Consider the following 131166-nt stretch of genomic DNA (forward strand, 5'->3'; position numbering starts at 1 on the left):
ACCTCTGAGACGGTATCTGGGGAGGGAAGCAACATGCAGTTGGAAAGGGATATAAAATTCATTGATGTGCAACCTGAATTATCCATTTCATTTACCATGTTTTTATGTTAAAACCATCTCCAGATGGAAAGACAACATTGGAAAATCTTTAATTGTGAAAAATGTCTATTAATGTTAGGCACTGGAAGGATATTACAATTTTATTATATCTTTTGTGTGCCTGCATCTTATTACCTGTTTATTCAAAATATGTCCCATTATTTTTATTATAAGACACACTTGACAATTTTTAAAATTTCTGTAAAAGTCTTTTGGAGGAAATAATGGGCTTGTCCCCCACAGGAACATGACATACTTCCTGGTTGTGGCTCAAGCTTCAAGTTTATTTAAGGACACTTGCATCACTGACTCCTAAAACTGCTGCCTGACTCCTGATCAACCTGAGAGATTTTAAGTAATTGATTTTAATAATGAGACATACGCCTCATCTTCTAACAATAAATGCACCTCTCTGGGGGTGATCTCTCTAAATGACAGAAGTCTTTCAGTTATGGAGAATTGGGGAGGTGATGTTTACTTCTCAGAAGTACTGGCTGTATACAGAAAGATGAACTCTCTGAAAAGAACTTCATTTTAAAGCGTTCAGTCTTAATGTTTACAGGTGAGAAGGTGGACGGAGGAGCAAGATAGTGGAGGAGTAGGAGTCCTAAATTTCATCTGGTCCCAGGAATTCAGCTAGATAGTTATCAAATCATTCAGAACACCTACAAACTCCACAGGAGGTCGAAGAGAAGAAGAGCAGCAATTCTATAAAGGAAAAAACGACCACTTTCTGGAAGGTAGGATGTGTGGGAAGTGAATCCAAGGCGATGGGAAGATAGACTGCGGGGGGCGGGGGCAGGAAAGGGCTGGCTCCTGGCAAGTGAGAGAGCAGCGGAGCACAAAATCAGAACTTTTAGAAGTCTGGTCCACTGAGGGATGTCACTCCAGAGGCTAAGCGGTGGGGGGGGGGGGACCCCATGGAGACAGTGTGGTCTGAGAACCTGTGGGGTCACAGAAAGACCAGAGGTGTCTGAATGTGGCAGAGCTCACAGGTATCGGAGCCAGGGAAGCTGGCTGCAGAGATGGAGCCAAGGAGGGGCTCTCAGCTTGTGATTACCTTAGACTGTGATCCAAGGCACAGTCAGACCACTACTCTTCAAGCAGGGACCCCACAAACAGTAGATCTGGGGAGACTCACCTTCCTCCTCCGGGAAGAGAGATGCGAGTGTGTGGCAGGAATCTGCTGGGTTTGGAGACTCCAAATGGGGCCGTGCACCAGAGATAGAAATGCTTGGTCACAGGCTGGGGGTGCATGGAGTATGGCTGGAGACCAGGGAGATGGGAGGGACTGACTGCTTTTCTCTGAGGGTGCACTGAGGAGTGGGGCCCGAGCTCTTAGCTCCTATAGGGCTGGAGATTGGGAGGCCGCCATTTTCATTCCCATCCTCCAGAGCTCTACGGAAAGTGTATAGGGAACAAAAGTTGCCAAGAGCAAAACCAAGCATATTACTTAGCCTGGCCCCTGGCAAGGGTGGTGCAATTCCACCTCGGGCAAAGACATTTGGGAATCACTATAACAGGCCCCTCCCCTGGACTATCAACAAGAATATCCAGTCAAAAAAATTGACAAAGCAAGAAACAACAAATGTTGGGGAGGCCGTGGGGAAAGGGGAACCTTCTTACACTGTCGGTGGGAACGCAAGCTGGTACAGCCACTTTGGAAAACACTGTGGAGGTTCCTCAAAAAATTAAAAATAGAGCTACCATACGACCCAGCAATTGCACTACTGGATATTTATCCCAAAGATACAGATGGAGTGAAAAGAAGAGCCATATGCACTCCAGTGTTTATAGCAGCAACGTCTACAATAGCCAAATTGTGGAAAGAGCTGAGATGCCCTTTAACAAATGAATGGATAAAGAAGATGTGGTTCATATACACAATGGAATATTACTCAGCCATCAGAAAGAGTGAACACCCAACTTTTCATCAATCTGGATGGGACTGGAGGAGATTATGCTAAGTGAAATAAGTCAAGCAGAGAAAGTCAATTATAATATGGTTTCACTTATTTATGGAACATAAGGAATAGCATGGAGGATATTAGTAGAAGGAAGGGGAAAATGAAACAGGGGAAATCAGAGGGAGAGATGAACCATGAGAGACTTTTGACTCTGAGAAACAAACTGTGGGTTTTAGAGGGGAGAGTGGGTAGAGGATGGGTTAGCCCTGTGATGAATATTAAGGAGAGCATGTATTGCATGGAGCACTGAGTGTTATATGCAAACAATGACTCATGGAACACTCCATCAAAAACTAATGATGTATTTATTGTATGGTGACTAACATAATTAAAAAAAAAAAAAAAAAGAACATCCAGCCAAGACCAAGTTTACCAGTCAATGAGAACTGCAAAAACTCCAGTGCTAGGGGAATACAGCACATAGATTTCATGGCTTTTTTTTTTTTTTAATGATTCTTTAGTCTTCCAAAGTTAATTTTTAAAAGTTTCCTTATTTTTTCTTTTCTATGTCTTTAAATTTTTCTTCTTCTTTTTTCAACCAACATCTTATCAATTTCTTTTTTAAAGTCTTTTTTAATTTTCATGTTTACAGTCATAATCTATCCCATCATTTTATTTAAGCTTTATTTTTTATACATATGTTTTTCTCTGTTTAAAATTTTGGGTTACAGTTTCCTCTAACAGACCAAAATATACCCTAAATCTAGTGTATGGCTTTGTTCTAGTGTCCAGCCTGATCACATTCTCTCCTTTTTTTTTGAAATTTTTTCCCTTCTTTTTTCAACCAACTTCTTATCAATTCCTTTTTGAAAATCTTTTTTTAATTTTCATTTTTACAGTCATATTCTATCCCATCATTATATTTAACCTTATTTTTTTGTATACATATAAGTTTTTCTTTAAAATTTTGGGAGGCAGTTTCTTTTAACAGACCAAAATACACCCAAAATCTAATTTCTGGCTCTGTTCTATTTACCAGCGTGATCATATTCTTTTTTTTTTTTCCTTTTCTTCCCAGTTTTGGGTCTCTTCCCACTTGTTTAGTGTATATTTTTCTGGGGTCGTTGTTACCTTTCAACATTTTGTTCTCTCATTCTTCTATTCTTCTCTGGATAAAATGACAAAATGGAAAAACTCACCTCAAAAAAAAAAAAAGAACAAGAAGCAGTACTGACTGCTAGGGACTTAATCAATATAGATATTAGTAAGAAGTTGGAAATAGAATCCAGAATGATGATTAGTTGGGCTTAAAAAAGCATAAAAGATACTGAAGAATTCCAGAATGATGATTTGCTGGGCTTAAAAAAGCATAAAAGATACTAAAGAATTCCTTTCTAGAGAAATAAAAGAACTAAAATGTAACCAAGTCAAAAAAGGCTATTAATGAGGTGCAATAAAAAAATGGAGGCTCTAACTGCTAGGATAAATGAGACAGGAGAGAGAATTAATGATATAGAAGACCAAATGATGGATAATAAAGAAGCTGAGAAAAAGAGAGATAAACAACTACTGGATCGTGAGGGGAGAATTCAAGAGATAAGTGATACCATAAGATAAAACAATATTAGAATAATTGGGATCCCAAAAGAAGAAGAAAGAGAGAGGGGGGCAGAAGGTGTATTGGAGTAAATTGTGGTGGAGAACTTCCTTAATTTGGGGAAGGAAACAGGCATCAAAATTCAGGAGGCATAGAGAACCCCCCTCAAAATCAATAAAATAGGTCAACACCCATCACCTAATAGTAAAACTTACAAGTCTCAGAGACAAAAAGAAAATCTGAAGGCAGCTTGGGGCAAGAGATCTGTAACGTACAATGATAGAAACATTAGATTGGCAGAAGGTCTATCCACAGAGACCCGGCAGGCCAGAAAGGACTGGCATGATATATTCAGAGCACTAAATGAGAAAAATATGCAGCCAAGAATACTATATCCAGCTATTCTGTCATTGAAAATAGAAGGAGGATTAAAAAGCTTCCAGGACAAACAAAAACTAAAAAAATTTGCAAAACCCAAACCAGACGTATAGGAAATATTGAAAGGGGTTCTCTAACCAAAAGAAAGCCTAAAGATAACAAAGACCAGAAAGGAACAGAGACAATATACAGTAACAGTCACCTTAAAGAAAATGCAATGGCACTAAATTCATATCTTTCAATAGTTACCCTGAATGTAAATGGACTAAATGCCCCAATCAAAAGACACAAGGTATCAGAATGGATTAAAAAAACAAAACCCATCAATATGTTGTCTATAAGAAATTCATTTTAGACCCAAAGACACCTCCAGATTTAAAGTGAGGGGGTAAAAACCCATTTACCATGTTAATGGACATCAAAAGAAAGCTGGGGTAGCAATTTTTATATCAGATAAATTAGATTTTAAGCCAAAGGCTATAATAAGAGATGACGAAGGACACTATATCATACTCAAAGGGTCTGTCCAACAAGAAGATCTAACAATTTTATATATCTATGCCCCTAACATGGGAGCAGCCAACTATATAAACCAATTAATAATAAAGTCAAAGAAGTACATCCACAGTAACACAATAATAGTAGGGGACTTTAACACCCCCCCCTCACTGAAATGGACAGATCATCCAAGCAAAAGAACAACAAAGAAATAAAGGCCTTAAATGACACACTGGACCAGATGGACATCACAGATATATTCAGAACATTCTATCCCAAAGCAACAGAATACACATTCTTCTCTAGTGCACATGGAACATTCTCCAGAATAGATCACATCCTGGGTCATAAATCAGGTCTCAACTGGTACCAAAAGATTGGGATCATTCCCTGCATTATTTTCAGAGCACAATGCTCTGAAGCCAGAACTCAATCACAAGAGGAAAGCTGGAAAGAACCCAAATACACGGAGGCTAAAGAGCATCCTACTAAAGAATGAATGGGTCAACCAGAAAATTAAAGAATTGGAAAAAATCATGGAAACAAATGATAATGAAAACACAACTGTTCAAAATCTGTGGGACACAACAAAGACTTCCTGAGAGGAAAATATATAGCAATACAAGACTTTCTCAAGAAACAAGAAAGGTCTTAAATACACAACCTAACCCTACACCTAAAGGAGCTGGAGAAAGAACAGCAAAGAAAGCCTAAACACAGAAGGAGGAGAGAAATCATAAAGATCAGAGCATAAATCAATGAAACAGAAACCAAAAGAACAGTAGAACTCACCAACAAAACTAGGAGCTGGTTCTTTGAAAGAATTAATAAGATTGACAAACCCCTGGCCAGACTTATCAAAAAGAAAAGAGAAAGGACCCAAATAAATAAAACCATGAATGAAAGAGGAGAGATCACAACCAACACCAAAGAAATACAATTGTAATAACATATAAGCAACTATATGCCAGCAAATTAGATGATCTGGAAGAAACGGATGCATTCCTAGAGATGTATAAAGTACCAAAGCTGATCCAGGAAGAAATAGAAAACCTGAACAGACCCATAACAAGTAAAGAAATTGAAGCAGTCATCAAAAATCTCCCAAAAAACAAGAGTCCAGGGCCAGATGGCTTTCCAGGGGAATTCTACCAAACACTTAAAGAATTAATACCTATTCTTCTGCAACTGTTCCAAAATATAGAAATGGAAGGAAACTCATTTTATAAGGCCAGCATTACCTTGATCCCAAAACCAAACAAAGACCCCACCAAAAAGGAGAATTACAGATCAATATCCCTGATGAAATTCTCACCAAAATACTAGTCAATAGGATCCAACAGTATATGAAAAGGATTATTCACCATGACCAAGTGGGATTTATTCCTGGGCTGTAAGGTTGTTCCACATCTGCAAATAAATCAATGTGATACAGTGCAACAGTGTAAGAAATACAAGAACCATATGATATTCTCAATACATGCAGAAAAAGCATTTGACAAAGTACAGCATGCTTTCTTGAACAAAACTTTTCACAGTGTAGGGAAAGAGGGTACATAACTTGATATAAAAACCATCTATGAAAAACTCACAGTGAATATCATTCTAAATGAGGAAAAACAGAACTTTTCCCCTAAGGTCAAGAATGCAGTTGGGATGTCCACTATCACCACTGCTGTTCAACATAGTACTAGAAGTTCTAGCCTCAGCAATCAAACAACGTAAAGAAATAAAAGGCATCCAAATCAGCAAAGAAGTCAAACTCTCACTCTTTGCAGATGATATGACACTTTATGAGGAAAACCCAAAAGACTCCTCCCCCAAACTGCTAGAACTCATACAGGAATTCAGTAAAGTGTCAGGATATAAAATGAATGCACAGAAATCAGTAACATTTCTATACACCAGCAAGACAGAAGAAAGAGAAATTAAGGAATTGATGCCATTTACAATTTTATGCAAAACCATAAGATACCTAGGAATAAACCTAACCAAAGAGGAAAATAATTTGTACTCAGAAAACTATAGAATTCTCATGAAAGAAATTGAGGAAGACACAAAGAAATGGAAAAACATTCCACGTTCATGGATGGGAAGAACAAATATTGAGAAAATGTCTATGTTACCTAAAGCAATCTACACATTTAATGCAATCCCTATCAAGATACCATCAACTTTTTTCAAAGAAATGGAACAAATAATCCTGAAATTTATATAGAACCAGAAAAGACCCCAAATAGCTAGAGGAATGTTGAAAAAGAAAACCACAGTTGGTGGCATCACAGTTCCAGACTTCAAGCTCTATTACAAAGTTGTCATCATCAGGACAGTATGGTACTGGCACAAAAACAGACACATAGATCAATGGAACAGAATAGAGAGCCCAGAAATAGACCCTCAACTCTATGGTCAACTAATCTTTGACAAAACAGGAAAGAATGTCCAATGGAAAAAAGACAGTCTCTTCAATAAATGGTATTGGGAAAACTGGACAGCCATATGCAGAAGAATGAAATCGGACCATTTCCTTACACCACACACAAAATAGACTGGGTATTTATTCTCAATGTGAGAAAGGAACCCATCAAAATCCTTGAGCAGAATACAGGCAGCAATCTCTTTGACCTCAACCACAACAACTTCTTCCTAGAAATATCACCGAAGGCAAGGGAAGCCAGGTTAAAAATACACTATTCGGACTTCATCAAGATCAAAAGCTTTTGCACAACAAAGAAAATAGTCAATGAAACCAAAAGACAACCGACAGAATGGGAGAAGATATTTGCAAATGACACATCAGATAAAGGGCTAGTATCCAAAATCTATAAAGAACCTATTAACTGAACACCCAAAGAACAAATAATCCAATCAAGCAATGGGCAGAGGACATGAACAGACATTACTGCAAAGAAGACATCCAGATGGCCAGCAGACACATGAAAAAGTGCTCCACATCACTTGACATCAGAGAAACACAGATCAAAACCTCAGTGAGATACCACCTCACACCAGTCAGAATGGCTAAAATTAACAAGTCAGGAAAAAACAGATGCTGGCGTGGATGCAGAGAAAGGGGAACCCTCCTACACTGTTGGTAGGAATGCAAGCTGGTGCAGCCACTCTGGAAAACAGTATGGAGATTCCTCAGAAAGTTGAAAATAGAACTGCCCTATGACCCACCAATTGCACTAGTGGGTATTTACCCCAAAGATACAAAAGTAGTGATTGGAAAGGGCACATGTACCCCAATGTTTACAGCAACAATGTCCATAATAGCTAAACTATGGAAAGAGCCTAGATGTCCATCAACAGATGAATGGATAAAGAAGATGTGGTATATATCTACAATGGAATATTATGCAGCCATCAAAAATGAAATCTTGCCATTTGAAACAATGTGGCTGGAACTAGAGGGTATTATGCTAAGCGAATTAAGTCATTCAGAGAAAGACAATTATCATATGATCTCACTGATATGAGAAATTTGAGAAACAAGACAGAGGACCATAGGGGAACAGAAGGAAAAATGAAACAAGATGAAACCAGAGAGGGAGACAAAGTGCAAGAGAATCTTAATCTCAGGAAACAAACTGAAGGCTGTTGGAAGGGAGGGGAGTGGAAGACATGGGGTAGCTGGGTGATGGACATTGGGGAGGGTATGTTCTGTGGGGAGTGCTGTGAAGCGTATAAGAGTGATGAATCATCACAGACCTGTACCCCTGAAACAAATAATACATTACATGTTTATTTTTTAAATAAATAGAGGTGAGAAGGTTAAATAAATAAATAAAGTGTTTAGTCTTGGGGCACCTGGGTGGCTCAGTCAGTTAAGCATCCAACTTTGGCTCAGAATTCAATCTCAGCATTCCTGGGATCAAGCCCCATGTCAGGCTCCCAGCTCAGTAGAGAGTCTGCTTCTCCCTCTCCCTTTGCCGCTCACCCTGCTCGTATTCTTTCTCCATCTCTTTCTCAAATCAATAAATATAATCTTAAAAAAAAATAAGTTGTTCTGTCTTGGGGCACCTGGCTGGCTTAGTCCATAGAGCGTGTGACTCTTGATTTCAGGATTGTGGTTTCAGGTTCCACATTAGGTATAGAGATTCCTTAGAGATAAAATCTTTTAAAGATAAAGAAATAAAATGTTCAGTCTTTGCAAATACTTGTATGAATTTTTTTCCTCTCTTCTAAAATGCCATCAATTCCTTAGAAAATGGCTTTCTTCTACCCTCTGGAAATATGTCTTACTGGGATCCCAGGGATGGTTGCTTGGGTCAGGCTAAGCTAATCTATAGCCTGTGCTTCTGTGAGTTTTTTTACTCACGAGGGGCCATAGGAAGAGTATGGTTACCTCCATTCAAAGTCAAGTAATGGCAGAGCGCATGGGTAGCTCAGTCGTTGAGTGTCTGCCTTTAGCTCAGGTCATGATCTCAGGGTCCTGGGATGGAGCCCCACACTGGGCTCCCTGTTCCATGGGGAGTCTGCTTCTCCTTCTCCCACTCCCTCTGCTGTGTTCCCTCTCTTGATGTGTCTCTCTTTGTCAAAAAAAAATAAATAAAATCTTAAAAAAAAAAAAAAAGACAAAGTCAAGTAATGGGGACACACAAAAGGAATCCAATTTATTTGAAAAGTTAAATAAGAAGGAATTTTGTGGGGCACCTGGGTGGCTCAGTTGTTGGGCATCTGCCTTCAGCGCAGGTCATGGAGCCCCGCATCCAGCTCCCTGCTCGGCAAGAAGCCTGCTTCTCCCTCTCCCACTCCCCTTACTTGTGTTCCCTCTTGCTGACTCTCTTTCTGTCAGATAAATAAATAAAATCTTTAAAAAAAAAGTAATTTGGCTTTTTCCAAATTAATTCTCTTGAAACAAAGTGGGATGTGATCTTTTCACAACAGTTCCAGTGTGTCAAAGACCACAAGACTGTGGTCTGCTCATGCTTCCGAGTAAATAGTGTCTGTAGTTCATATCAAACTCAGAAGACAACTTATTTTCAATAATGTGCTTGGTGTTCTTCCTTGGATCTGAATTCTGTAGATAAGCCTCTTTCTTCCAAATATTATCTTTGTTGATTTGTATCTTCAGTTTCCTGTAATACATTTCATCCCAAAGCACTGAGATATTTTTGGCCTGCCAGTCATCATAATATTACCTATGTGAAAAGAAAAAAGGCTGTAAGAAAAAAGGTCAAATACTTCATCTGGTTTTGACAATTTTAGAAAGGTCAATGTAAGAAAGAGTTATGCTACTTGGAAATATTTCTCAAGGCTTTAGTCATTTGGGGCTGCTAGCGGATCAAAAGAAAATGTGTCAAACTTAGCAAATAATAACCTATGCTGGTGTTTATTCTCATAATCGATAATCTCATAATCAAGGCAATGACACTTAGAGATCCACTGATGAGAGAGTTTAGTGTCGAAGTGGATAAGAGACATGCCAACCAGATCAGTACTAGATTGTTAATTATCATGAGCTATTAGCTGGCTTTTGCTGACCTTAATTTCTTGGTACATATATTGCAGAATTGTGTAAGATAGGGTATAGTCTTCTCTTTTGATTTTTTTTGTCCTTACAGATCAAAATTGCAACCAGATTTCATTTATATATTTTCCTACTCCCTTTTCTCTGCCATGTTTAAATGCCCATCTTGGGTTTGAACTTCTTCCTCAGGTATTAGCTGACCTTGATTGTCAAAATCAACAAATAATCATTAAGCCTCCCTGGGGGCCAGACCCTGTGTTTGGCACTTAGCATGCATTAGTTCATTTAATCTTCCCAATGAAGCTGCGTGCAGGTCCTATAACTACCCTCATTGTACAGTGGGGGAAATTGAGTTGGAGTTAGAAGGAGGTTAAGCAGTGAGCCCAAGGTCGTATAACCAGTAAGTGGCAGAGAAGATTGTAAACCTGTTAAACCTAGGTCTAACAGATTCTCTCTCTTTAAAAAAAAAAAAAAAAAAAAAAAAAAGATTTTATTTATTTGACAGAGAGAGCACACAAACAGGGGGAGAAGCAAGCAGAGGGAAAGGGAGAAGCAGGCTCCCTGCTGAGCAAGGAGGCCGACATGAAGCTCAAGCCCAGTAACCTGGGATATGGCCTGAGCCAAAGGCAGACGCTTACACTAACCAACCAAGACACCCAAATACCCTAGTTTGACAGATTTCAAAGACAGATCTTTCTCTGCCATTGCAATCTTTTACTGAACTGTTTAAAAATCATCCTCTGTTGGGACGCCTGGGTGGCTCAGTCAGTTAAGTGTCCAACTCTTGGTTTGGGCTCAGGGCAAGATCTCTGGGTCCTGGGATCCAGCCCTGTATCAGGCTCCACACTCAGTGGGGAGTCTGCTTATCTCTCTCCCTCTGCCTCTCCCCCCCAGTCATGCACACGCTCCCTCTCCCTCTTCCTCTCTCTCTCTCTGGAATAGATAAATAAAATCTTTGGGAAAAAAAAAATCATCCTCTGTGTGTTTAGTCCTTATCTACCTACTTACATGCTAACTAGGTTGAGGGGAGGCACCAGATGTTGAAATTAATTTTTAACTCCTGCCAGTGTTTGAGGAGGGCTAGAAGTACAGCAGGGACTCAGTAATGCCTGACTGATTTGTGTGTGTGTGTGTGTGTTCAACATTTTTTTTATAAAATAGTTACTTTAAAAAGTGTAACTCATTTTAAAAGTTCCTGTTGTTTTCTTTTGCTGACTTGTTATAGAGTATTAACTCTGCAACATGGCCTTTTTCCATTTCCCTGGGATTAAGGCCCAAAATCATTCAGTTGGACTTTCCTAACATTCTCGTTGATGTGGGAGGTAATGCTAATGAAGAAAGCACTTTAATAAATAAGGATAATATCTCTGTTTGGGGAAGAGAAGAGTTTTCTCCATGTAAAAGCAATTATACATCATAGAATGTTGAAGCTGAAGGGAACTGTGAGATCATTACATACTTTCTTGGTATACCTATTTTGTGGTTCTGCCCACTTTGTATTTCAGTTCCTTGAGTGTGTACCTTCTGCCATCCAGACTTATAATCTTCTCAAGGACAGAAACTCATGTCTGGTCCATCTTTCCATTTCTTTAAAGTGTCTTGCCCCATGTCTTGCCTGTCATGTATTCAGCAAACATCAGAGATTTGTAAAACGAATGAATGAGATCCACCCCTTTGTTCGGCGGTTGCGGAAATTGATTCACAGCAAGTATTTATACAACTCTAAGATTATATTGCTAATTCCTGGCAAAACTAAGTCTGGATCCCTGTTACTCCGATTGCCAAGTCAATGATTTCTCCATGACATCTTGCTTCCCAGCTTGTTAAAAATGAGTATGGAATTTCTCCAAGTGAGCGTAATCTGTCATTTGCCTTCAGCTAAACTCTTGTTGACTCCCTGTGGATCCATTGGGAATATACCTACTGTGGGAACCAGTACAAAGAAAAAACACAAAGCACAAAAGGAAGGGAGAGTTACTTGCTCCCTCCTGGCATTCTTGCCCTGAATGGGTTGTGTATTTAGTAGTGATAAGACAAAATTTAAGCCTAAACAATGGAAGGCAGTCAAATCCTAACAGTGTAGGTGTTTGGGATACATATGAAGGAATTAGACCAGTCTCTGCCAGAACCTGACTTAAATCTACATGAATGTGAGTGTGTGTGTAAAATAATACATAGTATGAAATGTTCTGAAAACTAATGGTAAAAGATTAAATCAAATAACTAGTAACATCAGCCTTTAGCAAATGCAGAAACGTCTTCTGTAAGTTGGATTATGGGACATTAAATGAAAATATTTTAATATTATATTGTAGGAAGTGATCATTGTCAGGAAGAAGCATTAACTGAGGGCCTAATTTGTGCTAGGATATGGGAATTGAAAGACAAGAAGCTAGAGTCTCTGCCCTTATGAATTTAGAATCTAGGGTCAGTAACAAGACATATCCATAAGCAGACGACTTCAAAGGAGAACAAAGGGGTGATTGTGAAGCCAGCATAAGAATTTGACCTTTCATCTCAGTCAACAAGGAGCACAAAATGCTTTTGGACAGATTTGCGATTTATGTACCTAAAGGGATGTTTTAGGAATATTAATCTGTCACAGGTGTACATTGATTGGAGGACAAGAGATGATAGGTCTAGAGATAGGTCTAGGAATCTCTAGTAGAGATTATTGTCGTAATCCACGTGAGAGGTGATGAGAATGGGGACCAAGATGACAACGAATGCTATATAAGTAAAGAGGCAGACTTGGGAGAGATTATGGAGGCAGAAACTTGGTGACTACATGCGTCTGGAGTGAAAGATGTTGAATTTCACAACAAAGAAAGAAGTTAGTTCCTTATGATTGATCTTATTGTATTTGTTTCCTTGATCAATTTGAATCTACTGTGAGACAGAGACATTCACTTACTGTCTTTAAATTTGAATATCCCAGCACAAGTGAGGCAGTAATGCTCAGGTATTGTGGCCTTCACAATAGGAAGTCCTTATTACAAAAGGAACACGGAAGACTTCTTGATGATAAAAGGTCTGAATGGAACTTGAACTCCCAGCAGCATGGAGCAGTCCTGAGCAGAGAGTAGGTGCTTAACAGATACTTGAGCTGAATTTAATTGTTGATGTACTAAGTTTTTATTGCTAGCTCAACCAAGAAATAGTCATGTGACCTTGGGAAAGTTATTTAACATTTCTGTCTCGCCACATCCTGTTGGCATTAAGAACGTGTAGCCATCCTTCTAACTCTCATAGCCTATGACTTGAGGATTATAAACTTGCCTTTGTCATTCATCAAATTCTTTTCTGTACCTATGTTTCACTTCTAGCCCCTACCTCACCCAGAACCTGGCTCTGCCTTGAACCACCCTGCCTGGATTTTCCCTCCATTTTTGCATGCTCCAAAACACTCTTTCTGTCTCTCTTTCTTTTATTTATTTAAGGAAGAAGGAAGAGGGGTGTGCGGGGTTGGGGGAGGGCAAAGGTAGAGGGAGAAGGAGGAAGCAGGCTCCCTGATGAGCATGGAGTCTGACGTGGGGATCAACATGGGGCTCCACAAGGGCCTTGATCCCTCAAACCCGAGATCATGACCTGAGCTGAAATCAAGTGTCAATCGCTTGTTTATAGACGTACCACCTCAAACACACCCAATCTCCTCTGATCTCAGAAGCTAAGCAGGGTCAGGCTTGGTTAGTACTTGGATGGGAAGAATCAGATGCTTAACCAGCTGAGCCTTCCAGACGCCCCCTCTCTCCTTCTCTCTCTTAATTGGGCACCCTCTCTCATCCTCCTACCTCATTAGCCAAAATTTTTTTCTTTTAACATCAGTGCTAATGTCAGCTAGGTGTTAAAAGTAGAGCAACCCACTCCAACAGTTTTATACTAAGATATGAAGGATTGGTCACCGGGAAGGCCCTCAAGGATTCTCAGATTTTATAAATGGGAATGTCGTTCTCCTAAGATTGCAGGCAAAATGACAGAATAAAATAATGTTTAGTGAGATGGGCTTTTTAGTCATGTTAGATAAACCCGGCTTTCGTGCAGATCCAGAAGTATACATTTTTACACAAATCAAGGAATTCAGAGTAGAAAGTGGGCCATATTTTTAATGTTCTTTTTAGGCCACTCCCTTGCCCAATTTTCACTTGTCCCCTTGCCTGACTTCCATCAACAATTTAACAACTATTTATTTAGCACCTACTCTAGACCATGCGGATGTTGGTAGTTGTGTTTTAAATATAAGTAGAGCATGGTCTCTGCCCTCAAGGATCTCACCATGTGCTATGAATGACAGACATCTAAACAGTTAAATACTTGGAAACATATTGACAGACATTTTACTCAACTCGGGGCGGGGCGGGGGGGTGTTGTAGAGATGAGAGAAGGCTTTCCAAAACTCGAGACTTGCCAGCTTTTTAAAAAGGTCTGTAAACCAGGGCCAAGGTATATCTTCATGACTGCCCTAAGATATGTGGTTGGGATTTTGACAATGTACGTCTGGAATACAGGACACAGATGATTTACTTTTCCAAACCATCCTGGTACATGTAACTTGCTGGAAATGATCTCAATGGTGTATATCACCAAAGCCATTTATTTAATTCTTTTTACATTGAAGTGTGAAAGTATATGCTTCTATTCTCTGTTTCACTGGGTATTTTTTAAGAACCTGGCTCTGGATAAATAGCTCTGTCTGATTCAGTTTGTCTCCAAAAGACAAAACCATTAATTTCCATTAATTCTAGCCTTCTTTCCTGACCTCCTATAAACCCTGGCTTTCGTTCATCCAAACTATACATCCATGGAAGAATTAAAGAGATTTTACAGTCTAGTAGGAAAAAAAAAAATCCTGAAAGCCTTTTTATTTGGTGGTTGTCTCCCAGGTAGATGCAAAATAATCAGAATGAAAACATATTTCCTGATGTCCTTCTGTTTAATGGATTCAACTAAACTTTGTATATGAACTTGTGAACTGTGATGATCAGAAAAGACTTGGGATGTTAATTAATTGAACTGAAATACAATAAAATAAAATTAAAGAAAGAGAGAGAGAAAGAAAGAAAGAAAGGAAAGAAGAAAGAGAAAGAAAGAAGGAAAGAAAGAAAGAAAGGCCAGCTTTAGGAGTTTTTGGAGACTGCAAAATACATGGGAAAGAGTCCTCCAATTTCAATGTACTCTGTACGGGGCTATCCAATTCCAAGGGCAATATGTGGGGGCTGCTTGCACACAAAAAGCCCAGTAGCCAAAGCTGCTCCCACAACCCCCAGAGCCCCCTAGCCTAGCGGGCTTTGGACCCAGGCCAAACAGACACTCATCGGGGAATAAATGGTCTGATCTGCAAACAGTTTGCACTATGTAACTAAACCTGTTGAAAGAGAAAGCCAGGAATGGACTACCCTTCTTACATCATTTTCATGAAAATTGCCAGTTACTGAAAGATTTCTATGTGCAAGTGTGTTCTTCAGATGCACACATGCACATAATCAAAGGCACAAGCCTTTGGGCTTCCGTATTGATACCACTGCTTGAATTTTTAAGTGCTAACTGGCTGTAATTGGTACCAGACGCGTCTGCATGTAGGTATTTTATATTTGTCAGTGTTTCCTTTGCACTCCCACCTAGGCTACTTGCTGGTACTCTGACACCTCACAGATGAATCTACCACGAAATGGCTTGGGGGTACCAGAACAGATGTGCCTGGACCTGAGTGACGGTACAGACAGCAGGGAGCAAAGCTGCTGGTAGGTGGGCTGAGTCAGGCTGGAATGAAACTCTGCTTTCCCTGTGGGATTTGATGTGCTCAGAAGCTTCTAGGAGATTCTAGACGCAGTGCTAGACCCCTCACTGTCTCCCACAATCCCTTTGCAAAAATTCTCTTGTTTTGCATCCTCAACCTCGTCTCTGTCTCTATTAACTTCTCTCTTTCTTTCCTCCAACTTCTGTCTCTCTAGTCTTCCCTCCCCCGCCATACACACCTGTATCCTAGGGTCTCCAGACCCTAATATGTTCCAAATAAATCTACCAAATTTGACACCCTGCCAAAATCCCAAAGTGTCACCCGTGAGCAAATTCTGGGAAGCGAGTCCCTGAGTATACCTTCTCTAACCAGCCACCATGCCACTGATGCAGTGCATTGAGCTGTGTCCCCATAGGCCTTCCTGATACTCTTAAAGGAGCTGCAGCCCCTGGTATCTCCATCCTCATCACCATCACCATCATCATCATCATCATCATCATGCTTCATCATGTATGGAGCAGTCTTGAGATGGAAAAGTTAAAAGAGGAATGATAGCATTGCACTGTGGTGTTTGCACTGGGTGTTTTGCTATACACCAACACTGACCGGATTTTATATGAAATCCCACTGAATAATGTTTTTAAGACTTTTTAAAAATGTATTTATTTGACAGAAAGAGAGTGCAAGCAGGAGAAGCAACAGAGGGAGAGGGAAAAGCAGGCTCCCTGCTCAGCAAGGAGCTCAAGGTGGGCCTCGATCCCACGACCCTGGGATCATGAACTTGACCGAAGGCAGACGCTTACCCAACTGAGCCACCCAGGTGCCCCCACTAAATAATTTTTAAGAGGAGAGAAAAAGTATTGTGTTTGGTCGTCACATATCTCTTTGCCCCTTGGTGCTGCCACAGAAAACATCTGAAGCCATGTAGGCCATCACGATTCATCTTTCTAGCCTGGAGAAGGGACTTCCTGGAGTGCCATAAAGCCACCATCCATGGCTCTTCAGAGCACCTTTGTTTCTTCGCTCACTAAGGCAGAGACACGAAAACCACAGAAATGCTTAATTCTAGGCACAAGCCATCCCTCATTGATTGCAGCTCAGCAATGATTCAGGGAAACTGTAATTAACGTCATACTATTACTGCTTGCTAATGGAGGAACGTTAGGTCATTTAATCCCTACAACGCCTCTTGGAAATATATAGTAATTTTATCTCCACTGTGCAGATAAGGAAACTAAGGCATGGAAAATTTCAGTGACTCCCCCAAGGTTATTCAGCCAATAATTGGCCGAGGGAGGATTCAAACCCTACCAACCAGGCTAAAAAAAGGCCTTAGTCTCGAGTATGTCTATCCTTACAAAACCACCCCCGGGCCAGGTTGGCAAACTCCCTTTCTTTGGCCATTGGCCACATATCTAGAGGCCGGTGTGCAAGATATCCTTATCTTCAAGGCTTTCTTTGGTGCTCATTTGACTCCACCTTCGTGTGGAAATGGGGTTTTAGAGGAAGGGCGCTGGGAGAGCAAGTGTACGTTGCCAAAGACAACATCAGTTCTCCTCTACTCCCTCATCTCACAGTCCTCATAAGAATAGCTCTCTCGGGATGCCTGGGGGCCTCAGGTGGTTAAGCGTCTGCCTTCAGCCCAGATCATGATCCTGGAGTCCCGAGATCGGGCCCCACGTGAGGCTCCCCCCTCACTGGGGAGTCTGCTTCTCCTTCTTCCTCTGCCCAACCCCCTGGCTCATTCTCTCTCTCAAATGAATAAAATCTTTAAAATAAAAGAGTGAAAAATGTAATTCTGGACCCCTAACCCAGACCTACTTTGATTCTGAGGGTAGAATCTATAATTCAGCAGTTGTGAAATACTTCCCAGTGATTCTGAGGTATTTGACAATTCAAGAATCAGCACTCCAAACAAACGTGGCTTGGTGTATAAAAAAAGGAATAGCATCAAGAACTGAGGACCCAGGGGACCCGACCCTATAACTCATTACCTGGGTGACTTTGGGCAAGTCCCGTAACTTCTCTGGACCTTGGTGTTGTCACCTGAGAAAAGGGAAAGATCTCTTCCTTCCACTGCCTCAGAGTTATAAAGGCCAAATACAAACGTGTGTGAAAGTTATTTAGAGTTTCATAAAAATAATACATATTATTATTATTATGGGCGGGGTCAGGGAGAACAGACTGGAGGAGGAATGCTGCTGGCAGGGACTAAAGGAAGGAGAATCCAGTTTCTCTCTCTTTCCCATCAGAGTCCAGACAATGGATTATAGTTTGGTGGAATTTCAAGGTTCTTTCCAAGTCACAACCTCCCTCTCCCCCCACCCACTCCACCTTCATGCATTCACAGTTTACTGTTAACAGTGAAAAAGAAGGCGCCTCTCTTCCACTATATTCCTTTAGATGAGACCCCTGTCTGAGCAGGTTGTGATCAGTGCCCGAGATGGCACTGTGGTTACAAAGCCCTGAATCTTTCCCCTTACCTCTTCCTGATTATACCTATCTATCTATGACTTACTTTCCTCTTACTTATTAGAGACTAATGTAATCACACAATACTTCTATGCACCGTCGAAACCAAGCCCGTAATTTTTACAAGACAGAAAATATCATGCATTCTTCATTCTTCATGCTTAACGAGGCCAAACATTTGTTTTGTTTCTGATCTAGATGGGGGATCTACTTCTTTTCAAGGAGCATGACCCTACCTAGGTCTCCTTCCTTACCTTCCACACTCTGAAGCTTTAGTCAAAGGATTTCCTAAGGGATTTCAACACTTTGAAGATTCTAGTGGGGTCTAGGGTTTTGTCCAAACATCTGGCTTGCAATTTTGGAATGCCTAGGTCATTTCTGCATCTTGGAAAAGACTGTCCAGTCCCTGAGTGCTCCATCTCAGTGACTTTCCGACCAGGAAATGGATTTTATTAGCCTCAGCTTGCAGAGCCCAGGCTGGACCTGGGGTGACCCCCCCCACACACAAAAGTCATTCAAATATTCCACCCAAAGGCAGGCAAACGCTGGATGGGAAATCACAACGAGGAGGAAAATCGAGCGAGAGAGGAGATGAAACCTGGGCCGTGTCGCGCCGTGTGGGCCTGGCCAGCCCCCTGGAAGGGAGCCAGTGTTGGTAAAGCAGCAGCTTGGGGCGGGCGTCATAGTCTGTCTGGAATGCTCTGCAGTGCGGCCCAGCCCCCATGTCGTTAGAGGCCTGGCGTCTGATGATTCAGCTGCTTCCCGGCTGCCAGGAGAGATTTGGCCAACTGTTTGAAAAACACTGTCTGCCCCAGACCACACTTGTTTTTATTCTCTGCCTGTTGTCAGGGGCCTCTTCTGAAATGGAACACCTCAGGAAATGAGACCCAAACATTGAGGCGGCGTTTCTGCCACTTCTTTGGGCACCCCCTTCAAAGGCAATTATGCCCAAATGGGGACTGTTTGCTGCCGAATGCTTTCCTGGTGATGTGGAAAGCAGACTATGTGTTATCAGGAAATGATCTCTGATTAGATCTCCCTCAGATCCAGTGAAAAATATGGCGCCCTAGCGGACTCATCGGATGTGACAGGCACAGGCGAAAACTGCCGTTGCCTGCCCATCTCCCCATCTACCAGTTTGTTCGAAGACACGAGGTCAGGGGTGATGGGGACAAGCATTCAGGGAAGGAATTGAACAAGAGGCTCAGCTGTAGTTCTGCCTCTTGAACTCTACCGTTGGCTTCAGAGAAGTTAAGTTACAGGCCCAACCGTCTGACCAGAAAACTGATGCTCCAAGTGGACTAGGCGGGCTCCCGCAGAGATGAACATATCACCTTCATCAGGGCTCAGGGGTTAAGAGGATGGTCTTTGGAGTCAGCCCACGTGAGCGGATAGCCCAGCACCACTTACCAGTTCCGAACGTTGGAAATTTTGTTCTCCGTACTCCCCTTTTGTCATTGTACCATTTTCACGGGCTTGTGAGACGTGAGTGGATACGTGTAGTGTTTAGAATGGGGCCTAGCGTGTGATAAGCCCTCACTAATAGTGTTAAGTATTGATGTTATTAAGGCCCAGGAGGTAGTCCAGCCCACACCTGTCAGTGCTAGGATTGGGAACAGGACTTTTTTGGGCAGACAGTTTTGTCTGCAAAACCTCACCTGTGGCCTGCCGTGGAAAGGGGGCTTGCCTTCCCAGAGAAAATAGTGTGATGCTGCACAGAAAAGAAGCCAGTCCGAACAGTTACAATGATTCCGTGCTTCTCATAGGCTCCCGCATGTTCCTCAGCTGGGAAACATCATGCTTTAGGAGCAGAAAACCCCATGCCTTCCTTCTCTTGAACTTGCCCCGTGGCCAGTGGCCAGTGGCCAAGCAGAAGCTTCCATTATCTCCCCTCTTCTTCCAGCAGAAAATACACTGAGTTTCAGGAGGACGCCATTGCTTTAGCTCCATCTTGGGGCATAAAAAGAAACTACATCCAAATCGACAGATTGTCCAAGAAGGATTTCACGTGTCACTGGAGAACTCATCTACGCAGGATTGTGACCTGACTTTTTGCCTGAATCTACGGAATTGCATACGTAAGTCCGGGCACGGAACACCCTTGCCTGTGGCTGTGGTTCAGCAACACACAAAATCGTTCTCTCCCTTCTCTTCCTTGATTCCTTGGGTGGTTTCAGAGCAGCTTCAAGAGAATTCCAGATGTCTGATAAATTTGCCCTCCTCGGGCCCTCTTCAGCTTTCTGCCCCACACCTCGTTCATCGTTAGCATCTTCACCAGGCCTAAAAAGATAGAGACACAGACAGTTAAGCCCTTTTGGAAGACTTGCCTCTTTCCTACAGGAACAGTCATTAAGAACCACTGTTGGTGTTTTTTTTTTTTTTTTAAAGATTTTATTTATTTATTAGAGAGAGAGAAAGAGAACAAGCACGAGCAGGGGAGAGGGGCAAAGAGAAGAACAAACAGACCCCCTGCTGACTGGGGAGACCAACAGGGTGGGGGAGGGACTCAATCCCAGGACCTCGAGATCATAACGGGAGCACGGGAGCCAAAGGCAGACACTTAACTGACTGAGCCACCCAGGCGACACACTAATTCCTTTTTAAAACATATCCACCCCAGCCACACATTATTCGTCACTTTTTCTCATCACCCCTTTCCTCAGCTATTTTTTGACCATAGTATTAGGCGCTATTTTAGTTACTAATTTGTAAATCTTGAGGTCAGTAAGCATCTTTTTCCTTACTATTTACAACTTTGTTTATATCTTTTTTTCTGAAGTTTATTTTTTTTAGTAATCTCCACACCCAACATGGGGCTCAAACCCATGACCCCAAGACCAAGAGTCCACGCTCCTCTGACTGAGCCAACCAGGTGCCCCTGTTTATATCTTTTAAAACCAGGCCTAGGTCTGAAGTGGGCTTTTTTCTAAGAGACCTAATTCTTCTCACATGACAGAGGAAACTTTGCCTCTAAGATGAGTCAAGCGAACTCATTGGTACTCTAGGATAGTACCCTTAGAATAGTTAGCATAGCCACCTCGAGGGTATGGAAATATGAATTTCAAATCATTGGAGTATAAACTTTTTTACACTGAAAGGTCAAGACTTCAAAATGTGGGGGCGCTGGGTGGCTCAGTGGGTTAAAGCCTCTGCCTTCAGCTCAGGTCATGATCCCAGGGTCCTGGATTTTATTTTAAATAAATAAAATCTTTAAAAAAAGATAAGGAACCCAAATAAAATTCTTAAATGAGGAAGACAAACATCATTTATGTAATTCACATGAGGGAGAAGCTAGATTCTTCTGCTCAAGTAGCCAGGTGTGATGGAAAGGGGACTAAAAGTAGGAGCAGGGAGGGAAAGAGACATAAACAACAACTCTGGCTGGGTACTGACAGTTGTGGCCTATGGGAGTTGAGCATATTGAACTTCAAGGGCACTAAAGAACTTTCTGACTTCAGTGTCTATGGTGCCCAACATTGCTTCTGAGGGACTTTTCATTGTTTTGTACAAGAACCAAACTTTGAGAAGTGTTGTGGTGTAGGGCAGTGGGGACTAGATAAGCAATCAATGTCAGAAGACCTGGGTTCATCATAGTTCTTCCATTCTCCAGGTACTCCTCTCTTCTCCTCCCCCCCCCTTTTTTTTTCTTTCTTTCTTTCTTTCTTTCTTTCTTTTTTTAATGTAAGCTCTACACCCAACGTGGGGCTTGAACTCACAACCCCATTCTCATGGATTGAGCCAACCGGGTGCCCCAAGAATTCCTCTTCACTTGGTCTTTCCTTCTTTAACCCTCATAGGGTTACTCTGGGTAGCAAATGAGATAATGATTTCAAAGTGATTTTTAAGCCATTTTCCTTTGGAAATACACTATTGCTTTCAAAATTTGACTAGTTAGAACATTCCTTTAAGACCATAGAACTGTAGCATAGAAATAGCTATCTACTTTAGATATCTACTTCTGTGATTAGAAAAATACTTTATAGGGGCACCTGGGTGGCACAGTTGCTTGAGTGTCCGACTCTTGATTTTGGCTCAGGTCATGATATCAGGCTCCTGAGATGGAGCCCCGCACTGGGCTCTGCACTGAGTGTGGAGCCTGGTTGGGATTTTCTCTCTCCTCCCTCTAACCCTCCCTGCTCGCAGGCTCTCACTCTCAAGAAAAAAATAAGAAAAAAGAAAAATACTTTATATAAATAAAACCCTTATTTCAGTAGAAACTTTATTCAAAAGAGCAATAAATAAAAGATGGAAGCAGGATTTAGCTGCTCTGGTTGAAGCCAAGGTGAATGTTCTCGGTTCTTGGCAATTTTGTTCCCCTTTACCCTCCTTAAGTCGTGTGAAGTTCCTGCTCAATTCCCATAGAAACTCAAGTTTGCGACTGTGAAAATTACTTATATAATCCACAACCCCATGAACAGACGGGCCTAAGATCCAGAGGAGGAAAGGAATTTGCCTAGTGCCATCCAACTCAGAGGAGGAATAGCTGGGACCAGAAAGCCCATGAGACATATACAACTTGGCAATATATTTTCCGTAGGTACTAGAGAGATAATGTACTAGATTAGATAATGTCAAGTATTGACAGTAGGGTAAATACACTAAGTAGGTTGTTTCAATTCAGCTATTTTGATGTGAAAATATTTTGGCCATAAGAAGAAAGAAACTTTCAAGCTTAAATAAAACATTGTCAAGCAGCCTGCCCAATAAATATCTTTTTTTTCCAAAGCCTTATCTCATCCCAAGCCCTAGATGTATCCAATGGCTGGTCCAAATGGAAATACCAAGTGTTAGGCTCTCATATTTTAGAGTCAGTTTCATATTTTGTTAATTTTGTTCTGAACTTTATCAAAGTAAGGTCAAATACTATGTGCACCCAGTAACAAATCAAGGCACACTAAAGAATTTGCAATGGAAAGCTAATCTTTCTTCCCGTGCGAACTCCTTAGAAGCAATTTATTTTCAGTTTCTATCTGTCTTTCCTGAATGGAGCCAAGGTCAGCATCAAACTACCTTGGATCGCTATGTTGATTACGTTCTGAAATACAAGAGCTTACAAGCAACAGTGGCCAGCTACATTTACCATAGTGTTCTTTCTGTTTCTATCTCTTTTTGGTCCCCCAAGATTGAGATCCTTGATGCTAAATTTTGGTCCTCTATAAGACCCAAAAAAGATCCCCATCTTAATCTTCAAGAAGCAACTGATGAACTAGGCCCCAGACTATCTTATTCTTTGATTCTGAGGACTTAGCATGTAGTAGGTACTCAATAGTACTTCACAGTCAGCAAAGATTTAAATCCTTAATTAGGTAACCGATAAAGATCTTAAGGAGCTAGTACAATATCACTTCCCTAAATCATGTGCCTCAACTCCATGACAACAGCACTGTTGGCGGTCAATGGGAGTCCTGACCCTGACCTTGGCTCAATCCAGGAATCAACCAACAAGTAATAGCTGCCATAAGAACGCTCATTTATTAAGTACTGATACTCAGTAGCTCTTATATCTCATTCTTACCTGAGTCTTGTTCACAACTCTACAAGATATTATCCCCATCAATGAGGAGGAAACTAGATTAAGAGAGAGTGCATTCTGACTAAGGTTAGATGGTTAGTGTAAAGTGATGGAATGGGAGGGGCTTCAAGGCTAGACAGTGACTCAGGAGCCTGTGTTCTACATATTTTAAAAGCACATACTATAGTGTCTTTCACACAGCAGATGCTAAATTTATGTTAATTCTCTTCTGGTCTTGCTGGAAATGGGAAATATTTGGATAGCCCTAAGTCAGGGAGGTAAAGGAAAGGAACTCAATCACTTAAACATAGAATCCGGTCGTACTGGGGGCCAAAACACCATGAATATTCTTCTTAATCACCTTCCCCACTTCCCACTGCCCTTAGCATCCCCCCATCCCCTTTGAAGGTCATCCAGTTTGATCTTCAAGTCAATGCGCCAGAGCTGGCTGCCTTCCCGCCACAGGACTTCATCCTGTGATGAAACTACACCCACACAAGCCATGGGTCTGCTCCCTCCTCTATCTTATTTAAGGCCATGTTGATGATCCAAACAGAATGGGAAAATTATGTTTGGGGAGAAGACTGTATGCCCGAGTACACTTGGCCGGGGCAGAACCAGCTGGTCTGTAGAAATTTCCTAAGGCTCCCTCCAGTAAGAGTCACTTCTGCTTCCCATCCTCTGAAGACAGAATCTGTAATACAGTTATATTTTATTGCACTTTATACTCTCCTAAGAGTTTTTGCAGATGTTACCACACGTGACCCTCTCAAGAATCTTGTGAGCTAGGCCCCCTGCATCAATGCACTAAGTATTTAGCGCACCCTACTACATGCCAGGTGCTATGCTATTCATATGCTATTCAACATATGCATATGAACAAGGGTAACACCTACTAGGCCTTTTCAATCTCATTGTGAATGTCACTTTTTCAGGAAGGACTTTGCTTCCCCACCCCCCAACTCTTACCATTATCCAGTTGAATCCATCATAGGACGTAGCACAGTTTATTTTTATTAGTATTATTATTATTTTCTTTTTTTTAGGATTTTACTTATTTACTTAGAGGAGAAAGAAAAGAACAGGGGGAGGGGCAGAAGGGGAAGGAGGGAAAGAATCTTAAGCTGACTGTGCTGGGCATGAAAAGGACTCGATCTCATGACCTGAGCCGAAATCAGGAGTTGGATGCTTAACCAACTGAGTCAGCCGGCTGCCCCTCACAATTTAATTTGAGAATTTACTTGTTTATTGTCTCCTTTCCCTACCTGCTCTGGGAGCTTTGGGAAGGTTGAGACTTTGTCCTGTTCTCCACGGAATCTCCACACATAGCACAGTGTGGGTAGAGTTCACAGCCTGGAAAGGGACACAGACAGGTACACACATCACCATAATAAACTAGTGCCCATGCCTTCAAAAAAGTGTGTTTAGCGTAGGGGCCTGACTACAGGAAGGACTGAAAAAGCTTCCCTGATGGGGCTACACTTGAGCTGAATATTAAAAGAGTGTAAGGAAACGATGATGGGCAAACAGTCCCCCAAAAAAGAAGCAACATAGACAGTAGCTCAGAGGCATAAAACAGCATGCCACATTCTCTAAACTATGCCTATGCTCTTTCCATATTGCTATTTTATCACTGGGAGTCCCTGAAGGATTTTTTTTAAAGGATTTTTTTTTAAAGATTTTATATATTGATTTGAGAAAGAGCATGAGCAGGGTCGGGGCAGGGGAAGAAGCAGGCTCCGCATTGAGCAGGGAGCCTGATGCATGACGCATGTCCCCGAAATCATGACCGAGGCTGAAGGCAGACACTTACTTAACCGACTGAGCCACCCAGGGGGCTCAAATCCCTGAGGGATTTGAAATAGGGAAGTAATAAAATCTGCCTGGCCCGCTGAAGAGATCTTCCTAAGCGCAATGTAGAGGAGAGAACGGAAGGGGCCAGAGTGGACACAGAAAGACCATCTAAGAGACTACAGTGAACATAAGGCCACTGCTTCTCAGGTTTTGACGGACATAGGGGTCACGTAACGATCTTGTTAGACACACATTCTGTTTTAGTAGGTCTGGAGCGGAGCCTGAGATTCTCCATGTCTAACATGCTGCTGCTTGGCCACAGACTATGTTTGGAGTAGCGAGGACCTGGCCTGAGGATGATGAGATCTTAACCAGGAAAGAAAGACTGGACCAAAGGAGTAGCAGAGAAAGGAAGGTAGAATTTACAGAAATTCTTTATTTGTAGGTATATTATCCCCACTTTCCAATTGATCCTTAGGGAGGGTTAAGGTAGCTCAAAGATTACATACCTAGTTAACAATGAAAGCTAGGACCAGAACCTCAACCTGTCAATTTCTCATCCCCCTTATGTGGGCACCCAAAGGAAGTGACACAATACAGCTACAAAGCATTAGTGCTCCTCCAACTAAAATCAAACCATTCCAAGTAAAATTTTTTTTAAAAATCTAGTTCACATTTGCTCCATCTGAAATTTACCCACCTTAATTATTTCTTGAACTATCTGCCTTTGCCTCAGTTTCCATAGCACATGATGATACTACATATACCAAAAAAATGATATACATAACTGTATTCGGATAAAATACAACAGTGTTTTACGGTGTTTGGTTAAGGGTATTATGATATGGAGAAGTTCTGCTCCAGAGTCACTGGTCTCTTCCATCTTGAGTTTGATGGAGGGAAGAGTTTACAAGGGGGCAGGAGTGGGATTTGGCTGGGACCTCACAGGATGGGAATGATCTAGACAGGTTAAAAGGAATGAGTCAGTCATTTGCCTAGGTAGGACAGTGGGAATACGATCCAGAAGCAAGAAAATACATAATGTGAACTGCATGTATGAAATACATAATGTGGATTACATGGTAAGCCTCTGCCAGCCCTTTCCAAAAAAAAAAAAAAAATCAGTTATCACCAAAAAAGGAAAACCACAAGTGGCCTTTTCTGTACCAGTTGTCTAGGGGAGAAGAATTCCTATTGCAATAGGATCCCGTCATTTGGGGAAGTGAGAGGTGGAGGTAGGGTTGGGGGAGATGACAAGGGGACCAAGGAGATGAATGTCATCCCCATATAGTCCTTCAGCAGGCATGTGTTTAATGCTTAGCCCACCCCTGGGAAAGGGAAAAGGATCTCCAGCTGTTCTATTCAGACTCTGACCACTGCCCCCTCCCCGTGCCCAGGAAACATTCACAAATGCACAGTCTCCATGTTTAACCATTTGAGGAAATGCCAGACTGTTTTCTGAAGCATCTTCACCATTTTACAATCCCACCAGCAAAGTATAAGGGCTCCCATTTCTCCACATTCTCATCAACACTTCTCTCTCTCTCTTTTTTTTTTTTTTTCTTTAAGTAGACTCCACGACCCTGAGATCAAGACCCGAGCATAGACCAAGAGTCAGATGCTGGATGCTTAACTGAGCCACCCAGGTGCCCCCTGTGTCTTTTTAATTATACCCATCCTAGCGGGTGTGAAGCTGTATCTCATCGTGGTTTGGGTCTGCGTTTCCCAGCTGGCTAATGATGTGGCATGCCTTTTCATGTGCTTATTTCCAGCTGGCCATGAAAGCTGATTATAGACATTTTTTTTTCCAACCCTGGTAACACCGAGTTACCATATGACCCAGCAATTCTACTCCTAGATACACACCCAAGAGCACTGAAACGTGTACACACACACGCGCGTGCACACAAATTATACAGGAATGTTCAAGTTAGCATTATTCATAATAACCAAAAAAGTGGAAACCACTCAAATATCCATCAACTGTGAATGGACAAACAATATGGTACGTGGTGTGTATTATTCAGCAGTAAGAAGGGATAAAATACCGATATATGCTTCAAGATGGATTAGTCTTGAAAACATGATGCTAAGTGGGAGAAGGCAGACACAAAGGTCACATGATTCCATTTCTAATATATCCAGAATAGATAAATTCATAGAAACAGAAAGCAGATTGGTGGTTGCCAGAGGCCAGGGTGAGGGTGAATGGAAGGGGGAGTGTGAATGGAAGGGGGAGTAAGTGCTTAATGGCCATGAGGTTTTATTTTGGAGTGATGGAAACGTTTGAGCACTAGATGTATGTCACTGAACTGTTGACTTCAAAACGGTTCATTCTAGGAGCCCCTGGGTGGCTCAGTCATTAAGCGTCAGACCCAGGATTTCAGCTCAGGTCATGATCCCAAGGTCATGAGGTCGAGTCCCACATTGGGCTCTACACTGGGCAGGGATCCTGCTTAAGATTCTCTCTCTCCCTCTGCCTTACCCCTCCCCCACTCGCACACGCACCCCTGTGCTCTCTCTCTTAACAATTTTTTTAAAATTAAATAAGTGATTAATTCTATATTAATTTCACCAAGAGCCATCTGGAGCTGGATCTAGCTCACCACTGCCTAAAAACTTTGTACCTCTAAATTCAGGAAGATCCCACTGCTCGTGCCTTCTGATATCCTTGTTGCTACCACTTACGCCATGACTAACAACTTGAGTGGAAAGGGGGTGAACCCTGAAGGGTAAACCCTGAAAGCTCATAGTATTTCAAATGTATGCTTCCATCACCTCTCTGTCTATCTTCAAACACCCATTTATTATTACCTTGCTTCTCACAACAATTTTATCTGTGGGGAGACTGAGAACTAGGAATAAACCAAGCAAGATCACACACAGCTCGGAAGTGCCAGAGATGGGACTCAGTCCACCCCAGCCTCTGCTCTTACAGTCACTGGAAGCTGAGGGTAGCCATGGGAGTGGTACATAGCCATGTTCCTTGGGTACCCCCGGGAGACCTCAACAGTGAGTATGTCTGCTTGCCCAAGACTTCAGTCCCATTCCAGAGCGGGTGGCCTTAGGCCTTCTGAAGAACCATGGGGCTGTAGGGCTGCTTAGCTGTAAAGAACGACAATGGCCCCAGGGGGCAAAGTTGGTTGAGACTGGAATTCTTGCTTTCAGCTTGGGTCATGATCTCATGGGGGTGGGATCAGCGTCGAGCTCCACACTGGGCACATAGTCTGCTTACAATTCTCTCTCTCTCTCCCCCTGCCCCTCTTGCTCGTGCTCTCTCTCCCTCTCTCTCTAAAATAAACAGATAAATCTTAAAAAAAAAAAAAATGAGGGGCACCTGGGTGGCTCAGTGGGTTAAGCCACTGCCTTCGGCTCAGGTCGTGATCCCAGGGTCCTGGGATCGAGCCCCACACCGGGCTCTCTGCTCAGCAGGGAGCCTGCTTCCTCCTCTCTCTCTGCCTGCTTCTCTGCCTGCTTGTGATCTCCGTCTGTCAAATAAATAAACAAAATCTTTAAAAAAAAAAAACAATGAAATGATGAAGCCAGGACCATGGAGCTTTTTTCTGATCTGAGGCTTCCTTTGGCATCTTTTTCAGAAAATTCAAAGAGGAATTTAAATATTTCAGGTTTTGTAGGGAGCCAAGGTGTGTATTACTTTCAGGAATGTGAAAGACCATTTTTTTTTCCCTAAAGATCATACCAGAAGAAGAAACTGAAGCCTCTAGAAGAGAAGTGACTTGTTTAAGATCATATAGCTGGTTCAGTCAAGAACCAAGACTAGATAAGGAAGTAACTGGAAGAAGTTTGTCCTCACCCTCAACCTCGCCATTTCCCCCCTTTCTTTTCTGGTATTTCTTGCTCAGTTCTCCAGTCTGAATGTGCTTTAAGAAGAGAATATCTAGTACACTTATATAAACCGAGGTATAATAAGATATATTCTTAAAAAAAACAAACAACTTTTTATTATAGGAGCACCTGGATGGCTCAGTCAGTTAAGTGTCTGACTCTTGATTTTGACTCTTGTCAGGATCCCAGGGTTGTAAGATTGAACCCCGGGTTGGGTTCCACACTCAACACAGAGTCTGCTTGAGATTCTCTCTCTCTCTTTCTCTCCCTTTGCCCCTCCTGCCATGCTCACACATGAGTACTCTCTCTAAATAAATAAAAAACAAAATCTTTTAAAAACCTTTTTGTTATAGAATATTCGTGCATTTTACTTATTTACAAATTACATATAATTATCCCTTCCTTACTTGTTTCTTTATTGCTAGAATATGTTAAAGCAAGTACTACATGGCAAGGTATATACTCTTTTTTTTTTTTAAAGATTTTATTTATTTATTTGACAGAGAGAGATCACAAGCAGGCAGAGAGGCAGGCGAGGGGTGGGGGGAAGTAGGCTCCCCGCTGAGCAGACAGACCAATATGGGGCTCGATCCCAGGATCCTGAGATCATGACCTGAGCCGAAGGCAGCGGCTTAACCCACTGAGCCACCCGGGCGCCCTATACTCTTTTTTAAAAAGTATTTTTATTTATTTTTGAGAGAGAGGGAAGCAGACTCCTGATGAGCAGGAAGCCCCATGCAGGACTCGATCCCAGGACCCTGCGATGAAGACCAAAGGCAGCTGCTTAACCTACTGAGCCACCCAGGCACCCTGAAATTAATTTAATGAGGATATTATGAAGAAAATGAAAGCGAGGGAGATTTTATTATTGTTCCATTCATGCATGAGAAACTCACATGTTGGTTTAGCCAAATATTTGGGGGGCAGTGAGAAGGGAGCTTGAGGAAATTAGCCTTTAAAGAATTTAACAGATTGTACCTGCACGTTTTCTATCGCTGTAACTTGAATCTGCTGGGTGTGATGACGCACTTCTGATCATTACAAAAGCCTGTGGATCCAGGTTGAGACTCTAGCTCTGCAGGTGGTGCCACCAGGGAACCCGGGTCCAGGGCACATGTGGTCTGTACTGCCTCTAACGACTGCAGGTGCCTCTAGCTATTTCAAAATAAAATGTTTCATCAGAAAACAACTAGCCTGAAGATAACCCGTCTGAACTAAACCAGAAAACTGCTGTAAGGCTGTTTTTTAGCTTCAAACAAATGTCCGTTTTCTGAAGTATGCAAACACTCCACAACTTGTTTAACCAGAAAATATCTTTCTTCTTCCCTCCCCTCGCCCCCCATTTCCCATCCCCTTCCTTCCTCCTACCTTTTTGTTCTTGTAATGGGTGTTGGCCTGTTGGTGGAAGGCTCTTTTACAAGTTGAATACTGCCATCTGCTGGCCGAGGGGCAGCACTCGGCTGGAGAAAGGAAATCTTCCTTCCTGACCCACAACCGACAGACAAACCCCCCCCCCAACCCAAGGTATTGGCTGTACAATCCAAAAAGCAAATTTAAGACTTATTTCACTCACAAATGGATTTATTTTTTCATATATAAGCAAAATGTGATTATTTCAGAAAATGTGTGAAGTCTGGAAAGGTTGGTGTGGGAAAACACCCATTTCCTACAGTTCTCAAATCTAAGGCACAATGGTGCCTTTTTCCCAGTCTTTGTTTAAGGCTTTTTTTTTTTTTTGCAACACTCTGAATTTCAGTCAACAAATATTGATTAGCACCTTCTATATGCTAGGCATTTTGTTATGCACTGGAGATTAAAACACTGAAGAAAAAAAAATCAAGGAGATCCCTGCCCTCATAGGGCTTACATTCAAGGGTAGGGGCAAGAATCAACAAATGAAGATAGCACCAAATGCTATATAATGATAAATGCTGTAAAGAAAGAGGCACCTGGACGGCTTAGTCCATTAAGCGTCTGCCTCTGGCTTGGGTCATGGTCCCGGGGTCCTGGGATTGAGTTTGAGCCCTGTTGTAGGGCTCCCTGCTGAGCAGGTACTCTGCTTCTCCCTCTCCCTCTTCCCCTTCCCCTGCTTGTCTCTCTCTCTCTCTGAGAAATAAATAAAATAAAATAAATCTTTAAAAAAATGCGGTCAAGAAAAAGAAAGCCTGATAAGGGGACAGAGGGATTGCAGTACTATTTTAGGTAGGTGGTCATGGACAGTCTCTGAGGTGGTAGAAGTGATATTTGTCTTTGGTTTTTTTGGTTGGTTTATTTATTTATTTATTTATTTATTTAGGACAAACCCTCGTGTTGAGGGCTGACTTGCAATAGATCGCAGGGTGAGAGCTGCTCTCCCCATACAAAATCCCCTGACCCAAGTTGTCTACGAATGGTTTGGCACCAGGTTCCCCATGAAAGGATGTGCATTGCATGACAGGTGACAGGAGAGGGGCGGCTGAGAAGTGACATTTGAACAGAAACCTGCATGATCAGAGGGAGCCGTGCAAACGTCTGAAGGAAGTGTGTTCTGGGGGAAAGCGTCCAGGTGGATAGAAATCAGGTGCAAAACACTCTGAGGCGGGAGCATCATCCTGGTTAGAGGCACAACAAGGAGGCCAGTGTGGCTGGAAAGGCATGTGGGAGAAGAAAATTGGAAGTAAAGATGAGAAGAGGACGAAGCCAGGCATCAAATGACAAAGGGGCCAAATCACGTACAGACAACTTTGTAGTTTTCCCGCATTTAAACTCATGTGACATGGCAGAGCTGCATCTTGAAGGAGTAAGCAGGATCCAAAGTCCGCAAAGGAGCAAAAGAACGTCCCAGAGAGAGGCGTGACTAAAGCAAATGCGTGCATGCTAAGAGATTTGGGTTCAAAAGCCAGCCCTGCCATGTCCAGTTCCACGACGACCCCCACCCCAAATAGTAAATAGAGTGGGATCTGTTGGTACGTCCCAGGCCCTAGCTCTAGAAAACCTCAGATCAGAATGTGGCCACATGGAGGGAGGACCGCAGATACAGACAAGCAGGGGCTCTCCAACATCCTCTCTCATCCCCTGGAGAGAGCGTTAGAGCAGAGATGGAGAGGAAGGGGGAGAGCGCAAGTACCTGACATCCGTAAAAAGTAGTAAGCAGAAAGGTTGAAACAGAAGACAGGGAGATAGGGTGGGCCCTGCCATTTCACCTGGTCTTGGGTGGGACTTTGAGTTGCCACCGAGGAGCCAGGTAGTGCACAATCTCACACGATAGCTTGCATCACACAGACTGCTGGGGCCACACCTGGAGTTTCAGATTCAGTAGGGCTGCGGAGACTCTGGAGAGTGTGAGCCTGGAGAGTGCTGAGTGACGCTGATGACACTGGTTTAAGGACCTCACTTCAAAAATGAATGCTATATGGGGGCGCCTGGGTGGCTCAATCAATTAAGTGTCTGCCTTTGGCTCAGGTCATGATCGCAGGGTCCCAGGATCGAGCCCCCTGTCGAGCTCCCTCCTCAGCAGGAAGTCTGCTTCTCCCTCTCCCTCTGCCTGCCGCTCCCCCTGCTTGATCTCTCTGTCTCTCTCTCAAATAAATAAATAATCGTAAAAATAAAAATTAATGGTGGGACACCTGGGTGGCTCAGTTGGTTAAGCATCTGCCTTCAGCTCAGGTTGTGATCTCAGGGCGCTGGGATCGAGCCCCTCGTCAGGCTCCCTGCTCTGCGGGGAGCCTGCTTCTCCCTCTCCCAGTCCCCCTGCTTGTGTTCCCACTCTTGCTGTCTCTCTCTCTGTCAAATAAATAAATAGAATCTTAAAAAAAAAATAAAAAGTTAAAAAAAAAAACCTATGCTATGATCTGTGCCAAATGAGGCAAACATGGAAAATTCAGTCAGCCTGTTTCTTGGTTCGTGTACTGACAAATAGCTAGAGTGCCTCTCTCTTGGCATTGACCATAGTGGTTGTTTACACTCCTGTACTTCTTACGCTATTCAAGGTAGAGAGGGAGAGATGTGTGAGTTGTATGGCTGCTGTTTAATATAGAAAAGACACCATGGATACCATTTAAAATAGAAAAGAGGCCATCTGGAGCTTGGAAGATATTACGAAGTTCGTTGACTTACGCTGTTCCTCTTTACTCAACATTATCCATCAGCAGGCAAGACACTGAAAACAATATATCTATCCCACATTCTCTGTTGGTGAGGGTATGAGAAAACAAGCCTTTCCTATTCTGTATATATTCTGCACAGCACTTTATCAATATGTGGAGCATTCTAAATAAGTACTATTTTATCTAGCAATTCTACTTCCAGAAAATGATCATATGGAACAAACTGGAGTCACACTGCAAAGATAGAGCTACACAGATGCTCATCACAAGTTTAATTTACAAAAATTCAGACTAGATGCAGCCTAAATGTCTAGCACTGGGGAACTGGGTACATACTGTGGAAAGAAAGCCCTGCTACTGAGGAAATCTTAGTGTCCAGAAAATAAATATGGAGGTAGAGCTCACAGGTGTTATGTGTGTGTGTGTGTGTATACATATACATATACATATATATATATTTTTGTATTTTGTGTTTTCTAAAATTCCTTCAATGAGCATGCATTGTTTTTGCGATCTGAGGAGACATTCTTTCCCCAAATCACTTGCTACAAACTACACTCTGAAGCTTCTTGCATATTGTCGTTCTCCATATTCAAGATTAGGATTTGGCAGCAAAGCTACCACAAAGTATACGGACGTTTGGTCAAACTCGCAATTGGTTGGCTTTTCAACACGATGTTATTAGTGGGAGAGTCTTTACCACTTGTTAATTTGGTTCAGAAAACAATGGTATAAATGAGCCAGACTAAAATCCGCCTATTCTTATATCTCTATACTGTATTTCATGTTCCTTGCACAAATAACTATTACATATGAGGACAGGATTTATTAAATTAAGCGGAAAACCACCAGTCCTATGTGGAAGTACCAAGTAATTATAAAACAGTATTTTTAGGGTATTGTAATGACGGGCTTGGTGGGACCACAGCTGACATCCAGATTACACTTCGATCACCCGTCTACATCAGGATCCTTACTTTGGAACCCAACTATCGATGGAAAGGAAAAAAGTCACGTTTGTATTTAAACTTTATTAATGTAACGTGTTCACGGAAAATGATAGTAGAACAATTTGAAATTCTTACAAGTTCATGTCCAAAACAAAAGCATAATTTCAAAAAAAAAAAGAAAAGAAAAGTCTTGGATACAATTTTGTCCTTTTAATAAAGAGTAGAATTCAATCTTACTAACTTTTGAGGCAGAGATTATTTATCACAAAAGATACTTATCAATAATTTTGCTCTATTGTTGAAGAGAGTCTACTTGGGATTCATATGTGGGCTCTAGAGCTCAAGGAACAAATTAAACCAAAGAAACAAATTCTCTAATATTCAAAAGACACGTCGTTCTGAAAACATAGCTCTCTTCCTAACAGCTTTCCTTCCAAATCATCTTTCCTACTTCTTACTCATCTTTCTGTTCTTTTCGGCAAACAGATTAAACATTTTTTTCTTTTAGGTAAACACTCGTTACAGAGTATTCGCATCAAAGCTTACTTAAGAAAGAAATACATTAACAAGAGCAGCAAAAAGTTAAATACTGGAACAATGCATCTAGGCTCTAGCATTAATTCACTATGATATTCCTGTTGACAGCCAACTTTTAAGAGGAAAGGGCTTTTGGGTCTTCAGAACTGACGATTGATTCTGGCATTTTCTTCATTTTTAGCTTAGAGAATCTTTCATTGAGTGAAAGTTTAGTCTGTGAAGGAAAGAAAAGCTATGACTTCAGTGGGTGAATGTTAAAAAACACTCAGGGAACTTGGTTATTGAATTAGATAGGGAGGGGACAGCTGGAGAAGGCTAGGAGTGACCAGAGAAAGACCATGAGTTTGAAGAGACTTCATAGAGCTCTTCTCTGTGACCCTAAAATCATGAAGGAGTTTGCCTGATCTATGGTATAACCAGCTCTTGGGTTCTTAGGCTAAACAGTGTCCTCAAAGGGCTTTAATTGAAGAGGTAACAAAGAAAGCACACAATTGTCCACAGAGTAAGTGGGTAAGCTTCCACAGTGGAATGAGGGGCGGGCTTACTTCTATGCATAGAAGAGATTAAATGCCTCACTTATGCCCAGGAGTCTGGTCATCTGCCTTGTGAAGACACCCCCTAGGGCTAAGTGACTTCCAATTGGTATTATTAGTCCTTAACCATCTGGAATATCTCAGAGATCTCCGGAGACTTAACTTCCAGGGTCTTCCTTATATAGACTGCCACTGAGCCTAAGTTTCTCTCTCCATCTTAAGAAATAGCTTTTTAGGGGCGCCTGGGTAGCTTCAGCTCGGGTTGTGATCCCAGGGTCCTGGGATCCAGCCCTGCACAGGCCTCCCTGCTCGGCGGGAAGCCTGCTTCTCCCTCTCCCGCTCCCCCTGCTTGTGTTCCCTGTCTCGCTGTGTCTCTCTGTCAAATTAAAAAATAATAATAATAATAAGATCTTAAAAAAAAAAAGAAAGAAATAGCTTCTTAACACCACCCCAAAACCTAAGTCAGAAGCCAGACTGATACTGCTCTGAGGCGGAGGTCATCTCTCCATATTACATATTGCCTATTTCCCATGTCTGGGTGATCTGGTTTTATGTGGAACATAATTAATCAGAATACGAATGGAAGAGGGTGCTCTGGTTAATTTAACCTATTGCTAACCGAAAGTCGAAAGTTGGCAGATCATTCTTTTGATTTCAACCCCTGCTGTGAAAATCTGTAAAAATACATTGGTTTTTTTGTTTAGTTTTGTTTTCGTTCTCGCTTTTGTTTTTTCTTTAGTACGCACAGAATGTCTCCTTGGCAAGTGGGAACCCTGTTGAGCTTTAAGGCTACTGCAGATGTAAATGCACAGTGGACGGAGCTAAATCTTCATTTGACTTGAGTTCACTTTAACAAAATGTAATGGAGGTCAGCTTATTTTCTTGACCTTCAGGTCTTTCACAAAGACGAAATACAGGGAAGACATTTCTTGTGTATTAAAGGGCTCCAGATAGGCTTTGGTTAACCATTTTTTTCCTATACATAAAAGATAACCCTTGGGGCACCTGGGTGGCTCACTCGTTAGGCGTCTGCCTTCAGCTCAGGTCATGATCCCAGGGTTCTGGGATCGAGCCCCGTATCGGGCACCCTGCTCAGCGGGAAGCCTGCTTCTTCCTCTCCCACTCCCCCTGCTTGTGTTCCCTCTCTCGCTCACTGTATCTCTCTCTGTCAAATAATAAATAAAATCTTAAAAAAAAAAAAAAAGATAACCCTTGTATGTACTTAACATAGACATGGATTCTTGAACATCCCATGGGCAAACTTATGCTGCAATTCTATTACATTTACCTGGTTACCAGTCGCTCGAAAGTTGAGTTTCAGGTATTTTCCTCTGGCCTGCTGCCGGGAACTCTTGGTTGAGGTTTTTTTACTTGTTGAAAGTGAAGCTGAAGTTTTAGTACGTCTCGTGCTTCTGTCAATTAAGTATAATATTTAATAAAAATATATTTGACAGGCACTAAGTAGATGAGCAACTCTGGGCCCTTCAATTTAGCCTCTTTAGGTCTCTTTTCCACCAGCTATATAATGAAAAAGGTATACTCAAGAATCCTCAAAGTTCCTTTTAGTATCAAGATTCCATGTACTGTGTTCTCCTGGGGGTACAGTAGGTTAAGCATCTGACTCCTGGTTTTGGCTCAAGTTGAGATCTCAGGGTCATGATCTCAGGGTGGTGAGATCAAGCCCCATGTGGGGCTCTGTGCACAGAGGCTCCACAGCTTAAGACGCCCTCTGCCCCTCCCCCACTTTCTCTCTCTCAAATAAACAAATAAATCTTTAAAAAAAAAAAAAAAAGATTCTAGGGCACCTGGGTGGCTCTTTCGGTTAAGCAGCTGACTCTTGATTTTGGCTCAGGTCGTGATCTCAGGGTGCTGGGATGGAGCCCCACATCAGGCTCCATGCTCGGTGGGGAGTCTGTTTGAGATTTTCTCTCCCTCTCCCTCTGCTCCTCCCCCCATTTTCGCTCTCTCTTTCAAATAAAGAAATCTTTTTTAAAAAAGACTCCAAGTATTGAAACCAGGGATGTTTGCATAGTATCCAAGAGAATCACCTGCATGCCTTAATCTAGCCTCTTTTATATTGTTACTTCAAAACCACTCCATGAGTTTTGCTTCTATTTATTTATTTATTTTATTTTTTTAAAGATTTTATTTATTTATTTGACAGAGAGAGATTACAAGTAGGCAGAGAGGCAGGCAGAGAGAGAGAGGAGGAAGCAGGCTCCCTGCTGAGCAGAGAGCCCGATGCGGGACTCGATCCCAGGACCCTGAGATCATGACCTGAGCCGAAGGCAGTGGCTTAACCCACTGAGCCACCCAGGCACCCAAGTTTTGCTTCTATTTAAATGCCAAAGAAGCTTTACTGTTATTTCAGGGTGGTCTTCATCTGTTTGGGCTACTCTAAGTAAATAGACCAGGTGGCTTATCAGCAGCAAACATTTATTTCTCATGGTTCTAGAGGCTGGGAAGTCGAAGATTGAGGTGTGGGCCGATCAAGTTCTGATAAATGCCAACTTCTAGCTACGGCCTCCTGTGGTAGAAGGGACCAGGGAGCTCTGCGGGGTCTCTTTTATAAAAACCCTAATCCAGGAGCGCCTGGGTGGCTCAATGGGTTAAGCCTCTGCCTTCGGCTCAGGTCATGGTCTCAGCATCCTGGGATCGAGCCCCGCATCGGGCTCTCTGCTCAGTGGGGAGCCTGCTTCCCTCTCTCTCTGCCTGCCTCTCGCCTACTTGTGATGTCTCTGTCAAATAAATAAATAAAATCTTTTAAAATAAATAAATAAAAATAAATAAATAAAAACCCTAATCCAGCTTGGCTCTGCCCTTAGGATCTAATCACTTCCCAAAGGTCCTACTCCTAACGCCTTCACATGGGGCATCAGGATTTCAACATATAAATTTTGGGGGCATGCAAACATTCAGACCAGAGCATGTAGTCTTACTCTATGAGACTTAGAGAACAACAAAAGCCGGACTGCTGTGTGGTTATCTTGATATTGTTAGTTAAGCCTCTGTACTCAGCAGTTTTTAAGATTTTTTTTTTTTTATTTGTTTATCTGACAGAGATCACAAGTAGGCAGAGAGGCAGGCGGGGCGGGGGGAGCAGGTTCCCTGCTAAGCAGAGAGCCCGACGCGGGGCTCAATCCCAGAACCTCGGGATCATGACCCAAGCCAAAGGCAGAGGCTTTAACCCACTGAGCCATCCAGGCGCCCCTGTACGCAGCAGTTTTAAGTAAGTCAGGTGTTGTTTTCACTGTTGCTTTTTTTCTGGTTATAAATACTACTGCTCTGAGGATCCAACTGGACCAAAACCCGTGTTTGATTTGGCAAAAAGAGAGAGTGCACTGAGTGATTAAATAAATACTGGTTTGTTAATTAACTCTTAGTTATACTTTCTCTTTCCTTTTCTTTGACAACATTCCAGAGACCGTGGACATGTTTTTTTGATTTGTTGAACACAGAATATATTACAGTCTTCATCTGAAGAGCGGGTAAGTGTAATATTCTAGATATGGTAGGCGAAATTCCAAAAACAATCCCCAAAGGGTCGCCTCAGAACCGTGAATATGATGAGAAATCACATCCATGGCAAAAGAGACCTTGTATGGAATTGAAGTTATCAGTGAACTGACTAAAAAGAGGGAGATTATCCTGATTTATCTGGCCTGGCCTAATCTAATCATATGAGAAAAACAAAAGATGGGGCAAAATAAGAAGTCAGGATGTTTCAAAGAGGAGAGGCACCTGGCTGACTCAAGTGTAGAGCATAGACTGTTGATCTCACGTGTGAGTTTAAGTCCCATGTTGGGTGTAGAGATTACTTAAAAAAAAAAAAATATATATATATATATATCTTTAAAAAAAAAAAAAGAAAGAAAGAAAACAAAGAGGAGGCCCCTGTGTGGCTCAGTTGGTTAAATGTCTGCCTTTGGGGGCGCCTGGGTGGCTCAGTGGATTAAGCCGCTGCCTTCAGCTCAGGTCATGATCTCAGGGTCTGGGATCGAGTCCCGCATCGGGCTCTCTGCTCGGCAGGGAGCCTGCTTCCCTCTCTCTCTCTGCCTGCCTCTTTGCCTACTTGTGATTTCTGTCAAGTAAATAAATAAAATCTTAAAAAAAAATATATATATATATATATCTTTAAAAAAAAAAAAAAGAAAGAAAGAAAACAAAGAGGAGGCCCCTGTGTGGCTCAGTTGGTTAAATGTCTGCCTTTGGGGGCGCCTGGGTGGCTCAGTGGGTTAAGCCTCTGTCTTCTACTCAGGTCCTGATCTCAGGGTCCTGGGATTGAGCCCCACATCGGGCTCCCTGCTCAGTAGGGAGTTTGCTTCTCCCTCTCCCTCCCACCCTTTCCCCTGCTTGTACTTTCTCTCTCTCTCTCTCTCTCTTTCTTTAATAAATAAATAAATAAGATCTTTAAAAACAACAACAAAGAATGAGAAGGACATGACATGTTGTTGCTGGTTTGAGGATGGAAAGGGCCCCACAAGAAAAGGAATCCAGGCTGCCTCTAGAAGCAGGGTGACCTGTGGCTGACAGCCAGCAGGGAAACAGAAACCTCATTCCTAGAACCTCCAGGAACTAAATTTTTCCAATAACTAAAATGAGCTTGGAAGTGGACTCTTCCCTAGGGCCTCCAGGTAAGAGTACAGCCCAGGGCCAGCAATTGGATTTCAGTTCCAGAAGGCCGTAGGTAGAAAACCAGCCCAGCGTACCTGGACATCTGAGCAGTAGGACTCTGAGATAATAAAGGAGTGCTGTTCTAAGCGGTTTGTGGTGATTTGTTTAAGCAGCAATAGAAAACTAATATGCTAGGCTTTTAAAGAATTGAACCTTGTCTTTACCTGTACTGGTGGAGAGACACTATGGAAGACTAGAGTGGCGCCTGGGTAGCTCAGTTGGTTGAGCACCTGAGTCCTGATTTGCACTTAGGTCATGATTTCTGGGTCGTGGAACTGAGCACCCTCCCTACCCCGCAGGGCTCTGCGCTCAAGGAGGAGTCTGCTTCTCTCCCTCTCCCTCTGTCCCACCCTCTACTCAGGCTTTCTTTCTCCCTAAATAAATAAATAAGTAAATAGGGGCGCCTGGGTGGCTCAGTCAGTTAAGCGCCTGCCTTCAGCTCAGGTCATGATCCCAGGGCCTGGGATTGAGCCCCACATCAGGCTCCCTGCTCAGTGGGGAGCCTGTTTCGCTCTCCTCCTCTGCCTGTTGTGCCTCCTGCTTGTGTTGTCTGTCAAATAAATAAATAAAATCTTTTTAAAAATTTAAAAATAAAAAATAAATAAAATCTCAAAAAAAAATCTGTTCTTCTTGAAAGAGGACACAATTAAAAACATCGGTTATATTTCCAAGACATTGACTGAAATGTCATATTTAGTGTCATATCTGACAGAGATGTGTGCAAACTCAAATATGACCAGAGAGTTTTAAAAAACTATGTCTGAGGGGCGCCTGGGTGGCTCAGTGGGTTAAGCCTCTGCTTTCGGCTCGGGTCATGATCCCAGGGTCCTGGGATCCAGCCCTGCATCGGGCTCTCTGCTCAGCAGGGACCCTGCTTCCTCCTCTCTCTCTGCCTGTCTCTCTGCTTACTTGTGATCTCTGTCTGTCAAATAAATAAATAAAATCTTAAAAAAAAAAAACTACGTCTGAGGGGCGCCTGGGCGGCCCAGTCATCAGGCGTCTGCCTTCAGCTCAGGTCATGAGCCCAGGGTCCTTGGTCTTTGCTCAGCAGGGAGCCTGCTCATCCCTGTCTCTCTGTCTGCTGCCCCCCTCTACTGCTGCTCTCTCTCTGTCAAATAAATAAATAAAAGTCTCTTTAAAAAATAAAGAGGAGAAAGCCTACAGCTCTGTAGCCACACAAACCAAATTTGAATATATCATTCAAAATTTGAATTATGTTAGTAGTTGTACTGTTTTGAGGAAGTTAAATACCCTATTGAGCTTATTTTGTTCATCTGTAATATGGAAATGTTCATACCTACCTCACAGGATTGCTGGGGATTAAATTATAGCACAAATGTGAAAGGGCTTAGCACAGTGCCTAGCACATAACAGGCCCTCAGTAAATGCCATCGATTATAATTAATCCGCTCCTATGTCCACAGCTATTTCAACCCTTCCACAGATGCCCTTAGTTAGACCCCCTTTGAAGGGAGGATAACAGCACTTTTCCTTTCACAGCTACAGCTCTGAAAGGCTATGCAAATGCTCCTGATAATTTCACCTGGCAAAGTCCTCTATGCTTACATCTAAGATCATGTGGAACACTGAAATTTACTTAGTATGTCTGGTATTGATTATAAAGAGCAGAGGGCTTTAATCTTAAGACTGAAAATGAAGAAGAATCTTCATGGCACCAAATTCCTCAGGGTGATAATTCCTGCATGCTTTAAGTAGAAAGGATACAACCTCAAGACATTTATGCTTACCATAGCAAAATGAAACATGGAAATCTCAAACATAAACATAAAATCAAGCCGGGCAGTTTTACTCGGGAATTTTCTGATTCTATACTAGGATCGTTAACAGAAATTGTTATGGGTTGATCAGAATCAGAGGCCCCTTGCTGTAAGTTATCTGTATTTGTTTTTGTTTCATTTTCCCCCTAAGAATAACAAAATTTAGCTGTACAGATGTCTATCAGCAATTACCTTTCATGTCTTCGATCATTTTCACGGACGCTGCGGTCATCTTCTGGTGACATCTAAATAGGAAAAGTTGAAACAAATCATGCAAAAGCCTTCTGTCCTCAGCACAAGGTGCTTATTTTCTGCATCTTCAATTAACATTTTCTGTAACAATATTCTCTTTGCTTGATCCTCAGTCTACCATTCAATTGCAGATTTTCCTCCCCTATTCACAGATGTAAGAATGTCAAAGCCAGGGGTCCCTTGGCGATCAAGCAGTCCAAACCCCTCAGATAGCAAATTAGGAAATGAAGATTCAGAAAAGTCAGATGTCTTCCCAAAGGCCTTATAGCTCGTGGAGACCCAGAAGAAAATTTTTAGGATCTAGATGTGGTCTGGATCCCCATGGTACTTGTCTTGATCAGGAGAAAGATAATAACTGTAGCTAAAATACACCAATGTGTCCTTATAACTTTTCTTTAATAAGACTGTGATTTGACTGTATTTAAGGTAACTAAGGTGGGGGGGTGGGGGGAAATGCCTGGCTGGCTCCATCCATAGCCAGTGACTCTTGTTCCGGGGTTTTAAGTTTGAACCCCACATTGGGTATAGAGAGTACTTAAAAAAAAAAAGTAAAAAACTAAAAAGATAGGGGCGCCTGGGTGGTTCAGTGGGTTAAGCCTCTGCCTTCAGCTCAGGTCATGATCTCAGGGTCCTGGGATGGAGCCCCGCATCGGGCTCTCTGCTCAGCAGGGAGCCTGCTTCCCCCTCTCTCTCTGCCTGCCTCTCTGCCTACTTGTGATCTCTCTCTCTCTCTCTCTCTCTGTCAAACAAATAATAAATAAATCTTAAATAAAAAAATAAAGCCTACAAAAAACCCCACAAAACTAAAAAGATAGCTAAGTGAGAGAGAGAACTGTATTATCCTAATAACTTAATTTTAGAAAATCTAACCTGTATCCTAATCAAACATTTCATGGGCAAGTTAGGATTTTTTCCAATAATTAGCTTAAATCCCTTATGCCTGTAATGACTTTGTAAATGACCACACAGGTTGCACCTACATGTGGTCAATGAAACTAACCAAAGCATAATGAAAACATTCCATTCAAATGTTAATTGGTCCAGATGACTCCACAGCTAAATTGGTTTCAGTGCATCCAGTTATGTGTAGCTGGTATTTAGTGGTTCGGCTCTTTTTATACGCAATCCTAACCACAGTTAGTTTGCAAACAGATTTGGTACTAAGAGCCTTACAAACAATGTAATAGCAGCCAAAAAGTCCATCAAGCCAGTAGGCTCTAAAAGGACCATAACACATGAAGGTATTTCTCAGTGTTAGTGGTTACAGGTCAAATATGCTCTTATTGGAAAGTTCATGTTGAAGTTGGAAGCACATATTAGTGTTCGTAACTAAACCTATTACGAAGGCAGCCCTGAATTCAAGATGCATGTGTGTCTAAGGGCAATGACTCCATGAGTGAAACAGAGCCTCACATATGGCTACACTAGTTAATAGGGTCCTTGACAAGAACTAAAAAAGGATAAGGATGCCCCTAGAATGGGGGTACAGTTTACATGCAAACTAGTGGCAATCATAGCAGATTACCCAGGAGCTTAACGGGGTGGTAGAGAAGCCAAAAAAGGAGAAATGAGAATAGGAGCCATGGAGCTAGGGGGAAAGGAGCAGGAATTACAGCTCAAAGTTATTAAAAGAAAGGGATTTGGGGCGCCTGGGTGGCTCAGCGGGTTAAGCCTCTGCCTTCAACTCAGGTCATGATCTCAGGGTCCTGGGATCGAGTCCCACATTGGGCTCTCTGCTCAGCGGGGAGCCTGCTTCCCCCTCTCTCTCTGCCTGCCTCTCTGCCTGCTTGTGATCTCTCTCTCTCTGTCAAAGAAATAAATAAAATCTTTAAAAAAGAAGAAAGGGATTTGAGCTCATGTAATTATTTCCAAAATAAATTGATCAATGCCATTTCCTTCTTTAAGGTCTTCCAATACTTCTGTACTGCCCTCGATATAAAATCCGTACTCTAGCATGGCAAACAGGCCCTCCGTGATCGGGCTCCTGACACTCCACCTCTTCACACTTGCCTCTCAATAGCTCTGCCCGCACACTTGGCACTTGAGCTCAGTGATTTTTTTCAAACTTTTTTTTTTTTTTTTAAAGTGGTAGACTACCGAGTTCTAACAAAGTCTTTTTAGGTACCCCGATATGCAAAATACAGGAAAGCAAAACTGCCTTCATTGGCCCCTAGGGCACTGCTTCGAAAACGCTAGTACGCTGCAGTACAAAGTTTGGAAAACTACTGCAGGCTGGTCAAACGAAGCTAATTGAGGTTTGCCAAAAATGCTGGGCTTTCTTTCGCCTCTATTCCTTTGTACATGATGTTTCCTCTGACTAGAATGCCTTTCCTACCTTTTCTGCTTTGCTTAACTCTACTCTGCCTCTAGGACCCAAGGCAAACACTTTCTCTCCTCTTGGATGCCTTCCCTGACCTCCCTAGCTGGTTGGTACCTTGGGACCACCTCTATCTTATTAGAATGGTAGGAACTGAAGTCATGTTCAAGAAATAATGGACAAACAGAAACATTTAGGAGGTTGTAGCTGTGTCTATATGGAAGCCTATTAGAGATTTTATTCCTATTTTTAAAATATTCATATTTGCCCCTATATTCTCATGGGGATTTAAAATTTTTTATTTTATTTGACAGAGATAGAGAGAGAAGACACAAGTAGGCAGAGCAGCAGGCAAAAGGAGAGGGAGGAGCAGGCTCCCCACTGAGCAAGAGTCCGATTTGGGACTGGATCCCAGGAACATGGGATCATGACCTGAGCCAAAGGTAGACGCTTAACCAACTGAGCCGCCCAGGCATCCCTCGCGGAGATTTTTACTTCGCGTTGAAAATCTGTTGATAGGGCACCTAGGTGGCTCATTGCAAAGTAGGAGAGCAATATTATTCCCATTTTATAGCTGAGAAAACAGGCTCCAAGTGACTGCCTCGGGCTTCCTCAGCTACAATGTCTCATTCAGTTTGACACCATGGTTATAAAATGGGCTGTCATTTTACATATCACTGAGAAATCCTTTAAAGCTTTTCATTTAATTATGGTAAATCATTGAATGTAAGGCACTACCTGAATTCAGAGATATTAAAACCTGAAAAAAAATGTGCATCTTGAAATTGATTAGATATGATTTCCTCCAAACGAGAGTCCAAAGCTCCTGTCATTAGTCACCATACCATACCACCTAGATTTCTTTAGCTATCTCATAGATGTCCTTCATTCTAATCTTATTTCTCGGGGGAAAACTAATATTGAGAGCAGAGGAGGTGACTTGGAGAAGGTCATACATGCAGCTAGTAAGTAGATTAACCAGGAAAGAAGCCAAGTCCCTGAGACCCAGGCTAGAACACTTTACATGCTGTCATTTAAGCTACCCTGTCTTTTCCTATAGGTAAAGAAGTATTGGGAAAAATACCAGAGTGCCATGTGTAAGAATAAGTATTAGGTATTTTATGTAGGAGCTAAATCTACTCAACAGAATGTTTTTGTCAGGGGCAGCTTGCTGGATCAGTCGGAAGAGCATGTGACTCTTGACCTCAGGGTTGTGAGTTCAAGCCCTATGTGGAGTGTAGAGATTACTTAAATAAATAAGCTTTTTAAAATAAATAAATAAATACTTACGTGAAACACATGGGCTCTGTATTAAAGATGGAAGCTTCCCACAAAATAGATTTAATTGGCTTAATCAATAGACAGCATTTCTTATAACTGTTATTCATAGAACTTCAGCAAATAAATAATAAACAAAATAAAGACAGTACCCTGGGGATAGTAAAGAATATTTAAAGATTGTAAAGAGTATTTAAAATAACACACGCTATAGGGGTACTTGGCTGGCTCAGTCAGTAGACCGTGGGACTCTTGATCTCAAGGTCGTGAGTCCAAGACCCATGTTGGTTGTGGAGCCTACTTAAAAAAAAGTAATACATTCTATTGTAAGTTTAATTTGTGGGGCGCCCGGGTGGCTGTCTGTAAAGCGTCTGTCTTTGGCTCAGGTCACGATCCCAGCATCCTGGAATTGAGCCCCGCATGGCATTGGACTCTCTGTTCAGCAGGGAACCTGGCTACTTCCTCTCTCACTCTCCCTGCTTGTGTGCGCTCTCTCTCTGTCAAATAAAGAAATAAAAATATTTAAAATAAAAAAAGTCTTACCTGTATCATCTTATCTCCCTTGTGGCTAGTGCCCACTTAGAAGCTCAACAAAGTAAGGTAGAATGAGGGTAACGGAAGTAGAAACCTTTTGCAAGCAATTATACTACAAAGCTGGAAATACCTGACTCATGTCAAGTCGACATGTGCAGCATACACGGCTTCTTCCTACATTGCTGATAAAAAGATTTTGCTGATTGTTGATAAAAAGGCTTTAACAATGTATTAAAGTAATCATCAGTACAAGCAGATGTCAAAACTAACTACCAGAAGGAAAGCCGCTTCAAAAAGAAAAGCCTGTTCAAATGCAAATGATATTTAAAAACTACGGAGACTCTGAGCTATAAAATTGAAAGCACTGATAGTTACCCTTCGATTCTTGTCCATTTGATCGTGTCTTTGACGCGTCTGTTTCTGGAAGTATTCATTCCTTCTTTTCATTACTAAAAACCTGATACAAATCATAAATGTTGATAATTTAAAAGGCAAACTTTTATTTTCAAAGAAATTATGTAAAATGCATGTTTTCAAGCAATATTATTTTATTATGCATATTTCAACATCTGATCTGAAACAGAATACTAGAGACAATTAAAATACAAAAGAGTGTTTTGATAAGTGATTTTTCAGCTTAGGTGTGAATTATTACTTACCACATGCATAACAAAGATCAGAAGTTAATCAGGCATTTGGGTGACTATTTTTGTTTAAAATTTTCTTCAGGAGTGATGTCAGCAAGATGATACTTAGAGACTCAATGCTTTGTTTCTTCAAAATTCCTGAATTGAAACTCTAACCCCCAATGTGATGGTATGTGGAACAGAGGTCGTTTGGTAAGTAATTAAGATTAGACGAGGTCACGAGGCCAGGGCCCCATGATCGGATTAGTGTCCTTATAAGAAGAGGAAGAGATCAGTTTGCTCTCTCTCCACCACATTAGAGCACGGAGAGAGGTGGCTGGATACAAGACAGGAAGAAAGCCCTCACCAGACTCCTGCCATGCTAGTGCCCTGATGCCAGACTTCCAGCCTCCAGAACTGGAAAAAATAGATTCCTGTCATTTAAAGCACCCAGTCTGAGGTATTTTGCCATGGCAGCCCAAGCAGACTAAATAAGACAACAGCAGACGAGGAAGCTATAGGCCCTCCTTGCCTGAGAGATAACACTGAATTAAAAGCTATATATAGACTAGAATGCCTCTGAGAACTCTAGAGACCAGCTGAGAAGCTACAGCACCCAGGCCATTATAAAACCAAGAAGGGATTCCAGGGAATAGGGTAGGAATATGCACAACATTTAATGTGCCCATCTGTGTCCCTCCCCCTATGCCTCCAGCAGAGAGCAATTGGGGGTAAGAAAAACCCATACTAGGGCTTCTCCCTTGGGATGGAAACTAGAAGTGGACCATGTCTGCAATGTTCTGGTTTCTCTGGGGGCTGCCTGAGGGACTGGTTTTTGTCTCACCAGATTCAGAACATTCGTGGGACCGGTGCCAGAGTTTGGAAGCTACTGAAAACAGAGGCAAGCAGCACAGTAAAGCTGCAGTTCTATAGGCAGATGCCAAGCGGTACAAGATTATAAAAGGTCTGAAAGGTGCTAGAGCCCCCAGGCAGTAGATTGGTGGTCTTCCTCTGCATGAAGCCAGTATTAAAAAACTAAGGAAGGTGTTTATTGTTTCAAATGCCCAAATTCCTTGGGGTGCCTGGGGGGCTCAGTCGGTGAAGCGTCTGCCTGCCTTTAGCTCAGGTCATGATCCCAGGGTCCTGGAATCAAGCCCTGCATCCGCCTACCTGCTCAGCAGGGAGCCTGTTTCTCCCTCTCCCTCTGCCGGTGTCTCCCTGTGCTTATGGTGCTCGTGCTCTCTCTCTCTCAAATAAACCAAAAAAATCACACGCACACACAAAAAAAGCCCAAATCTCAGCCAAAAGCATAAGACATACAAAGAAACAGAAACCTGGTCCAATCAAAGGACCAAAATAAGACCGCAGAAATCAGCCTTGAAGCAATGCAGATCTATAAACTACCTGACAGAGTTTAAAATAATGGTCATAAAAATGCTCAATGAGCTAAAAGAGAACACAGCTACATGACTAAAGGAAATCAGGAAAATGGTGCATGAACAAAATAAGAACATCAGCCAGGAAACAGAGACTCTAAAAAATAAATGAGACTATAAAAAATAACTGAACAAACTCTGGATCTGAAAAATACAATAACCGAAATGAAAAATTCGTTAGAGGGTTTCTGCAGGAGATTGGATTCGGCCGAAAAAAGAACCAGCAAACTGGAAGAGAGGTCATTGGAAATCATTGATTTGGAGGTGCAAAAACAGAAACAAATGAAGAAAAATGAAAAGAGCCCAAGGGATTTATGGTACATTATCAAGAGGGCCAATATACGCATTACGAGAATCCCAAAAGGGAAGGGGGGCAGAGAGTTTATTTGAAGAGGTAGAAGCAAACCCAATGTCCATTGATGGATAAATAAAGTGTGGTATATACACACAATGGAATATCTTTCAGCCTTTAAAAGGAAGTAGATCCTGTCACATGCTACCACGCAGATGAACCTTGAGAATATCATGCTAGGTAAAATAAGCCAGTCACAAAAAAACAAGAACTACATGATTCCACTCGCAGGAGGTATCTAAAGCAGTCAAAGTCACAGAAACAGCAAGGAAAATGGTAGTTACCATGGATTAGGGATAGAGGGAAAATGGGAAGTTATTATTTAATGGATACAGAGTTTCCATTTTGTGAAATGAAGAAGCTGCGCATATTTGTTTCACAACATTGTGACTATACTTAAAGTCACTCAAATGTATGCTTGAAAGTGATTAAGATGGTAAACTTCATGTTGTATTTTACAATTTTTTAAAATAAAAAGATGAGGGGTGCGTGAGTGGCTCAGTGGGTTAAAGCCTCTGCTTTCAGCTTGGGTCATGATCCCGGGGTCCTGGAATCGAGCCCCGCATCGGGCTCTTTGCTCAGTGCAGAGCCTGCTTCCCCCATCTCTCTCTCTCTGCCTGCCTCTCTGCCTACTTGTGATCTCTGTCTGTCAAATAAATAAATAAAATCTTTTAAAAAATAAAAATAAGGGGCGCCTGGGTGGCTCAGTGGGTTAAAGCCTCTGCCTTTGGCTCAGGTCATGATCTCAGGGTCCTGAGATCGAGCCCCACATCGGGCTCTCTCTGCTCAGCGGGGAGCCTGCTTCCCACCTCTCTCTCTGCCTGCTGCTCTGCCTACTTGTGATCTCTTCCTCTCTCTGTCAAATAAATAAATAAAATCTTTAAAAATAAATAAAAATAAAATAAAATAATAAAAAGATGAAACTCATGAACTCTTAAGATGTTGCCAGTTGCCATAGATCCTGTCACATAGTCCAAATTTCTCCTTTCACATAATAGGAGATTGAGATCCAGAAAGAGTAAATAATTTGCTTGATATATTTAGTGACAGAGTTGGGACACAAAGCCATGTCTTCATATTCTTATGTTGTTTCCACTCACCCATGCTACTTATACTCCATTAGGAGCCTTTCATTTAAAAACATAGATCAGATTCTCACTGGCATCTTCTTTCAAGAAATAAGAATAATACTAACAACTGGGTAACAGACAGAGCTAGGGGGGAGTAGTGAAGAATTTGGGAATACAGAGAGGGAAATCAGCCGGTCTCAAAAGACTTCTGTTTCTAGAGCAATACATAGTAAATTAGAGATTCTAGACCCAAAATTGATTTGTCAGTTGTACTCAGGTTTAAATCTGTTGCAAGAATTACTTGGAATGCTGGTGTGGTAATAAGATGTCAGTTGTCACTCTATAATTGGAGTTTAAATGGCAAGCACTCCAAAACTAAGTACCTCATTTCCTCTGAAGCTGTTATCTGTGTTTAGAAAAGCTTTGTCTGGGGGACAGCCCAATTAATGTAAAGACATGCGCATTTTGCCATTCATTTCATGTAAATTATTTAGTGGAGAGTACAAAAGACAGTTTTTGTTCTGCTTCTCTATTTACACACCACTTTCCTGGCCAAGGCAGGCATCTGTCTCTGGATATCATTACTGTATCAGGAAAAAGGAGCAAAAGCTGAAATCCAGTATTTTGGAGGTGTGAAACATCCAAATCCACACCTTGTTTACAATAAATTCTGTTTAGAGTTTTTGAGAATCATATTGGTTTTTCAAAATTGAAAAAAGTTATTGTAAATCTCCATAAATAAATAATATTCTGAATATGCTATCATTCTTTATTCCACATATTTGCACAACTACTTTTGTTTAGACCACACTGGGCTACTACATTGGTGGCTTGTTTAAGGCAGAAATATATGGAGAACTTCTGGTTTGTCTTTAGCTCCTGGTGAAGCTGGCCTGAGAGGAAGATTTGGTGTGAGGGCATGAAATCACTGAAGTCTTCATTTTCTACCTGGTGGAGAAGCCAACTTCAGATCTGAAGAGTATTATTACACCTAATTGGTCAACTTATGTATAGTATGAGAACGCAAAATTACGGAGTAGAAGAATTCATCTCCAAGGGATCAGTTATAAAAGTATATTAATTTTCTGTACTTTATGTATTCTTTTATTCTTCTATAATAGTTCAGCATTTGATAACTTCAACCTTAACTGATCAAGTACTACTTATTTGTGCTGAGACTACAAAAAAACATAACAATAGAAGATAAAGGAGGAAAAAAAAATGAACAGAATTGTTCATTGCATTTTAAAATGTAAAATGGCAGAAATATGGCATTGGGCCTCAGGGGAAGTATTATGCCATTTGACAAACAAAAATTACTGTATAAAATGAAGTAAAACATGAAAATCCCTGAGAAATGCAGAAATATTAACTATGTGTCATTAGAGTTAAATTTTAATTTTTTATAGCAAATTATTTGTATACTGTTAATGTAAGTATGATGGGGCCTCTAGCATTAAAATGGTGCCTACATCAGACATTGTCTATATACACAATAACCCACACATACATTTTGGAAATCATTTTTTAGCTAAAACTATTAATTCCATGCAGTTGTTAATATGTTATAGAATACTTGACTAGAAGTTTATAGGCAATGCGAACTGAAAGCAATTACCAAGGACTTTGAACTAAAAATAAACTTTTACTCAATTAACTAGTTAATCATAATAAAGATGTCTTATGGTTTTTAAAACTCAACCAATTTGCAATACTATTAAATTACTTTCCCCACCATGGGCCGCACCCAGGGCAGACAGACCTAGCCTAACAGTTTTATCCAGTAACAGTAAATATACACAATATATTCAAAATATATTCAGAAGGTTAGTGTTGATCTATGCGTAGAATAACATGCTCTTCTAGGGTCTGATTAGAAGAAAACAGAAAAGTTCAGCTGCCGAAAGATACAAAGATCATTTGTGTGCTGAGAACTCAGAATACTCTCTAGGAAGGAGACAGAGGAAAGAAGCACAGAAATTCATTATCAGAGAAGATGTACTATCGAATCTAGCACAGTTTGTTGTTAGATTAGCTAGCCTAACAAGCTGGAAGTTTCAAAGGGAATGGGACACTGAGTCAATATATTTTTATTGTGGGGAAGGCTCAGTAGGAAAGGCTGAGTAAATGGGGCTCCAACAGGGAAAGCCAACCTAGATGTAACAAGTTCATGAGGGCCCACTGGAAAACTGGATGATAGGAGAGGTAGTCAGCAAGTTGAAAGTTAACTGATGCCATGTATATGTTACCTCCATTCTATTAATATCTCAGTCTCAATACAACGTGTGTTACAAAAACCTATTTAGTCACTAAAATATAGATCTATAAAAGAAGCATGCCCTTACATTTCCACATTACTCAACACATTGTACTAATGATTAAGTATTTATTATATTTTTACCTGTCAAAATCAGACTCAGTTTTGGGTGATGTTTTGACTCTTTCTGTTGATGAATGTCTTCGATATCCCCCTGATTGGCCATAAGATCTTCCTGATAGGATATGAGATTTCCCTGATGGGACATGAGATCTCCCTGATGGGGCACGAGATCTCTCTGATGAGACATGAGATCTCCCTGATAGGATATGAGATCTCCCTGATAGGACATGAGATCTCCCTGATAGGACATGAGATCTCCCTGATAGGACATGAGATCTCCCTGATGGAACATGAGATCTTTCTGAGTGACCATGAGATCTTTCTGTGTGGCCACGAGATCTCTCTAATTGGCTATGAGATCTTTCTGTGTGGCCACGAGATCTCTCTGTGTAGCCACGAGATCTCTCTGGGTAGCCACGAGATCTCTCTGGGTAACTGTGAGATCTCTCTCTATAGCCATGAGATCTCTCTTGGCAGCCCCGTGATCTCTCTCTATAGCCACAAGATCTTTCTGTGTAGCCACGAGATCTTTCTGTGTAGCCACGAGATCTTTCTGTTTGGGCATGAGCTCTCTCTGACTGGCCATGAGCTCTCTCTTTTTGGCCACGAGATCTCTCTGGTTGGCCACGAGACCTTTCTGGTTGGCCACAAGATCTCACTGGTTGGCCACGAGATCTCTCTGACTGGCCACGAGATCTCTCTGATTGGCCCTGGGATCTCTCGGGACGGCCACGAGATCTCTCAGACTGACCACGAGATCTCTCAGACTGGCCACGAGAACTCTCAGACTGGCTATGAGAACTCTTGGACTGGCTACAAGAACTCTCAGACTGGCTATGAGAACTCTTGGACTGGCTACAAGAACTCTTGGACTGGCTATGAGAACTCTCGGACTGGCTACGAGAACTCTCAGCCTGACCATGAGATCTCTCTGATTGGTCTGGATCTCTCTCTGACTGGCCACGAGATCTCTCAGATTGGCTTGGAGATCTCTCCAACTGGCTACAAGAACTCTCTGACAGACCACGAGATCTCTCTGATTGGCCTCGAGATTTCTCTGACTGACCAGGAGATCTCTCTGACTGGCCATGAGAACTCTCTGATTGGCCATGAGATCTTTCCGACTGGCCATGGGATCTTTCCGACTGGCCCTGAGAACTCTCTGACCGGCCACAAGAACTCTCTGACTGGCCACGAGATCTCTCTGAATGATGTCGACTTTCTGATGATTGGCCTTGAGATCCTTCCAATTGATTCTGGTTCCCTTCTGACTGGCTTCCACTCCTCTCTGCTTGGGACTTAGAATTTTCATTGCACTTCTCCTGCAAAGAATCACAATTTTGCAAAACAAATATAATATTTTGTCAAAGCCATTTCTATGGGCTATGTTTTTTAGAACTTCATTGCCCCTATTTTTATAAACTAAACAGTTCTCAGAACTGTTCAAGGCACCAGGAGGGAATACTAAGAAACAACCTCTGCTCTCAAGGAATTTAAAATAATCCTTACTTAATATTAAGAATTATATTGAATTTAGGATCTTTTATATCGGTTAATTCTCAGTGTTTATTTACCTGCTTATTTACAGGCTGCTTGTTTAAAGAGCTTTGTCCAGGCTTGAATCCAGAAGGTTCTTGGTACAGTTTTGTATCATTTCCTTCCTCAGTGTTCTTTCTGAATCTTGAGTATCCTTTGAAAAATAATTATTTTCCATATTTTTCAGAATATGTCAGTAAATTCAACATATCTCTCAGTATTATCTGTGATCTCACCGCTTTAAGGCTATTCACTGGGTTTTGCAAACTTGACATTTCATTAGTCTGATATCATCTGAGAGTCTCCCCAAATTCTAGGGAAGTCTTTGCCATACTGTTTCTATTTGCATACCTTAATAAAGAAGTCTTCTTTGTATACAATACCTCAAATTTGTTTTCATACGCCAACAAAGTTGGGGCATATCTTTTATCTACTAGAAAGAAAAGAGATGGAGAAAAACTGTCTGCTTTTGTATTAATCATTTGAATATTTGCCTCAGTTGTCTCCTTTGATTTGGGTGTAAAGACAGCTTAAGAAATAAAGAAGATGGATCTCCAAAAGGTCCACAAAGATCAAATTTATGTTTAGTTAGAAACATGAGAATGGGGAGGAGCACGTGGGTGGCTCAGCCGGTTAAGCATCTGACTCGTGGTTTTGGCTCAGGTCATGATCTCAGGGTTGTGGGCTCGAGCCCCACAATGGGCTATGTGCTCAGAGCAGACTCTGCTTGTCCCTCTCCCTCCACTCCTCCCTGACTGCGTGCTATCTCTCTAAAATAAATTTTTAAAAAAGAAATATGAGAATAGGCCACCTCACCATTCCTAGCAGCTTTGTTCCTATAATAACCACTATCCCTCCTTTTCTCAGAACCCGCTAAGCCACTGAAGGATTCAAACAAGGACTATAATGAAGCTGGGGTGGGGGGCAGGGGATACACAACTGGCAGGGACTTGGAGTAGAATGCACACTGTCAAGATGATTCCGGCCAGCTGACTAAACCATGGAGAGCCTTAATTGTTGGGAAGACTGCTCTACAACGGCAGTCTGCAGCACAATGTTGTTAAAATATGCAGACTGCAATGACCCATCAGATTAGAAATACCAAAAAAAGGCTTTCTTCGTGCTCTGTACTCTGCCGTACAGTATTTGTTTTTTCAAAACGGAGAGGCCATGGTGCCCAGATTATTAACCATGCTCTTATACCTCCTGTGTTGCCTCCTAAGGGTGGAACTGGACGAACCAGGCAGGTTTGTGAACAGGTATAAAACATTTGTCATTCTCATCCTGCTCTCCCTTATGGAAGAAACACATATAAATTTTTAAAATTGTTTTCATTTGTCATGGCATAAATACTTACCAACCTTAAATGCCTACAGTTCCAAGAAAAATAAAACTAGCAACATAATGCAACTTTCGAATACATTCCAAGTTTGCGAATTTGCTTACCTAGTTATTCACAAGTATTTCAGATTCTTTGCACTGTTTGATTTTTTGTATACTTTACCTCTTTGCCGGCGATGCCTACGAGCATTTGCTCGCTGTCTTGAAATTGGGTTCTTTTTTTTACGGTTCTGTGTCCCATTCTTTTTTGATTCAGTGTTTTTACTTTCTAACTTTTTAAGGATTATAATGTCATCTGTATTAGGAAACACATGAAAAACAAAGACAATAGAAAAAGCCAAGTTACAGCGTGTCTCAAGTGAATAATCTATATTCTACCTCATCATATTTCAGAACATTGTAAAAATTGGTAGCCCTGAAAAATGATAACAGCATAATAATAATTAACTTGTAAAACCATAACAAAGACCAAACAATGCAGACATTTTACGGTTAGATCCCCAGAGCAATAAAGAGAAAGATTCCTGTTAAACAGATTTATAGTAACTTCATTCCTGAAAAAATAAAATACTTTCAGGGTATTTGGTGGCTTGGTCGGTTAAATGTCTGCCTTCAGCTCAGGTCATGACCCTGGGGTCCTGGGATCAAGTCCAACATGGGGCTCCCTGCTCAGCAAGGAGTCTGCTTTTCCCTCTCCCTCTGCTCCTCCCCCTGCTCATGCTCTTGCATGTGCATGATCTCTCTCCCTCTCGCTCGCAAAAATTAAATAAATAAATAAATGAATAAAATAAAATACTTCAGAGTAAAGTAGTCTAAAGGGGAAATCATTTAAATAGATGATTTTACTAAACGTTGTAGTTTCAGAGAAACATAGAGCAATTGTGTCATTCCTGATGAAATGTTAAGTGCTAGACAATTAGTTGAATTTATTTTTGTGAACTGCAAGAAAGTTAATGATGATGATGCAGTGGTGATGGACATTCAGAGGAGATACCAAAGAGGCAAGGAAGTTAAGATTAGCGTAGTAGCAGGAAGCAATCAGACTTTACTTCGTAGTCAGGCATGTTTTTATGTACTCATGCAGAGAGCACTTACATGGCATGAACTGAAGGATGAGAGACAGGTACAACCTACTTTAAAACACCTCTCCTAACATCTGGGATGGGAAGATTTAACGGTGGGATGTTCTATCAATGGATGAAAGCTTACTTAGGTCAAGGGACCCTTAAAGATAAGCACAAGCTAGGTATTTGGAAAGAGCTAGAAATACTAGAAGAGAGAGGGGGAGCTGGGAAGGGTACAAAAGAGGAGACAGTTGTACACTAGAGATTAACTAATTCCTTCATTATTTTGCTTTTTACTAGTCCTGCCTCAGGTTCTCCAAAAATCTTGAAATGGCTAGTGTCTTCAAACCTGAAAGTCAGGGTAAATCTCAATCAGTTGAGTACCATTTCCTGACAAGCCCATTTTTTTTTAAAGATTTTATTTATTTATTTGACAGAGAGAGATCACAAGTAGGCAGAGAGGCAGGCAGAGGGAGAGAGAGGAGGAAGCAGGCTCCCTGCTGAGCAGAGAGCCCGATGCGGGACTCGATCCCAGGACCCCGAGATCACGACCCGAGCCGAAGGCAGTGGCTTAACCCACTGAGCCACCCAGGCGCCCCCTGACAAGCCCATTTTAAGCCTTTGTTCTTTCTGCCTGTTGGCAGCCAATGGTTATAACATCTTGCAAAGACATAGCCTTTAACATTCTGTTCTTTGTATTCCTTCTGCATTGTGTTACCTTCTCATTTTTCCCCTCTATTCCTTCCCCTGTATTTGATGTTTAAAATCTGTACAAATCTCTATACAGGGTTCTTCCTCATTACAGTATAAGAGAGTTCTGATTACTGTATAATAAGAACATCTTTCAGGATGTTATTTTGTATAATGAATTTGAAAAATAATTGAAAGGAAAATGCTATTTTAATAAGAATATCATGTTTAAAGGGAGGGTCACTAGCCCAGGTGCTGCTGGGTGCTGGGACAGTGAAGGTTTTTTAAGCTCCAACCCCTCCTCCTCGTCAGCCCTGAAACGACGGCCAAGCAGACTTGTGGGTGAGATGCGTGACTTCTGAAATAGGAGAGCAAAACCTCAGAGAGGAGAACGTGAGGAGCAAGATCCTCCCTAAGTCAATGGTTTCACAAGGCCATGAAGCCATGAGGGAGTGCTCCAGGACCAGTCCGTCCTGTGGTCCTCACGGACAATTTTCAGTGACTTCATTTTCCTCACTTCTGAGTCACCCAAAATAAGGCAACCTCCGTCTTAGAATCCCATGAGGATTAAGTAATTTGGAAAATGTCTTGGGCTCATGCAGGACACAGCTACAGTTGAGAAACATCAACCCAGTACCTTGTTGCAGGGACGGCTGAATGGATAAACCAGGTGGGTTCCTAAGAACACCTTTAAGTTGGGGCGCCTGGGTGGCTCAGTGGGTTAAGCTGCTGCCTTCGGCTCGGGTCATGATCTCAGGGTCCTGGGATTGAGCCCCGCATCAGGCTCTCTGCTCAGCAGGGAGCCTGCTTCCTCCTCTCTCTGCCTGCCTCTCTGCCTACTTGTGATCTCTGTCTGTCAAATAAATAGATAAAATCTTAAAAAAAAAAAAAAAAGAACACCTTTAAGTTGGATAGTATTTGAGAGTTTATAAAGCATTTCCATATAAAAGCTCTTGGCACAGTACCGGCAAACGTGTGACACTCAATAAATGAGAAAATAAATGAACAGATGTTTATCAAGGGTCTCCTATATCTGAGGTAGTGCACCCCACCCTTAAAGGGCAGCAGAGATTATCCTCATTTTTTAAAGAAGGAAATAGACTTACATGACTTTTTCTTTTTTTCTTTTTGAAGATTTTATTTATTTATTTATTTATTTGACAGAGAGAGAGGCAGAGTACAAGCAGGGAGAGAGTAGGCAGAGGGAGAAGGAGAAGTGGGCCCCCCCTATGGAGCAGTGAGCCTGACTTGGGACTTAATCCCAGGACCCCAGGGTCATGGTCTGAGTCAGTCAGTTAAGCATCTGGTATCAACTCAGGTCATGATCCCAGGGTCCTGGGATAGAGCACTGAGTTGGAGTTGGAGTTGGAGTTGGTTTCCCGGTCCTTGCTCATCAGGGAGTCTGCTTCTCCCTTCCTATGCCCCTCCCTTCTGCTTATACATTCTCTCTCTTTCAAATAAATAAAATCTTAAAAACAAAACAAACAAAAAAAACCTCTTGGCTACCCCAAGAATTAGAGAGCAGCACCTAGGCTAGTAACCTCCATTTGAATTAATATTCTTATTAAAATAGCATTCTCCTTTCAATTCTGTTTCCAATTAATTACACATCAAGTTTAGCACTCAGGTAATATCAGGCTACTTCTAACACAGTTATTTGAGCACTCATTTTGCCCTGTCCCCTTTACAACCTTTCTCGGGCTTGTTGGGAACCATAGAGTGCCATGGGATAGCTATGGTGAGACTCTGGGCAGTGGCCACATTTGCACAATAGGACTGAAGTCGATTGATCTTTCCAACCAATCACCCTGCAACTCACATAAGCCTTTTTAATTCATGAGGGAAATATATATAACATGGCTCTAGAAACACCAAGCTTCCTCCTCCCCCATAAGCAAATCTGTCTCAGTTTACTTTGTGCTTATAGATAACATTATAAAGACTTCAGTCTTAGTGTCACTCTGACAGTGCCACATTGATGCCACAGGATTTTTTGAATCCTTTCCTTTTGAATATATTAGTACATGGAAGCATTTTCCCATCACAATCTGACCCAACCCAAATAGCAAATAACTCCCTAGTACTATGAATGAACAAATGACCGAGGGAAAAATTAGTGAACAGTGGAGTACAATAGGAAGCAAAATGTTGTACATTTCAGGCAAGATTTTTTTTTTTAATAAGAAATGCCATTTCCAAACAGGCTTTGCAGAGATTAACTGTCATTGTTCACATTCAACAAATAGGTATAGGTTTCATATCTGTTACGTGACCAACAGCATCAAGATATTTTGACTTAGAGTAATTATTCTAGAAGAGAGAAGGTAGAAATAAACTGTGTTATCCATCCAAATCTACAAACAGGAGACTCTCTGGGTGAAAAATGCATTATTTTCTCACCTATTTAGCCTTATCCAAGGCTGTTTATGACCTTAAGTCTTTTTTTTTTTTTTTTTTTTGGTTAGATTTGGAGCGAGCACAGGCAGGCAGAGTGGCAGGCAGCGGCAGAGGGAGAAGCAGGCTCCCTGCCAAGCAAGGAGTCCAATGTGGGACTCGATCCCAGGACTCTGGGATCATGACCTGAGCCAAAGGCAGCTGCTTAACCAACTGAGCCACCCAGGCGTCCCTACGACCTTAAGTCTTTTGTGATGGTACTGACATTTACATTTTCATAAAAATAGTCACTGCTTTCACCAATTTAGCTTCATAAGTGATAATACAGGCTTTTCTTTAAAATATCAGCAGCCCTGGGGCACCTGGGTGGCTCAGTGGGTTAAGCATCTCACTCTTGGTTTCAGCTCAGGTCATGATCTCATGGGTCCTGAGATCAAGCCCCATGTCCCTTGAGCTCCACTCTCAGTGGGGAGTCTGGTTAAAGATTCTCTCCCTCTGCCCTTTCTCTCATTTGCATTTTCTCTTTCTCCCCCCCTTCCCCAAAATAAACAAATCTTTAAAATATCAGCAGTGCTGTAATACGGGTTCGGGTTTAATGACCAAGCTCATAGCTGCTATATAAAATTCACTTAACTAGGGGCACCTGGGTGGCTCAATGGGTTAAATCTCTGCATTCAGCTCAGGTCATGATCTCAAGGTCCTGGGATCGGGTCCTACATAGGGCACTCTGCTCAGCAGGGAGCCTGCTTCCCCCTCCCTCTCTACCTACTTGTGATTTCTCTCTCTGTTTATCTCTCTCTATATTTATCTCTCTAAAATAAATAAAATCTTTTTTTAAAAAAATTCACTTAACTAATAGGAAATTCAACTTTGGCTTTGGTATTTTTCCATTTTTGTTATATTTTCCCACAATTAGACTTCATGTCAAAGGGCTCACCGTGCAAGGGAAGACAAGCACACCAAAGTAGAATGCAGGAAACACAGACAGAACATAGCAGGAATTTGTTCTGACAATCTATAACACACGTAAATGAAACTGCTTAAAAGCTGAAAAGGACATCATCAGTATGTTTTAGGCTTGAAAATAATCACCCACATGTATGTTTCATTTAAACTGCCCCCTACGGTGCCTGGGTGACTCAGTCAGTTAAGCATCTGCCTTCTGCTCAGGTCATGATCCCAGGGACTGGGGATCCAGTCCCACATCAGGCTCCCTGCTCAGCAAGGAGTTTGCTTCTTCCTCTAGCCCTCCCCCTGCTTGTGCGCATGCTTTCTCTCTCTATTTCAAAATAAATAATATTTTAAAAAGAATAAAATAAACTGCATCCAAAAAAACCCCCCAAAACTGCCTCCTAAATCAGCTTTCCTGAAATATGACTAAAAGACCACATTCACTAAAATATAAAGGTAAAAAGAAGTCCAGAATCAACTTGAAACTGCAATGGAAACAACTGAGTGGAAAAGCAATTATCCCTTATTTTATAAATGAGAAAATTGCAGCCCAGAGAGAGGAAACAATGTGCCCAAGGTTAGCTAATGGAAGAACTGGGATTAGAACAGAGATCTGCTTAACACAAAGGGTTTTTAAAGTCATGCTGAGAGGGAGAGGAGTCAAGATGGCGGAGGAGTAGCAGACTGAGATGACATCAGGTCACAGGAGTTCAGCTAGAGAGTTAAATCAAACAGGCGATCGAAGAGAAGAGCAGCAATTCTAGAAACAGAAAATCGACCGTTTTCTGAAAGGTAGGATGTGCGAAGAAGTGAATCCAAAGATAGACGGGGGGGGGGGGGGGCTGGCAAGCAGTGGAGCAATGGAGCACAAAATTGGAACTTTTAAAAGTCTGCTCCACTGAGGGACATCACTCTGGAGGCTAAGCTGGGGTGGAGTCCTCACGGGGACAGTGTGGTCTCAGGTCCAGCGGGGTCACAGAAGGATCAGGGCTGTCTGAGTGTAACAGAGTTCGCAGGTATCAGAGCAGGGAAGCCAGCTACAGAGATGGAGCCAAAGAGTGAGCTCTCAGCTCAGGGATACCTTAAACTGTAATCTGCGGCACAGTGAGACCACTGCTCTTTGAGCAGGGACCCCACAAGTGGCAGATTCGGGGAGACTCACCTTCCTTCTCTGGAGGCAGGAATCTGCTGGGTTTGGAGACTCCAAACAGGACTGTGTGCCCAAGACAGAAACCCTTGGTCATAGGCCGGGTGAGCTCAGAGCTTGGCCAGAGACCAGGGAGTGATTAAGTGCTTTTTTCTAAGGGTGCACGGAGGAGTGGGACCCCAAGCTCTCGGCTCCTCCGGGCAGGAGACTGAGAGGCCGTCATTTTCATTCCTGTCCTCCAGAGCTTTATGGAAAGTGTTCAGGGAACAAAAGCTCCTGGGAGGGAACCTGAGGAGATTACTTAGCTTGGCCCCTGGCAAGAGCGGTGCAATTCCACCTCAGGCAAAGACATCTGAGAATCACTACAACAAATCCTTCCTGCAGAAGATCAGCAAGAACATCCAGCCAAGACCAAGCTCACTGATCAAGGAGAACAGCAGAATTCCAGAGGAGGAGAAAGCAAAGCATGGAATTCATGGCTTTCTCCCCATGATTCTTTAGTCTGGTGAAGTTAATTAAATTTTTTTAATTTAAATTTTTTTTAATTTAAAGCAGAGAGAGGAAGAGAAGCAGGCTCCCCGCGGAGCAGAGAGCCCGATGCGGGGTTCCATCCCAGGTCCCTGGGATCACGACCGGAGCCAAAGGCAGAGGCTTTAACCCACTGAGCCACCCAGGCACCCCTCATCTTTCCTCTTTTAATGTTTTTTAACTAGCATATCGTAACAATATCTTTCTTAAAAAAATCTATTTAAACCTTCATTATTTTAGTCATATTTTATCCTTCATTGTAACTAACTTTATTTTTTGAATACATATAGGGTTTTTTCTTCTAAAAAATTTTTGGGATACAATTTCTTCTAATAGATCAAAGTATACCCTTAATTTAGCACAGGGCTTTGTTCTATTCTCCAGCCTGAGAAAATTCTCCCCACTTTCTTTTCTTTCTTTTTCCAACCAACTTATCTTAACAATTCCTTTTTTTTTGGAATTTTTTTTAAATTTTCATGCTTATAGTCATAATCCATCCCTTCATCGTATTTACCTTTATTTTTGTATATATATACGTTTTTCCCTCTTTAAAAAATGTTGGGAGGTAGTTTCTTCTAAGAGACTAAAATACACCCAAAATCAAGTGGGTGGCTCTGTTCTATTCACCAGTCTAATATATACATATTATTTAATTAAAAAAATTTTTTTTATTTCTTTTTACTGCTTTTCTTCTCCCCCCGATTTGGGGTCTCTTCTGATTTGTTTAGCATACATTTTTCTGGGGTCTTTGCCACCCTTTTAGTATTTTATTCTCTCATTCATATATTCTTCTCTGAATAAAATGACAAGAGGGAAAAACTCACCACAAAAAAAAAGAACAAGAGACAGTACCGAAGGCCAGGGACCTAATCAATATGGATATTGGTAATATGTCTGATCAAGAGTTCAGAATGACAATTCTCAAGGTGCTAGCTGGGCTCGAAAAAGGCATGGAAGATATTACAGAAACCCTGTCTGAGAAATAAAAGCCCTTTCTGGAGAAATAAAAAAACTAAAATCTAACCAAGCTGAAATCAAAAAAGCTATTAATGAGGTGCAACCAAAAATGGAGACTCTTAACTGCTAGGATTAATGAGGCAGAAGACAGAATTAGTGATATAGAAGACCAAATGACAAAGAATAAAGAAGCTGAGCAAAAGAGGGACAAACAACTACTGGACCACAAGGGAAGAATTCAAGAGATAAGTGATACCATAAGATGAAACAATATTAGAATATTTGGGGTTCCAGAAGAAGAAAAAGAGAGAGGGGCAGAAGGTATATTGGAGCGAATTATTGTAGAAATTTTCCTAATATGGCAAGGGGAACAAGCATCAAAATCCAGGAGGCACAGAGAACCCCTTAAAATCAATTAAAAATAGGTCCACAACCCATCATCTAAGAGTGAAACTTACAAGTCTTAGTGACAAAGAGAAAATCCTGAAAGCAGCCTGGTATAAGAAGTCTGTAACATACAATGGTAAAAATATTAGATTGGCAGCAGACTTATCCACAGAGACCTGGCAGGCCAGAAAGAACTGGCATGATATATTCAGAGCACAAAATGAGAAAAACATGCAGCCGAGAATACTATATCCAGCTAGGCTATCGTTGAAAATAGAAGGAGAGATAAAAAGCTTCCAGGACAAACAAAAACTAAAAGAATTTGTAAACACCAAACCAGCCCTAGAAGAAATATTGAAAGGGGTCTTTTAGGCAAAGAGATAGCCTAAAAGTAGTAGACCAGAAAGGACAGAGACAATATACAGTAGCAGTCAGCTTACAGGCAATACAATGGAACTAAATTCGTATCTTTCAATAGTTACCCCAAATGTAAATGGACTAAATGCCCCAATCAAAAGACGCAGTGTATCAGAATGGATAATAAGTAAAATAAAATAAAATAAAAATAAAAAATAAGACCCATCAATATGCTGTCTACAAGAAACTCATTTTAGACCCAAAAACACCTCCAGATTTAAAGTGAGGGGGTAGAAACCCATTTACCATGCTAATAGACATCAAAAGAAAGCTGGGGTAGCAATCTTTATATCAGATAAATTAGATTTTAAGCCAAAGGCTATAATAAGAGATGAGGAAGAACACTATATCATACTCAAAGGATCTGTCCAACAAGAAGATCTAACAATTTTAAATATCTATGCCCCTAACATGGGAGCAGCCAACTATATAAACCAACTAATAATAAAATCAAAGTAACACATCGACAATAATACAATAATAGTAAGGGACTTTAACACTCCCCTCACTGAAACAGAGAGATCATCCAAGCAAAAGATCAGCAAAGAAATAGAGGCCTTAAATGACACACTGGACCAGATGAACATCACAGATATATTCAGAACGTTCCATCCTTAAGCAACAGAATACACAATCTTCTCTAGTGCACATGGAACATTCTCCAGAATAGATCACATCCTGGATCACAAATCAGGTCTCAACTGGTACCAAAAGATTGGGATCATTCCCTGCATTATTTTCAGAGCACAATGCTCTGAAGCTAGAACTCAATCACAAGAGGAAAGCTGGAAAGAACCCAAATACATGGAAGCTAGGGAATGAATGGATCAATCAGGAAAATAAAGAATTGAAAAAAAATCATGGAAACAAATGATAATGAAAACAAAACTGTTCAAAATCTGTGGGACACAGCAAAGACAGTACTGAGAGGAAAATATATAGCAATACAAGCCTTTCTCAAGAAATAAGAAAGGTCTCAAATACACAACCTAACCCTACACTTAAAGGAGCTGGAGAAAGAATAGCAAAAAAAAACCTAAACCCAGCAGGAGGAGAGAAATAATAAAGATCAGAGCAGAAATCAATGAAATAGAGACCAAAAAAAAAAAAAAAAACCCAAAAAAACAGTAGAACACATCAATGAAACTAGGAGATGGCTCTTTGAAAGAATTAATAAGATTGATAAACCCCTGTCAGACTTATCAAAAAGAAAAGAGAAAGGACCTAAATAAATAAAATCATGAATGAAAGAGGAGAGATTACAACCAACACCAAAGAAATACAAACAATTATAAGAACATATTATGAGCAACTGTATGCCCGCAAATTTGACAATCTGGAAGAAATGGATGCATTCCTTGAGACATATAAACTACCAAACAGAACCAGGAAAAATAGAAAACCTGAACAGACCCATAACCAGTAAGGAGATTGAAACAGTCATCAAAAATCTCCCAGCAGGCGTGCCTGGGTGGCTCGGTGGATTAAGTCTCTGCCTTCAGCTCAGGTCATGATCTCAGGGTCCTGGGATCGAGGCCCACATCAGGCTCTCTGCTCAGCAGGGAATCTGCTTCTCCCCTCTCTCTCTGCCTGCCTGCCTCTCTGCCTACTTATGATCTCTCTCTCTGTATCAAATAAATAAATAAAATCTCTTAAAAAAAAAAATCGCCCAACAAACAAAAGCCCAGGGCCAGACAGCTTCCCAGGGGAATTCTACCAAACATTTACAAAAGAATTAATACATATTCTCCCAAAACTGTTCCAAAAAATAGAAATGGAAGGAAAACTTCCAAACTCATTTTATGAGGCCAGCATTACCTTGATCCCAAAACCAGACAAAGACTCCATCAAAAGGAGAATTACAGACCAATATCCTTGATAAACACAGATGCGAAAATTCTCACCAAAATACTAGCCAATAGGATCCAACAGTACATTAAAAGGATTATTCACCGTGATCAAGTGGGATTTATTCCAGGGCTACAAGGTTGGTTCAACATCTGCAAATCAATCAATGTGATACAATACATTAATAAAAGAACAAGAACCACATGATACTCTCAATAGATGCTAAAAAGCATTTGACAAAGTACAGCATCCTTTCTTGATCAAAACACTTCAAAGTGTAGTGATAGAGGGTAAATAACTCAATATCATCAAAGCCATCTATGAAAAACCCACAGCAAATATCATTCTCAATGGAGAAAAACTGAGAGCTTTTCCGCTAAGGTCAGGAACATGGCAGGGATGTCCATTATCACCACGCTATTGAACATAGTACTGGAAGTCCTAGCCTCAGCAATCAGACAACAAAAAGAAATTCAAGGCATTCAAATCGGCAAAGAAGAAGTCAAACTATCACTCTTTGCAGATGATATGATACTTTATGTGGAAAACCCAAAAGAATCCACTCCAAATCTGCTAGAACTTGTACAGGAATTCAGTAAAGTGTCAGGATATAAAGATCAATACACAGAAATCAGTTGCATTTCCATACACCAACAAGACAGAAGAAAGAGAAGAAAGTCAATCCCATTTACAATTATATCCAAAACCAGAAGATACCTAGGAATGAACCTAACCAAAGAGGGAAAGAATCTGTACTCAGAACACTATAAAGTACTCATGAAAGAAATTGAGGAAGATAGAAAGAAATAGAAAAATGTTCAATGCTCATGGATTGGAAGAAAAAATATTGGGAAAATAGACATGCTACCTAAAGCAATCTACACATATAATGCAATCCCTATCAAAATACCATCTATTGGGGCGCCTGGGTGGCTCAGTGGGTTAAAGCCGCTGCCTTCGGCTCAGGTCATGATCCCAGTGTCCTGGGATCGAGCCCCACATCTGGCTCTCTGCTCAGCAGGGAGCCTGCTTCTTCCTCTCTCTCTGCCTGCCTCTCTGCCTACTTGTGATCTCTGCCTGTCAAATAAATAAATTTAAAAAAAAATACCATCTATTTTTTTTCAAAGAAATGGAACAAATAATCCTAAAATATATATGGAACCAGAAAGGACCTCGAATAGCCAGAGGAATGTTGAAAAAGAAAGCCAAAGTTGGTGGCATCACAATTCCAGACTTCAAGCTCTATTACAAAGTTTTCATCATCAGGACAGTATGGTACTGGCACAAAAACAGACGTATAGATCAATGGAACAGAATAGAGAGCCCAGAAATAGACCCTCAACTCTATGGTCAACTAATCTTTGACAACGCAGGAAAGAATGTCCAATGGAAAAAAGACACTCTCTTCAACAAATGGTGCTGGGAAAGTTGGACAGCCACATGCAGAAATATGAAACTGGACCATTTCCTTATACCACACACAAAATAGACTCAAAATGGATGAAAGACCTAAATGTGAGAAAGGAATCCATCAAAATCCTTGAGGAGAACACAGGCAGCAACCTCTTTGACCTCATCCACAACAATTTCTTCCTAGAAACATCACCAAAGGCAAGGGAAGCAAGGGCAAAAATGAACTATTTGGACTTCATCAAGAACAAAAGCTTTTGCACAGCAAAAGAAATAGTCAAAAAAACCAAAAGGCAACTGACAGAATGGGAGAAGATATTTGCAAATGACGTATTAGATAAAGGACTAGTATTCAAAATCTATAAAGAACTTATCCATGGGGCGCCTGGGTGGCTCAGTGGTTTAAAGCCTCTGCCTTCGGCTCAGGTCATGATCCCAGGGTCCTGGGATCGAGCCCCACATCGGGCTGTCTGCTCCACGGAGAGCCTGCTTCCTCCTCTCTCTCTCTCTGCCTGCCTCTCTGCCTACTTGTGATCTCTGCCTGTCAAATAAATAAATAAAATCTTAAAAAAAAAAAAAAAAAGAACTTATCGAACTCGACACCCAAAGAACAAATAATCCAATCAAGAAATGGGCAGAAGACATGAACAAACATTTCTGAAAAGACATCCAGATGGCCAACAGAAACATGAAAAAGTGCTCCACATCACTCAGCTTCAGGGGAACACTAATCAAAACCACAATGAGGGCGCCTGGGTGGCTCAGTGGGTTAAGCCGCTGCCTTCGGCTCAGGTCATGATCTCAGGGTCCTGGGATCGAGTCCCGCATCGGGCTCTCTGCTCAGCAGGGAGCCTGCTTCCCTCTCTCTCTGCCTGCCTCTCCATCTACTTGTGATTTCTCTCTGTGAAATAAATAAATAAAATCTTTAAAAAACAACAACAACAACAACAACAAAAAAAACCACAATGAGATGCCATCTCACACCAGTCAGAGTGGCTAAAATTAACCAATCAGGAAAGGACAGATGCTGGTGAGGATGCGGAGAAAGTGGAACCCTCCTTCATTGTTGGTGGGAATGCAAGCTGGTGCAGCTATTTTGGAAAACAGCATGGAGGTTCCTCAAAAAGTTGAAAATAGAGCTACCTTATGACCCAGCAATTGCACTACTGGGTATTTACCCTAAAGATACAAACGTGGTGCTCTGAAGGGGCACGTGCACCCGAATGTTTATAGCATAAATGTCCACAATAGCCAAACTATGGAAAGATCCTAGATGTCCATCAACAGATGAATGGATAGAGAAGATGTGGTATAGATATACAATGGAATACTATGCAGCCATCAAAAGAAATGAAATCTTGCCATTTGCAATGACGTCGATGGAACTGGAGGGTATTACACTGAGCAAAATAAGTCAATCAGTGAAAGACAATTATCATATGATCTCCCTGATATGAGGAATTTGAGGGGCAAAGTGAGGGGTTTGGGGATAGGGAAGGAGAAAAATAAAACAAGATGGGATCAGGAGGGAGACAAACCATAGGAGACTCTTAATCTCACAAAGCAAACTGGGGGTTCCCGGGGGGAGGGGAGTATGGAGAGGGTGGTTGGGTTATGGACATTGGGGAGGGTATGTGCTATGGTGAGTGCTGTGAAGTGTGTAAGCCTGACGATTCACAGACCTGTACCCCTGGAGCTAATAATACATTATAAGTTAATTTAAAAAATAAACAAAAAGATTACAGTTAAAAAAAATAAAGCCATGCTAAGATTTTTCTTTTTCTTTTTCTTTTTTTTTTTAAGATTCTATTTATTTTTTGACACAGAGAGAGAACACAAGCAAGGGAATGGGCAGGCAGAGGCAGAGGAAGAAGCAGGCTCTGCACCGAACAAGTAGCCCCGTATGGGATTTGATCCCAGGACCCTGGGATTATGACCTGAGCCTGAGGCAGAAGCCCAACTGACTGAGCCACCCACTCACCCCAATGCTAAGATTTTTCAACATTTTTTGTATCCTATAGTTCAGGTAGTTCTGTACCCTGACTGTGCGTCAGAATCACCTGGAGAGATTTATTTTAAAATACAGAGTCCCTATGCAAGATTATGACTCAGTAGTACTGGAATGGGACTCAAGTATTTGTTTTTTAAGAGTCTTCCAAGGAAGTCTGATGTTGAGCCCAAACTGCCAGCAACCCTGTGAGCCAATGAAGAAACTTCAAAGAGCATATAAGTGAAATTATGAAATTGATGGTTTGGGAAATAGCCATTTATGATCGGTAGTAAATTGTAGAATAACATTCGATGACAAAAAGGAAAACTAGGGGCATCTGGGTGGCTCAGTCGGTTAAACATCTGCTTTTGGCTCAGGTCATGATCCCCGAGTCCTGGCTCCTTGCTCAGTTGGGAGCCTGCTTCTCCCTCTGCTCATGTGCTCTCTCTACCTCACAAATTAATAAATAAAAATCTGTAAAAAAATAAAAAAAGAAAAGAAAAGAAAAGAAAACTAATTATTTTGGGGTAGGCAGAGGGATGACAATAGTCTAAGCAGGTAGAGATCAAAGTTTATCCTAAGGTAGCGCCAGGGGGAAATGTAAAAGAGAAACAAGAAGTCCTCTCCCCATTCACCTCAGATGCAACGGGAGGGGTCTCCACAGAGTTACCCTCTTCTACTCATCGGCTTGCAAGCACAAAGCTCTTCCCCAGAGCTCACACTAGTCTCCCTGATCCACCATTTACCAAAGATAACTCTTCAAGCAACCAAGCAAATGAGGCTCTATTGGGAAGGGAGAAGAACCCATTAAGAGATGTTCTTAGGGGCACCTGGGTGGCTCAGCTGGTTAAGCAACTGCCTTCAGTTCAGGTCATGATCCTGGGGTCCCCAGATTGAGTCCCACATCAGACTCCCTGCTCAGCAGGGAGTCTGCTTCTCCCTCTGACGCTCTCCCCTCTCATGCTCTCTCTCTCTCACTCTCCCTCTCTCAAGTAAATAAATAAAATCTTTTAAAAAAGAGAGAGATGGGGCGCCTGGGTGGCTCAGTGGGTTAAGCTGCTGCCTTCGGCTCAGGTCATGATCTCAGGGTCCTGGGATCGAGCCCCGCATCGGGCTCTCTGCTCAGCGGGGGGCCTGCTTCCCTTCCTTTCTCTCTGCCTGCCTCTCTGCCTACTTGTGATCTCTCTCTGTCAAATAAATAAATAAAATCTTAAAAAAAAAAAAAAGAGAGAGAGATGTTCTTAGAACTAGAGTAAGGGAGTGGTCTTCCTAGAATTCTCAGTTTCACCCTGAAAAACATTATTGCATAACATATTATTATAAACAATTGTTGCAATCCGAATAGTCCTGAATAGACTTCTGTGCACTGCCCTAGAATCCCACTCACCCTTTATATTATTATTTCTACAGGGAAATTCTTTCTGCATCCAACAACTGGCATACAAATGAGGTACTGGAGCACAACACTTTGCCAGCTGGGAATGGCCTATATATGATTAAATACCAACTGAATAATGCAGAGACAGAATACTCCAAGTCTGCAGAGAAAAGACAGACTACTGTGGACTGGAACAGCTGGAACATCTTTGTGGCGGAGCCAGGTAAGATGGATAGGACCTGAAAGAGGGGAAAGACCCCAGCACTGGAAAAGAGAAACAATGCAAGAAAAGGTTTGGAGCCAGGAATTAATACAGTATGTTCAGGGAGAAGATCAGCTTGGCTAGAATGGAAGATTAGTGCTGGAGAGTTATGGGGGAGAGGTTAGATAGACAAGGGAGATGATGAAAAGCTTTGAGTATCAGAACACCTGGGTGGCTCAGTCAGTTAAGCACCTGCCTTTGGCTCGGGTCATGATCTCAGGATTGTGGGATGGAGCTTGGGATGGAACCCAGGATGGAGCCTGGCATCCAGCCTGGTGTCAGATTTCACACTCAGCAGGGAGTCTGCTGAAATTTCTCTCCCTCTCCCCATGCCCCTCTCCCCACTCATGTGTTTTCTCTCTCTCTCTCAAGTAAATAAAGAAATATTTAGAAAGAAAGAAAGAAAGAAAGGAAGGAAGGAAGGAAGGAAGGAAGAAAGAAAGAAAGAAAGAAAGAAAGAAGGAAAAAGAAAAGCCTTGGGTATCAGTATCTGAATGTACAGTAAGGGATAGGAACGAAGGCACATGTAGTGAGAGTTATGGATGAGGGTGAGGGGAGAACCCCATAAAACCTCAAGCAGTGCCGTCTCAATCTGTCAAATAATAAGCACTTACTGAGAGCATTCTATGTGCTTGGCAATATGCTAGATGTTATCTGAAATCAGGAAAGTTATCAATGCTTTTATTTTTTTTTTAAAGATTTCATTTATTTGAGAGAGAGCACAGAGGGAGAGGGAGAAGCAGACTCCCTGCTGAGCCGAGAACGTGATGTGAGGCTCGATCCCAAGACTCTGAGATCATGACCTGAGCCAAAGGCAGATGTTTAGCCGACTGAGCTGTCCAGGTGCCCCAGTGCTTTTTAAATAATAGAGAGGGGACCTCTGGATGGCTCAGTCAGAGGAATGCATGACTCTTAATCACAAGATCGTGACTTTGAACCTCACAACAGGTATAGAGAGATTACTTAAACAAATAAAAACTTTTAAAAATAATAGAGAACTGATATTATCACTGCACAGCCATTTGAAAGGAAACTGCCCTCTTTTCTGTGATCCAATAATTTTAATTTCATTTGACTGTGTTTAGAGACTAAGTCCACATTTTAAAGGCAACTTGTTTTAGCAAAAGCTGGAAAGCTGCTTAGGCTACAAAAGGAAGGTAGTCAAAGAAAAGGTAAATGCTGCGCGTATTTAAATATAACATTACATCTTTAAAAGCAAATGTGTTTGGTATATTCCGAAGTGCAATTGTGCATGGCTCCCAATCAAGTAGAAAGCTTTATATAATACAGATCTTTTATCTCACCTCTTGCCAAATGCTAACTATTCCATTTCTCTTCGCACTTGACACCAATGTGGCATCACCTCAGGACAGGCTTGTATGGCATAGTACCTGCCTAAACTATTGCAAGATGCAAATATGAGTATCTAAGATACAAACTGTGATGAAAGTCAAGCGAGTAGGAAATTTTAATCTGAAAAGTACTTCCGATTCAAAAAGGAGAGAAGAAATACATTTTAGTTTTTAATCTTGAATGTCCACCCTATGCCGGATTTTCTAGAAATAAACCTAGTGCAATTTCATAAATACTTCATATTAAATTAACCAATGTTCAAATTGAGATATAATTGGAAGAAAAATGGTATTAGGAAAATGCATCTATGCCCTAATACAGAAATGTACCATGAGACTAAAAAAAAAAAAAAAAAGACAACAACAACAAATAAACAAAAACCTCTGGTATAGCCTCAGTGACTCAGTGAAAGTTATCAATAAATTGAACAATGACATTCTTTTATTTCTTTTTCTAAATGGTTTCTTATTTGACTTTAGGGACAAGAGAGTCCATATAGTGCCCATGCAGCTCTGAAATTCTATTAAGAAGGGGTGCCTGGGTGGCTCAGTCGCTCAGCTCAGGTCATGATCTCCAAGTACTGGGTTCAAGCCCCCCATCATCGGGCTCCCTGCTCAGCGGGGAGCCTATTTCTCCTCTCCCTCTGCCTCTCCCCCTGCTTGTGCTCTCTCTGTCTGTCTCTCAAATGAATAAATAAAATCTTAAAAAAAAAAAGAAAGAAAAACAATTTTTTTAAAGTTTCAATTATACATTATTTTAACCCCTGAACTTCATAACTCCAAGAGACCACCATTTCATTTGTTGCATTATAATGATGAAATTGCACAAGAATATACATTATACATGTAGAAATCAAAGATCTTATCTCAATTATATTGAGATATAATTGGAAGAAAAATGGTATTAGGAAAATGCATCTATGCCCCAATACAGAAATGTACCATGAGACTAAAAAAAAAAAAAAAAGACAACAACAACAAATAAACAAAAACCTCTGGTATAGCCTCAGTGACTCAGTGAAAGTTATCAATAAATTGAACAATGACATTCTTTTATTTCTTTTTCTAAATGGTTTCTTATTTGACTTTAGGGACAAGAGAGTATATATATATATATAAATCAAAGATTTAGAGATGAATTTAGAGTATATATATATATATATATATATAAATCAAAGATTTAGAGATGAAATCCAATTGCTGCTCAGCCCGTCCACAGAGACAAGAAAACAAATGGCTTTTAGACCTAGATAAGGTATGAAAAGACCTTTTCAGCATAGTCTATGAGGTTATGAAGAAGGTGTCTTTTTTTTTTTCTTTACGATTTTATTTATTTGAGAGAGAGTGAGAGAGCACAAGCAGGGGAAGCAACAGAGCAGAGAGGGAAAAGCAGGTTGACCACTGAGCAGGGAGCCTGATGCGGGGCTCGATCCCAGGACCCTGGGTTCATGACCCCAGGTGAAGGCAGCCACTTAACTGACTGAGCCACCCAAGGGCCCCTGGAATGTATATTTAACATAATAATCAACCTTCCAGATTTTCACGTCCTTTCCCTTAGTTCTCAGGATATGACATCATTACAGAGACATGGTGCTATATTCCTGCGTACTGTCTGTGATGATATTCTCCACTGACTCCATCTGACTACCTAGCCAGTCTCTCAAGAACCATTTGGTTCAGGCCCAAAGACCCTCAATTTTAATTCTTTTTTTTTTTTTTAAGATTTTTTACTTATTTATTTGAGGCACAGATTATGAGCAAGAGCACAAGCCAAGAGAAAAGGCAGGGGGAGAAGCAGCTTCCCTGCTGAGCAGAGATCCTGATGTGGGACTCAATCCCAGTACCCCTCAAATTTGAATTCTTGACCTAGGTAAGATTTGTGTCAGAAAAACGCCGTGAGGATTAAGGAAAGACAACCTTCCTCAAACAGTTTAAAACGGATCACCCCAGGGGTGCCTGGGTGGCTCAGTGGGTTAAGCGTCTGCCTTCTGCTCAGGTCATGATACCAGGGGCCTGGGATCAAGTTCCTGTTGGGCTCCCTGCTCCACAGGGAGTTTACTTCTCCCTCTGCTCTTCCTTACACATGTCCTCCCAATCTTTTTCTCTCTCTCCCAAATAAATGAATAAATAAAATTAAATAAATTAAATAGATCACCCAGGGCACCTGGCTGGCTCAGCTGGAAGAGCGTCCGACTCTTGATCTCTGGATTGTGAGTTTGAGTCCCATGTTGGGTGCTGAGATTTCTTAAATAAATAAACTTTAAGAAACAATAGATCACCCAGCTTGAGGTACCATATAATCAAATTTTGATATAAGTCATAGAACCAATTTTCTTGTAAAAAGCACAATTATATTGTTTTGTATTTTAGAAGGTGTTGAAATCACTATTTTATTATCTGTGAACGTTAAAAATATATCCCGATTTTTGTAAACATTGTTCTATCATTCTTTAAATATGTAAAATACCAGACGCCTCAAAAAATGTGACTTAGTTTCCTCTCAATTTCTGACTATGCATACTTCCAGAACACTGAAAACAACATATAATTGCACATGTTTACTTAGCTGCCTCCCCAACTGGATTATGATCAGCTTGAGAAGAAGCCACTGTTTATCTATCAGTGTACCAAGTACCCAGCACAGTGCTTAATACAGAGTAGATGTTTTATAAATATTTATGGATCCATGATTGACTATACTGAGCAGCAGAAAGGGATGTTTTTCTCTCAGACTACAATACTTTGGGCTTAGTCTCCTTTAAACAGAAGTGGTAAAGACAGAGGTAGATTTCCCATTAAGTTCTTACAATTGCCAGTTCCAATTTTGGTTTTACTTTTGCCTTTTATTTCTTTTTTTTTTTTAATATTTTATTTTTAAGTAATCTCTATATCCAATGTGGGGCTCAAACTTAACACCCTGAGATCAAGATTCATATGTTCCACCAACTGAGTCACCCAAGTGCCCCATATTTTTGCCTTTTATTTCTAATAAAGCACTGTAATACCTTCTGAAAATGTTTACTAGGGACAAGAACAAAAGTAAATTTGCAGAGGGCACCTGGGTGGCTCATTTGCTTAAGTGTCTGCCTTTTGCTCAGGTCATGGTCCTGGGATCAGGCCCCTGCAGCATTAGGCTCCCTGCTCTGCAGGGAGCCTGGTTCTCCCCATTCTTCTGCCTGCCACTCCCCCTGCTTGTGTGCTCTCTCTCTTGCTCTCTTTCTTGTAAAAATAAATAAAATCTTTTCTAAACATGGAAGTAATAAATATCTTGCATTCAATATAAATTATATAAATAATATAAAATTATACATAAATGACATAAGTAAACATAAAATTGCTTTTCATATGTACATGTGTAGTTATCCAAAGACAAACATGCATTGTTAAAAGTAATATTTTCACTTTAATAAAGTCATGGGGAAATTTACTGGAAGAGTATGGATTTCTCATCAACTCACAGAAGCAACATGTATTTGTTCTTTATGATGTATTTTTCTTGGCTTCAAACTGGAAGGGCCTTTCTTTACTTTTTTTAAAGATTTTATTTATTTATTTAACAGAGAGAGACACAGTGAGAGAGGGAACGCAACAGGGGAAGTGGGAGAGGGAGAAGCAGGCCTCCTGCCAAGCAGGGAGGCCAATGCAGGGCTCGATTCCAGGACCCTGGGATCATGACCTGAGCCGAAGGCAGAGGCTTTACACTGAGCAACCCAGGCACCCCAAAACAATATTTTTTAAAATAAAAATCAATGCAAGAACAATCCCTGATGAAAAAAATATCAACAACAAAAACCAGATCAGACCCCGTGCACACACAACATGGCCAAATTTGCTTCACCCTTTTCCCTTATTTACAAAAACATGTGACCAGCCAGAGGGCTTTAGTTTGTCCTTTAGATCTTTTAAAAAATATTTCATTAAAGATATTATCTCAGGGTACGCCCAGGTGGCCTAGTTGGTTAAGCCTCTGACTTTTTTTTTTTCCAATTTATTTATTTTCAGAAAAACATTATTCATTATTTTTTCACCACACCCAGTGCTCCATGCAAGCCGTGCCCTCTATAATACCCACCACCTGGTACCCCAACCTCCCACCCCCCCTGCCCCTTCAAACCCCTCAGATTGTTTTTCAGAGTCCATAGTCTCTCATGGTTCACCTCCCCTTCCAATTTACCCAAAGCCTCTGACTTTTGATTTCAGCTCAGGTCGTGATCTCAGGGTCATGAGATTGGGCTCCACATCTGGCTCTGCACTCAGCATGGACTCTGCTCAGGATTCTCTCCCTTTCCCTCTGCCCCTCTTCCTGCTCTCTCTCTCTCTCTAAAATAAAATAAACAATAAAAATCTTAAAAATACATATATTATCTTGGGGCTCTTGGGTGGCTCAGTCAGTAAGTAACTAACTCTTGATCTCTGCTCAGGTGTTGATCTCCGGGTTGTGAGTTCTTTTTTTTTTTTTTTTTTTAAGAATTATTCTACCTTTTTTTAGTTTTTTTTTTTTTTTTAGATTTTATTTATTTATTTGAGAGAGAAATCATGAACAGGGGAGGGGCAGAAGGAGAAGCGGGCTCTCCACTGAGTAGGGAGTCCAATGCAGGGCTCTATCCTAGGACCCTGGGATCATAACCTGAGCCAAAGACAGATGCTTAACCAGTTGAGCCACCCAGGCATCCCTTGGGGTTGTGACTTCAAGCCCCACACTTGGCTCCTTAAAACAAACAAACAAACAAAAAATTATCTCAACCATCAAATTTTTTAAAAATTTACCTATTTATTTTAGAGAGAGAGAGTGGGGGTGGAGGGCAGAGGGAGAGACTCTTCAAGGAGACTCACTGTACTCAGGGCTTGATCTCACGACCCATGTGATCATGACCTGAGCTGAAACCAAGAGTTCGATGCTTACCCACTGAGCCACCCAAGCGTCCCTTAATCATTGAATTTTTATTGTCTTCTTAAATTTTGCACCCTTGGCAAGTTCCTCAGTTGCCTCACTTTAGTCCCAATCCTGCCCAGTCACCAAATATTAATTTTTAATCTTTTTTTTAAAGTAAGGTTTTTATTTTATTTTTTTTTTAAGATTCCATTTATTTATTTGGCAGGGAGAGACAGTGAGAGAGGAAACACGAGCAGGGGAAGTGGGAAAGGGAGAAGCAGGTTCCCCACTGAGCAAGGAGTCTGATAAGGGGCTTGATCCCAGGACCCTGGGATCATAACCTGAGTCAAAGGCAGATGCCTAATGACTGAGCCACCCAGGCGCCCCCAATTATTATTTTTTAAAAGTCACTTTAATGTCACAAAATATTTCAGAATTCATGTTGGAGCCTGAAGTGGAGGGCAAGCCACAGGCTGGAATCCACAAGGCTTACGTCTTAGAATAGTAAGGCCTATTGTTACCCATCGTGAAATAAATTGTTAAAAACACATTAAAGAAAAAGAAAAAAAAAAAACAAGAAAATCTCTTAGGTACTATTCGGGGCCATCCCCCCACAGAGGTGACAGGGTAGGGTAGGAAACTTCCTCAACCTTATAAAAAGCATCTAGGAAAACCCACAGCTATAATGATGATTCATAGGGAAGACAAAAGCCTTCCCTGTAAGATCAGAAAGAAGTCAAGGATGCCCACTCTTACCACACATATTGAACATTTCACTGGAAATTCTAGCCAGGAGAATTAGTCCAGAAAAAGAAAGAAAAAGGGGCGCCTGGGTGGCTCAGTGGGTTAAGCCTCTGCCTTCAGTTCGGGTCATGATCTCAGGGTCCTGGGATCGAGCCCCGCATCGGGCTCTCTGCTCAGCAAGGTGCCTGCTTCCCCCCTCTCTCTCTGCCTGCCTCTCTGCCTACTTGTGATCTCTCTCTCTCTCTGTCAAATAAATAAATAAAATATTTAAAAAAAAAAAAAAGAAAAAGAAAAGGAAACCAGATTTGAAAGAAAGAAGTGAAAATATCTATATTCTCAGTTGCCATGATCTTATATAAAGAGAATCGTAAAGATACACACACACACACACGCACACACACAAATTAGAGCTAATAAACAAGCTTGACAAGGTTGTGAGCTAGAAGATCCACACACAAAAATCAATCCTGTTTCTATATACTAGCAATGAACTATCCAAAAATGAAGTTAAGAAAGCAATTCTACCGAGACCCTTCAATAGGGGAAACCATAGTTTTGTTTTGTTTTTTTAACAAATGATGTTAGAACAACTGGATATTCACATACAAAAGAATGAAGTTGGATCTTAACTCACACCATTTGTAAAAAATTAACTCAAAATGGATCAAAGATATAAATGTAAAAGCCAAAACTAGAAAACTCCTAGAAGTCAACAGGGGTAAATCTTCATCATTTCTTAGCTAGAATACTAAATCATGAACAATAAAAGAAAAAAATAAATTGTACTTCATCAAAAGGAAAAACTCTTGTGCTTCAAAGGACACTATCAAGAAAGTAAAAAGCCATCCCACAATACAGAAGAAAATATTTGTAAATTGTATACCTGAGAAAGGTCTAGCATTCCTTTTATATATATATATATATGTATATATATACATATATATATATTTATTACAATAATAAAAAGGCAGATAACCCTCTTTCATTTCAGAAGTCCACTCCCTCAGACCACATTTGTAATGTCCACTCTACCTGCTCCTCGCCACTTACAAGATCTTTCCTGAGTGCACTTCTCAGCTCCTTTCTGAAGTTTGCCCTCCCTGTCTGTTCATTCACTCTCATTCCTAAGGTCCACTCTTCGGTTCCTCTCTCTTCCCATTTCTACTGATTACCTTCACAGCTGCTCCCTATCTCATATTTTATATCTCAACCCCTGCTCCTTCCTCCTCATTTTTTTGTTTTGTTTTTGTTTTAAATTTATGTGACAGACAGTGATCACAAGCAGGCAGAGAGGCGGGGAGAGAGGTGGGGGGAGGGGGGGAAGCAGGCAGGGAGCCTGATGCGGGGCTCGATCCCACGACCCTGCGATCATGACCTGAGCCGAAGGCAGAGGCTTTAACCCACTGAGCCACTCAGGGGCCCCTTCCTCCTCATTTCTAAAGATTACCCTCAATCCCCACTTCTAAGGTCAACTTTCCCAGCTCTGTGCCCTTCCATTTCAAAGTTCCACCCTCACTGCTCTCCAGCCTCCCACTTCTAGGGTCTTCCATCTCTACTCGACTCCTTCTATTTCTACTCGTCTTGCTCCTCTTCAACCCCACGTCTACTGTCAGCTTTCCTTACTCCTCACTCCTCACTAAGGTCCACTCTCCTCAGTCTGCTTTCCCTCTTATTTTTGGAAGTCTGCCTCCCTCTTCTCCAACTCTTTCCCATTCATCTCCAAATCTCCCCATCTGCTCTGCTCCTCCCATGCCTAATATTTGCCTATCTCGCTCTTCTCCACCCTCACTACTCTCCCTTCCCATAATAAGGTACATCCTCCATGTCCTTACTCACCTCATTTTTATGGCACACTCTCCTTCCCCGGCTTCCCGCTCCTACCCTCGTTATCTCCCTTCCTACCCTCGTTATCTCCCTTCCTACCCCCACCAACAGATCCTTCCGCCATTTCTAAGTTCAACCCTCCCTGCTCAGCTCTCCAACCCTCAACTCAAAATGAAATCTCTTTACGCTGCTCCTCCCATTCGAAGTTCAGCACTCCTTCCTCCTCCCCTTCTCATTTCTAAGGCCCTTGCCTTTCAGGTCTTTACCCCACTGTTAAAGTTTTCTCTTTCCCCGCTCTCCTGCCCTCCCATCCCCACTCCACCCCATCCCCCGCCATTTTTAAAGTCAGCCTCCCAGCGTTGCTCCTTCTCCCACATTTATGAAGTCTTCCCTCCCATCCCCCACCCTTCCCATTTCCAAAGTGGGTGATAGTCCCGAAGAGGTCTGAGGTTAAGAGATTAGAGGGTTCCAGGGGAGGGGAAAGTTGGTTTAGGGTGTATAAGCACCAATCAACAAGCAACCAAGCAAGCAAATAAACCACCCCCTTTGCCCAGTCTTGCTGCCCGCTTTCACTCTTTGTAAACTAGCCCCTGGAAAACAGTCGTTTGTGACAGGCTCTTAGATTCAAAGGGTGATTTCGAGGAGCCTGTGGCCCCACGCTTTAACTGGGTGGGTAGCTTGCTATCAATGCTTAGGAGAATAAAACATAGAGATCGCTGGCTTTTTGTTTCCCTCAGCCTTAACCTTGGCAGCAATCCTTACGCCTCACACAATTCCTGTCAGCTTTCGCCCGTTTCCCACCTAAGAAGAGTCATAGGAATATGGGAGCAGAAAGGAAGGGTAGGAGCTAAGCTGGCCTGGACTTTATCCACGTTGGAGCAGGAGTAGTACACAGAGCGCAAGCCTCGCTGCCCAGGAGCATATGCCTTATGGGGCCACTTCAGCCTGCCTTAAACCGAGGTCGGCTATTCAAAGCCAGTGAGCCCAGACTAGCGGGGGCTGGAGTCTGGGGTCTACATACCTAGAGACATATCTAGATAGGTCATCTTTCCCCCATTGTTGGGTTCTTTCAGCACTTTTCCAGAAACAGTTGGGTTGGAAAGCGAAGCCATCTCAGCGTAACTGCACCCAGCTCTGAGGTAAGTTTCTATATCACGCACCCTCAGTACTTCCTAGGTTTCGGCTAAACTTGTCACCCAATCACAGTCTTTCCCTTCACTGTTGCTGAGGCTCAGGGGGTGGAGCTTAGCAGTTACCCCTCCACAGAAGTCCTATCAGGAACTTGGCTCATTTAAAAAAAAAAAAAAAAGACACGCCCATTTCTTTCCCGCGCTTTCTGGAAACTGTCTCTTGTGTGCATCTGCCACTCAGTCAGTTGCAACTTTTTTTCTTCTGCGACTTCTTGACCTTCTCCTTTCATAATAAAGAAAAAACCATTTGTCCTCTTGGCTGTTGGCATTCTTGGCTACTAGGACCTTATGTTCTTGACGTGATAGACTGGTTCTCCGATTCCTTCAAAATTGAAGATCTATCACAAATCTAGTAGTTAGGGCCCACCCACAGACTTGCAGCACCACATACTTTTTGAAGACTTCCCTAAAGATGTGTCCATGACATTTCTTAAGAAAAAATATCATTCTCTACCATCTTAATACTGCTCACTATACACTATTTTTTTTTAAATGTTGGAAGAGTCCTGGATGTCACTGGGTCTTCAGAGGCAATAAAAATTAAGTTCATAGATTTTGAGAGCTGAAAACTTACTTAAGCTGTTACAGAAATCACAACATAAATATCTGAAGAGATTTTAAAATACAAATTGTTTAACTGTTGTATTTAAGTCATTACTTAGCACAAGGAACCTAAAGATTAATAAGTAAATCTTTTTCTCAAAGCCTATGCAGTTGGTGAAGACAATAAATACATGTAAAATATTAATGTAGATGCTATAATTCAGTCTGTCAGTAAATACTGAGCTCCTTACTGTGTTTATATGTTTATATGTTATGTTTATATGTTATCTATAAAATATATATGAGAATTACAAGATAAAATCACCTAAAGTATCAAGAAAAATTCATTTAAGATTTGACAAATTAGGGAATAATTTTAGGGGTAAGAATGGTATTTACTCTCGGGGGAGGCAGCCCTACCAGCACTCTGAAAAGTTCAAACCACTTCATGTGGTAGGGTACTGAAAGATGAATCTGAAAGATCAGCAGAGAATAGATTATGGAGGGAATTTCCTGCAGTGGGTTTGGAGCACTTTTTAATATCACATTTATTGAATTACAGAGTAATTAAAAGTAAGAAGGGAAGAGGACCAAAGACATAATACCAAGGAAATTTTAAAGGAAATTGAATAGAAAACATCAGAGAGATATGGGACGAACCAGGAAAGAAATATCCAGGAAATAAAAGGAGAGTTCTAAGAAAAAACTAGGGGACCACCAAGTCAAGTATTGCTGAACAATCAGGTTAGCTAAGAACTGTCTGCAGTTATTTCATTAAGGAGTTACTAAACTTAAGTTTAGTAATTAAGAGTTGGTTCATTGTTTTTCTAACCTTTAGTAGACTTTTAACAGGCTGTAAGTTGAGGATTGATCGATTAGTTGATTTTTATTTCATGAATGCATGTTAACATTTACCATCCGCCAGGCACTGTTCTAAGAGCTTTACAAATATCCATTCACTTAATACTCAAAATAACCCCAGAAAGTAAGAACTAATATTATTTCCTTTATGCATGTAAGGAAATGAAGTCACAGAGCATGTCAAAATTCGCCCAGGGACAAAAACTAATAAATTGTAGAGTTTTCAACATGAGGCAGTCTGGCTCTGGAATTCATGCTTTTTTTTTTTTTTTTTTTTTTTTTTTGCTTTTTAAAAAAAGATTTATTTATTTGACAGACAGATCACAGGTAGGCAGAGAGGCAGGCAGAGAGAGAGGAGGAAGCAGGCTCCCCACTGATCAGAGAGCCTGATGCGGGACTCTATTCCAGGACCCTGGGATCATGACCTGAGCCAAAGGCAGAGGCTTTAACCCACTGAGCCACCCAGGTGCCCCTGGAATTCATGCTTTTAACCACTACTTTCACAAGGTAGAATACAGTGGGTTTGGCTTTTTTGGTTTTTTTTTTTTTTTTTTAAATAATCCCTACTCTGAATTGGAGGCTTGAACTCATGACCCCAAGATCAAGAGTCACATGCCCTACCGTGCTCTACCAACTGAGCTGGTCAAGCACCTATACAGTAGGTTTTTTCAGTGGAAAAGATTTAATTAAACATACTTACAGGCTATGGAAAAGGAGCTAGGAAAGGAGAAGCATTAAAAATAAAGATAATGGGAAATAATCACTGAACAATCAATTTCCCTATCCTAGAGGAGACAGAAAAGATGAAATTAAAGAGTGCAATTAAAAGAATAGTCTTGAATAGGAGGGGAAAAAATATACTAAAAAGATGAATTTTAATAAGTGAAAAATTCCCTGTGTAACACACACGTTTTTCCAAGCCTCATCTTCAGTCTATGATATCAGTAGTAGTACATTAATAGTAATAACTTAAATTTCAATAATTTCTGTTTCCCTATAATATTGTAGGGTTAAGGTTAGGATCCAGCTCCCTGAAATATGTTTCCTCTAATATTTCCTGGGTGAGTTGGGGGGGGGGGGTTTCTTTCATAAATGTAATCTCAAACTATCCAGTAATCCTTTTATCTTCTGCTATTTCTTTCCTTTTATCTTCCTCTGGACCCATTTTTCTGGTACCACCATCTCCGTTAAGCTCCATCATCTCCTGCTACAAATATGGAACCCTTGAGAAGGCAAAAGCCACATGCTGACATAGAGAACTTCTGTCTCTCCTTCTGGGTCACTTCTACTAGAGGGACCCCAAAGTGATGCTTCTAGATCCCAATGTCCTAAAGAGTTTTACTGGAACATTTTTGTTGTTGTTAATTTGGGGTTTGTTTTGTTCTGTTTTTAAATTTGCAGTCCCCTTCCTCCTTAGCTTTCGGAATTGAGCTGGTTACAGAAACTGGAGTGGATCCTGGCAGAAGAATCAAGCAGCACTCGGGGACTTTGGAGGATCGGGGGTTTATTTAACACCTGTGGGCTCAGACGATGTTATTCTCCAAAGGTGTGAGCCCCGAGCACAAACTGGGAGGGAAATTTATACCCTTCTACTTCCACATACTTGGTACTTTTGGCATGTGCAGAAATGGGGTAGGAAAGAAGAACCCGGAAGGGCTTTGAAACAGGGACTGGAATTCCCTTGCTGGTTTGGTCAGCCAACTTAGAGTACAGTTTTCTCTATCGAATCTAGAAGAAATTGGGCCAGGAGACAAATTTGAGAGAGGGAGAGAGCACTCCATATAACATTGTTTTGTATGAAATTGCTTCTTTCCTCTGACACTTTGTTATTTAATGAGTTTGGCCTTCCATAACTTTTTTTAAATTTTTTAAAGATTTTATTTACTTACTTGGCAGACAGAGATCACAAGGAAGCAGAAAGGCAGAGAGAGAGAGAGAGATGGGGAAGCAGGCTCCCTGCTGAGCAGAGCCCAATGCGGGCTCGATCCCAGGACCCTGGGATCATGACCTGAGACGAAGGCAGAGGCTTTAACCCACTGAGCCACCCAGGCGCCCCCCTTCCATAACTTTTTTAAGGAAGAATGCTCTGCCTTCATTCAAATAGGCTTAGGTCCAGAGTTCCCCTGCTACTTAAAAGATTAATGTACAATTCAGAATGTTGTTTCTCTAAATCAGTTGTAGAACAATTGGTTATCTTTTAGTCAAGGATCTTTTGGTTGGAAATAACAGAAGTCTACTCCAACTAGCTTAAATGAAAAAGAAGATTTATTAGAAGAATCAAGTGAAGGCCAAGAGTGTGAAGCATTGTTTATCCTCCCAAAAGACAGGAACTGGTTTATTTATTTGATACACCTGCAGTCTTTGATGCAATTGAGCACTCTTTCCTCTTTGAAATGTTTTCTTGTCTTGACTCCTAATGACAAAGGAGCAGAAGTCTAGCTGAGGACAAAGCACACGCTGACACCCTGCAACCTCCCCTTCTCCCACACAAACACACTCCTGGGTGGGGTATGTGGGACATTCCTCCAGGAAACCTCCAACTGTCTTAATGTTAATGATTTGCTAGAGGGAAAAACAACCTTAGCTTGATAATAGCCAGGCATCCAGTATTGTGAAGGTCTTCTTTAGCATATGAAATTCGTTTTGGACACCTCCTTTTTTCCTTACCTCCCCCAATCCCATAGTATGTAATCAATAGTTTATCACAACCCCAGTGCAGCTCTTTCTGCCCAGAGGTCCTGTCCTGGTGCTTTAATAAAACCACCCTTTTGCACCAAAGATATTTCACGAATTCTTTCTTGGCTGGGAGCTCTTGACCTCACCCCACCAAACCTCACCTACATTCCAAAACTACATCACTAAGACACTTTGGTTTCCTTGGCTTCCTTCTACAGTACTGTCTTACTGGCTGCTCCATTTATGTTTTCTTTTCTAGCTCCTCTTCATCTCCCTGTCCTCTAAACCACTGGTGCTCAAACTGTCCCATATGTTCGAGTCACCTTATTAAAACACAGCTTTCTTGGCTCTACCCCCAGAGATTCTGATTCAGTGGGTCAGCAATAGGGAAGAAAAATGTGTGTTTCTAACAAGTTCCCATATGATGCTGATGTTACTGATCTAGAGACCACACTTTGAGAACCACTGCTATAGCCACTGGAGCAAGAGCCCAATCCATACTCAGTTTCCGTATTTACATATATCGCCTTGTGATCTCACCCAGTCTTGTGGTTTTCAAAAGCAGCTATACAGAGCTGTCCCTTGAATCTCTAGCTCAGACCTCTCTACAGAGCGTTAGTGTGACTGCTATGCCATCTCAGCATCTCTACTCAGATATAAAATGGTCATTACCGGTTTAATTTTTCCAGACCAAATGCTTATCTCACAAAATCTGCTCTTGCCATGTTCTGTCCCATTTCAGTGAATGGCAACACCATCCTTTCCTTTTTTTAAGTTGTTATTTAAGTTCCAGTTGGTTGGGGCGCCTGGGTGGCTCAGTGGGTTGAAGCCTCTGCCTTCGGCTCAGGTCATGATCCCAGGGTCCTGGGATGGAGCACTGCATCAGGCTCTCTGCTCTGTGGGGAGCTTGCTTCCCCCTCCCCCTCTGCCTGCCTCTCTGCCTACTTGTGATCTCCGTCTGTCAAATAAATAAAATCTTTAAAAAATAATAATAATAAATTCCAGTTGGTTAACATGCAGTGTAATATCAGTTTCAGGTGTGGAACTCGGTGACTCAGCACTTAAATACAACAACCAGCGCTCATCACAAGTGACCTCCTAATCCCCATCACCATCTAACACATCCTCCCTCCCACCTCCCCTCCAGCAACCCTTAGTTTGTTCTCTCTAGCCCAGAGTCTGTTTTATGGTTTGAATGGTCCCTCTATTCTCTATTCGCACGGGACCAAACATTCCAAGTCATTCTTGACTTTGTTCCTTCTATCACGCCCTATCCAGTCCATCTGCAAATGCTGTGAGCTCTACCTCCCAAATGTATCCAGAATCTCACCACTTCTCCACCTCCATTACCATCCTGATTCCTGCCAACATCATTTCTTGCCTTGATTATTTAAATAGCATTCTAACTACTCTTCGCAGTCCTGCCATGGCTCTTGGTGTAGTCACCACACAGAAGCTAAAATGAGGCTTTTAAAACATTAGTCAGCTGCTCAGCAAATGAAATCCCTTCCTATTTTTATGAACATCTGACCATTTGAATCTTATTGCGAGGCAGAGCCTGTCTCCCATTACAAATCAAGAAAATTTCCAAGAAACTGAGCAAAAACATATGACCTAGACTTGGTCTGCATGGAAGCTGGTATTGTACAACACAGAAATAGGGACAGTGTAGATTTCATCCTGGAGACAACAGCCAGTCCTTAGGGCCAACAACGGCAGAGGTATGATTCCAGCATCAGCATATGGCATTGGTGGAGCCATCAGGTTAATTTTGAGGTATGATTTTAGTGACAATTCTGAATTTCTATCCCTTCTTGTTCCTGTCCTATTTCTTGAGCCTGGTTCTCTAGAGTCTGTAGCTATTTCTTGAGCTACCCAACTGACTCCCAGTAAAATCCTTCCATTCTTAAGGCAACCAGAGTTAATCCCATTCAACTAAGAACACTGTTCCTACTGGTATCAATATCACATCCTTAGAGAAGTAATACTTCTCTAAGTTGAGCTTTGCTTTAGTATTGGCTGCCATGATATTAACTGACAAACTGGATAGAAACAAGGGAAATCAACTAATTTTGCAAGGGGTTTTAAATCATGTCATGTAAAACATTATTACAGAAATTGCAGATGTTTAAGCCTGTAGAAATCTCAGGGGAACATAATTGTTTTTAAAAAAAAAAATCCTGGGGAAGCATAACAAATAACATGGAGGACATGGGGAGATGGAGAGGTGAAGGGAGTTGAGGGAAATTGGAAGGGGAGGTGAACCATGAGAGACTATGGACTCTGTAAAACAACTTGAGGGTTTTGAAGGGGCAGGGTGGGGAGGAGGTTGGGGGAACCAGGTGGTGGGTATTAAGGAGGGCACAGATTGCATGGAGCACTGGGTGTGGTGCAAAAACAATGAATTCTGAAAAGAAATTAAAAAAAAAAAATCCTGGAAAGAGGTGAAGAATTTATTTTCTGCAGCGCTAGAGGGCAGCACAAGTTCAAGTTACAGGAAAATTCATTTCTGAACTCAACAGAGACATTCCAAGAAACTACAATAGTGGACAAAGCCACAACAATGAGATAAACTGCCTCGAATTGAGGTATTGACACTGGGAGCATTGTAGCAGAAACTAAATTACTGGGGCACCTCAGTGGCTCAATCTGTTAAGCAGTTGCCTTCATCTCAGTCGGGATCCCAGGGGCCTGGGATAGAGCCCCACATCGAGCCCCACATGGGGCTCCTTCCTCAGCTGGGAGCTTGCCTCTCCCTCTCCCTCTGCCTGATGCTACACCTGCTTGTGCGCTCTCTCTCTTCCTCTCTCTCTCTGTGTCAAATAAATAAAAAATAAAATCTTAAAAAAAAGAAACTAAATTACTGACTACTTCAATGGCTTACATTCATTGACCTCTGAGATTCCTTCTAAATCTGAGTCTATAGGAGAAACAAACACTTGGTGACTTCTCTGGCCAATGAGTGCAGTCACATGACTTAGAGACCACTATCAGTCTGTCAGGCTTTTAAAAAAAAAATTTTTTTTAAGATTTTTTTTTATTTATTTGAGAGAAAGAGAGGAGAGAGAAAAAGCACGAGAGCATAAGTCCTGGTGGGGAAGAGGGAGGAGCAGTCACCCTGAGGTAGGGCTCGATCCCAGGACCCTGGGATCATGACCAGAGCTGAAGGCAGATGCTTAACCCACTGAGCCACCCAGGTGTCCCTTTTACAGATACTTTTGAAGGACACCTGGGTGACTCAGTGGGTTAAGCATCTGCCTTTGGCTCCAGTTGTAATGCCAAGTTGTAATCCCAGGGGCTGGGATCCAGTTCTGCATCAGGCTCCTTGCTCAGCAGGGAGCCTGCTTCTCCCTCTGCCTGAGGCTTCCCCTACTTCTGCTGTCTCTCTCTCTCTGGTGAATAAATATATAAAATCTTAAAGGAAAAAAAAAACACATACTTTTGGGAATACAGTGATTCTTATTACTTGTGTTAAGTAACAAAATTCAACTGAGTAAATTTAAAGATCGAATTGGCATTATTTATTGATTCATGAATTGGGAAGAGCCCCACCTAGCAAACAGAAAGGACCTCCAAAGAACTGTAGGAAAGGAAAGCTTTTTAATTCAGAAAAGGGGAAGGAAAAGGAAGTTTATTAGCAAAGAGGGCATTGTTTCAGATAAGGTTGCCTTCCTGTGGAAGGGGTCTAATGACAGATTTCCTCACTAGTGCTGACTAAGTAATTCCAGATCAACTGGTTAAAGATTACATTCTTGGAAGAGGCTGAAACCACAATTACATTAAGTATTAAGTCTCAATGTGGTGATGCGGGATGTGGCATAAGTGACTCCATTTTGGACCATTGTCTCTTTCTTAACAATCCCCAGCCCCTTTGATCAAACTCTCAGCTGAGAGACATAACCAAATTTTAAGGCATTAGTGCCTCTTCCAGCGACCTCTCAAGATCTCCCAGTTTTTGCTGATTCTTTGTGTGGTACTCACAGGTCACAACAATTTTGCTGACACAGGTCGCATCTTCAGGCTCACAATTTTTCAGTTGGTCATTTTCTTCATTCTTTTTCTGGCATTCCAGTTTTAGGAACTTTTTTTTTTTTTTTTTTTTGGTGGTTAGCAGCTGCAAACATGCATTTTAAACTTTTGAAAGGATACAGCACGCCAAGGAGATTACTATGATTATTACAAGCAGATAATTACCCATGTCTGGAGTGCACTTCAAAGCTATGGTCTCCGAGGCCCAAGCTAATTAAAATCAAATAAGTCAAAGACCCCATTGAAGGGATCACCTTTTTAAGCCAAGTGCCTTGCTCAGTGATCTTATGGAACTAAGTTTCAGCTTCCCCAGAAGTGTTAATCCAGGTGTAGCATGTGTTATTTGGTCACAGCACAGACACTTCCTTGTTCAGCTAAAACATAATCAAGGGCTATCCTATAATCAAGAAGAATTTTGGCCAGAAAGTCCAAGGATTTTTGTCAGACAGCTGTTGCATTAGCAACAGATTCTGTAATATTTTCAAGAATTAAGAAGATGTTCTTGCTCATAACCTTATTTACATTTATTCCTGAATGGGGAAGTTGGGACCTGTCAAAGGGAGCTAATTTTAATTCACAAGGACCTCTGGTACAGCCACATGGGTAAGTAAAATGTAAGGGACTATAGACCACACCAGTGGTTTTATTCTGCTTGCTTGCTTGCTTGCTTGCTTTCTCTCTCTCTTTCAAGATTTTATTTCTTTATTTGAGAGAGAGACAGAGAGCATGAACAGGCAGAGGGAGGGGGAGAAACAGTCTCCCCTGAGCAGGGAGTCTGATGTGGGGCTCCATCCCAGGACCCCAAGACCATGACCTGAGTCTAAGGCAGACACTTAACTATCTGAGTCAACCAGGTGCCCTTGTTTCTCTTTCTTTGTGTAGAGCTTAGACTAAAGCTTCCCTGAGTTTGGGATCATTAACCAGAGACAACGAAATGGACCTCCAGGTAAGCAGTATGACAGAGTAGTGAGGGGGCTGAGTCTGTTCTAGAGAAACTGAAGCAGAAGCATTGTGCAAATTCAACAGTTGTTTGGAGGTTGGATTGCCTTCCTTAGGAATTGTCTGGGAGATAGAGATGATGACATTACCTTTTCAGGCCAATGACAGAGCAAAGGAAAGAAAGAGAAAAAGAAGGGGTTTCATGGGGCTCCTGGGTAGCTCAGTGGGCTAAGCCTCTGCCTTTGGCTCGGGTCATGATCCCAGGGTCCTGGGATCGAGCCCCGCATCGGGCTCTCTGCTCAGCAGGGAGCCTGCTTCCTCCTCTCTCTCTCTCTCTCTGCCTACTTGTGATCTCTCTCTGTCAAATAAATAAATAAAAATCTTTAAAAAAAAAAAAAAAGAAGGGGTTTCATGTTTAGTTAAAGTAAGAAGTCTTGATCCAGAGTGCTGGGAGGAAGCAGTCTACCTTGATGTCATCTACTTCTTTTCCTACCCAATTTGATTTTGAAGATTTCAGTTGTGTGGAGGGGTAGATATCAGGTGGAGACTTCTTTAGCTGTGAAATATATAACCAAGGTTAAATGCCCTAAAATTTACCTGCCATATTATTAATGAGGAAGACCTAGTTAAGTCCTTTCCAAGAAGATTCAAGGGTAGTCTTTGTCCTGAGTGATTCCAAATTCGAAGGGTGGGAGAAACTTGGAAATGTTAGTTTGGAAACTTGTAGCTGGATCATTGAGGAAACCAGAAGAATTCAGAACCCAGTCCAGTTATAGGTGTATAATAAAACCTTAAGGCAATTAATACAATTAGAATCTAATATTAAAAAGGTGCTAACATAATTTTCCTTTCTATAATTAAGCCTCCCTTTTTTCCCCCAAGATAATTTGTTTATACTAAATTTGCTATGATTATTTGCATAAATGCTGCAAGAATAGTGATTGGCCCGATATGCTTTTTTATTTTTTTAAGGATTTATTTACCTATTTTACAGAGAGAGGGAGAGAGTGGGAAGAGGGGCAGAAGGAGAGGGAGAGAGAGAATCCCAAGTAGACTCCCTGCTGAGCACAGAGACTGACGTGGAGCTCGGTTGAAAGACCCTGGGATCATGAGTCAGGTGCTTAACCAACTAAGCTGCTCAGGCACTCCTAAGGTCTTTTTAAGGCTGCTTTGCTGAAACCTCATAAGCAAGGTACCAGGCTGATTTTTCCAAAGGACACAGTGGCTTCAAGAAGTCAAACATAGTTTTTTTGCTTGTTGGTTTGTTTGTTTTTTAAGATTTTTAAGAAAGATTTTATTTATTTGACAGAGAGACACAGCGAAAGAGGGAACATAGAAGGGAGAGGGAGAGAGGGAGAAGCATGAGAGAGGGAGAAGCAGGCTTCCCGCCAAGCAAGGAGCCCAATGCAGGGCTCAATTCCAGGACCCTGGGATCATAACCTGAACCAAAGGCAGATGCTTAACAACCGAGCCACCCAGGTGCCCCTCAAACACAGTTTTTTTTTAAAACTCTTTGGTCATATTTGAGTTTGCACACATCTCTGCCAGATATGACATTTCAAAACAAATATGACATTTCAGTCAAAGTCTAGGTAATAAAGTCAATGTTTCATTTTTTTTTTTTAAGATTTTATTTATTTATTTGACAGAGAGAGATCACAAGTAGACAGAGAGGCAGGCAGAGAGAGAGAGGAAGGGAAGCAGGTTCCCCGCTGAGCAGAGAGCCCGATGTGGTGCTCAATCCAGGACCCTGGGATCATGACCTGAGCCGAAAGCAGAGTCCTTAACCCACTGAGCGACCCAGGTGCTCCAAAGCCAATGTTTCTAATTGTGTGCTGTTACAAGAAGAACAGATATTTTTTAAAGATTTTATTTATTTACTTATTTATTTATTTAAAGATTTTATTTACTTATTTGACAGAGAGAGAGAGAGAGATCACAAGTAGGCAGAGAGGCAGGCAAAGAGAGGAGGAAGCAGGCTCACTGCTGAGCAGAGAGCCCGATGCGGGGCTCGATCCCAGGACCCTGAGATCATGACCTGAGCCAAAGGCAGAGGCTTAACCCACTGAGCCACCCAGGTGCCCCCGATTTTATTTATTTTTTATTTTTAAAATTTTAAAAAGACTTTGTTTATTGATTTGACAGACAACACAAACAGGAGGCACAATAGGCAGAGAAAGAGGGAGAAGCAGGCTCCCCACTGAGCAGGGGGCCTGATGAGGTGCTCAATCCCAGGACCCTGGGATTATGCCCTGAGCTGAGACAGATGCCCAATGACTGAGCCACCCAAGAGCCCTTAAATATTTTATTTATTTATTGAGAGAGAAAGCACAAACCTAGGAGGCAGGGGTATTGGGAGAGGGAGGAACAGACTCCCCACTGAACAGGGAGAAGCAAACTCTCCACTGAGCTGAAAGCCTAATTCTAGGCTGGATGTCAGGACCCTGAGATCATGACCTGAGCCAAAGGCAGACACTTAACTGACTGAACCACCCAGGTGCCCCAGGAGAACAGATTCTCATTGAATTTATCTAAATAACTACTTTGCCATAAAAAGACTCAAGAATTTCTGGACTCTGAAAGTACCTGGGTGGCTCAGTTACTTAAGAATCTGACTCATGGGGGCACCTGGGTGGCTCAGTGGGTTAAAGCCTCTAACTCCAGCTCGGGTCATGGTCCCGGGTCCTGGGATTGAGCCCCACATCGGGCTTCCTGCACAGCAGGGAGCCTGCTTCCTTCTCTCTCTCTCTCTGCCTGCCTCTGTGCCTACTTGTGATCTGTCTGTCAAACAAATAAATAAAAAATTAAAAAAAAAAAAAAAAGAATCTGACTCATGATTTCAGCTCAGGTCATGATCTCATGGGTCATGGGATCCATTCCTGCATGGGCTTCTGCAAGTCTGCTTAGGATTCTTTCTCTCCCTCTTGCTCTGTCCTTCCCCTGACTCATGTGCACTCTCTCTCTCTCTAAAATAAATAAATAAACCTTGTTAAAAAAAATAAATGATTTAATTTATTTATTTGTCAGAGAGAGAGCGAGCACAAACTGGGGAAGTGGCAGGCAGAGGGAGAAGCACGCTCACGGCTGAGCAAGTAGCTCAATGTGGAACTTGAAGGGATCCTGGCCTGAGCTGAAGGCAGATGATTCACTGACTGAGCCACCCAGGTGTCCCTCCACTTTTTTTTTTTTTTTTAAGATTTTTAAAATTTTTTTGACACAGAGAGAGAGAGATCACAAGTAGGCAGAGAGGCAGGCAGGGAGAAGGGGGGAAGCAGGCTCCCCGCTGAGCAGACAGCCCAGTGCAGAGCTCAATCCCAGGACCCTGAGATCATGACCTGAGCCAAAGGCAGAGGCTTAACCCACTGAACCACCCAGCCGCCCCATGTCCCTCTACTTTAAGAAGTTTTTAACATTTTTTATAAGGCTGGTTTGGTGGTGATGAATTTGTTTAACTTTTGTTTTTATGGGAAACTATCCCTCCTTCAATTCTGAATGATAACCTTACCAGGTAAAGTATTCTTGGTTATAAGAAAAGGTTTTTTCCTTTCAGCCCTTTGAATATCTCATACGACTTCCTTCTGGCCTGTAAAGTTTCTTTTTTATTTTCTTTCTTTCTTTTATTTTTTAGGATGTCATTTATTTATTTATTTAAGGGAGAGAGACAGAGATAATGAGAGAGATAGCAAGAATGGGGATGAAAGGGAGAAGTAGGTTTCCCGCTGAGCAGGGAGCCCAACATAGGGCTCTATCTCAGGACACTGAGATCATGACCTGAGCCGAAGGCAGACGCTTAACCAGCTGAGCCACCCAGGTACCCCTTGCCTGTAAAGTTTCTGCTAAAAATGAGCTGAGGGGTACCTGGGTGGCTCAGTTGGTTAAGTGTCTGCCTTTGGCTCAGGTCATGATGTCAGGGTCCTGGGATGGAGCCCCGTGTTGGGTTCCTGCTCAGTGGGAGTCTGCTTCCCCCACTCCATCTCCCCCTCCCCTGGCTGGTGCCCTTTCTCTCTCTCCTCCCAATAAACTTTTTTAAAAAATCAGTTGATAGGAGAACCTGGTTGACTCAGTAGGTAGAGCACATGACTCTTGATCTCAGGGTCCTGCTTGTCTTGGCTCTTTCACTGTTTCTCTGTCAAAAAAAAACCAAAACAAAACAAAAAAAACTTAAAAAAAAAACCAAAACAATGAAGGGTGCTTCATTCCAAAACAACTGGGTGGCTCAGTTGATCAGCTGGGGCTGATGTGGGCTAACGGGCAATGCTTGCTGAGGCAGCAGGTCATCTACAGTGACCAGATCCTACTCCCATTTGTATTATTTAGATGGGGTGGGGCACCTGGGTGGTTCAGTTGGTTAAGCGTCTGCCTTTGGCTCAGGTTATGATACCAGGGTCCTGGGATAGAGCTCTGCATCGGGCTCCCTGCTCAGTGGGGAGCCTGTTTCTCCATGTCCCTCTGCCATTCCCACACTTGTGCTCTCTGGTTCTCTACCGCTCTTCAAAGAAATAAATAAAATATTAAAAAAAAAAAAAAAGATAGATGGGGAGCCTGCTTGGCTAAGTTGGTAAAGCATGTGATTCTTGATGTGGGGTTGTAGGTTCAAGTCCCATGTTGTGTATAAAGATTACTGAAAAATAAAAAACAATTTAAAAAACAATGTAAACAATCTTGCTCAACAGTACATCTGACCCCAGAGAGAGTTCCAGCAGTTTCCTTATTATTTGGTGGGAACTTGTTTACTTGTGAGTTTACTTGTAATCTAGTTGCCCTTTAAACTGCAGATTTTTTTTCTATGTCCTAGAAAGTGTGGATTTGCACGTGGATCCCTCAGGGCTATCCATCTCCACTACACTTCATGACATCGGGGAGAAATTTTTGTTGTTACTGTGTTTCGATCTTTCCTGCCATTCTTTGTGTGGTCCCTATATCCCTGTTGTGCAGAAGCTCTTCAGTCAATCCTCAGTTCTTCTTCAGAAGAAATTGCTGTATACATAGGTATAGATTTGGTGTGTCTGTGGGAGGAAGTGGGTTCAGACTCTTCTTTTGCTGCCATCTTATACTTTTCCACTCCCAAAACTTTTTGTCCCATAAACTTTCTATGAATTTCTTTTTTTGCTTTTTCTTTTTTTATTTTATTTAATTTATTTATTTGAGAGAGAAAGAGAGAAAGAGAGGGCACGAGCATGGGGAGGGATAGAGGGAGAGGGAGAAGCAAGTTCCAGCTGACCGAGGAGCCTAATGTAAGGCTCGATCCCAGGACTCTGGGTTTGTGACCAGAGCCAAAGGCAGACACTTAACTAAGTCACCTAGGTGCCCCAGAATTTCTTTTTTTTAATCTATTTTTAAAATTTTTAAAAAGATTTTATTTATTTATTTGTTTGACAGAGAGAGAGAGATCACAAGTAGGCAGAGAGGCAGGCAGACGGAGAGGGGGAAGAAGGCTCCCCACTAAGCAGAGAGCCCAAAATGGGGCTCTATCCGAGGACCCTGAGATCATGACCTGAGAGAAAGGTAGAGGCTTAACCCACTGAGCCACCGAGGCGCCCCTTTTAAATCTATTTTAAATACATACATACATACATACACCCAATGTGGGGCTCAAACTCACAATCCTGAGATCAAGAATAGGATGTTCTACTGACTGAGCCAACCAGGTGCCCCTCTGTGAATTTCTTTTTTATTTTTACTCTTTCCCATTCTGAAGCCAGCTTCAGTTTAGGACAAAATTAATTTTTCCTTCAACCGAATGCATCTCCATTCCTTGTACCTTTTCTTACTGAAATTATAGATTTTACTTTCCTTGCACACACAGATGTTTCCTTTATAATTTCTAGTAACTTTAATTAATTATATTAGAGTTTTTAATCTTTAAAAACTTAATTACCTACTGAAAATTAAGAAGTAAACCATTGTGGACTGTCTCTTACACTAACATTCTATGGTTTGCCAAATACAGAAATACGTTTTGTAATTTTCAGAATCACATGCTTTCTCATAGTAATTTTTCAGTATGGCACAAAATGTGTTTACTAATGGACCCGAATATCATTAGTTCCTTTGTAAAGGAAGACAAACATGGATAAACCTATTTTCAGTAATGTTTCAGTATTTTATTTTATTTTATTTTATTTGGAGATGATCTAGATATTCAATGAACTTGCATTAACTCATCATTTAACTTAACTTACCAAAACTAAGTTTTTGGGTAACCAAACAGCTGTTTGGAAGCTGTTTGAAAGTTCACCTAGCAACTCTTATCCCATTTATATCTATGTAAAACATTTGTTCTTAAGATTATGTTTAGAATTATGAAAACTTCACTAGACATTAGACAAAATTACCCATTATCCCATGTTATTTTTCTGGTTGATAAATTTTGTAACAGAGAAAACATTTACTTTTTAGATTAGTAAACTCAGGTAGAATAAAAGTTGTATGTCTACATTACGTTTATTCAGTGTTGATAACTGTACAGATATGTCTATTTTTTTATTTTTTAAAAGATTTTATTTACTTTTAAGTAATCTCCACACCTAACATGAAACTCAAACTCACAACCCCAAAATCAAGAGTCACATGCTCTACCAACTGAGCTAGCCAGGTGCCCCTGGACATGTCTATTTTTTTTTTTTTAAGATTTTATTTATTTATCTGAGAGAGAGAATGAGCGAGAGTGAGAACATGTGTGGGGCAGGGAGGGGGTGCAGAGGGAGAAGGAGAAGCAGATTCCCCACTGAGCTGGGAGCCAGACGTGGGGCTAGATTCCAGGACTCTGGGATCATGATCTCAGCCAAAGGCAGATGTTCAACAGACTGAGTCACCCAGGTGCCTCGACATGTCTATTTAAATTAAACTAACAAATTTAAACTAGCTTTTATTCACTGAAGATTATCTTAGAACATATGAACTTTAAAAATTTGGGGGGGGTGGTTAGTTTCCCTATTTTTAAGAGCTTTAGGAATACTTCCACAAAGGCTTTAGAAGACTCCCCCCTGCCCCTCTACTTGCCCTGAGACATAGTTTTATTGTAGTTTAAGGGAGAAGGCCTAAAAAAAATTCCTATCAGTTTCTGAATATCAGCTTGCAACTTAGCCAACAGCTAAAAAATATCTTTAAATGGCTCGTTGGTTTTCAGCTGCAAGGAACAGTAAATATTTCTGGCAGTATTTAACAACCCCTTGAATTCAAGAGAAATTTAGAAAGAGGAGATTTAGAAAGAGGATGCAAAAGATATTTTGTTTACCATTTTCTTTTTTTTTTAAATTTTAAATTTTAAAAAATTATTTATTTATTTATTTATTTATTTGATGGTAAGGGAGATCACAAGTAGGCACAGAGGCAGGCAGAGAGAAAGGGGGAAGCAGGCTCCCTGCTGAACAGAGAGCCCCATGTGGGGCTGGATCCCAGGACCCTGGGATCATGACTTGAGCCAAAAGCAGAGGCTTAAACCACTGAGCCACCCAGGAGCCCTGTTTTCCATTTTCTATTGAGATTTGGGAGAGTGAAGTCTGGTAAGAATTCTCACCCTTAGCCAGCTTTCGTTAGCTTCCCCAAGATCCTATCTATAAGCTCCAAATAGGGTTTAAAGTAGAGGGAAGCTCTAGTATCTACTAGAATTCACGAGTTTTTCATTCATTTTTAGTTTCCCCTTGGCTGTTTAAAGGAATTATGTAGAACTTTATCAGAAAATTCCTCGGAGTCTTTTTTTTTTTTTTTAAGATTTTATTTATTTATTTGACAGACAGAAATCACAAGTAGGCAGAGAGGCAGGTGGCGGGGGGAGGAGGGGGAGCAGAGAGCCCGATGCGGGTCTCGATCCCAGGACCTTGGGATCATGACCTGAGCTGAAGGCAGAGGCTTTAACCCACTGAGCCACCCAGGTGCCCGAAAATTCCTCAGCTTATCAACTCTGGGAGGGGCCCATATGAGGCCCCTTCCTGGAGCATAGATTTGAGATCGTAAGTCCACTAATTTGGTGGATTTTTATTATAGTCTTGTCCAAAGTCCTTTCCCAAAGAGCAAAGTGCTTAGTGCTCATAGTGCTTGGTCAGACCAGTGGCCTCTTGTCGTAATTTACGACATTTTATCAATTAGTCTTTTTTTTAATATTTTATTTATTTATTTGACAGAGAGAGAGATCACAAGTAGGCAGAGGCAGGCAGAGATGGGGGGGGGGAAGCAGGCTCCCCGCTGAGCAGAGAGCCCCATGTGGGGCTTGATCCCAGGACGCTGGGATCATAACCTGAGCCGAAGGCAGAGGCTTTAACCTAATGAGCCACCCAGGTGCCCCTTATCACTTAGTCTTAAGAGATATTACATTTACAAAAATTTTTGAGGGTTTTCTGTGGGCCTTTGACCCACAAACTTGGCCTTTGACCAAGAAGTGAAAGATAGCTGAACAGGGTCACCTGTAGCCTTAGGTGGTCTTACTGTAAAAGGTAAAACAGTTTAATAGCCTTTTTAAAGTGAATAAAGCTATTTAGACAGAGGATTACTTGAATAAGTACTCAGATAAAGGAAGATAGAGGGAAGTGGTAGGGGTTACATTAGTCTTAAGGTCTATTATTTTAGGTCCCTCTTATATTTTTAATTTTTCATTGCCTTTCACAACAGAACTTTCATCATAGGTATTTTGGAATTTTGAAGCACTTTGGAGGTTTCTGTATGCCAATTAAAACAGGTTTCCCATTCTGTTTGTTTGATTTGGAAACCATTGCTTTTAAGTGCACTTTTAGAAGTGAACTTACCTAATTCAAACATTCCTCAAAACAGCCATTGTAATTCCCTTAAAGGCTGGCAGCAGTTAGGTAGGAACCTTGCCAAAAGTAGAATTTAACCCACATTTTGGTTCAGTCAAATTGAGCCACAAAAGGGGTACAGCCTACATTGCTATCTAGCCATATTTTATTTTATTTTATTTTTAAAGAGTTTATTTATTTTGCCAGAGAGAGACACACAGAGAGAGGCAGACAGAAGGAAAAACAGGCTCCCTGCTGAGCAAGGAGCCCAGTGCTGGAGTTGATCCCAGGACCTTGGGATCATGACCCGAGCCAAGGGCAGACACTTAACCAACTGAGCTACCCAGGAATCCCATGTCCAGCCATATTTTAGAACCTTCAAATGCACGATTATCAAGCCCAGTTTGCAGGACACAGAAACTTAGCATGATTTTGCCGCTTTTCAAAAAGATTTTATTTATTTATTTATTTGACAGACAACACAAGCAGGAGGAGCAACAGGCAGAGGAGGAGGGAGAAGCAGGCTCCCTACTGAGCAGGGAGCCCGTCGTGGGTCTCAATCTGAAGACCCTGGGATCATGACCTGAGCCAAAGGCTGACACTTAACTGACTGAGCCACCCAGGCACCCAATATTGCCATTTTTGCAGCTATTGAAAGCTTCTGGAAACACAGCTCTTGGATTTATTTTATGTCTAAGAACTATGCTGATGGCCTTAGGGAGGCATGCTGGAAGGTATTGTACTTAACTCTTTTTTTTTTTTTAAAGAATTTATTTATTTATTTGACAGACAGAGATCACAACTAGGCAGGGAGGCAGGCAGAGAGAGGAGGAAGCAGGCTCCCTGCTGAGCAGAGAGCCTGATGTGGGGCTCGATCCCACACACTGGGATCATGACCTGAGCTGAAGGCAGAGGCTTGAACCCACTGAGCCACCCAGGCGCCCCTGTACTTAACTCTTTTAATAATCTCATTTTTCTGGCTAAACGTTTGGGTCGCTTGGAACCAAACACCCAAGAAGGATGTGCCACTGGTTTGGGGATTGCATGGTATTTTACGATGTACCTTGCTGCACGGTAATTCTCTTGAGGTTGGCAGGTGACCTAGTGTCCATCTAAACTGTCTTGTAATCAACTTATCCTAACATGGGATTCTTCAAGCTAGGTGGCAGGCAAGTACTGTATCAGCTTCTAAGTGCCCAACCCAGGTTCATCAACTTTGTGACTTCTTTTTTGCCCCCAAGATTCCCATTAATAATAGCCTTTACTTAAAACAAAATGTTATTCCCCTGAGGCCTCTCACTGGACCCTGTCCAGTTTAAATTGAATCCAGTCTGGATCCAAACCCATTCTGGTTTTTAAGTTGGACCCATTCTGATCCTGGACTAAATCCAGGTTTTGCATTGGGACCAGTGGAAAGTCACTTTTTTTTTTTTTTAAAGATTTTATTTATTTATTTGACAGACAGAGATCACAAGTAGGCAGAGAGGCAGGCAGAGAGAGAGAGGAGGAAGCAGGCTCCCTGCTGAGCAGAGAGCCCGATGCGGGCCTTGATCCCAGGACGCTGAGATCATGACCTGAGCTGAAGGCAGCGGCTTAACCCACTGAGCCACCCAGGCGCCCTGGAAAGTCACTTTTATTGGGAGCTCCATGTAAAGAGAACCAAGCTCAGAACTGAGAGGAACTTACCCATAGCTCTCAGAAATAGCAAGAAAGAGAACTCAAAAGGGGTTTGGGGTCAAAACCCATGATTCTCATAGTCCCTGAAGCTGTTGGAAGACTCCTTCAGCCCTGCACTGCCACCAAATCTGTTAAACAACAAAACTCCACTAAATAAATTTAAAGATAAAATTGGCCTTATTCAACAACTCATGAATCAGGCAGTATCCCACCCAGCAAATAGAAAGGAGCTCCAAAGAGCTGTAGAAAATGAAAAGTTTCTAAAGGTAGAAAGGGGAAAGAAAATGGAAGTTTATTAGCAAAGAATGCATTGTTTCAGGCAAGGTTGCCTTCCAAGGAGTGATGGAACTGTTAGGCAGTTTTATTCACTAGAACTGAGCTGGTAATTCTAGACGGATTGGTTAAAAATTACATTCTCAACCTGGGTGGCTCAGTTGGTTAAGCATATTCCTTTGGCTCGGTCATAGTCCCAGGGTCCTGGGATCAATCCCTGTATCAGGCTCCTCGCTCAGTAGGGAACCTGCTTCTCCCTTTGCCTGTAGCTCCTCCTGCTTGCTCTTTCTCTCTCTTTCTCTCTTGGGATAGAGACCCCCAGGCCACAGCCCCTTCCTGTCCCCTGCTCTCCATTGCTCCTGCTGAGGTGGAAGAAAAGACCAAATGGCCATTCTGTTTGGTTAAGAAAAGAAAAAAGTAAGTCTCCCAAGATGATTTAGCACTCTCCTGAGACACCTCCCTCCGTATAGATTATACTTTCACATAAAGGGGACCAATTGGGCCTGAGAGATGGTGAAAACTTCCCGTTACCATTCCCCATCACCCGTAACCATAAAAACTCACCCTTAACCCTGTTGGATGCTCAGCTTTTGGGAAACGATCCCACTGAGACTGCCAGTGATAATAGAGCTGAGTTCTCCCTAATTTCCATGTGCCCCTTGGGGTTCCTTGGTCACTTCAGATTTCCCCAACACTGATAAATAAATAAACAAACAAACAAATAAATAAATAAATAAATAAATTTTTAGAAGATTTTATTTATTTATTTGACAGACAGAGATCAAAAGTAAGCAGAGAGGCAGGCAGATAGAGAAGAAGGGGAGCAGGCTCCCTGATGAGCAGAGAGCCCAAAGCGGGGCTCGATCCCAGGACCCCAGGATCATGACCTGAGCCAAGGGCAGAGGCTTTAACCCACTGAGCCACCCAGCTGCCCCAATAAAAATATTTTTAAAAGATTACATTTCCAGGAGAAACTGAAACTGCAATTACATTAGGTATTAAGTTTTGGTTTGCTGATATGGGGCTTAGCATCAGTGACTCTGTTTTGGATTGGTTATCTTGTAGCCAAGACACAGGGGTGCAAGAGCTCCCAACATCGGGGACCCTAAACAAACTGACTTTGACCACTTGCCACTGACAAAATCTAGAGGCAGAGAGCTGAGTGGTGGTGAAACAAGAAAGAAATTTATTTCAGAGGGGCCAACACTGGGAAGATAGTGGACTAACCTCTCAAAGACTGTCTCCTAAGTGCTGAAATACTTCTAGGTTTATATAAATAAAATGTAGGACAAAAGTTGATGGGTACAAGCAGGTGGGCAGTAAAGGTCAGGTCAGTAGTTGAATTGGAGTCAATCATGAGTGGGGGGCTCACTGGTCAGGGCAGTCATTACTGCTTCAGGGGATAGTTTTGGTTCCCATCATGGGATGCTTCACTCGCAGGGTCCTTTGTTTAAAATAGAGATAAGCTAGAAAGAATAACTTAATCGATTAGAAAGTTTGAGGATGAAATGAAGGAAGTCCTCTGTTGATGCCTTTGTTTGTTTGTTTGTTTTTTTAAGATTTTATTTATTTATTTGACAGATAGAGATCACAAGTGGGGGGGGGCAGGGAGCTTAATGAGGGGCTCAATCCCAGGACCCTGGGATCATGACCTGAGCCGAAGGCAGAGACTTTAACCCACTGAGCCACCCAGGTGCCCTAATGCCTTTTTTTTTTTTTTTCCAATTTATTTATTTTCAGAAAAACATTATTCATTATTTTTTTACCACACCCAGTGCTCCATGCAAGCCGTGCCCTCTATAATACCCACCACCTGGTACCCCAACCTCCCACCCCCCCCCCGCCACTTCAAACCCCTCAGATTGTTTTTCAGAGTCCATAGTCTCTCATGGTTCACCTCCCCTTCCCATTTACCCAAATTCCCTTCTCCTCTCTAACGCCCCTTGTCCTCCATGCCCTGATGCCTTTTTTAACACTAGATTGTAACTCCTTGAACAGAGTGTAATTTATTGTCTGGTAGGTAATTAGTTGATCCTTGAGTAACTGAATATATGTTCCTGAAATATTTAAGGCAAACTTAATTTCCTTCTTTTAAAAAAAGAAGTTTAAAAATTATTCATTTAGGGGCTTCTGACTGGCTTGTTTGGTAGAACATGAGACTCTTGATCTCAGCGTTGTGAGTTCAAGCCCCACTTTAGGTGTAGAGATTACTTAAAAATGTAAAATCTTTAGGGGCACCTGGGTGGCTCAGTGGGTTGAGGACTCTGCCTTTGGCTCAGGTCGTGATCCCAGGGTCCTAGGATCAAGTCCCCCATCGGGCTCTCTGCTCAGCAGGGAGCCTGCTTCCTCCTTTCTCTGCCTGCTTCTCTGCCTACTTGTGATCTTCATCTGTCAAATAAATAAATAAAAATCTTTTAAAAAAGAAAATCTTTTAAAATTTGTTCATTTAAATTAGCAGTTTCTTTCATATATTTACACAGTTTAGAAAACACAAAAAGGAAAGAAAAGGAAAGCAAAAAAAAACCCAAATATTCAAAAATCAATCTAAACATTTTTGTATATTTCTTTTTAGCTCTATTTTCTGCATAATAATTTTTATGTAGTTAAAAGTTACATGGTTAAAAATATACATACATACATACATACATACATATGTGGGATGTGTGTGTGTGTGTGTGTGTGTGTGTGTGTGTATGTGTAGTGTAGGCCTCCCAAAATGGGCAGGCCTCCCCAAAATGGGCTACTTTGGCATGAAGACTATTTTGAATTATAAAAGCAATCAAAACCCAGCAGATTCAGGAAAAGCTCCTTGCAACCCCCTCAAACTACCTAAATTTTCATTGAAAAGGAGAGCCTGAACCAGGAAGAGAACTATTAAAAGAGAGTTCTCTTTACCTAAGACACTTATTTGCATAAGAGAGTACCCTTTGTTTTCCAAACATCTTCAGTCACTTTCCTACTAAAGTCTTCTTCCTCTTTGTATCTCCAGACTCTTAACCCTCATCTCAGCTCCAGATGTCATATAAATCTCATATTATATGAGAACTTCATGTTTGTATTCATTCCCTGTACATACAAAACAAAATTTGATTTTCTCCTGTTAATCTCTCTCAAGTCAATTTATTATTTTTTTAAAATATTTTATTTATTTATTTGACAGACAGAGATCACAAGTAGGCAGAGAGGCACGCAGAGAGAGAGGGGGGAAGCAGGCTCCCCGCTGAGCAAGGAGCCCGATTTGGGACTCAATTCCAGGACCCTGGGATCATGACCTAAGCCAAAGGCAGCGGCTTAACCCACTGAGCCACTCAGGCATCCTGAAGGTTAATATTTCTAACATGATTATTAATTATATTGTTAGAATATTTTAAAAACACTTTCTTTAAAGTACTCTTTTTCTGTGTATTAGGTAGCCAAATACATTTCCAGATATTTAGTGGTATGAGTATACAATCATATAAAGAGTGGATTAATTAACTTTCAAAGAAAATTAAAAAAAAATTTTCCAGTAATCTCTGAACTTTTTATTGACGCTTGTGTTCACATTTTTCAAAATTGCTCCATGAGTACTTTCCTAGAAAGTAAATAATCTGTTATTTCCTGCTATGTTGCGATGCTGGGTTACAAACCAGGTTAATAAGAGATAGCAAATAGAATAGAAATAATTGAGAAAAACATTTAGTACCCTATAATTTGTTTGTTTTTCTACCAGTTTCTTACTTTCTTCTAACATCCTATTGAGGGCATTAATGCCGTGGAAATTTATACTCTAAAATATAAGAAAGAGGGGCTCCTGGGTGGCTCAGTCCTTAAGTGTCTGCCTTTGGCTCAGGTCATGATCCCTGGGTCTTAGGATGGAGCTCCGCATCGGGCTCCCTGCTTGGCAGGAAGCCTGCTTCTCCCTCTCCCACTCCCTCAGCTTGTGTTCCCTCTCTCGCTGTGTGGCTTTCTGTCAAATAAATAAATAAACTCTTAAAAAAAAAATACAAGAAAGAGACACCTGGGTAGCTCAGCCAGTTAAGCAACTGCCTTTGACTCAGGTCATGCATGATCCAGATCCGGGATCCAGTCCCAAATCTGACTCCCTGCTCAGCAGGAAACGTGCTTCTCCCTCTGCCTGCTGCTCACTCCTGCTTGTGCTCTTTCTCTCTTTCTCTGATAAATAAATAAATAAAATTGGGGCGCCTGGGTGGCTCAGTGGGTTAAGCCTCTGCCTTCCGCTCAGGTCATGATCTCAGGGTCCTGGCTGGGATGGAGCCCCACATCAGGCTCTCTGCTCAGCAGGGAGACTGCTTCCCCCTCTCTCTCTGCCTGCCATTCTGCCTACTTGTGATCTCTGTCGGTCAAATAAATAAATAAAATATTTAAATAAATAAAATCTTTTTAAAAATAAAAATAATGAATTAATAAAATAATGTACAAAAGAAAGGAAATAATTTATATAAAAGTGTTGTAAGTATATAAAAGTAAAATTTACAAAGGTACAGAACTCAACCTTTGCATCTATGCTAATTTTCTCACACAATTAACGTGAATATAACATATACGGAAATTTGCAAAGGAAATTGGGAAGGGGGATTTTACCCAAATTCGGCTTGACACTTTCAAACATCAGTTGCACTTTTTGGAACTGCCTTTGAGAATGTTGCATATCACTCTCTTGAACTCAAAATATGAAGCATGGCAGGAAGGTCTTTGAGGCTAATTACAAAGCAAGGTATTCATTCATTCATTTATTTAACATTTACTGACTACTATTGTGTCCCTGTACTTGATTAGATTCTATAATGCAAAGATTACTGAGATACAGTAGGGAAGGAGACAGGTACAAATATAAAAATAACAGTGAATTGTGAAAAACTATAGAACAGCCTAATAAACAATGAGCTGTGTAGTCACAGAGGATAGAATAATTCTCTCTTATGATATGAAAGTATAAAGAAACAGTTAGAAACACATATGCATGTAACAACAGAGTCCCCAAATATGTGAAACAAAACCTGACAAAACTGAAGTGAGAAATAGACTATTCAACAATAATACTTGGAGACCAATACCACACTTTCAATTATCAATATAAAGTGCACTTTAAATGAATGAATTGTATAGTATGTGAATTATATCTTCACATATCTGTTTTGTTTTATTTTTTTAACATATAGAAGGACTTTGGTAATGAAGACTTCATAGGGCAAATGGACATCTAAAAAAACACAGTTTTTCTGATTGCCTAAAGGAATATTATCACACACATTTTTTAAAAAAATATTTTATTTATTTATTTGACAGACAGAGATCACAAGTAGGTAGAGAGGCAGGCAGAGGGAGAGGGGGAAGCAGGCACCCCGCTGAGCAGAGAGCCTGATGCAGGGCTCGATCCCAGGACCCTGAACCAGGGTTGGATCATGACCTGAACCAAAGGCAGAGGCTTAACCTACTGAGCCACCCAGGTGCCCCATCACACACATTTTAACAATGACAAAGTTAGTATATATTTATATGAGAGAAGTGTATTACATTTTTAAAAACCATCCTTTCCACCACCCGATGATACCAAATATTTTTAGCATTTGCTAACATTTAACATTCTTTTTTTTCCAATGGTCATATTATATTTTTGTTTTAAAATATATAATGCTGGGGTGCCGGGGTGGCTCCGTAAGTTAAGCATCTGTCTTCAATTCATGTCATGATCTCAGGGTTCTGGGGTTGAACTAGGCATCAGACTCTATGCTCAGTGGGGAACCTCCTTCTTCCTCTCCTTCTGCCCCTCCCCCTACTTCTGATCCCGCTTTCTCTGTCAAATAAATAAATAAAGGGGTGCCAGGGTCCCAGGGTCAGGCTTGAGTCCCGTGTTGGGCTTCCTTCTTGCTGGGGAGCCTGCTTCTCCCTCTCCCTCTGCTGGTCCCCCTACTTGTGCTTTCTCTCTCACTCTCAAATAAAGTCCTTTAAAACATAAATTAATTTAAAAAATAAAGTAATGTTTTAAAGTAGCATTAAATATATAATTCCTGAGACCATGACCTGAGGGAAAGGCAGAGGCTCAACCCACTGAGCCACTCAGGCGCCCCACATCCTTTCTAAATCTAAACATCTTGATAATTTCTAAGCTATTAAATATTCTTTTAAAGCTGTATAGTATTTCATTGTATATCATAACTTATTTTGTAATTCCTTTTTTATGGGTCATTGAGGTTCATTCCAAATTTATTTTACACGAGATATAATGCTGTGATGAATACAGGTATGGCAAAAAATTTTTGGACTTCTAAAAATTGGGACAACTAGCTCAAAAGATATACAATATTGTCCAGGTCTTTGGAATACTTTCACCAAGATATATTTAGAGTAAGAATAAAAAAAATAGATTTTATTTATTTTAGAGAGAGTACAAGAGTGAACATGAGTAGGGGAAGGGGCAGAGGGAGAAGGAGAGAGAATCTGAAGCAGGCACCCCTCTTCCCTCCAAGCTAAGCAAGAGCATGGGCTAAACATGGGTCTCACTCTCACAATCCTGAGATCATGACCTAAGCTGAAATCGAGTCACCCACTTAACTGACTGAGCCACGCAGGCATTCCAAGAGTAAGAATTTTACAACAAATTCCTGTCAACAAGACAGACAAAGCTGAAATAATATTTGCAAGATAATATTTTATTTTGGGGGCACCTGGCTCACTCATTCTCAGGGCTGTGAGTTCGAGCCTCACATTAGGTGTGGGGTCTACTTAAAAAACAAAGGAAAAAATCATTTAATTTTTAATTGCTATTGAGGCTGATTTTTTAGTTCATGTCTACTGGTTATTTGCTACTTCTCCTTTGCGAAGTACACTTCGTGTGACGTGCTTGTTTTTCAATGAGGATATTTATAACATTTGACTGAGGAGCTCTCTAAATGTTATGGATATTGACATTTGGTCTATCATGTTACTAGAGTCCTTTTATATTCATTTAATTGCCTCTAAAACGCTGGAAACTAATATATTACGTTTGCTATTCTTTGTCCACTTCCTTTAGTATCCCCATCTTACATAAACACCAGTTATCTGTAAAGTAGTGAAAAGATGAATAATCTGTGATTTTTCTGATACACATTAGAAATTATTTGAGTTTGAACTGATCTTTATTCTTATTAAATAGACTTTATATAATACCCAAATTGAATATCACAACTATTCTCCTACCAGATCCTCAGATCTTTATCAATTTCACCTTGTTTACCTTCTAGTTTTATAAAAAGATTATATTTATTTGACAGAGAGAAAGAGAGATCACAAGTAGGCAGAGAGGCAGGCAGAGAGAGAGGGGGAAACAGGTTCCCTGCTGAGCAGAGAGCTCAATGCGGGGCTCGATCCCAGGACCCTGAGATCATGACCTGAGCGGAAGGCAGAGGCTTAAACCACTGAGTCTCCCAGGCGCCCCTCTTTTTTTTTTTTAAGATTTTATTTACTTCGTAGAGCACAAGTTGGGGGAGTAGCAGGCAAAAGGAGAGGGAGAAGCAGGCTCCCCACAGAGCAGGGGAAGCCCCATGTGGGACTCAATCCCAGAGCATGACCTGAACTAAAAACAGTTGCTTAACCAAATGAGCCACCTAGGTGCCTTCTTTACCTTCTAAAAAGGCAACATTACTGTGTTTATATGTTTTCAGGGAAATATACTCATCAATTTAAATGTGTGATGCTTTTCTTTGTCGGTAGAATAATTGTTTGAAGATTTACATAATGGCATATTCTTTATACGAAAAAATAATAATATTTTAGAGATCACCTTCTATTTCATTTTTTTAATAAGAGAGAAGTTGTAAAAACATTAATTGACTTAGAAATGTAAATGATCTACCTAGTAAAAACATTTAACATAAAATTTACCATCTTGATCATTTTTAAGTACACAGTTCAGTAGTGGCAAATATATTCACATTGCTGTGCAAAAATCCTCCATATTTGTGAGTTTTTCATCTTGGAAATCTGAAACACTATGCATATTTAAAGACTCCTCTTTAGGGTTGCCTGGGTGGCTCAGTGGGTTAAAGCTTCTGCCTTTGGCTCAGGTCATGATCCCGGGCTCCTGGGATCCAGCCCTGCATCAGGCTCCTTGCTCAGCAGGAAGCCTGCTTCTCCATCTCCCACTCCCCCTGCTTGTGTTCCCTCTCTTACTGTCTCTCTCCCTGTCACATAAATAAAATCTTTCCAAAAAAGTTAAATAAAATCTTTTAAAAAAGGTACAGCATAGAAAATATAGTTAATAATACTGTATTAATGTTGTATAGTGACAGTGACTATATTTATGGTAAGCACTGAGTAATGTATGAGCAGGGAGAACGATGTGGGGCTCGATCCCGGGACCCTGGGATTATGACCTGAGCCGAAGGCAGACACTTAACTGACCAAGCCATATAAGCCATATAATGAATATGTTGTACACCTGAGACTAATATAACATCATATGTCAATTATACTTCAATAAAAAATTGAAATACTCATGTACACATACATAGACAAATACACAGATATTTCAGGAACTTTAAAGAAACCTTTGTTTTGTTTTTGGTTTTTTTGGTTGCATGGTAGGGAAACTGTAAACAAGTACAACATTTGTTAACCGGCAAATGCTTAAAGAAATATATGATACAGGGGCGCCTGGGTGGCTCAGTGGGTTAAGCCTCTGCCTTCGGCTCAGGTCATGATCTCAGGGTCCTGGGATGGAGCCCTGCATCGGGCTTTCTGCTCAGCGGGCAGTCTGCTTCTCTCTCTCTCTTTCTCTGCCTGCTTCTCTGCCTTCTTGTGATCTCTGTCTGTCAATAAAGGCAGACCCTTAACTGACTAAGCCACCCAGGCGCCCCATTGTGGGTTTGTTTTTCTTTTTGTTTTGTTTTTGTTTTTTAAGATTTATTTATTTATTTGAAAGAGAGTGAGCACTCATTCACAGAAGGGGAGGGAGGGACAGAGGGAAAGAATCTTAAGCAGACTCCCTACTGGGTGGGGAGCCCAAGGCCAGGCTGGCTCCCAGGACCCTGAGATCATGACCTCAGCCAATTCACGAGACCCACGCTCAACCACCAAGCCACCCAGGCACCCCCACAGCCTTACTTTTACGATGAAGGCAGGTACAAAGCATTTGCTAGAAGTCATGTAGACTTTTTAAAAAGTATGTGGACTCTGGTTTCTGAGTAAGGGATCTACGAGTTCTCTTTTCTATTAAAACCCTTATGGGGCACCTGGGTGGTTCAGCAGTTAAAGCCTCTGCCTTTGGCTCAGGTCATGATCCCAGGATTCTGGGATCAAGCCCCACATCGGGCTCTCTGCTCTGTGGGGATTCTGCTTCCTCCTCTCTCTCTGCCTGCCTCTCTGCCTACCTGTGATCTCTGTCTGATGAATAAATAAATAAAATCCTAAAAAACAAAACAAAACAAAAAACTTATATTCACTATTTGTAGGATACTTGTGTGGGGTTGGAGGGGTGGAATAGGGCATCCAGAACCCCCAGACACCTGGATCACCTGGTGTGGGGGAGGAAGCTGTTCCTCACCCTACCCTACATGTACATTTTTTGGGAGCAGGATGGCTTTCTGCAAATATGCCCCCCATTGTGTGAGGCAGAATGTGGGCTCCCCCCATGATTGGCTGTGTAAGTGGCTTGGGGTGACTTCCTTGGTGTCAGCCAGGGTTTGCCCAAGCCTGGGTGTCCCAGTGTGAAAAAAGGAGGCCTGTGCTTTCAATCATTAGGCTCCAGATGCTGCAAAAAGACACTGAGGACACGCTGGCACTGCTCAAGAGGCGCAGCCTGTGGTGCCCCCACGTCTTGGCCTCCCCAGAGCATCCTCTCTCAGGACCTGGCTGCGGGCTCTCAGAACTTGGACAAAGGCAGGCAGGGTCATGTGACGCGCAGGGTGCTGGTTGTGCAGCGGCTACCCGCAGCTCTCCTCTGGGGGCCTCTGGAGTTCCCCACTCTCCAGCAGGCGCACTGCAGGTGCCACGTGTGCTGCAATGCCACCTTGCCCCCGGTGGCAGGGTCAGCCGCCCTCATAGAATGCCCACATCACCATCTTCACCTCCTTCTCCGAGGCTTTTGAAGCTTCTGTGTGACTCCTTTGGAGCTGGCGCCGCTATGGGCGATTGACTGGGCCACCTGGGGAATGAACAAGGCGCCCGTGACTGTGGCCAGTCCAGGCAGATCCCCGGCCACCCCTGCTGCAACAACAGCACTGGTTCCACCAGGCACCGCAGTGTGGCCGAGAACTCCTCCAGTGGCCGCGGACCCCCAGCAGGGCCAGCGCCAGCACATCGTGTCTCTCTAGAAGTTCCAACTCCCAGTCATGCCCATGGGGAAGAGTGAGCAGCTCCAGGTCAGAGGTGACCCTTGTGGTCCCTCCTAGAGGGACTGTAGTCTGGCAGCCCACCAATAATAGGTAGAGGGTGTTCCTCCCAGAATGGAGTTCCAGGCACAGGTCATTGGGTTCTGGGGGCCAATTTTGGGGGCCCAGCAGGCAAGAGGAAGTTGTTAGGGGGTCAGAAAGAGACCTCAGCCTGTGGTCTTGCAGAATTTCTCTTCTCTTCGTCCTCTTCCTCATTGACTTCCCACCATGGGGCCTCTGTTTCTTGGCCGCTATGGCTGAGCAGTGTTCCTTGGGCACCAGGCACTGGAGACACCAGGTCACAGTATGATTGGGGGCATCTACATCACCACACTGCACCACTGAGTATGTTCGAAGTGGCTTGGTGAGTGTCTTGGCATGAAGCTGCCCATCGGAGGCCCTGTGGCTGTCAGCAGTGGACCCCTTAAGAGGGAGGGCACACATGGGCACAGCTAAGACTCCTGGTCCAGAGTGGTCTTTTCTTGATGGCCCCATGTGCTCCAAACATCTGGGCTGACTGCCACTCCACTTTCTAGGCCTGGGCAGCTCTATCTGAGCTGGGTTGTCTGGGAGGGTGTCCTCACTAAAACTGCATCAAATAGGTCCTGGCTGTATCACAGGCCTGGAAAGCCCCAGCCCCTATGGCCTGGGACTGTGGATGCTGACTGGTCACATGGGTGAGATCCACGGAGGGCAAACTTGGGAAACACTCATCCTCCAACTGAAAGAGGACTGTGGGCTGGCCTGGTTGGGGATGCAGGGCCACACAGAGTATCTCAAAGGATAAGGCTGAGCCCTGCCAGCAGCCGGAGATCACTGGGTGGCCCCCATGGAACCAGGGACAAGAACCAAGAAGTCCCCATGTTGCTGAAAGGAGGACCCCAGCCTTCTGATGGGACAGGGGGCCATGGGACTGGGGTTGGCCGGCAATTCCTCTCCATCCTGTGGCACCTGCATGGAGGGACCAGGATTTAACTGTACTTTCGACAGTCCTCAGGCTTCCACGTCTGTGCTGGGACTCGAGGAACTGCCAAGAGGCTGCTCTCCCTACTTCCCCCAGGCTCCATGCTAAATGCATAGTCTGCTTGAGATTCTCTCCTTCTTCCTCTGCCCCTCCCCACCCTCTCTCAAATAAATAAATAAAATCTTTTTAAAATAATAGTTTAATAACTGGGTGGTGACAGATGGTAACTATACTTATCATGGCATGCATATCATAATGTGCGTAATTGTCAAATCACTGTGTTGTACTTCTGAAACTAATATTATATGTTACGTATACTTCAACTAAAAGTACAAAAAAACTCTTTAAGTTTAATCTTTATTCTTTATTTATCTTTTAAAAGTTTAATTGTTAGAAAATGACACTTTCTAGGGAGTTATTTATTAGTTGTTTTTCTTTATTTAAAAATTCATTAAAATCGGGACACCTGGATGGTTCAGTTTGTTAAGCGGCTGCTTTCTGCTCAGGTTGTGATCCTAGGGTCCTGGGATCGAGTCCCACATCTGGCTCCTGGCTCAGCGGAGAGCTTGCTTCTCCCTCTCACTCCTCCAGTTGCTCTCCCTGCTTTGTACTCTCCCTCTCTGTTACATGAATAAATAAAACCTTAAAAATTTTTTCTTAAAAAAATTCATTAAAATCTTGAAGACAATTTAATTAGATTACCATTATTTCTTTTTCTTTTTCTTTTTTTAAGATTTTATTTATTTACTTGACAGACAAAGATCACAAGTAGGCAGAGAGGCAGGCAGGGGTTGGAGGAGAGAAGCAGGCTCCCTGCTGAGCAGAGAGCCCCACACGGACTGATCCCAGGACTCTGGGATCATGACCTGAGCCAAAGGCAGAGGCTTTATTTAAGCCACTGAGCCGCCCAGACGCCCCTAGGTTACCATTATTTCAAATATATGTGTTACTTTTGTTACCTTCAATCTTATGTTAGAAAAAATAATTTATTTACAGGAGCCTGGGTGGCTCAGTTGTTAAATGTCTGCCTTCAGCTCAGGTCATGATCCAGGGGTCCTGGGATCAAGCCCCGCATCCTGCTCCCTGCTCTGCGGGGAGTCTGCTTCTCCCTCTCCCACTCCTTCTGCTTGTGTTCCCTCTCTCACTGCCCCTCTCTCTGTCAAAGAAATAAATTTAAAAGTAAAAAGAAGGGGCGCCTGAGTGGCTCAGTGGGTTAAGCCGCTGCCTTAACCCACTGGCTCAGGTCATGATCTCAGGGTCCTGGGATCGAGTCCCACATCGGGCTCTCTTCTCGGCGGGGAGCCTGCTTCCCTCTCTCTCTCTCTGCCTGCCTCTCCATCTACTTGTGATTTCTCTCTGTCAAATGAATAAATAAAATCTTTAAAAAAAATGTAAAAAGAAGGAAAAATAATTTATTCAACTTATTCCTTTTGACATTATTCATTTTTATGAATGTAAATGAGTGTTTACTTTTAGACCCTGGAATTCAAGAGAAATAAAGCATCGACTTGTCTTTAGATGACATAATGGCTTTTATAGAGACACTAACAAATGTATCCCGTGGTATTAACTAGATATCATAACTGCAGAGTATGAAGCTCTCTTTTCCTTTAAAAAAAAAAACATTTTATTTATTTATTTTTATGAGAGAGAGCACCCTTACGATGGGGGGTTGAGAGGTGGAGGGAGAAGCAGACTCTCCCCTGAGCCGGGAGCCAGAATCTGGACTGGATCCCATGACCCCAGGATCATGACCTGAGCTGAAGGCAGATACTTAATAGATGCCCTGAAGAGTATGATGCTTTCTTTTCTTTTTTAAAGACTTATTTATTTATTTGAGCGAGAGAGAGAGAGAGAGAGGAGAGAGAGAGTGAGCACAGGCACGCATACATGCACACGTATGTGGTGGGGGGGCAGAGGGAACAGCAGAGAATCTTAAGCAGACTGCTCTGACCTTGGAGCCTGACTCCGGGCTGGATCTCATTATCCTGAGATCAGGACCTTGTCCAAAATCAAGAGTCCGACGCTTAACCCACTGCATCACCCAGGTGTCCCAAGAATATGAAACTTTCTTAGCATGTGACTTAAAAAATCCCCTTTTGCTAGTGTAACTATACTAATGTTGATTTCCCTCCTTGAGTCACATATACAGAAATTACACCAGGTAGGTTGTAGCACAAAGGAAACTTTACTTGCAGCAAATAAGGAGATCAGAGGGAACGACTTTCAAACCTGTCACTTCCTAAGCAAGGGTGGATAGGTTCTTTTTGTTTAGGGTTAGGATGAAATTTTTTTAAGATTTTGTTTCTTTGAGACAAAGAGAGAGAGAAAAAATGAGCAGGAGGAAGAGGCAGAGACAGAGGGAGAAGGTGACTACTAATGGAAGAGGGAACCGGACGTAGGGCTCAATCCCAGGATCCTGAGATCATGACCTGAGCCAAAGGCAGATGCTTAACTGACTGAGCCACCCCAGGTGCCCCAGAATGAATATTTTTAAAAAGGGATCCTTGGGGGGCACCTGGCTAGCTCAGTTGGTAGAGCATGCAACTCTTTTTTTTTTTTTTTAATATTTTATTTATTCATTTGACACAGAGAGAGCGAGATGACAAGTAGGCAGAGAGGCGGGGGGTGGGTGGGAAGCAGGCTTCCTGCTGAGCAGAGAGTCCAGTGCGGGCCTTGATCCCAGGACCCTGAGATCATGACCTGAGCAGAAGGCAGAGGCTTAACCCACTGAGCCACCCAGGTGCCCGAGCATGCAACTCTTGATCTTGGGGTCCTAAGTTCAAGCCCCACATTGGGTATAGAGATTATCTGACAAAAAGGGACCCTCATCATTACAGGTAAGGTAGGTATAAGGTCATGCATGTACCTTAAGGAAACATGGCTACGCATACATTGTATGTTATGTAAATGAAGCTTGTGCTCCTCCTTGGGTGGAGATTTTAGTATTATAATGATGTAAAGGTAATTGTCAGTCATTCTGGATGTCACTCCATGGTCCACCTGTACAGGTGCAAGTCATGGTGGTTGGGGGTTTTATGTTCCTACTGGACCGGACAGGGTAGAGTTCTTGTCAGGGCAGTTGCTGTGTTTGAGGTGGGGTTTCAATTTTCATTTGTCTGAGTTAAGAGATAAGCTGCCAGAAAGAACTTAAGGAAAAAATGTGGGACAAATGTCAGTGAATCTAAGCAGGTAGGCAGTAAAGTTTAGGTCTTGGGATCTAGCTGGTGACACTGGGAACATGGAATAGCAATTGTGCCTCAAATGTTGCTTCTGATAACCATCACATTTGCCATCTAAGTGTTTTTTTGTTTTTTTTTTTTTAAACAGTGTTTCGTGCTTATAAAAGAAGTGCCCTTTTGGTAGAAAAAAATTTATTTTCCTCAAAACGGAGGCATTGTGAATTTTATTAATTGCATTACAAAATAATGTAGTCATACACTACAAAATGAATGGAAGTTCAAGAAATTATGTCTTTTCTGTGTATTTGATAATACAAATCTAAATATTTTTTTTTCTGTCCTGAACTGTTTATTTTAACTTCTTTCCTTCTAGATCTCTCTTTTGTTCTATACTAAGCAGGCCCAGCTCAAAAATAGAAATAGTAATTCTTAAAAGGAACAGAATTTTACAATGGAACAAGAACCCTTAGTATGGTTCAGTCCAAACCTGTTATTTAGAGATAAAGACACCTAGCTCCAGTGAGGTTAGCTTTTTGTCTCACAACACATAGCTAGGAGTTGGCAGAGGAAAACAAGAGAATTAGTTTTCTGAGTCACGTTACATCGTCTACCAGGGAATCGATGGCAGAAGAAGGTGGCGGGGTATTATATTTTTATTTTTTAATTGTCAAGACACACCTAGACCATCTTAAAATTTAGAAATAGTGTTAAGAAGTTTAAATTGCAGATAATTCTGCTACCATTTTGAAGTACCTACCCTCAAATAAATGGGAGGTGAAAAGAAATGTATCCAAAAAATGAAATTGGGCAAACAATCAGCTAAGCTTGTTGTTTTTCTTATCCCTTGTATTTTATTCTGTGACATTGAAAATAGACTTCTCATAATTATATTTGCTAGATCAATTCACAAATTCCTGAAAAGGTTTTCCACAAGCAATATGCTTCCCATGTTCTCATCTGTTTAAAGCCCTTATTGTCTTTGCTTCTTTTCTCTTTCCACTACATTGGACACAGTGCCTCTCTTCCCCCACCCCAGTCTTTTTTTCTCATTAGGATTGCAGGTTCCTGAGTTCCATTATTTAAGCTCTGACAGAGAGAAGAGATGTATGTAATTGAGGTCCTTCCTAGAGTAGAGTCCATAGAAATATGCGAATATGCGTTTCCTTTTCTTTTCTTTTTTGGACTCTCATCTTTCCCATACAATGAATAGGAATAGTTTGTTGCAGACCCACCTTGTGCTCACACACTGTGATACACAGCTGGTGAATTGTTTAGGGCTCCGCATGTAGCCTGACCTGCACCAACAACTAGAGCTTCATAGCTTCTGTCAGAGCTGCATGCAGAAAATGCACAAAGCTGAGTTTGGAAAGTGAGAAAAAGGATAAAAATGTTAAAGTATGAAATATTCGAACTCTTTTCTGTCAATCCACTTTATATGTGGAAACCCTGACATTCTCTTTATCTACTTAAGGACAGCTTCCAGTGGAAAAATCAGGGTATTTTGTTGTCTTCCACTTGGAATAGAAAAATGAAACATCGCAATAAACCTGGTAGCAAAGATTTTTTTAAAAAATTATTTATTTATTTGACAGAGAGAGAGAGAGAGAACACAAGTAGGCAGAGAGAGAGAGGGGAAGGGAAGCAGGCTCCCTGCTGAGCAGAGAGCCCGATGTGGGCCTCAATCCTAGGACCCTGAGATCATGACCTGAGCTGAAGGCAGAGGCTTAACCCACTGAGCCACCCAGGTGCCCCAAGATTTTTATTTCTATTTGTTAACAATGCAGGTAAAGGGGCCCCTGGGTGGCTCAGTGGGTTAAGCCTCTGTCTTCAACTCAGGTCACGATCTCAGGGTCCTGGGATCTAGCCCTGCATGTGGCTTTCTGCTCAGCAGGGAGCCTGCTTCCCTCTCTTCTCTCTCTTCCTGCCTCTCTGCCTACTTGTGATCTCTGTCTGTCAAATAAATAAATAAATAATCTTTAAAAAGAAAACAACAATGCAGATGAACACACAAATTCATCTTCTAGATCTAGACTGTTGGGGAGTCATCGTTGTTCAAAATGGTAATCCAAAAATGTACCACATGTTCAAGCATGGAAAAAGCACTATTTTTATTAATATAATTCAACTGAATTTGGTTTTACTAATTCAACAAAGGAGAGCAATTTTCTTTCTTTTTTATTTTTAAATTTTATTTATTTATTTGACAGACAGAGATCACAAGTAAGCAGAGAAGCAGGCGGGGGGGGGGGTTGGGAAGCAGGAGAGAGAGAGAGAAGCAGGCTTCTGGCTGAGCAGGGAGCCCTATGCAGGACTTGATCCCAGGATCCTGGGATCATGACCAGAGCCCAGTGCAGAAGCTTTAACCCACTGAGTCACCCAGGTGCCCCAGGAGCAATGTTCTTTAGAATATTTTTATTCAGCGGAAACTTGAACAAAAATAAATTTAGCTGCATTTTTGTCAAAAAATTGACTTGGTCTAGACATTATATTTCCTGAGCATTTTGGTTCAGGCTTCATAATTTAGTATCCCTGAAGCTACCTATGAGACATGGTATTTTAAAAATTTCTTTCCCCCCAAATTTGAAGAAGCAAATTTTTTTTTAATAGGGAAAACATTTTTCAATTCTGCCATGTTTTGGACTGTGATATCAAATACCTTATGTTTTTTGGGTAAAATAATGCATTCTGTAAAAGATCTACACCCCTCATTAATGACCGCTTCATTTTCTGTCCTAAATCCTGTTCGTTGCTCCCCTGCATTCAGATATTCAGATAAATTACCTACTTTCACTGAAGCATTACCAGCTATATACTTAGGCGTAATTAAAACTCTGAAGTTTTCTTAGGAATACATGCATTCTTTGTTTGTTAAGAACCTTCTGCAAATGAATAGAAGGGAACATTTTGTATTCTCTCTACTATTATACAAAATACCACAGAATAATAATCCACAATTATCTTCTTTCTTTCATTAAACATTCCACTGAAAAATCTATTCATGTACAAGTACTTTTGTTAAGTAACACTCACCATTTGTCCTCATTTTTAATACAAACAGGGTTTGCCATAATTGCAGCCTTGCGTCCCAAACTCGTGTTTTTATTTATTTATTTATTTTTCAAACTCATGTTTTTAAAAAGATGCAGCATCTTCTGGTTTTCATATGTCAGAACACGGAAACAAGTAAAACACAAAGGAACCGCAATGCCTTTAAAAAAATATCAAATGAACACCTTCACCTCCAGCTTCCGAACTTAGCTTTAAGGTCCCTTGGACTTACTCTTTGGTTTTGATAATAGCCAATGCTTGCTTTTCAGATGTAGCTTTTGCTTAACTTTCATGACTCATTGTTCTACGGGAGCATGTTTAGTGCTATTTGTGCACATACTCTAATAACAGTACTTCCTAGCTGGTAAATGAGGATATTGTCATTAGAACATAGCAAAATATTAGCAATTCATCTCACCGGCTAAGACTTCCAACAGGCTTCCCCTTTCCCCTAAAAACTGGAGGATTATTTACAACTATAAGGAGAGGAAGAATAATTTTCCCTTCACCCTTCTAGGTTCTTGGTGGAAATCTCCTATAATAAAATAGATAATAAATAATGAAATAAAAACAGAACTTTATCAACAAGGGTGCTTCATGTACACACAGAGATACCCAGAAAAACTGAATAACTCCTTAAAATGGCTCAAGTCATCACCTTAAATACCCTTGTCAGCTAAAGACAAAAGAAAAATGTCGGGGTGGGAGGGAGACCAGTTATGAGATGTTACTCCAGAAAAAATCCCAGTAAACAAAGGATTATGCAGATTTAAGTGAGAGCCTTCTGCAGGACTAGATTCTCTTGTGATTTAGTAATTCTTAACTTCCTAGTATGGAGAAGAAGACACCTTTGCAAATGGAGATTTCCTGTATAAATGTAAATTTCTCTTACAAAAGGGTAATCTCTACTCTGTTTTTAGAGCTTCTGCAGTGTCTGCTCTTTCTCCAAATAATCAGGTCAAAATAATTGTTATGTCAAAAAGAGGCATATTTGGGGCTGGTACATATATCCTGCTAGGTGTCACTACCCCAGTTCATTCCGTTTGTGTGGGAGAATGTGGAATGGTAAGTGGGAGATTGTGTATGGCTGTGAAGGAGGTATCATAAAATTTTTGTTTTGTTTATGTGACTAAGAAGGGAAACCAGTTGTAGAGTTTTGAGCAGAAGAGTAAGGTGGGGATTTGACTCTGGCTGCTGTGTTGAGAAAAGATTGTAGAGGGGAAGAATGGAGGCAGAAAATAGGGAGATCAGTGGCGTGCTTTTGCTATAATCCAGGTGAGAGATGGTAATAATTTGGAACAAGATAGTGCTAAGAGGTTGGATTTGGAATAATTGAAGCAGACCCTGAACTGAGCATGGAGCCTGACACGGTGCTTAAGATCATGACCTGAGCCAAAAACCAAGAGCTGGATGCTCAGCTGACTGAGCCACCCAGGTGTCCCTCATTTCCTTTGGATGGTAACCCAGATGAAGAATTGCTGGGTCATATGGTCATTCTATTTTTTTAGTTTTTGAGGAACTTCCTTACTGCCTTCATAATGGCTCTACCTGTGTAGGGTACTTGTAATTTCTTCAATGCTTTTTGAAAATAAGGAATATTTTTCTTTTCTTAAGATTCTATTTATTTATTTGACAGAGATCACAAGTAGGCAGAGAGGCAGGCACAGAGAGAGGAGGAAGCAGGCTCCCCACGGAGCAGAGAGCCCAATTCGGGGCTTGATCCCAGAACCCTAGGATCATGACCTGAGCCTTAGGCAGAGGCTTTAACCCACTGAGCCACCCAGGCACCAGGAATATTTTTCTTGAATGGAGTTAACAGAAGTCTATTCTCAAGAGCAGAACATCAATTCAAGCATATCCATGTTTTACATAAGATGACACAGCAAAAGTCTAGCTGGCTGCTTAGGCGGTGTCTTAACCAATGTGGGGATTGAGCACAGCTTTGGGCTTTCTGCTCAGCAGGGAGCCTGCTTCCCCCACTCTCTCTGCCTGCCTCTGCCTACTTGTGATCTCTCTCTGTCAAATAAATAAATAAAATCTAATAAAAATTTAAAAACAAAACAAAACACAACAACAACAAAAAAATATTTTATTTATTTGTTTGACAGAGACACAGTGAGAGAGGGAACACAAACAGGGGGAGTGGAAGAAAGAGAAGCCAGCTTCCCACCGAGCAAGCCAGGAGCCCAATGCAGGGCTCGATCCCAGTACCCTGGGATCATGACCTGAGCCGAAGGCGCCCCTAGTTTTGATTCTTTTAATTTTTCCATTCAAACCATAACATTCCTGACCTCATCTAAAAATTCTGGAGGTATATTGTATTTGGAGCCTATAGTTTTGTTGACTGAATACAATTCACATGGAGAGCTTTATTTAGAATATATATATATATGTATATACATATATATATTTAATATATTTCAAACTACTAAAAGGTTAACATTTTTACATTCTTAATTTCAGCTGAACACATCCCACGTTTCTGCCAAGTCTTTCACCCACACTAAGGTACAGTCAAAAGCTGTTCCTCTGGGATTAGTCACATCTCACTGACTTCACTCACTGATTAACAGACCGAGTAAAGTTCAGTTGCTTTCAAGCAGGCCAATGAAGTATTTACACACATTTATCCAATTTCTCAAATTGTAATATGAAACCTGTCAAGGAAGGATTATAAGCAGGAACAGAGACAGATTTCTTTAGTTACCATGCACTACATTATTATTATCATTTTTAAAAGATTTATCCATTACTTGAGAGAGAGAGAGAGAACACAAGCAGGAAGGGGAGGAAGGGTAGAGGGAGAGGGAGAAGCAGCCCCTACACTGAGCAGGCAGCCTGATGCATGGCTGGACCCAAGGACCCTGTGATCCTGACCTGAGCCCAAGGCAGACACTTCACAACTGAGCCACTCAGGTGTCCCTCAACCCACTACATCAAATTTTGCCTTACCTCAATTTGGTTAGCTTCTTAATGCTGAGAGGATAACCAAAAATGTTAGAAATTTCGAAGTCAAAAATACAGTCACTTTAGGGGTGACTGGCTGGTTCAGTTGGTAGAGCATACAACTATTGATCTCCGGGTGATGAGTTCAAGCCCAACCTTGGGTGTAGAAATTTCTTTATTTATTTATTTTTAAGAGTTTATTTGTTCATTTGACAGAGGGAAACACAGTGAGAGAGGGAACACAAGCAGAGGGAGTGGGAGAGGGAGAAGCAGGCTTCCCACTTAGCAGGGACCCCAATGCAGGGTTCTATCCGGGAACTCTAGGATCATGACCTGAGCCAAAGGCAGACGCTTAAGGACTGAGCCACCCAGACGCCCAGATCACTTAAAAAAAAATAAAAAAAATTTTAGGGACGCCTGTGTGGCTCTGTGGGTTAAAGTCTCTGCCTTCGGCTCAGGTCATGATCTCAGGGTCCTGGGACCAAGCACCGCATCATTGGGCTCTCTGATCAGCAGGGAGCCTGCTTCCCTTCCTCTGTCTCTGCCAGCCTCTCTGCCTACTTGTGATCTCTGTCTGTCAAATGAATAAATAAAATCTTAAAAATAAATAAATGAATAAAAAATTTTCAAGGAATACAGCCACCTTATATTACTCTAAGATAAAGAACACAAAACAGAAAAGCCAATTGAGGACATCAATAGAAGTTCTCCTATGCATTTATTAACATTTCTATGATTACAACTTATACGTACTACTTATATTTTGTAAGATTACTTTAGATTTTCAAATACTCTCATGTTTTTACCCTTTCTATACTATAACCATAAGCTATATACTTTGTAATACTTGAAAAATCACACGGCTGTGGATCACAAAAATTGGCTAGTTTTATAAGTGATTTCTCTGGTAATATGTTCCTAAAGCTATAGAAGCATTTAAACATGTTTTGAAGTTCGGACACTGAACATTGCCTAGGTACTGTTGCTGACCCATTATCATTTAATGGACAAGCGTTTTAATGATGAATTTCCAAACCACTCTTGTGGGAGTTACCATGGACACTAAGAGGCACTCCACTGCCAAATCAGATGGATAGGAAAACGGTTTTTTAAAATACATTTCAGGTATCTGTAGACTTCCAGAACTGGTTCTGTCACAAACAAATGGGCCTTTGCCTTAATTTATCAGAGATTTTCTGACAGCATCTCAGCTACACATTTTTATTTCATTCTCTTCTGCCCTCTGCCTCAGTCTGTATTTTATCTTTATGAAAGGCTTTACAGTGAAGACACAAGATAATTTCCTAAATGTTATTTAGCTTTGACAGTCAGGCCCATGTTCAGGGTTGGACGGGCAGATAAGAAAAGGAGAGATTTGCTTAGTGTTTCTCCTCTACAGGGACACCTACCAAATCCTGGGAAGACTTACTCCTGCCTATAACCTTTCAGTTGGTAAGTGTAATTCTGCATGCATTTCTTGTTGTTGTAATTTTGTGATTGTTGCTATACATGCCCTAAAACAATGAATTTAAAATCCATTTACCTTCTTTGGAGTATATTCTTTGATAGGATTTATTATGTAATCTAGCTGATAGACTTATGAAGCCTGTTCTACTAAGAAAAGGTTTGCTATATTGAGTGAATATCATTATGCTATTATTTTTACCATAACATGTGTTTTGCCTTCTAAAATCTCTTTTAATTAAATGTTGTAGAATGAGTTTGAGACAAAATAGGGTTGGCTCTCTCCTTCTTACACAATCATTAGACATTTTTATGTATCATCAAATATTTCTCAAATATTTAAATAAATTTATATTCATGTATTTTGTCTTCACTTCTCAATGAGTGTTCTAAAACTCATCTGTGATGTTGAGCTAAGCAAGGTGCTCTGAAAACTTTATGTATTTTCCTCATTCTGGCCATTTAATTATTTTTACCTTCAGACTAAATTTTTTTCCAAATTTTTATTACTATTAGGCCTACACAAATTTAAATCCATTTCTGAAAACTGCTCTATGTCTCTTTTTAGAGATTAAGTCATTAAATATACATAACTCAGCAGAGTGTTATACAACATTATTCTTTGTCTTACCATGGCAATTACCTTTATTTAGGCCACTTGTTCAGAATCTCACCTATATTGGCAAGGCTTTTGTTTTTATCTCTGCAGCAAACGCCCAACAGATACATTAGGAAAATAGGCGGACAGCTGGTAAACAGACCCATTCCCTGCCTCAGGGTTGACGAAGCAATTTGCCAAATCCATCTTCCCCTAGTTTGTTCACATCATCACTATTTCCAAATTTTCTGCTTTTTGTTTGAGCACTGTCTAGTGTATACAAAGTAGCTGAAATCAAACTTGTACATCACCAGTTCTGATAATAGGTGACAGAGTTTTTTTGTTTTGTTTTGTTTTACTAAATTCTGTAGTGTGCACTCTTGTTTTTGGTTGGTTCATCTTCCTTAAATTTTCTTTAATTATTTTAAATTTTCTTTATTTATTTGAGACAGAGTGAGAAAGCCCAAGTGGGGAGGAGGCTCAGAGGGAGAGGGAGAAGCAGACAATCCGCCGAGCAGGGAAGCTGGAGTCAGGGCTCGATTCCAGGACCCTAGGACCATGACCAGAGTGGAAGGCAGATGTTCAACTGACTGAGTGACCCAGGCGACCCAGTACATAAATCTTTTAAAATTATGAAGATTATAAACAATGTATTTCCTAATGTGCTCCATCTTAAATTTTCAGCATTAATCTTAATACAATATTAGAATTTTAAAAATAAAAACTTTACTAATGTTTTTGGTTCAGAGGAAGTCAATCACGGTTATAGGAATACAGAGAATGTTGAATTCCTTACCAAATCTTGAGGCTACTGGCAATCTCATGCAAAGGAGGAGAAAAGCTAGGGTCAGTGGTGTCCAGCCATGACCGTAGATTATATTAGACTAGGATGGTAACGTGATGACGCAGAGTCAAGAACAACAAGGCATCATGATAATAATGACAGCCATTATTCCTAGACTCTCGGTATGTTTCAGGCTTTACGTTTGTAACACAGTTATTCTTTTTAATACTAACAACAACAGTGGGGTAGGTATATGCCAAAATCTACATTTTATGGATTTATTATTCAATCAACAAATACTGAGTATATATAATGTCCTGGGCCCTAGGGATATCAAAGTAAACAAGACTCTGGTCCTCATGGAGCTTATGACCTACTGGTCATAAGCTAGTTAACTGAGTCTTAGACAGGTTGTATTAGTAGCTCAAGACCTGTCTGTGGGGCTCCACATCCACCTGCTTACCTTCTACTTCATGTTAATGATGGCTGTGAGATAGTAATCAGAAAGCAGGTAATAGTCCCAGGAAACACCGTGCCGGAGAGCAAAGCCAGTTGGACACTAGGGAAGCAAGTAGGGTTCCAGAACATCGTTGATGAAAGTAGGAGCAAGAGACTGTTCTGTGTACTAAGGAAATGATCAGAAAACCAAGTAGTGGGGGCGCCTGGGTGGCTCAGTGGTTTAAAGCCTCTGCCTTCTGCTCAGGTCATGGTCCCAGGGTCCTGGGATTGAGCCCTGCATGGGGCTTTCTGCTTGGCGGGGAGCCTGCTTCCTCCTCTCTTTCTCTCTCTGCCTGCCTCTCTGCCTACTTGTGATCTCTGTCTGTCAAATCAATAAATAAAATCTTAAAAAAAAAAAAAAAAAGAAAAGAAAAAACCAAGTAGTCAAATGGGACAATGAATGCATTTTAATGTATACTATACCATAATTAGAGTTTGGTGGTTCACAGTAGGATATATAAAACAGTAGAAAAACATGAATAAGAAACTCTGGACATTATCAATGTTCTTTGTAGGCTCTTCTTTCTCATCTGGTAGCATAATTGTTAGTTTTCCCAGGGATTTCTCTTAGATCTTCTTCTCACTTGATGTACTCTCCCTGGGTGACTCTGCGACTTATGTAGTTATAAAAGCTGATGACTTTCAAACCCCATCCTTAGCTCAGCTCCTTCTCTTGCTACAACATATCCAACTGTCTATTGTCTATCTTTATGTGGATAGCTCATGGGCTGCTAAAATTCACCATGTTCCAAGTTGACCTCACCGTGTCCATCTTCTCTGCATAAAGCCTACGGTTCCTGTTCCCTTGTCTCCAGTCATAAACCCGAGAATTGTCCTTGATTCCTGCCCCTACTTCGCTCTCATCCCATTTATCACCAACTCCTATCAATGATAAATTGTAATTATTTCTCAAGAAATTTATTTCTCTTCATCTTCAGTACCCTTTCACTGGTCTAAGCAATGTTGTCTTTCTTCTGAACAACTGAAGCAAGCCTTTTGTAATTGGTTTCCAGGTCTTCAGTCCTGTCTCCTTTCTAATATTTTTCGTGCACCAAAAAATGTTTTTTTGTGTACTGAAATTTTTTTTAAAGATGTTATTTATTTATTTGACAGACAGAGACCCCAAGTAGGCAGAGAGGCAGGCAGAGAGAGAGAGAGAGGAGGAAGCAGGCTTCCCTGCAGAGCAGAGAGCCCGATGCGGGACTCGATCCCAGGACTCTGGGATCATGACCTGAGCCGAAGTCAGAGGCTTTAACCCACTGAGCCACCCAGGCGCCCCTGTGTACTGAAAATTTGACCATCCTATTTTCCTTCTTAAAACCTTCCATGGTTCCACATTGCCTTTCAGATAAAATCCAAAGTCTTTATTACGATCTATGGCCCAGAGGGATTTGGACCCCATACACCATTTCAGTATCACTTTGTGTCTCTCGGCACTTTTGTTCTAGCCATTTCCTTGAATGGGTATGCTATCTCTTGCCACCTGTCCTTTGCACAAGTGCTTCTCTGTCTCTTTGCTTTGTTAACTCCAGCCAATCGTTGAGTTCTCAACTTAGATATTGTCGCCTCCAAAAAGCATTCCCTAACTCCCAAATACAGTTAGGTGCCCCTTCTTTATGTTCTCTTTACACCTTATCTTTCCTTCACTACAGTGCTTAGCATTCTATAATCACAGCTCTATCCTTTTCTCTCACCACACTATACGTTCCATGAAGACAGAAACATTGTTGCCTATTGGCCATTGTATCTCTACAAACTAACACAGTGTTTAGTACATACTAGTTGCTCACAAACAAATGTTAAATAAAGGAAAGAGCAAAGAAATCAGAATGATCAACTTTGGAGGCCATGGCATCATCTTACTAGTTTGAAGTTTTTTGCATAAACTTATCAAATGTATGAGCTAGAAGGGTTTCAAGAAATCACTTTGTTCAACTTCCCACTCAGTGTAATAGCTCTATTCCATCATGCTTTAAAGACAGCCCTGTATCCTCTCTATATGAACACTTCCAGAGGTGGAAAATATGCTGATGTGTAAGAAAGTCACTCGTGATGGGTATGTCTAATTGTTATTGTTGTTGTAAGATTTTGTTTATTTTTGTATTTTAGAGAGAGAGAGCATGAGTGGGGGGGGGCAGCAGGAGAGGGACAGGACAGAGAGAATTCCAAACTGATGGCCCACCAAGCAAGAAGCCCAACTTGGGGTTGGATACCACAACCCTGAGATCATGACTTGAGCTGAAACCAAGAGTCAGATGCTTAAATGACTGGGACACCCAGGCGTCCCCATGTCTAATTGTTTTCTTAAAATCCTCCTCAGTCCTCATTTTGAACACATTCCTATTATAGCTTTTACTCATAGTTTAATGCCTGCCTTCTTGAGCAGCACAAAACTAATCTTCACCTTTCTTGAGCAACTCAAAATTAATCTTTCCCTTTTTCCAAATGAGAACCTTCCAAATAGCTGAAGGTCATTATTATGTACTTTCTAAACCATTAGTTCTCAAGGTTTAATGTACAACAGAATGGCCTAGGGAGTATGTTAAAAATGTAGATTTCCTTGTCCTATCCCCAGAAACTCTGATTCAATAGGTCTGAGACTGATCTCAGAAATCTAAAATTTTAACAAGCATCCCAGATAATTCTGATGTGGATAGTACATAGACTACATGTCAAGAAACACTGCCTAGGGAAATACAGTTTTAAAATTTCCCAAAAAATGGTTTTTATAAGACTTGATCTTCAAAGTCACTAGATATTTGTGTCTATTCTCTTCAAGTATAACCCCAATGCTGGAACCAAATATTTGGGTTTATTTGACTAATAAAAAGTAGAGTGAAGGGGACACCTGGATGGCTCAGTTGGTTAAGCGTTTGTCTTTGTGGCAGGTCATGACCCAGGATCGTGGGATCAAGCCCCACACCATGCTACCTGCTCAGCAGGGAGCCTGCTTCTCCCTCTCCCTCTGCTGCTTCCCCAGCTTGTCCTCGCTCTCTCTCTCTCTCTCTGTCGAGTAAATAAATAAAATATATTTTTTAAAAAAGTAGAGGACACCTGGTTGGCTCAGTTGGTTAAGCGGCTGCCTTCAGCTCAGGTCATGATGCTAGGGTCCTGGGTCGAGTCCCACATAGGGCTCCTTGCTCAGCGGGGAGCCCGCTTCCCCCTCTGCCTGCTGCTTCCCCTGCTTGTGCTTTCTCTCTCTCTGACAAATAAATAAATAAAATCTTTTTAAAAAGATAAAATAAGGGCGCCTGGGTGGCTCAGTGGGTTAAGCCGCTGCCTTCGGCTCAGGTCATGATCTCAGGGTCCTGGGATCGAGTCCCGCATCGGGCTCTCTGCTCAGCAGGGAGCCTGCTTCCCTCTCTCTCTGCCTGCCTCTCCATCTACTTGTGATTTCTCTCTGTCAAATAAATAAATAAAATCTTAAAAAAAAAAAAAAGATAAAATAACAGGGCGCCTGGGTGGCTCAGTGGGTTAAGCCTCTGCCTTTGGCTCAGGTCATGATCCCAGGGTCCTGGGATTGAGCACTGCATCGGGCTCTCTGCTCAGCAGGAAGCCTGCTTCCCTTCCCTGTCTCTGCCTGCCTCTATGCCTACTTGTGATCTCTCTCTCTGTCAAATAAATAAAATCTTAAAAACAAAAAAAGATAAAATAATATAAAAATTAAAATAAATTTAAAAATGTAGAAGGAAGATACTTTTTCCTTTTTTTAAAAAAGATATCATTTATTTATTCATGAGAGACAGAGAGAGAGAGAGAGAGAGAGAGCTAGAGGGGAAGCAGGCTCCCTTGAAGCAGGGATGCCAGGCTCAATCCCAGGACCCTGGGATCACGACCCAAGCTGAAGGCAGACGCCCACCGACTGAACCACCCAGGCGCCCCGATATTATTTCCTTTAACCTGATTTATGTCCTTCTATTGAAACTGTACACAACTGTGTCACCGATTTTAGGAGATGTGTCACATTATTGACTGTGATTTTGTTTTTAACTAAAACCTGTTAAGGCAGGAATGACTTACAGGGAATGGATGACCCAAAAGTCACAGATAAGAAGGAAAGAAGGAACAGGATGAGATGACAATAGATAAAGGCATATCCCGAAGAGGGGTAGCAATATATATTGCTAGTATTCCCACTAAAGGTGGCACATGGACTTCTCAGTAACTCCAGTTCCCCTCTCTCATAGTCCCTAAGATTTTCCACTGCCAGCCATTTGCAAGAACTGTGGCTCCCTGTCACCTCCTGATCCTCTCTCTGGAGTCAGCAGATTAAAATCTGCTTTGCCTTTTATTAGAAAGGTGGTGGACCTGCTGTCCATCCTCTTAACCCACAATAAGAATAAGCGTCTGTAATCAGCCCTGCCACATCAGAAGGAGTTGGAACCTTGGCACACTTCTTTGGAAACATTTTTGATCTCTAACATACTACTGAGGGTACCTTGGCATATTTGTAAAAGATGATCTAAAACTCTAAAAATAGCTGTGAGCACCATTCTCCCACATGCGTACAATTTGAATAGGTCTGGCAAGACGCTTTTAAGCTCATAAAAGTGTCACAGAATGTTATGAATTGGCTTTACATGCTTCAATACACCCGGTGTACAGATTAGCACTTTCTGTTATGACACCCAGGCTCTGTGCCCTCTACTCCAAACAGCAGGAAAAATTTATGAGCCAGAAAACCTTTCTTGGATTTGGCCTTAGGGGCAGTAAGCAGTGGAATTTAGTTGCTCACAAGGCCACAGTCTGAGGCTCCTAGAAATCAGGTGGGAACAGTCACATTGAGTGAAATTAGTTGTTAGTGTCTTCAGATGGGATGGTAAATCTGAAAGGGACTTAGGGTTGCAAGTAACAAAACTTTGAAACATAGCCGCTTTGTGTTGAGTGCGAGGATAAAGAGATGATCCCAGCTGTGATGTGGAGAGAGGCAAGTTTAGAATGTGAGTCTGGGAAAAAAAAAAAAAAAAAAAAAAAAAAGGATCATTCTATTGCAGACTTAGGATTAAATGATTTCAATCCTCACAGGCCTATAGGTATACCATAAAAAGGGTTGGGATCAGACTCTTTCAAGTGGTATCCGAGAGCCCAGTGTAAGGTGTTGATCATGAGGTTTCTGTGATGGTCAACTTTGCATTCCTCTATTCATACAAATATTTTTGAACATCAACTACGTGCCAGAACAGAAATATGGATTTGACATGGTCCTTTTAGGAGTTCACATCTGAGGGGAAGGTAACAAGACAAAAAAATGGTATATTGTAATAACTAATGTAATAGAAATAAGCCCAGAATGTTCTGAGAACAAAGTGAACTGGAGGGAAGCCAGGTGATGAGAAATGAAAGAAAAGCTTTGATGAGAAGTTAAAGAAAAGCGATGCCTAAACTGAATCCTGAAAGATGAGTAGGAGTTACCCAGAGGAAAGAGTTTGGGGAGTTCATTTCGGTCAAGAGGAATAGCACGGTATGTGGCGGGAAATGTAAGTAATTTAGTATGACTAGACTAGAGCATAAAGTAAAAACAAGTGAAGGATGAGAGATGAAACTGGAGAAATAGGCAGGAGCCAAATTATGAAAGGCCCTGTATGCTATGCTAAGGCCGCCGAACTTTCTTTTGTCCGCAATAGGGCTTCCTCTATTAAGTACAGGAGTAAGTGATCATTTTGTTAAGTCACTCTGGCAACAATGTGGAGAATAGAAAGAACCAAAGAGAGGCAAGACCAGAAGAAGGGAGACTAGTTAGGAGGCTGCTGTAATAGTCCAGGAGATGGGGCCGGGGTACCTGGGCGGCTCAGTCAGTTAGGCATCTGCCTTTGGCTCAGGTCCGTGATCTCAGGGTCCTGTGATCCAGCCCGGGAGCCTGTTCTCCCTCTCCTTTGCTTGCCACTCCCCTGCCCGTGAGCTCCCTCGCGCTCTCTCTCTGTCTCTCTCTGTCAAAGAAATAAATAAAATCTTAAAGAAAACCCCCAGGGGTGCCTGGGTGGCTCAGTGAGTTGAGCCTCTGCCTTCAGCTCAGGTCATGGTCTCAGGGTCCTGGGATCGAGCCCCACATTGGGCTCGCTGTTCAGTGGGGAGTCTGCTTCCCACCGCCCCTCGTCTGCCTCTCTGCCTACTTGTGATTTCTCTCTCTGTCAAATAAATAAATAAAATTAAAAAAATTTTTTTTGTTTATTCCTACCCAAAAAGTTAAAAAAAAAAAAAAAAGAAAGAAAAGAAAAAGCCCAGTAGATATCAATCAAATATCAAGGAAACAAGGAATAGAACTAATAATGTGATGGAAATAAGAGTCTAATCTGTCTCCAAGTCTTGAGGAATCCTCTTATAAAATCTCTCGAATTTGTTTCCTAAACATTTCTAATACCACTGCATCAGTCTTCCATAACAGTGAATCTCCTCCGCTCTAGTTTTTCCCTGCTTAAACTCATCAAGTATAACGATATATCTTTTTTGAGAGATCGGTCTCATGAATCCAACCAGACCTTTCATAATCCAGTTCCATCCTACCTGTGCAAGCTTGTCTTTCATTCCTTCCAACAGGCCCCCTGTGCTCTGGTCGGGCCATGCTCCATACTGTCCCTAAAACACTACAGGTTCATTTCTGTCTCTGTCCCTTCCTGAGGTGTCATATTCTATCTCCTCTGTCGGCCCCATTGTCCTTTGAGGCTCAAATCAAATTGCAGCTCTGCCATGAAGATTTCTCTAACTTTCTTAGTTCTTTGATTTCCCATTACAATTATAAATAGAAAAATATACTCTATAGATGATTTAACTGCGTATTACATGCAAGTCTTACTTCTTCAACTACCTTTTTAACTCTTCAAGGGGCTAGAATTCAATATTACTTCAATGATCCCAATGGGGTCTAGGCCATTTTTATTCTAACATTGTGACCCATTTTGAGACAACATATATTTGAGCTCTAAGAGCATGTTGATTTCTTTCTTTCTTTTTTTTTTTTTTAAGTAGGCTCCTTGCCCAACATGGGGCTTCAGCTCATGAACCTGAGATCAAGAGTTGCATGCTCCACCGAATGAGCCAGCCAGGTGCCCTGAAAATGTTGATTTCTTGCTTATGTGTGCAAACATATGATTCAGAATTACGTTTCACTGACTCTTTTTGTTGAGAAAGCATATTAAGAGTGAGTTCAACTAACCCAATTTAATTCTTGGATCAATTTTCTATTCAATATTTTTTGTATTTTTATTTTA

General features: G+C 41.5%; 1 protein-coding gene and 1 pseudogene across 1 annotated transcript; both read right to left on the bottom strand.

Annotated features, from left to right (window-relative positions):
* Window positions 1-52455: 52455 nt before the first annotated feature.
* Window positions 52456-109254, bottom strand: LUZP4 (leucine zipper protein 4). The gene is given in 5 exon segments (XM_044234699.1): window positions 52456-52873; window positions 53007-53052; window positions 53137-53434; window positions 55153-55257; window positions 109213-109254. Coding segments are annotated over 5 exon segments (909 nt in total).
* A 583-nt stretch (window positions 109255-109837) lies between these two features.
* On the bottom strand, window positions 109838-111434 carry LOC122896537 (annotated as a pseudogene).
* Between the last annotated feature and the right edge of the window lie 19732 nt (window positions 111435-131166).

The sequence above is a fragment of the Neovison vison genome, chromosome X (assembly GCF_020171115.1).
Source record: "Neovison vison isolate M4711 chromosome X, ASM_NN_V1, whole genome shotgun sequence".
Classification (NCBI taxonomy): domain Eukaryota; kingdom Metazoa; phylum Chordata; class Mammalia; order Carnivora; family Mustelidae; genus Neogale; species Neogale vison.